Below are 142,483 nucleotides of genomic sequence, written 5' to 3'. Positions count from 1 at the left end.
CAATGACAATCCGGAGAATAGCGGTTGCCATGGTGATTTTGGTAGCCTTGGCCATTTTTGTGTGCCTGGTGAATAGCCTCAGGTGGATAGTTAATTCGTGAGGATGAACGAGCTGGATAGATGGACAGAGATCTAGACGTATTCTCAAACAAAGACACTCTGCATAAGTGATCTGCCAAGGGGGAAATGACACATCACATGGACTACAGATGACCTTTAGTAGATCAGTTGCTTCCCTTACTCAAATCATTAACCCGTTATAAGAGAGATTTCAAAATAAATGTTATTTCAGTACACCATCACTGGTTTATGAATATAGGATTTAGATAAAGTGTTTGCAAGTCTTTGTCCAGTAAAAACAGTCATGGCGACATGAGAGGAACTGAACATCAAATAAACCTTCTGCCATTCAAGCTACCCAGACATGTAATTTCATTTTAACATGTCATACATAAGCCATTATGAGATACTATATATGTTTATAGTATATATGCCCTATGTATATTTACACATAGACATTTTAAAACAGACCTTTATTATAAACATTAGCTGGTTTGGTTATGGACGAGTCCCATTCCCTTAAAAGGTAAAGATAAACATGATACTCAAACTTTGCGACTCACTTTCCTTTTTGCGTCCGTCTTTTATCAAGTGGATTTCCTGTGTGTTGCCACTCAAAAATGACTTCCTTCCTGTCTGCTTGAGGACATTTTTAGGCAGGGTGGTATGTTGGGTTTCTGCGGAAGATCTTCCCACGATAGTTCTTAGAGACGGCTAAGGAGGTTGACTTTTCTTCTTGTCTCGCCATCTATTACAACAGGCAGATTAATCATTATAGTCATCTTTCACAAGGAGCTACTCAACAAGATTATTTAATGTTCTTTTGCCTGCTACAGTATATACCATAAGTAGTGGAATACAAATAGTGTACTTGAAACCAGAGATACAGGTCTTGAATAAATCAATCTTAACAATGAATAAATACAGTGACCATGTTCAAAAGTGTAGTGTCAAACAGAATAATATATAACTGACAATTTTCTAAGTAGGTTTCCCTGAACACTTTCCTACTTCTGCTGTTGGTCAGTCAAACAGATATCTCTGCCCAAAACTCACACATTGGCTGAGCCAATTTTACTGGTCGGACAGAGCAATGGAAAGGGAATGTATGACTATGAATGACTTATACTCTGCATATTAAAACAGGACAAAGGAAAGTATTTTAACATTCAAAAAACTAAAAATGTCACTTCAGATGTAAAATAAATGACAAAAACACTTAACTTTTAAGTTTAAATTTAAAGGTGATTTTATTTATTTTTTACATCAGATTTATTCTAGAGTAAATGTATCAAGTGAAGGTGTATCCTTGAAGACATTCAAAGCAGTTGACTCCCTCAGTGGATTGTAGATTATACAGGAGTTTTACCACACCTTGTGTAGCCATCATGGTTTGAAATAGCCACTGAATTGCATTTGCAGCTATATATGTCATGTAATGAACTGCAATATTGAGTAAAAGCAGCAGCTACAGATTAAAGCAGTTATGTTTGTGGATGCAGCATAAACTATAAGCTTATATCCAGCCGTCATGAGCCTGTGTATTTATTCATTAAACATTTCCAACCAATACTCTTGCATAACACCCTTCTCACAGTTTTTCATAAGCATTGCATCATCACGAGGTTCAATCGAGCCTAAAAATAGCATTTTAACTGTGCTGTTTCAGGCTCAGTAGTTCTTTATTCACAAATATCTTGTTACTTCAATGTAGCATACTCGTTTGTCTTCCTCTATTTATAGATGCAACATACAAAATGAAAGGCGTTCACTGGAGCGGAGGAATATATATTGAGCTTGAAGAGTACTTTATTTCTAGGTTGTTAGCTGTTTTGAGCTGAGGGGGAGACATTTATAGCACAGGGGAAAACACCGTGCACATAGGCAGTCATGCAAAATACACACACACGCATTTGTCTCATATCTTTTGCTGCCTGGCATCAGTTGGCAAAGTGTCCATGGGGATGTACTGAAGATATAAGCATCCGTGCACTGTGTGTTAATGCACATGCAGCCTGTAGGGAAGACAATCACACTGCCATGAAGTGTCCCCATTGAGATTTCCAATAGAGTGAATTAAATTACAAGTAAGCAGGATTAGGATATCTTTTAATAGGACTGAAAAAAAAAGTATTTCCAATAAATCAATATATCAAATCATAATTACCATGTTAACTTTGACAACCCTACAAAGTACATTAAATGGTTATTTCACCCAAAAATGAAATTACACTGATATCATTCCAAACCCATAAGACTTTTGTTCATCTTCGGAAAACACAAATTAAGATATTTTGTTCATGTGAGATCCTGCTCATTTGAGTGTACAATTATCAAAAACATTGCACAAATATCTACACAATCTTTCCCTCATTATTCTGTTTCTTTTTTCAACCAGCAGAGTAAGCCAGCTTTCCCGACCGCTGTCCACAGTTAAGGTAAGACCTCAAATTCCTGCAAGCCTCCAACAAAGGCCTCCAGGTTACACAGCTGTTATCCTGTTGATATTTTAAATGCAGAATACAATGGTTCAAGCTTATTTATCAGAAGGTATTCAGTACTGTAAGAGGAGATATACCAACTTTGTTTTACACATTAAAGTAATTGAGTATCATAATATCAGTGAATAGAATAGAATAGAATAGAATAGAATAGAATAGAATAGAATAGAATAGAATAGAATAGAATAGAATAGAATAGAATAGAATGGGTGACCAGTTTATTTTAATCAGTTAATAATCTAAAATTTGGCTCCTCTTCAAACCTCTGTTCCTGCCCCCTTCCCCTCTTTCTCTTATCAGCCTCTCACACACTGTTATGAGCCTGTTTGTATAATTACCATGACTTGTTATGCCCTAAAAGAACGGCAAAGCATCAAAAGAAAGAGAAAGAAAACAACATCGGGAAAAAGTTTCTCTGGTTGCCAGTTTTTTAGGTGGAGGACAATGTGTGTGGGAGTAGTACACTAAAAATAACTAGTCCCCCAAATATTCGATTGAGAGGGCGGATTGTGACCGTTAAATGTGGTAATGTATTTTTGTAATGCAGACAGGCTGTCCCAAGTTAGCTGTCCTACTCTTCTACTACACCCTCCACATTCTAATTAGCAAAACTACTGCTCCTTATTAGGTTAACAGCTTAAACAGGCTGAAGTTTAACAGGAAATCCACAAGATATCTCTGGTTGGACGAAGCGCAAACCATGGCCTTGAGGGTTAGCCTGTCAGTGGCACACACATTAGCATAAATTATCTTGTGATGACAAGACATATTGCCTCAGTCACTTATATAAATGGGAAAAGTTCTGTATAGGGGTCAAAGCACAAAGTAGAGAGGAAATCGCAGAGTTACATAACAGACGGACACCCACATACGCGTTATTAGAAAAGGAATTACGAGGAGGCACGGTGATGTGACAGCGGGAGTGGGAGTACGGGAAAAATCACTATTGTGACATTAGCCTTGATGAAGGCAGAAGATTTCAGACAGGAAGGGCCTGCAACCAATGTAAAGAGAATATAGTAGAGAGCAAATGAGAGATGAAAGAGAAAGAAATGGACCATTGCCCTTGGATTATATAGCAGATGGAGGATGTGCTAAACACTTAAGAGATCTTGCATAGTGAGTGCTTAAATCTAGTGGACAGATACTAGCATGATAGTCTTTTCAATAAAAAGCTTGTCTTTCCTTTTAGAGAACATCTGCTAATCAATGATAACACTACCAGATATGTCTTTCAACCATTCACCCTTTAGGCAGAGTTTAACATGGTTGGATTTCCTTAATACATAATCTATTCAAAATGAACTGAGAGTTATGTGCAATACTGTTTAAAAAAAAAAATTGTTTTTGTTTTTAATGCTCACCTAGTCTGATTTTTTAAAAAGAATAATACAGTAAAAACTGTAATATTGTGAGATATTATTTAAATTAACTTTTTATTTTAATGTATTTTAAAATAGTCTTGGTCTTGAAAACCCCTGGTTTAAAAGAGCAGATTCATTAATCGTCCGCAATTATAGTCTACAATTACTGAATTTTCACTGTGTATTAGAGCGTATTATCACACAATAAAAAAAACAATGATTTGTTTAATAGTAGAGGAGCTTCTTGGCCAGATTATTTGTGGCATAATGATAGACAAATCCCGAGCAGGACCCTGGATGCTCTGTAAACGTCAGTGATGTGATTATCTAAGCATAATACCCTAGTATTTAACAATTTTTAACGCTGTTACGTTGCATCAGCCAAATATCATCTTAGAGCTCTGTTGTTCTCTGCATTTCCTCATGCTACCACAATAAATTGAGACTAAATAAAATAATTGTCAAGTTTGTGACAGACACATATTGGGGTGTCAGTGGGGTAGCTGTGGGAAGCTTACAGAGCTGAGAAGAAGCTCTGGTTGTAGTGGGGGGGGGGGGTAGTTTACCTCACCAGCAGCACCAGACAGATGGCTCATTGGGTTCTAATAATTAAAATGAAACATCCTGTAGGGAACCCAGTGACTAGGATGTTATTGCTCCAAATTTTATTCAACAACTACGAACAGCCAGAGACTGACACCTCTTTCTCTTTTTCATTCCCTCAGGTTACCAAATGAGAAGGGGCTGCTGCAATGAAGAAAAAGTGGAATGAAAATATGGGCAGTTGGAGGGAAAAACAGAAGGAATAAAACTTGCAGCTAACTCGCTATATGCACACTCAGCACACTCTAAGATTATCATCGTCATCTCTGCTTTTTCGTTCCATTCTGTGAAGGCCATTCTGAATTCGAGTCGCACCTTGCTTGCCCCAGTAAACCTTCAGCTGGCAAGAGGTCAGCCAATCAGCAGCTGGTGTGCAGCTATTAATGATGTATATAAAGAGCCATGTGGGTGTTTAGATGAGGGTGCGCTAGCGCGCTCAGTGCCATACTACTGAACACAGCACGGACACACACTCCCGTCCTGTCACGCTGCCTGTCGATCTGCACCAAGTGCCATAACATCACATTCCTAATGGGGACCAGTACCAATGATGCTCACAGCCAACAGGGGCTCACCAATACGCCAAAAAAAAAAAAAAAATCAGTAAATACAGAACTGAAGGAATCAGTCACATCCCATCAACTACCCAACAAAAACTACGCAGTGAGTCCTGCCTTAAGAAATCTGGCAGAGGCACAGGTCTGGTCCCCTGTCACTTTTATTTTATAAAGATTCTTTCCTTTGCTTATTATTAAATGTATTTTCCGTTCTTTTTCTTAGCACTTACCATTTTAATGCAGTGCCAGTGACATCATGCAGCCACGCATGACACATCGATCATAATCTTTTCTCTTCTTGCTCTGACTGTGTGTTTTTACAACTGAAAATGGAGGGACTTCATAAACTATAGCTAAAAGGGACACTGGATTGTAAATATCTTTTTATAATGAAGAAACAAAATGTAAATGCTTTCATACTGAACTTTACTGAACAGTCTGCCAGGATAAATCGCATAGTATGCCCAAGAGGGGAGCAGAAATGTTAAAAATGTTTTAAAAGTGAACAAAGCCAAGGTTATCGTCACTTATCTAGTGTTTTTCAATGCGGAATTCCGTCCGCAGTGCCGGGTTACCCATCCAGACAGGCAAACCTTCATTTTAACTGCGGATAAGATTCACAAGATTCAGTCTATAAGAATGAAAGTCTTTGTATGTTGGCTTACCTTGCTCATTTGGTTTTACATATCCCTTTACTGGAAAAGAAGAGAGAGACAGGATGATAGTGAATCGCAGCCAAGTTAATTACCTACACTGCAATCCATCCGGTTTCAAAAAGGGAGAAATCTAACTCTGGGGTTAAGCTAAGTCTGGATTGCTTCTTTTTTTTTTTTTTTTTTTGACGATTCTGTGAATTTTGTGGAAGTTTCTTTTAGCAGAAATCAGATTTTTGAATATGTTGCATACACTAAGAAAAGCACTTTGCTTTTCACCGAGTAGTCTTGGATATGAAGAAATACAATTGGAGAAAATACCAGTTTTCGCTGTTATTGGCCTGTGTGGTTTTACTTAAGAATATAGTTTGTAATATATGCAATTTAAAAGAAGGTTAGCAAAAATGAAAGCTTTGACAGTGGCAATAATTTGTATATTCTCATATTTAGCAAGATTCACTCAGCACGCACACAAACACACACACACACACACACACACACACGCACCACTATCACTTTTCTGGAACCTGGTGTTACCAAATCCGTCTGTATCTGAAGCCGTTCAGGCGTAAATCTTTTCTCAAAGAGAAGCGGATGCTTTTTCCAATCTTGAAAAAAGCACCTTGCCTATAGATTGAAGTGGGGAAAAAAAAGCTAATCTGTGTTTTGAAGGTCTGACTTAACATGTCATGTGAAATTACCGTCCCTGTTTGCCAGTCATATCCTCTTAGCTTTCATCATGCTAGGTGAAAAGCCTTTGAATGTGATTCTGTCCAATCCAATGAGTTTACACATGCAAATTTATCATAATGAAGCTTTTGTATTATTACTGTTGTTATTATTCTTTTACTGATGTCATTTTCTTTCTTTTTACAAATATGAGTTTTATATATATATATAAACACTATAAAGATAAACTATTATGCAGCGATTTTAATATATTGTAAACGGCTTTGATGCAATGTATTTATTATTATGTTTTTGTTTGCTACCCTTGCTGATAAGATGGTATAAGGGAAACATATTGTCATAGATATTATGTACAGTTTCGTTTTTGTTTAATTTTTTTTAATTCCTCCTCATCACCATTTGAAGAATCTCTCAGTTGTTCATCTCAGAGAACTGTGTTTTCACAGGAGCCGATTATTTTACTGGTTCTCACAAACACACAGCATGATTTACACTTAAAAGGACATGTATTGTGTACCAACATGTTTGTTAGACCAATGAACTGATAATTGATTTATTTTGCACAAGCAACTGAGTGTGTGAATAATGTGCTGATCAGGGGGGTTTCTCTTACTGTCTAATCCAATAGTTCTACACTGGCATTTTAAGTGCTAGCTTTGAGGGAATATTCCCCATTCACTGCCTGGCTATAGCTTTTCAAAGTTATTTTACATGCTGATTATATGACTAGTTTATTTGTTTGTTGAAAGGCAGCGCTCACGGTGATCTAGATCGGATGAACGACTGGCTTAATATTTGTAAGGCCAAGTTAATTTTATCAACAAAACCCGATGCTAATGAGCAGTTTTATGAGATCTTTTTAATTGCTGAATCGTGAGAATTGAGTATTTCAGGTTGCACATTTTCTTGTCATACAAGAATTCTGTAAAAATGTACCTATTTCTGATATCAAGCAGAAACTAAAAGGTGATTTTATTTTTTAGAGCAAGTGTGATTATAAAGAAGAAATGTATCTAGGACGTTTACTGTGATGCTCCCACAGGGATATACACCCTATATGTAACTGATCAAAATAAACTTATTTAATCAAAACAGAGCAATATGTTGTTGTCGTTTTTACATTAGATTTAAGCGCACTTGATTTCATTTTGTTAACGGCATGCATTAGATAAGTTTTTGGAAAGAAATGAATACTTTTATTCAGCAAGAATGCACTGAATTGATCAAAGGAGACAGTCAAGACATTTGTAATATAACAAAATATTTTTATAGTAATTAAATGCTTTCTTTCTTTTTACTTTTCTTTCTTTTTAATCAATTGTGGGGGGAAATTAATCATGTTTTGAAAAAAATATCAAGCATCCTGTAAAAAAAATTAATCATGGTTTTTCATAAAAATACAACACAACTGTTTAACATTGATAATAATAAGAAATATTTCTTGAGCAGCAAATCAGCATATTAGAATGATTTCTAAAGGATCGTGTGACACTGAAGACTGGAGTAACGGCTAATGAAAATTCAGCTTTGCCATCAAACAGATAAATTGCATTATACATTAGGCTATATTAAAATATAAAATATTTTAAATTGTAATATTTTACAGTATGTTTTTACTATATATTTTTTTATTTAAATAAATGCAGCATTGATGAGCATAAGAGACTTTCCAAAAAATATTTAAAAAAATTACCAACCCCAAACAATAGTGTATTCATTATGTAGAAACATTAATGTAGATTAATACATTTTGAGGAAAACTATTGTTCATGATACCAAATGTATTAAATAATCCTTATTAATTATTAAGCCTTATTGTAAAGTATTATCTGATTTCTTTAACAAAGATATGAAAGATCATCAGACTAAAATATATATATCAAAATCTGTCCATCTACTGTACAGCACATGTCAGACAAGCCCTAATGTCAGAGAGCCCCATTAGCACATACCTGAGGGGACAGAAAGGAGACTTTCACTCCTCCGGAGCAGAAAGCCCTCTCTCGTCCTCTTTTTCAGAGGTAGAAGGCGGGGGTGGGCTCAGCAAAAGGTTTCATTTTCATCGGGCAGTGCAAGAGTCAGCCCGGATTTGGGGGACTGGATAAAGTCCAGCATTGTTTAGAGAGGCACACTGCACCTCTGTTGCCCGGCAACAGTTTCTGTGACACCAGAGAATAAGAATGTAGATGGAGAAGGTCACCAGTGTGTTGACAAGACTTGAAACACCTACATAACCAGTGAGTGTTGCTGAAAATATGAGAAAATGTGCCTAGCAACAGCTGTCACATTCATCCATATTACAGATGAAAAAATTATATTTGCTCATGGTGTGACCCAAACTGCATATGAAAGCAAATCGAGAAAGTTCGCAAATATCTGCAACCGTAGCCACAGCTGAGTACAGAATTACCTCATACCCTAAAACAGTGGTTCTCAAAGAGGTGCACAGGAACAGCTTGGGGTGGGGGTCAGCCTTTGCACCTCTTCCGCAGATGGAATCACAAGCTGCTATTGTGAACGTCCCGCTTCGCTGCCATATTCCAGCGAGAAGATGTACAAGAAGCTGAGGTCGGGAGGCGCTGTCAAAAGAGCTCCATGCAGCCACTGATTATATACCATTCATACAAAGCATCATTATTCTCCCTTACTGTTATATTTTTGGAATGTTTTAAAAGGGTTAAGGGGTTAAGGGGGAGGCCTGACCAAAAAAGTTTGAGAACCACTGCCCTAAAAACTTATGACAAGCTCAGAAGACCCATAATGGCCAAATATCTCTAAAGAGTCAGTCAATATTGATGAGGTGTTTTCCTTTAGTTAAATGCATAGCTTACTATGGCTGCGTTTAATCAGAAGTATTGATCACAGGAGCTTTTCTAATCACAAGTGACCCCGTCTAACCTTTGACAGGAAGGTCCTTATCTAGTTTATAGGAAACATCTCAATGTTTGACTAATTTACAGTCTTACCATTCAACAGTATTATACACTGAAGATGATCTGTTTTACTGACAACCATTTCGATATTTACATATGTAAGAAAATTAAAATGCTAATTAAAACAGGATCTTGAAATTAACCGAATATATGTTACATTTCTAGGGGTAAACTCAAATCAAACTGACATTCTGTATTTAGATTTAGATTAGATTAAAACATCAAACTCTATATACTGAAGTGATGAAGACCTTTTCTCACTGGACATTCAATTCTGACAGAAACAAAAAAACAGACAGAAATGCACTGGACAAGCAAACCAAACCTAGTTCTGGCATGACACCACGAGAAAACACTGTCAAAGTCAACAGAACAGTGGAGATCTGACAGGAAACTCTATGGGTGTAGACAGGATATAATGGTTCCTTATACTCAGCAGGAAAATCAATGTGGTGATTTCTTTTCCATGGAACTGTTAAAACACTCTGAGCCAAAGAAACAAACAGTAAAACAAGGGTAATTTTAGGGGTATTTGTAAGCTTGAGCAAATATTTGCTGAAGCTCATGTCAATTTTTACTTGATTATTTTGACAAGTCACTTTATTTGGCTATTTGGCTAGTTAGTTGCATGAAAGTTCATCCAAAAATGAAAAGTATGTCATCATTCACTCATGTTCATGTCATTCCAAACCTGTATGGCTTCTGTGTAACACAAAATGTTTTATTAACAAAGTTCAGGAGGAGCACGTTCAGATAATTAACACGAGTGGAGAGCACTCAGCAATCAACGATAAGAGGTGTATACATATTCAGCAGTCTCACCTCAATTCATTTACAGTTTAGCAGCATCCTTCCACCACCCCTTCAATTTTTTATGGAGAAACAGTTCTTCAAAAATATATTCTTCCGTGTTCCACAAAAGAAAGAAAGCCATACAGGTTTGAAAGAACATGAGAATGCTTAAATTAAGTTTAATGTTTGGGTGTCCTGATATCATTTAAAGGGTTAGTTCACCAAAAAATGAAATTTCTGTCATTAATTACTCACCCTTGTGCGTTCCAAACCCGTAAGACCTCTGACACAAATTAAGATATTTTTGATGAAATCCGAGCGCTTTCTGAACCAGCCATAGGCATCAACGTCATTGTAACTTTCAAGGCCCAGAAAGGTAGTAAAGACATAGTTAAAATAGTCCATGTAACTACAGTGGTTCAACCTTAATGTTATGAAGCGAAGAGAATATTTTTTGTGTGCAAAAAACAAACAAAAATAACAACTTTATTAAACAATCTCTTCTCCTACATGTCAATCTGCTACGCTGATCATGTAGTAAACACAGAGCAGTGCTTCCGGATTCTCTGTCAGAACGCCGGCTTTTTTTCTTGTATAATTTTAGTTAATAAAGAAAATAATACAACATACCTGATATAAAGCCTCTTTGAGTGACATAGATGTTGATCCAGGCTGCGATTGGTGTCCTGACATCCCTTAATACATAAAATAAAAAATGTTGCTCCTACTCTGCGGGTCTTTAAAAGGGGTCCTTACATTTTAAGCAAACATAATACAACTGAACAAAACAAAGTAACAATATTACCTGTATCTTTCCTGTCATTGTCTCTCTAGATAAGTAGTTGAAAATGATTATTAACTGATTATTATAATTGACTAAAAAAAATCTCTCAAGAGTCAAATCTCTGAAAAGATAAACGAGGACAACGTTTATGCTGACTCACTTTGTCCATCTGACACCTGAATGAATCGAACACCCATGATCATCTAGTATAACATTTAATGTCTTGTATAAATAAAATACAAAGTGAATACCTGACAAATAGTATGAGGTTATGCAAAGTGAAAATTGAACACTGGAAAGAAAAACATGACTGACACTATAAGTACACCAGCAGATGAAAAGAATAAAAGACATAATCTGTGGAGAGCCTCATGAAATTCATGCTGTCTGATTATGAATGAAGTCATTCCACGCACGTTTTAGTGCAGTCAGCATATTTGATATTCCTCCTTAAAAGCCAGAGACCAATACAAAGGTCAACGCTAAGAATAGCACCATACGCCACAAAACTCAGCTTAATTGTGCATTTAGGGAATAAAATCACACATGCTTAGCCTAAACGAACACTTCATTAAATATAGACACAAAAAGGGAACAAGCCGCAGTCTCCATCTTCCTTCATTAAAATAAAAAGAAAGAAAGGCAGAAAATAGCAGATGACAGCAGACAGATCTCCTGTATAAAAAAAGCTCTTGGGACAAATTTAGAGGCATTAAAAAAAAATCATGCTTATAATGGAGGCATCCAACCGTATTTCTCATATGAAAAGAAGAACTGCTATTACGCCTGGGGTTTCTAAAGTCAAACAGAACAGCAATATGTATTTTATTATTTATCATCTTTGTCTTCTTGCTGGTTTGTTTTGTGTAAGCATGAGAGGTTTCAGGAACCCGGATAAGCATATTAGCAAATATGATTGACCAATCAGAATCAAGTATTCCAGAAAGTCACTGTCACAATCCTCAGTCACCACAGCGCACTATAGGCTATACACATTTCCCATAATCCCTCCTGGCTCACACCTGCACACACTCTTCTAATCATCACACCTGTTTATATTTATTTCATCATCATCTGTGTCAGTCTTCAGTCTATACAATAGACTGTCTTGTATCTGAATGTCTTCGGTCTGTTTGTGTATGCTATGTTATGCACACTGTTATGCCTGTCTGCCTTTTTATCTTATTAAATCACGTTTATATTTTTCTTCATCCATCTTCTTCATCCTCATCCTGTGACAGTCACATTACAAACAAATATACTACAATAGTAAAATAATCATAAATAAATTAAACAGTAAGAAGAATACAGGTAAATAGCAGAACACAGCACTCTCATTATGAACTCATTATCTTAAGCACTAATGCAGTTAAGAAGCTTATAAGCTTGGTAATTCAGACTGGCATGCTAAATTAACTGGCAGTTTAAAAATTACTTTTAATTTTCATGCCACCTGAAACACATTCATCTACTTATGACCTCTTGATAGGATATGGACTGCAGTGTAATGCAATGTGTTGGTTATCTACAATACATTTTTGTGGAGGAGTGCGTGTTTGATAGACAAAGATGTGCAACCTAATTAAAGTGCTAATGGCCTCTTTAGCTCCAGTGCTTTGGACGGATTGTACAAGTGTGTCTTACTTTAGGTTTTTAAATTGAGAAAAGCCTCATGGTGTGCTTTATGGCCATTTGTGAATTTTCACTACCACACGCGAGCTTTGCGTCTTCAACACAGACTGATCTCTCTAATCAGCTGCAGTGCACCAATCTAGGCTCAAGTTCACATTCCCTGCACTCATTCATTTTCGTGGTTGTTTCCCCATTCATCACACAGCGCATGCATCTTAATGAACACAGCGTGCTGCACGTGAATCATTCACAGCACTTCATAAGCCCCTGCAGTGGAATCGACCAACTAGAGCATGTATGTAGCATACACGACGTATGCGCACAGCTGGAAATGTGCCGGAAAGACAAATGGTGCAAAACATGTACATTTTGTTTTTCTGTTGTTATTGTGAATAAAAGCTGAGGTAAACCATGTGTGCCATTAGCTCCAAGATTCTCTCATATCTTTTCACATATCTGGCCTAAAATGAATGTGCATACACACCAAAAACAATCATCTTATTATTAAAATCTGACAATACAAGAAAAACACATTAACATTGTATGGTATTCTATAAAAGCTCATTGTGGAAAACTCCCCTACCACAAAGGTGTAAATTCATCTGCAGTTGCCAATCTCACCAAGAAAGAACATTGTAATTTGTTTCCAGCCTTTAGTCCATTTAATTCTCCAAATTGATTTGAATGATGATTGATTCCTATACATAGGCCATTTCAGCAGCAACAATTCTAGACTTTATCACTGCTTTCATTTCCAAACAGCAGGAACAAAGTAAATCAAAACATCATCATTTGAATGTGCTTGATATTACTGTATATGCACAACATCAGTATTCATGTAAAACAAGAATCGCACATGCTTCTGTAACAGTATGTGAGTGTTATCAGAACCTGTCATGCTCATTAATCCATTCTTCATGCATGTGGCCCCACTCAACTGATCTGATCTTATACAGGTTGAGAGGATTTCTCAAGGTTCATCTCTGAAATGCAGAGAGGAAATTTCTTTCTCAGTCACCTAGCTTTCCACACTCTTTGAACTCATTTTCTATCTACACTGTTTAATGCTATAATAACATTCAGAAGAGAAATGTCTCAGTCCCTGGCCATGCCAAAAATTTCCTCGATGACAAATTGCTTCCCTCCCTCATGAGGACAGAAGAACGCCGCCTCTGTGCGCCGAGGCCTGTTGGGCTCTGACGGAGAATATGGCTCCATGCTGAAACTGAGTTTAACCCCAGATCACCTCAGAATACCTTTCTTTCTTTGCTCACCACACAGGCTGTGCCAGAATGCAGGTGGGTGTCTGAGTGCACATAAGTTTTAGAATTGTAACTATTTTTTTTTAAATAATGAAAGCAATATCTTGAGTAAATCTGCACAGATATGGGAGGGTTTGATGTGGATTACAAGAAAACAATTCTAATTTTCTAATCTTATCCATAAACTTTATTATTAATCTTATCCATTTACACTGCAAGAGAAAAATCAATAGGAAAACAGAAAAGGTACTGGCAAATGTCTGCCAGAGCATTATCTAAGTTTACGGGCATTTCCTTTAATCCTAAAACACAACACAACACAATGCGAAAGTTTCACTTGCAAAAAAAAAAAAAATGTAAAATTTCTTCATATTAACATAGTAGCCTATATTGTGCCATATTTTCTCAGAGTGTATAATATATTTTCAAATATGATCTGACATTGTCAATAAAGTCAATGATTTCACCTTTTCAGACATTTTAGATAAACGTCTTTGTCATGGAACAGAAGATTGCAAACACAGGCATGTCTGAACAGTTTATTGAATAATACACATGAAGTTAGCAGGTGATTCTCTGATTGCAGTTCGTGATGGTGATACAGGCATGTGAATGATAAGTCTTATCTTGTTGCAGATAGTGAAGAGAAGTGGCTGGTGGGCTGAAGACTGGCAGACGATGACACGGTGGGTGGGGGGTTAGGGGTTTAACTCGGAGCTCAAGCTGAGCCTCGGGTTCGAGCCTCTTCCAAGGACAGCAAGCCAAGTTAGTTTACTATTAACCTTTAAGGCTGAACGGGCAGGCGAACTAGTGAAATTCAATATACAGTATATTATTATATTTGATAGGGCGTTCAATTTGTGTCATTTGTCTAACTCCTGGTTTTAAGTCCACCATTTTTGAAGGTGCAAGTTTGCTGATCTTTTGAAGGAATGTCAAGTATTTAATGTTTAAGCATTTGTATTCCATCTGCATAAAACAACAGTCATACAGCCTTAAAATAAATAAACAGTAACACTTTAGTTTAGGGCCCAATTCTCACTATTAACTCGTTGCTTATATTAGCATGCATATTACTAGGATATTGGCTGTTTTTATTAGTACTTATAAAGCACATATTAATGCCTTATTCTGCATGACCATATTCTACATCCCTTAATCCTACCCTACCTAAACGTAACAACTACCTTACTAACTGTCAATAAGTAGTAATTAGGAGTTTATTGAGGCAAAATTCATAGTTAATATTTAGTTGTTAGTGAGAATTGGACCCTAATCTAAAGTGTGACCAAATAAACTATAGAATCTCAACAAGATGTAAAAAGGTAAAAGATGACTAGTTGAGGCAAATAAGAGAACACATATGAACATCATTCATTGCTTTTCACTATTATTCACACAATCATGTATCTGTGTTTATACAGTATAAAGCATTAGTCGCTGATTTCTAAAGATGGTTAAGCAACATGACAACATGACTCCACATACCACGACCAGCCGATTTTCAACCCACCAGTCCTTAACCCCATTACATTCACATTAGTGTGACAATCAAATAAACACTTTTTCACCAAGAAAACAACTTGTTGCATAACTGAATGTGATTTTACAATCAGGATCATTTGGGTGTCATCACATCTACACACAACCCAGCTATTTAATTCATTCAACTTGAGCCTGCTTTCTAAAAGCGCCATCATGAAAATTGAGTATCATCAGCCTGGGAGCGATGCAACTGTAATGATAATAGAGAGAGCGAAGCAAATGAAGGGGAAAACTGTTTACACTCTCTTGTCACTCCCCTGCAGCAAAATCTCCCTCTAATACTGCAGCACCAAGATGACATACACATCAATGGGAACAAATGGGGGGCTATTCTGAGGTGTGTGTGTGTGTGTGTGTGTGTGTGTGTGTGTGTGTGTGTGTGTGTGTGTGTGTGTGTGTGTGTGTGTGTGTGTGTGTGTGTGTGTGTGTGTGTGTGTGTGTGTGTGTGTGTGAATGCACTCTCAGCAGTCTCCTGTAGTCAGGATTGCAGCAGAAGCCAGAGATGGAAAGAGGAAGAGTGAAGTGAGGTAAAGTCAGTCATTTCAGGCTCAAATATAAAGTTCACATGGGCTGATTAGTCAAAACAGACAAAATAATAGTCCTCAATGACAAGACAAAAAGTGTCATGAAAATGTCATACTGGAAGGCCAAACAAATCTACTGTAGCTCCCTAGTAGCCCAATATACCTGAATTCACCCTGCAGCTGAGCACATATCAGTGATCTTGCTCTAATGAATATTAGAGTGAATCCATTTTATTAGTTACTGATGCAGAGATAGTGTGTTTTCAGCACTGTATTTATTTGTACTAATCTTTCAAGTTTGTCGTCTGAAACTTTTGAATGTTGTTGAAAGAAGTCTATTATGCTCACCAAGGTATAAAGTTACTATTTTCTATTTAAATATATTTTAAACTATGAGCTGTTACTCCAGTCCTCAGTGCCACATGATCCTTCATAAATGCTGATTTGGAGTTCAAGAAACATTTCTTGAACTCCAAATCATTTCTTGAACTCCCAATTTTTTTTATTTTTTTTAATCCATTAAAAAAAAAAAAAAAAAAAAAAAAAAAACTTTCTATTTATCAAATAATATTGAAAAAAAAATCACGGTTTCCAAAAAAAATAGCAGTACAGCTGTTTTGAACATTGATAAATAGAAAGTATTTTTTATTTTTTTTAAATGAATTTTTAAAAGTAAAAAAAAAAAAAAAAAAAAAAAATACATTTCTAGTAATCAATTGACAAATCTCTTAACATAGAGAAAAATCCATATTAATTGATCCAACTATTGAGATCTTTAAAAGTGCAAGGTGGCAACCTTTGTTGGCCGCCCCTTCTCAATTCATCAATCAGCTGGCTGGCCTTTGAACTTTGGTCAGGTTCAGGCATGGATTCTATCAAGGGGTCATGGCTTGGCTGGTTAGCATGGGCAGTTGCCGTAACTACCGTAACTGCACTTTCCGTGGGGAACAAAGCTATTTCTTCATTAACAATTGTTCTAACAAAACAAATAAAGTCTTTTTATTTTGTATGAACCATGTCAAACTAAGCTATTTTCGTTGATGGAACAAAAACAAAGTATTTTAAAAAAAAATTAAAAGATCAGCATTGACCAGCATAAAAAGCCTATTTCCACCACATAAGAAAAATACAATATTATAACATATTACTATGATAATATAATGACATAAAACAAAAAAATGATTACATAACAAAATCATAATGACAAATTTAAAATGGACTTTTATATCATAATTAGTATCTCATAATTTCACCTTTCAATTTCAATTTCTTTTTTTGCAATGAAAATAGCCTCATTCAAATATATTTACAATTGTTGTGTACATTAGATGAGGTCTATCTTTGCACACACACACACACACACACAAAAATTAAATGTCAATATGGTTTTAGAGCACATTAGAGTTTATTCAAGCATTTAGCTTGCACATTATATACATAGAAGGTGTCTTTTTCAGTGTGGTGCTGATGTGCTGCAAATAGATTCCCAAACTAAGTGGCTAAGTCACACTTTTATCTGAACCAGAGCAGAAACACTCTGTTTGCTTTCCCCTGCTAAATATAACACACCAAGCTGTATGCGCAAGCATGAATGAAGCTCAAACATTGTGGATAACTCTTCAGGGGACTGACTATCAAAGGCACACACCTGGATGTTTGTGTAACTGTCAGTGCTTGGTGTGCATGTGTGTTACTGTTTTGCTACACAGTTGGGTGTGTATTGGCTTTCACAGCACAGATGTGTAGAAGTACCTTTTAGATGACAACATCCAAACATAGCCAGCAACCAGCATGTGGCCAGAGTAGAACTGTGGAGTCAGATGGAGAAAGCAACAGAAATTGGATGCAGTTACTTTCCTAAAGACTGCGAGGTTACACTTTATTTTAAGATGTCCACGTTACAGTGTAATTATACATTTGTTACAGTGTAAATAAGTGTAATAATGCATTTGTTACCGTTTAATTATGCATTTGTTAGTGTAATTAAGTGTAATAATATGTTTGTTACAGTGTAATTATACATTTGTCACAGTGTAATAATACATTTGTTACAGTGTAGTAAATTATTTGCAGTGTAATAGTACATTTGTTTCAGTGTAATTATATGTTTGCTACAGTGTAATGCATTTGTTACAGTGCAATTATACGTTTGTTATAGTGTAATTATATTTTTTGTGTAATTATGCATTTGTTACAGTGTAATTAGGTGTAATTATACATTTGTTACTGTGTAAATATATATTTGTTATAGTATAATTATACATTTTTAGTGTAATTATATATTTGTAAAAGTGTAATTAAGCATAATAATATGTTTGATGCAGTGAAATAATACATTTGTTACAGTGTAATTATATTTTTGTTACATTGTAATTATAAATTTTTATTGTACTTATGCATTTTTTGTGTAATAATGCATTTATTACAGTGTAAATAAGTGTAATTATATATTTGTTACCGTGTAACAATATATTCATTGCAGTGTAATAATACATTTGTTACAGTGCAATTATATGTTTGTTACGTAAGGGATAATGTACATCCAGCCGGTGGTTCTCTCAAAATAACCCCGATAGGATGATCAGCCTTGAAGGGGGTTATTTTGATAGAACCACCGGCTGGATGTACATTATAACGCTTATTACACGGCTACTTGCAGCTGTGTTTGAAGAGAGAGCGAGTCCACGATACTGGATGGCATAATGAATTAACTGTACACAAAATATTGATTCGACTGAGTTTTAATATTTTATTACTTCACCAAACGTATTAATACATTTGTTACAGTGTAATAATACATTTGTTTCAGTGCAATTAAACAATGTAATAATACATTTATTACAGTGTAATTATACATTTGTTACAGTGTAATTAAACATCTGTTACAGTGTAATTATATGTTTGTTACATTGTAATTATACATTTTAAGTGTAATTAAACTTTTGTTGTAGTGTAATTACAGTATATATTTCTTACAATGTAATAGCACATTTTTACAGTATAATAATACATTTGTTACAGTGTAATACATTTTTACAGTGTAATTATACATTTTTACTTTGTAATTATACATTTGTTACAGTGTAATTAAACGTTTGTTACAGTGTAAATATACATTTGGTACAGTGTAATTACGCATTTTAGTGTAATTATGCATTTGTTAGTGTAATTAAGTGTAATAATATGTTTGTTACAGTGTAATTTTACATTTGTTACAGTGTAATTATATGTTTGTTGCGACCATGTAATTATATGTTTGTTACAGTGTAATTATACATTTGGTACAGTGTAGTGATACATTTTTTACAGTGTAAATATACATTTAAGTATTGAGTAACAATAATAAGCTACATGTTTTTCTATAGGGTTATGGTTATAATTAGTTTGCTGGTTAGTTGCATGTAATTATGCACAATTCATAGTAAATACTATATAGTAACTACATGTAATGTGTAATCAGGACACTAAAATAAAGTGTTACCGATTGTGATTATTAGAAAGAAGAGAGGAGCGAAAGAGACCATGACAGAAACAGAGAAGGAAAATTAACTCTCCCTTCTTGCTACAAATTATATGAAATATACAAAACTATAAAACATAAAGAAGAAAAAAGAACAGATTTTTACATTTTCAGAAGTGAATGAATAAATGAATGAATGAGGCATTTATATAGCGCTTTCATATGTACTACTGTACACCTAAAGTGCTTTACCTTCATATCTGTGAATCTCTCCTCAGCCACCACCAGTGTGCAGCATCCACTTGGATGATGCGACGGCAGCCACAGTTCACAGCGCCAGTGCGCTCACCACACACCAGCTATAGGTGGAGAGGAGAGAGAGTGATCGAGCCAATTCAATGAAAGGGGATTATTAGGAGGCCATGATAGGCAAGGGCCAATTAATGGAATTTGTCCAGGACACCGGGGTTACACCCCTACTCTTTACAAGTGCCATGGGATTTTTAATGACCAAAGAGAGTCACAACCTCGGTTTAACATCTCATCCGAAAGTGGCGCTTGTCCATCCAAAACTAGGATGTTCTGGATGGTTGCCAGGGGGTTGCTATGCAGTCTCTATGGTATTAGGCACATGTATGAATTTTCTAAACTGGTCTGAGTGGTTGCCAGGACATTACTGTGTTTCTATGGTGTTCTGATACCTATATTCTGTTGCTAGGTTGTTTAGGTGGTTACAAAAATGTTGCTATGCAGTATCTATGGTATTCGGAGTGCCTTTTAGCATATTGCTATGATGTCGCTAGGGTGTTGTAGATAGTTGCTAGGACATTGCTGTGCAGTTTCTAAGGTGTTCTGGGTGGTTGCCATGATAGTGTTATGCGGTTTCCAATGGGTTCTAGGAGGTTGTCTGGACGTTGCTATTCAGTTTCTATGGTATTCAAGGTTATTTTTAGCATATCGCTATGCCGTTGTTATAGTGTTCTATAGTTGCTTACTGACTAAAGTCAAGTCTCTAGATTTGGATCCCTCCATCAGGTTTTATTCCTGACCACCCGGTGAGTCATGAATCAGATCGCTTACAGAACACCTTTCCTTAATAATCTGCATGATTTAAGAAACATTTATGTCTGTGGCACAAACTGTGAAGGATGAATTACAAGACAAAATGTAAAACTTGGGGTCAGAGGTTCTGTACAGTCTAGTCTTAACAAGCAGCACTAATGAGAAAGAGAAGGTGAAGAACAGCAAACAGAGAGAGAGAGAGAGAGAGAGAGAGAGAGAGAGAGAGAGAGAGAGAGAGAGAGAGAGAGAGAGAGAGAGAGAGAGAACAGTGTGTCCTCAGTGAAGATGGATGCTGCAGTTCTTAGAGCGTGATGAAGATGCCTGTTTCTAGGGAGAGTATAGATGACAGCCGCTTAATGCACCACAGAAACTGCACCACGTCCTCTTCAGGGACTTCTCATACTCTTACACTTGTCTGAAACACGGCAAAAAAACTGCATTAAATACCCTTACACTTGGTGTGGGATGCAGCAAGGCATGGGGTCATGCTGTCAATGAAGAGTGCGTATTAGTGATTATGTCAGGATGACCCGTATAGACTCATGTAATCTGTCAGGGTCTAAATATTCAATCCCTGAGTGAGAGCACTCGCTGGTACACAAAACACACAGATGGACCATGCTAAAGAACAGATTGCTACCTCACTGTCCTCAAATACAGCAACATACACAGCATTGCATAACACACATCGCAGTCTTGGGTATTTACACTTTGTCACTTCATGCATTATTACTGATTAGACACAAACATAAACTTTACACAGAAGTACGTCAGCATGCTGAAGTTGGGATGAGACACATGGAACGAGTCACAGCAATATTAAAGTGAAGAAAACATTGAACAGAAAATTTTGCTGCTCAATATCGGCATCATCATGTAGTGAACACTTATATTTGAATAATTGATTGGAATTATCTCTGTTTTATAGAGACATATTTTTATGGCAAATGTAAATAGAATGTCACCAATCTGATCAATCAAGATGCATGATGCAAGTGTAAAAGGTATGATGTACCAATATTCTGGCTGATACAATATGGTGATTAATTATTAACTTCATATTATGGCCGATAGGCAATAAACTGACAATATTGCACTATAGTTTAAAAGTTGGGGGTCACCAAGAATTGGTTTTGAAACAAATAATACCTTTATATAAATAAAAAATTTAAGTTGTAATAATATTTCACAATATTACTGTTTTTAACTGCATTTTGTTTAAATAAATGCAGCCTTGGTGAGCACAAGAGAAAAATGTTACCAACCTCAAAGTTTCGAAGTGTAACTGTTAGAGTAGGTTCTAGATTACTCTGTTTAAATAAATTATAAAACACTAAAACTAAAATCAAATCAGTCATTTTAAATGCTACAGGTGAATTTAGGCATCAGAACGTTATAACATACAGTATTAAAATACGATGTTCATTTTGAGATTTCATTTAGATTTAAAATCTGAGTGAGCGTTATACATGGATGGATAGATGGATTAAGATATTCAGTTTTTAACACTTTATTTTACACTGACACCTCTCTTTTTCACTTTACCTTCTCCCTTTCTGCGTTTACATTATGACCCCAGCAATCGCTTCTGTGAAGCAGAGGATGTTGGGAGAGCTGCCCACAGATATACAGTGCTGGTCAGAATGATTTGATTTAAATATGATCAAAGATGGCTGTAAAAAATAAATCTGCATTGTTTATCCTTTTGATATTTTATTTAAAAATGTAAAAATCAAACCTTTTATTGAAGTAAAATAATTGAAAGTGGGGGGAAAATCACATTATGAAATAAATGTTTTTCTCCAAAACACACTGGGAACAATTATTTGCCCCCTTTTATAAAATACTTTTTGCAACCTATTTTTTCCAAGATGACTGCTCTGAGTTTTCTCCTATAATGCCTGATGAGTTTGGAGAACACTTGACAAGAGATCAGAGAACATTCCTCCATACAGAATCTCTCCAGATCCTTCAGATTCCCAGATCCATGTTGGTGCTTCGTCTCTTCAGTTTACCCCACTCATTTTCTATAGGGTTCAGGTCACAGGACTGGGACGGCCATGGCAGAAGCTTCATTTCGTGCTCAGTGTCACATTTTTGTGTTGACTTTGTTGGATCATTGTCCTGATGGAAGATCCAACTACTGCCCATTGTAAGATTTCTAGCAGAGGCCGTCAGGTTTTGATTTTTTATCTGTTGGTATTTGATCGAATCCGTATCTGAACAAGATGTCCAGGACCTCTGGCAGAAAATTAGGCCCACAGCATTAAAGATACAGAAGAGTAGGCTATTTCATTTTACACATATCAAGTGTTTTCTGCCAAAAAGTTTTTTTTGTTTTGTTTCATCTGTCCATAGATTGTTTGAAAAGTAACTGACACTACTGGAACTTCAAACGGGACTGGTTCTATGGTCAGATGTAACAAAACATTTTGCTTTTTTGGCAGCAAACCCTTAAGATGGGTTTGGTGCACACAGGGATAAAAAAAGGAGTAAAAAAGAGAGGCTCCTTTTTCCCATAATCTCTCATGAAAGTGATTTGTATTCCAATAACGCTCCCTTAAAGGGATTTTTCAGCGCACTAGGTATAAAGTCTACAAAGAAGAAGAAGAAAAAGTGTGTCATGATTAGTCAACCTAAAAAAGCAAAAATAGTTTTTTTTTCCTGGCCAGTCTACGACCTAAAATAATCACGAAAAAAAAGAAAAAAAAAAATCTTCCAGTCCATTAGTCTTAAGAAACAGTCAAGTGTCCCCTTAATGGTAACAGATGTCATAACTTTCAGGGATCGCACTGAAGTAACTGGGCCTGGATTCAGTATAGCTTTCCAGCGCTTTTCCTTCTCTCGCTGCCATTTATCCTGACATGTTAATGGGAGGTTTTGAATTACGGCCTTATCTCTGGGACGCTAGAGGAACGGAGAGAGCGCACGCAAGTCTCTCAGACCTTTTCAATTTATATAGGCTACCTTTGATTTCATCTAACTGCCCAGATTCATCCAAAGCTCTTTTGAGACGGCCAGCCAGTGGCGTCTACTCAATGTGTCTCCAAGGATTATCTCTCATGTTCTTTCCTCCATTTTAAAGTAGCCTGTTGTTTTGTTAGTCATGGTTCTTTTTTAACAGGCAGACACCCTGTAAATGGAAGGCTATGTTCACTCATGCAGCGTACGGAAACGTTGCTTAACCTCAGACATGACGACGACTGCAGACCCTTCTTCTAAAATTGCCCTAAAGAAAAGGTCCACTGTCCATCTCTATTCATATATTCATCACACTGTGAATGAATTGACTTGTCTTATGCTTGGTTAGCAAAGACCACACATCAAAACCTCTGGGTTTCTAAATCTCGCTCTGGTTTTGTTCAGTACATACAATTCTTGTAAACCATTATAACATGTGTGCACACTGGAAAAATGTGGACAAACATCACATTAATGTTTTAAACGACTCTTAAACCCTATCAAATCGACCTATCAAACCTATCCACTGACATCCACTGTCAAGTGTACAGTATAAAGAGCTGCTCAATATTGATTAAATACTGCCACCTAGCCAATTGCTGTAGTACTACAACTGACCAGCAGCCCAAGGAGGAAAACAGACATATCAGCGTAAGTTCATCTTCTCACCGCTGTTGTTGACTGTTAACTAAATCTAAAATTAGCCATTTTAAAAATCGTTTTCATTCATTAAAATAAAATATAAATATTGGATGAAAAACGTGTATATATAAGGGGGAAATGTTGCCTTGGCCAGAAGTGAAATAAAAACAAAGTTAAATAGACAGATTTAAAAATTAATAATAAAAATTACAAAAGCATATAAACTTACTGAAACAAACTAAAATCTGAAAATATAAAAATAAAAGCTAATTCAAAATATTAAAGGGGTGCTTGATGATGATTTCACTTTTCTAACTTTAGTTAGTCTGTAATGTTGCTGTTCGAGCATCTGCAAAGTTACAACGTTCAAAGTTCAAAGCAAAGGAAGATATTTGCTTTTAAAGAAATTGCTTTGTAAGGACTACAACAAATGGTTGGTAGGGACTACACGACATTCCTCCCGGGTTAGTGACGTCACTAACCCTAAAATTGACATAAACCCCACCCCCAGGAACGCAGTCCATGTTGAGAAGAGGGTTAGTTGTTGTTGTAGAGCACATCTGTCTGCTCAAGCTGTCGCATCTGTCTTTTCACATGCAATACAGTACGTAACACAAATGCAATAGCATGTCACTCTGCAGGCATCTTACAAGTTACCACATGATTGATTTATAATTATCATGACAGAATATGCTAATCAATGACTTAGTTAACTCCACATCAGCAACATAAATTAATCAACTAACCATTCAGAAACGTCCTGCTGCATACTACATTTTGTCACTTCTTCTTGAGTCTCTCCATGATTGTCTCCAGTTTAAACATAAAAGGCAGAACAGTTTCTGACATTTTAGTGCTAGTCTGTATGATGTAATCGGAGCTGCTCATTTGCATTAAAGGGACACTCACAAAACAACGCGTTTTAACCATAGATATCATATTATAAAGGCTAGATGTCTTACGGCGGAGTCTCTTCCGGCATCACCGTTCGGCCATCTTGTCACAGGCAGGCTCTGATGTAAGGTGAGTGATCAGCACGAACACAAATACTCTTATCTCGCTGAAATCTTGACGGATTTACAAACGGTTTGGTTTCTTACAAACGTTATTAACGTGGCTATAATTCCGAATGTTTGAACATGTATGTTATAATTATTCATATGTATGCAGTGTCATAACTACATCTCTGACGTTTATAACAAACCAAACCGTTTGAAAATCGGTAGAAAAAAAAAAAATTGAGCAAGTTATGGTTATTTAAAAGTACATGCACCATTAAAACACAATGTTATGAGAGAGCGATATGATATCTATGGTTTTAACTGACCCTCAAAAAGGACAATTTTAACATGCTGTAAAAAAAATATCTCTGGGATATTTTGAACTAAAACTTCACACACACTCTGGGGACAACAGAGACTTATTTTACATCTTGTAAAAAAGGGCATATACCACCCCTTTAATGAATACTAAAATAATATATACATAATACTTAAACACTAGGAACACTTGAACATTAGGATCTATTCATGAATATTGCCTAGCCTGGTTCACACGGCAGGATAATTAGGCCGATTTTAGCCCCGATTCACCCCTTCCGACAATCTTAAGGATGCTCCTTTATCGTAAAATAATCTGATCAGATATTCCTGCCGTGTGTGGTGTGTTAAGACTGATCTCGTCTGCTCGGAAGGACGTCGGGACCGCTCCGATCTCAAATCGGGGATATCCAACATGTTGGATTTTTTTTTGGCCCGATTTCTCCTCGTGTGTGGTGTCCCCTGGGGACAAACGAGCACGCAGCCTGTGGACTGTGGCGTCTGGCGTGTACATTTTTTCTTTCACCCATTGACTGCTCTATAGTATTTTATCACGCTATCATTCATTCAAGTGCTAAGAAACAATTCAAGCGCGATAAAATGCAAAAATAAGAACTTAAATCTGTACTGGCGGCGCGCTGTCTGTAAATCTCCTCTCTGTGTGATATACACGCACACACACACACACACACACAGGACTCATGCGCACAGAATGCCGCTTCAGAAAGCGCGCAGCCGCATTGAGTTCTCTTTCATGCTTGAACGGACAAAAACACACAAAAGTATGCCAAAATGTTCACTTTGTCGAGTATCCTCGTAAGCACAGTATTAAATTACGTTTGATCTCGAGGGATTTTGCGAGATTTCTCGTCTGACCTGGGAATGCTCGGGAGTCAAATCGGTTCGTGTGTGATGTGTTCATTTTGCCGTGTGGCTGCGCACCACACACTGTACGATCAAAACTGTTAGACCCGTGATTTTTTATCGCCGTGTGTGGGGTCTCTCAGGTTTGGAAAATCGGCCGACAATTTTAAAATCGTCCCGCGTGAACCAGGCTTAAACTCACAAACACTGTAGATTATTTATTTGTAGTTATCCAGATGAATGGTTTCAGGCTTATGAGGCCACCTAATGACAGAGTATCATTATATTCATGGTCAAATAGTTTTTATTTCATCCTTTTGGTTGCCATGTTATAAAGCCAACAAGAAGATTTTTTTTTATTATTCAATGCAAAACATATAAAATCTAGCAATACCAAGTAACAAATGAAGAAAAAAACTTGGAGGATGGAGAAAAAAGAAAAAAAACTTAAAAAAAAAAAAAAAACCTTGAGAGCATGAACACACAATTGCATGAACACTTCTACAGCGGTTGCAAGGAAAAAGGTCATAAAAGTAAATGGACTTCACAGGAGCATGCCCTTTCACAGTGTCTCTGATTAAGTGGTGTCCATCTGAGGGGATTCTGAACAAAGAAACAGAAAATGGAAGTTAACACATTGTAAATAGTCAATTTTACACCTCAAAATTGTAAGCAATAGAACACTCACAATTGTGCTTTTTGCTAAAGAAATTAGGCTGACATTCAGTACAACAGCAAGACTGTGAGTGTGATATTGCTTCTACACTTCTACAAACAAGGTGACAGTAGAGTTTTGTGGCTCCGCAAATTAAAACAGTTTCAAAAAAAGCCAAAGCAGGATTAATTGTGGAATGTAACACTAAGACAAAGTGGCATGAAAAGCCCTAGTGATGTTGGTCTGTATATTATCACTCTGGGAACACTAGTTCTTCAGTCAAATAATGTACAGCTTCAAAATAACATTAAGCATGTGCTTGCTGGAGAAAAGAAAGATTCATTGTGAAGATATGACATATGGGCCCTTGGGACCTTGCTGTAAGACCCCAGGAATCAGGGGCAAGAAAAGCAGAGAAGAATCTCACGTGTTTCATTGAAGAGGAAGGAGTCCTGGTACTCTTTCATGTACTGTGAGGACCGGGACTCATCCAGAAAGAGAGAGTAGACCCTCTTAATGTCCTCCACTTGGACTTCAGTGCCCTGTGAGAAATAGCCAACCACGGTCAGACCAAAAAGTCTTGTTCACTACTTCTGTTATTGTATTTTCTTGCATCACTAGCCATGATACGTGCGTGTTAGCATTACCCGGCGTTTGCGGCACACCAGGCCTGCAGTACTGATGAGCTGGATGGCGTAACGGAGGGAAGTCTCCAGGCCAATACGTGTTAAAACTGTGTGTGCCTCCTCACTGAGCTCGACATCCTCCTCCTCGCAGCTGAAACACAAAACACACGTGTGTAAGGTGAGACAAAACTCTCAAGCCTAGATATATGATATGAGAGGGCTGCAAGATTAATCAATATAAAACTGAAATCACGATTTGGCTTAGTTTGATTAGGAAATTACAGAGGCATTTTAACATGCTATATAAAAATATCTGTGGGGTATTTTGAGCTAAAACTTCACATACACACTCTAGGGACATCAGAGATTTATTTTACATCTTGTGAAAAGGGCATTATACCACCCCTTTAAGCAAAACTTTCTTCAAAGGTTAAACCAACCTTTTATTTTGACGGGTTGCCGTGTAGACCTTTGAGTCTCTGTGTTTTTATAATATGACGATAGTTTTTCTCAAATCAAGCTAAAATGCTGCTGAAGTGACTCAGAGCGGCTGTGTAGATCAAGTTCATGCATTAATGTTCTCATATAGGCTTGAAAACATTGCGAGCGTCATGCGTGCTTCAATGTGTGTGTCACCGTCACTTACTGATCCTGCATCAGTGATACTTATCAGTTATATTTCCAATTTGAGCTTGAGCTTTAGAAATGCTTGGGAAAATGTAGCTTGTGTGGACGCTACCACACTACTTGATCAAAAGAGCAGCTTCGCTATTGAAAATCTATTTGATTCAGAAAACAGCGACACTACCACAACGCTACTGAGAAATGTAGTTAAACTAGTAGCATCACTACTTGTAGCGACGCTAATGCCCAACACTGAATATATGCACAGCATTTCATAATGGGAGCAGCAGTATGATCAGAGCATCTCGATCTCTGCAAGCGCTTTGAGTTTGAGTCACTTATGATGTGCATTTGAAAAGCAAACTGAACAAAACATTACATGTTTTTACTCCAAACTCACTTTATAATGTCAGTCGAGTGTTTGAAATAACTTCCATTTGGGATCTGAAGTGGCTTCTCATCACAGAGTGAGGCAGACGGTATATATGATTCTGTAGTATTCTATAATGAAATGAATGCTATGCTGCTAAGCACTGCATTATAAATATACTTTATACTTATGAAAAAACCTGAGATGCTTGGACACAGATAACCATATATTGTCACAGTCGTGTGTTTACTGTCTTCCTGTTTAGTAATTCAATGCATTTCTAGCTTCTTTTTATTCCGCTACAGCGATAGCTGGATACCTTTGTCCATATTATGGCTTTCCTAGAACGTCATAGGATTTATTACATCTGTGAAGCATGTTTGGAATTTTGGCACGAGGGCGCCGTCCAGCTTCCAGTATGAATGAAACATACATTACATATGTTTATAGCTCTCAGTAATGTTCGCACCACCTTATTTTGGGCAAAAATATGACAAATAATACTCTTAAAAGAAATTTGAAGTAAACATAATAATCCAAAATATGTTTTTTCTCCAGTGTAGTGTACTGAAAAGTTCCTTTCTAATGAGTCATAGCTTAAAGGCCACCAACAACATGTTTAACCCATAAAATAAAGGTTTTCTGTAAAATAAAATTATTATTTTAATTGTTATATCATTATATTCATTCTTAAATATTGTATGTTTTATTTTAATAACCAAATAGTGTTATTACAATAGTAATAATTCTTATTTTGTTTCATATTTTTATTTAGTAATTGATATTCAAGCACAACATTTTGGGTCAAACTGTGCAGCCCTACAAGCAGGCACAACAAACTTGGTCTTGCTTTTTTTTTTTTTTTCGCATTTAAAATCATAAATTATCACAATTTTAACAAGCAAAAACACAATTTTCCCCAAATCGTGCTGCCCTACAATATGACCTTGGAAAGTTCTCTCACCGAATCTTCAGGATCTGTCTGGTCTCTTTCTCGGTGTAGGGAGTGGTAGCAATGATCAGCAGACGGTCAAGCATGTCTATGGGAATACCATGAGGACTCTGGTAATTGGTGCCTCTAATACTGTAAAAATGAAACACAACAGTGAATGAGGAGATATGATCCACAATATCATCATGTATTAATGGTAGTTATTGATGCTGTGTTTGTGTGTATACCGGGTGATGCCTCGATTAGTGGCCATGACGAGTACAGGTGAAAGATCACTCTCTAGGGCTCGATTCAGAAAAGAAAAGCATTCTATGTCCAACATGTGGACCTCATCAATGAAGAGAACCTGCAACCACAAAAAAAGTTAGTTTTTAAAATACAGAGAATCATACGAATTATTATTTGTATGTTATGAGGAATTGCTTGAATGATTTAGTAGATATGGATGGAATATATGGAGCCAATGGTGCATAGAGATTTGTATGCAGTTTTTTTTATGCACTATATATAAAATATTATTTAATACCTACATTTTGGAGGCAATTCTACAGCATTTCATTGATTTAAGAGTTAAGTGTTTTTTTATTTTAAACTAAAGAAAATGGAATCAAACATTTTTCAAAAAAACATGCAGGGTTTAATTAAAGTCTGTACTCTTACGTTTTTTCTTAAAAAACTGTCAATGGTTGGACGATTTTCAAGAAAAAAAGCCCTAAAGTAAAGCCCTAAAAGGGCTGGTTCCTCCGTCTTATTTGTCTGGCCTGCTTACCCCAGGAATTATCTCAGCTTTGCCTTCTTCTCTCCACTCGGACACTTTAGCATTAATCTGCTCCCGAACCTCTGACTTAATCTCTCCTGTGTCACCTGCAGAACAGACAATCAAACATCAACTACAGCAAACACACAAACATCTACAGAGCCATTTCATTCTGAAAAAATAATCAAGGATTAGTTTCACTGAGCATGTCATTATCTAGTTTGTCAGTTTTAAAAAGCTGTGACAAACCTGAAAATAAAGCCAGGAATCCCTGAGTGCGGCTGTTAATGACATCAATTTCATGAAGAGAGACGGTGTGAACAACCTCCTTCCGTTTCTGCAGTTCTCCCTCTGGACATTGCACAAACTGTGTCTGAAATAAACAGCAACAGTATATATATAAAAAAAAAAACTCTCAGGAAAATGTTGTCATTGATTGATGGATTCATTTCACAGACAAAGAGAGAATGTGTACCTGTGACCCCATGGCATCATAATCTCTTGCTCGAGTAAAAGACCTTCCCAGCTTGCTAATCTTTCCTGTGGCTTTATCAATGGTGATCACATCTCTGTAGAATATGAAATATAACAATGTGCCAGATCTTAAACAGTTTAAGCACTGAAAAAATGGGGGATGCACGCAAATTCTGACCCATGCGTACGAACGTTTTGGAGACGGAGCAGTTTGGCGACACCAATGGTCAGCTAAGGGACTGACGGCAGATGAAGAAAAATCTTCCTTATGAGTCCTAATCATAAATACAGTGATGTAATGTTCACAATAACAGTTTAAATAAATAAAAGAATGATTTAAACTATGTTTTACATCTGATATACAAATTTAGATTAAATATGCCAGTCTCATTAATGGAGTTAAGCACTTAAATTACATAAAATCATTACCGAGAGAAGTTACAACATTTTTTATATTTTAATAAAAATAAATATTTGTAGTGGATGCGATGCTTTTGAATACTTTTCCTGTGGCATGCTGTGTTTTAATGTTTTAACTACAGCAAGGATTGCTTAGCACATGATAATAGCAGAACTCATGGTCTGAGAAAATATTTTCACGCAAATAATGATCAATAAATAACAATAAGGCCTATCTTTTTCCATTAAAAATATAAAGCAATGAACTATTTGGCCAGTGGAAAAGACTGAGAAAAACTTTCTCTGAAATGTATTTTATACTATTTGATTTATGTATTCAAAAACAAGGCAAGGATAGGCTACTAAATAATTTTTAGCAATGTAATGTGACGGCACATCCATATCTCATTTTTCTAAACATGCATGGTATCACATGATATGCAGATGAGGGTGTGCATAGTAAAACTTGGCATTGTAGGCTCAATATATGGTTATTTCGGGGAGGAGACAGGGTGGAGACGCAAGTGCGCAAAATCTTCCACTGACTGGGATTTATAAAGGGAATGTGGAGCAGGTTCTGGCGTACGCACGGTTTTATAAGTCTGAATATTTTTTGGCTTTTGGGCGCACGTACACTTTTAGTAATGAGACCCCAGGTGTTTCGGTGGTTAAAGTTACAAACACGATTAATACATTTTGTAGGAGGAGCTGGATGGCAGTCCAGTCTGATCCATTTGTGTCTGATCCATTGAGGCTTTTTGAGGACATTTTTCAGTTTTATAATCTACATACCCGGCTTGTACTCTCTCTTTACTGAGGCTCTCGATCATTTTGGTCCCCAGGTCATAGATGGTTTCCATCTCTGTCGTCTTCAGCGTGAGTTTACCCACTTTTGCACCCTTAACACAAATACAGAAAGGAGAGGAAATGATTCACGTCTAACTGAGTTCACTTAGGGACATGTCCTAGCTTCTATGCAAGCATAGTCACATTGAGCACTAATATGAGCCCTACACTCAACTTATCACGGTAGCTGAAAACTCATTTCTCACTTTCATAATAACAAAAAGTTCATTTCCCACTGAAGAATGATAAACATCTTTAATAATGCTTTCCACCAAATAGGTGAATTGAATTAAGGAAAGTGTGTTGCGTGATGAAATTCTTATTTGCTTCGGCTTCTCAAGGTATTTCAAAATGTTACAGTCACAATGACAATTCTTATTTTTTTTATGGAAAACTGCAGTATTTATTATTAATTAAGCATGCATATTATTCTTCATAACCAAATAATTATTCATCATTATTCTTTATAATCTTTAATCAAAAACATTACTGTGCCAGCCTCTCACAACATTATCTCTTCTCCACAATGGCTGAGCAATATTCTCTCCCCTTCAGCAACCTGTCACTCACATGAAATATAGCAATTATCAAACAACAACGATCCAATCACTTCTTGATGGACAATATAAAGTCCCACCCCACATTTTCTTGTTCATGATGTCATTTTACTCAAATATATATGTAACGACAGGGAAGAAAAACGATCAAGATATTCTGTTTAATGCTGACTTTAACCTCTTTATTATTTAGAGTTAGGGGTGGGGGATATGGCAAAAATATAATATCATGGATTTTTTTCAGGAACATCATGATTCACGATTTTATCACAATTCTTTTTCATGTTGGTTTTACGATTTTGCAAGTAACTGAGCATTACAGCCAAACTGATGTCCAGATTTTAAAAACAAAGCCTTAGGTAACAAAATATAAAATAAAGAATGGCAAAAAAGGTGGCCGTACGCAAGTCGACTTGCGCCAAAAGAGTAACACTTGACGATGTATGACGTAGGAGTAGCGTAAGCTTTGACGCCTCTCATGGTTCAAACAAACAGAGCTGAGCAACCGCGTTCGTCATTATGTTGTGCGTCAAGTTCAAGGGTTACTCTTTGGCGTAAGTCGACTTGCGTACGGCCATCTGCCGAAAGCTAGTTATTTTAGACGATAAAGTTTTAAATAAGGATATTTTTCTTACACAAACGCATTGCCTCACTTCAGAGGGCCTTTTTTAACCCACCAGAGACGCGTGGAGCACTTTAATCATGGATGGATGCGCTTTGATGGACTTCCAAAAAAATGTATCCATTGACTCCCATTATAAAGCTTGGAAGAGCCAGGACATTTTTTTTATATAACTACGATTGTATTCGTCTGAAAGAAGAATGTCATATACACCTAGGATGGCTTCAGGGTGAGTAAATCATGGGCTAATTTTCATTTTTGGGTGAACTATCCCTTTAACATGTGATGTGAATGTTAGTCGCATTGTAGAGTATGTTGAGACGGAGGCGCCAGAACTGAACTGACAGAATGCACTGTGGCACTTAATCGTCCACGATCAAAATCGTGATATCGCACACCCCTATTTAGAGTTTAAAAAATTAGGCTATTCTCTTAATGATTTTAAGCAGTTGAGATGAGTCTGGTGCTGAAAAAAAATAGAGAAGTTAATTCAGTGAAACTGGTTAATGGAGGGAGAAGAGCACAGACTCACAGTTCCTGTAGCCGGTCTGTCGATCTGAATCTCTACCACCTCTCCTTCAATGATCTCAGTCTCCTCTCTGCCAGACAACAAACATAGAACATAAGCAGGCATACCATACTTTTTGAAGTATTAAACGAACTTTATGCTAGAACTACAAAAAAAAAAAAAAAAAATTATAATATATATATACACACATACATCCATAAGTATAATGAATCTAAATTCCAAAAAATTAACATCCATTCATTTAAATAATGACACCGTTTGATTATGATTATGGCTATTTCTAATACAACAAAAGTATATATATATATATATTTTTTTTTTTTAATCCATAGACAGCCCATTGCCCTCTATCTTTGACGGATCATAATGACAAAGTGACAACAAGCATATTAATATTTGTGGAGGTTGGTGACTTCATCCTGCTTCACCATTCAATCGGCCTCACTCACTTTATCCTGACTCCTATGGCTTTGCGGAAGGCCTGGCTCAGAGCCTCTGTCTTGCTCATCTCCAGAGAGAAAATCTCACTCCCGGCCATAGCAGTGAAAGGTGTGTCAGGGCCAAGGGACTGAGCAATACCTGTACAATAAACAGCTCTCAATCGTGAATAGGTCTTGTGCTGTTTACAGAGTTTGTTGTAATGTCACATGTTAGCATATAATATTTTACAATGGCTTTACAATATAAAAAGCAACATAATATTATATATATATATATATATATATATATATATATATGTGATTAATCATGATGCAAAAGCTCACCCATAGCAATAGCCGTCTTGCCCGTTCCAGGTTGGCCAGCAATGAGGACTGCACGACCAGCAATTTGACCATCTTTGATCATTTCAAGGATCAGCCCAGCTGCCCTCCTAGATGCCAGCTGACCCACCATCCCCTGAGACACCTGGTGAGAGAGAGGTTCAGCATTTTGTTTTAAACATACTGTGAACAATATTATTATAAGTATGTTGCCACTGGTAAATCAATCATATTTATTGAAAATTACCTGTCGTGCCTCCAAGGCATCATCCAACCCAAGGCCACGAATGTGAGAGTGTGCACCTGTGACAGAAGTCAACATTTATGGCATCTTTACTTCTGTACATTCATTCTGTAAATAAACTGAGCCATTATATATATATATATATATATATATATATATATATATATGTGTGTGTGTGTGTGTGTGTGTGTGTGTTTTATGTTATTGTCATGATGTAATTAATTAGGTTTCTCACCAATCCTCTCAATGCGAGTGATGTCTCGCACCTCCGGAACCTTCGTGGCTGCAACCTTTCATAAATTAAAAAGGTAAACATAATTTACTAAATAATAAATATCAAGTTGTGTTTTAATGCTTCGTTGGGAACTAATTTGAGCAGTAAACAACCGTTAAGCCCGTGCGTTGCCATAGTGACACAGGAGCGCAACACAGTTTCCAGATAGTTTAACTTTTAGACATGCTAAGTTGGTCAGTGAAGTGTAGACTATAAAATGCGGCATCGTAATTTTACTAACGTTACTGCGATGACAATTTGTGGCAAATGCGCTAATAATGCAGCATACATGCTGGAGTTTCACATTCCCAATAAAAACAGTGGTATGGAGGCTAAGCAACCATAAACACAAGCTTTGGCCGCAGGCTAGTAAAATAACAGCAACTAAAAAAAAATTGAATATCTGAATATCTGGATTAAAGCCATTTTCATGAATCGAAATCTCAAAGCTCTGGATTATATCTGAATTATTATTGTAATAAATTGAAGCACATGTGCTAAAAAGCGGCAAGCTTACAGAAATAAGTTACGTTAATATTAACGTTATTCACAAAACATTCCAAGGCCTTAAAGACAGCACACGATATTGGTAAATACATATATTATATTATATATATCCTAAGAGAATTGCGAATTTGTCAATAATTCTAAAATAAAACGTTATATATTGGACTTGCCTGAGCTGCCATGTTCTCTCCCGTCAGGCGGTTGTGTTGAATGGGTGCGCAGTGGAAACCAGTCCGGGTGGAACACGTGACTTCGTGCCTGAGTTCTGGACGTGTGCATGTATGTACTAGATAGCTTCAGCTTGTCACCAAGATAAAATAAGCTTGTGAACAGGACTAGCCTTGGTAGCATCAGTAAGAATGGGCTGAACAAATAACATAAACAAATCAATAATGTTTTGTCATCATGTACACCATTATTTTCCAGCAGAAGAGTTGATTAATTTGACTGTGTAGCTATTATTTCAGATTTCATTTGTTTTACAGAACTACTTTTAAAAACTTATTATATCATGGAAAAATAAATTTAGATGTGGGTAGATGTAAGCCTATACAAATAATTATACATTTTAAATATATATTTTACACACACACACACACACACACACACATATATATATATATAAAGAAATATGTAGAAATATGTAGAAATATAAACTAAAATTTAAAGTGTGTCATTTTTGTCAACACCTTGAGAAATAAAGTAGGAAGAAAAGGACAAGTATAAATCTGAAACAAACCTGTTGAATACTTTCTTTCTTTCTTTCTTTCTAGACTATCAGCAAGTAAATGTGAGTGGAAAGGGGAAAAAGCTAGCCTGGAAATCCAGACCGATTACCAGGGTAGGAAAAAGCCCCAATGTTGAGGCAGATTGCAACCAGAAGAGGTCACTCTTGTGTTATGTCTGAGGTTACTTCATTAGGACCATGAGATCTGGCTCTGCTCCCTTTTGCATAAACTCATTACTTCAGACTTACGTGCCATCCAGAAACTTGCGCTCTGCAAGTGAACGTCGTCTTGAGGTGCCATCTCAAAGAGGCACAAAATCTCTTTCTCTGACCTCTTTCTGGTCTGTTCCATGTGGAATGAATTGCCCAACTCAACCAGAGCTGCTGAGTCCGTGACCATTTTCAAGAAACGGCTGAAGACGCATCTTTTTCGGCAACACTTGATCCATTCATACTAACACTTTATCTTCTATTCTATATCTATTATCTAAAAAAATAAATAAAAAGAAAATAAAAAAAGGACACGTACTGCGTTAGATTAAACTGGGAAGGGTCGTAGTAGTACTTGCATATTGTTGTCCTATTGTTAGTTTAAAGGCAGGGTAGGTAGGACTATAAAAAAAAAAAAAGATCCAAATTTGTTAAAACTTTCTATATATATCAATACATAATTAAAATGTAAGTACTCTGAAAAAAAGAGTATAAAAATCAAGTGACTCTAGACCGTTTAATCTGTATTAAACACAGCTCATTATTTCGATTCGGGACGAATCAAAGGATTGGCTTAGGCGACTGTCACTCTCTCTCGCAACCATGGCAACAACCCTTTTGCCACGGGATCTGCCCACTTGCGCGCGGCCGCGCGCACGTTTGATTTGAGGAATTCGAGAGGCACTGAACCTAGGAATAGCAAAACAATGGCAGAGAAAGAGCAATCAAAATTCACATTACCGGCATGCAGTTAGTGAAGGCAAACAAGGCAAAAAAAAGAAGACAGTACAAGAAAAGGTAATGAACAAAAAGTCTTTGGATAAACAAAGAAATAAAACGCGTGTCAATATCAGCGTAGCTTTCCAGCGACCACCCCGTCCTCAGCCTCTACTTCCTCGGACCCTAGTTGCACGCCACGGCCTCTTGCACGACCTCCTCTGCTTCGCCCTAAAATTATTTTTATTTTACAAAAGGACATTTTACAAACCTACATTTTGCGCATGTGCTCCTGCATGCACTTTTCCAGTCACAACACAGCAATCAAAGGAGGACGCGCTGAAAACTGTAATGCTGTTCTCTTCCTTCGAATGTTTGAGTTGCAGAGGAATTTGTGACTGTTTCAGCTGTTCAACCACATCAAAGTTTCGTAATTAGTAAGTCCGTGCTTTTTCTCTTTTTGTTCTTATGTGCTGAAGGGCTGCTGTGCCTTGGTGAAACGGTGTTTGTACGTGAAGAGCTCTTTTCCAAAACGCCATAAACCTAAAAAGCTGCCTCAAAGAACCAGCAAAAGTAATGATTATGAATGTGTAAAATATTGCAATAAGACATTTTAATTGTTTATTAATTTCTGTGTCGGCTGCAAAGATGAAGTTGACGATATTTGACTCGCGATCTTCGCAGTAGGCTAGTGAACGCATGCACCGGAGAAATGCACATTTAGGCTACATAGTTTTATTTTGTTTTGGATGGTTTTGTTTAGAACCAGATTTCTGTAAATATATTCCACATTTTTTAGGCCTGTGAGGCGAGGCTACGGTTCGGTTCACGATGATATAATCTCCAGTTCAAGCACCTTATGTTGTGATTGATAGCCTATATTTACTTTATGTATTTAATGCAGGAATGAAAATATTAATGAATTAATGAAAAAAAAAAATATTAAAATTAAGATACAATTAATACAAAACGAAATTCGTTTTAAAGAAAGGCTTTGTGCTTTCTGTTTTGAGGTCTCTGTTAAAGTTTGAAAGTCTCAGTGCAGCTTTCAGAGCGCTCGCGTCCATAATGGAGAACTGTCAAGTAATATTGTTTTTTCCTCATAAATGCAAACACGAAAAATAAAAGACAAAAACTTTTTTAAAAAGACAAACCATAAATTTAGAAAAAAAAAAAAAAAAGATGGATTTATAGCGTTTTGGGGGAAAAATGAATGGATTTATACCGTTTTGAAAATGTTAATTTTTTTTTACTTTGAATTGATCATCAACAATATTGTTGTTTGATTTAATAATCACTGTTGCAAGAAGTGCCTAGTTAAGTTTTTTTTTTTTTTTTTTTTTTTTGTAAGTGGAAAAAGTAGGGGGTGCCACAGATTCTGTTTAGTTAGCTCCTTTATTGTTTTTTCTATAGCCTAGAATAATATAGGTCAAATGCAGCAAGTCAAAAGACCAACTGGACCTTCTTTGCCAGTTTGCTCACATTTCTTTGAAGGATGGCAAAAATATCGCCTGAATATCTATATCTAGATATTGGAAAAAAATATCGAGATATTCATTTTTGTCAATATCTCCCACCCCTACATGCAGAACACCATATATGTTATGAATCTTACACGAAATTCATCTTCATCACAATATAACTGATGGTAATGTAAAAAAGTGTATCAATGCAACCTGTTTTTAGCTTATATAACTAGCTCGTTAGCGAATCAAAAAATATATATTTTAAATTTACCAATATCAATATGCTAGCTTGATAGTGAGTACTAAAATACATCTTATTTGTTTATATTCATAAGCAATTAGCGTTAGATTTTTTTATTACATGTGATTCTGACATGATGTCACTACATGCACTGTGCTCCTTCCTCTCTGCTTGTCTCAGGTAAATAATGCGTCTTCAGCTCAGCGGTTGGAGTCGCGCGTTCATGTGTTTTGGGGGCGTGGCTTTGGAAGGAGCCCAGAAGGGAGGGGGTGGAGTGAATGGAAATAATGAACTGTCTTTAAAACAGTCCTGAGAGGTCTACAGACACTCGATTTTTATACTTTCTTTTTCAGAGTACTTACATTTTAATTATGTATTGATATGAACATAAAGTTTAAACAAATTTGAAAAAGAAGTTTTTTAGACCATTCCTACCTACCCTGCCTTTAACTGCTTCTATTGTTCTCATTTGTAAGTCACTTTGGATAAAAGCGTCTGCTAAATGAATAAATGTAAATACACTAAAATGTGTTTCTGTTGGCAGCATCTGTGCAACATTTTTCCAATATGTCAAATAAACAATTCAACAACAATTTAAATGAGACTTTTATTATGTTGTCATTAATGCAGACAAAATGACCCACATAAATCAAACTTAAGATTTACTGTAAAAAGCTTTTTATGAGCCTGATTAACCTTCACACTCATTAATCAGTACAATCACACAGATGGACAAAACATTAAAGATTTTACAGTTTCAGTGAGGGCTGAACTCTCAGAAAATGATCTATAAAATGTTTTACAAATTTTCTATATAATTCTATATAACTTTTATTTTTGTAATTTTATTTTTGTAATGCATACTTTATATAATCATATTCTTTGATATGTCAAAGATTAAAACATTCAGTATTGTGATCAGTTTCACCAGAAATTAATTTAAAAAAACACACACACACACAAGCAATTTAAAAAAAAAAAAAAGAAGAAAAAAAGAAAGAAATAATGCCCTCATATCCAGTTAAACCATTTACACCTGACAAATAGTAATAGCAGACTCATACCACACCCAGAAGCCAGGATATACCGGCTCACTGAAAGAGGCTTTAAACTGATGAATAAGTGACATAGACTCAGACACATTGTAGAATGAAAGAGTGCCTCCTGCACAGTCCAGGAACACCCCGATACGGGAGGAGTAGGGTGCGTTAATCTCAACCTGGTCTTTGTTGTGTCGGGCTGAGTAGCTGGAGTTGGAGCAGAAGAGACTCCAGGACTTGCGGTTGTAGCCGATACGAGCTGAGTCCCCATAACCTGTCCTCTTGATGCCTTTAAAGGTGACACCAATGGAAGCGCCTTCCCCGCTCCACTCCACCTCCCAGTAGTAAGCACCTCCTGAGAGAGTCTCTTTACACAGGACCTGGGGCAGGCAGTCAAATCTCTGGTTGCTGTCGTTGTAAGACTGAGGCTCTCTCTTTAATGCTGCTTTCCTGTTGTTTCGGGAGAGGTAGAGCTGTCTGTATGCTGTGTTGGGGTCGAGAGTTAGCTGGCAGGCGTCTTTAAAATAAACAAGATAGATGAGGTATGATTAGCATTGGTTAATCAAAGCTTTTACATTTACATTGTGAATGTGTAAAGACAAACAAAGTTTGGTTGAAATTATGAGGACACCCCCGCTCACAATGAATCTCTGCCCACTTTGCATGTATCTTGATCCATGTACATATTCTTTAAAAGCTACATTTTTGTTTGAGACTGGATAAAATAAGTGCCATAAGTGATTCTGTATGCATTAAAAATACCAATGTTCATGGGTCAAGTTAAGACACACAAGAAACCACAAGTTTTATATACAGGCCTATAATTAATTGTAAAATGTCAAATAAAAAACACATCAATCATGTTAGTAGTGGTTAGCATCAAAGTGAACACAAAATGACAAGAAACACAAAATGACAAGACGGACATCATTGCACGTTTATCTTAAGCTATCCTAGGCTAGGATTCCTGATCTGGGAACAGTTTTGCAAATTATGTCTCCAAATATGAACAGATTGGAGCAAAACTGATCCTTGATCAGCTTTCCTGATGTAAGGTGATACATGCATGAGGACAAATCACCTGCCTATGGTTGAGTATAGTGGTTGAGTCTGCACATTGGCTCTCAGAGCTGGTTGGACATTTGGAGGTGGTTTCTGCCAGAGGTGCGTGAACGTCTCTGATCTAGAGGGCCGAGAGTGTCGATACACATTTAAGACACCCTATATATTCTATCAAACCATGAAACTTTGCATAATTACAAGTTGTCTTCTGACTTACTCTATCGCTCAAAAGGTTGGGGTTCGTAAGATTTTTTGGAAAAAAGTCTCTTTTGCTCATGAAGGCTTCATTTATTTGATCAAAAATACAGCAAAAATTAATTATTGTGAAATATTATTAAAATTTACCACAACTGTTTTCTATTTTAATATATTTTTAAATGTAATTTATTCCTGATGGCAAAGCTGAATTTTCAACAGCCATTACTCCAGTCTTCAGTGTCACATGATCCTTCAGAAATCATTCTTATATGCTGATTTGCTGCTCAAGAAATGTTTCTTATTATTACCATTATAACACTGAATTATTGCTATTAGTATTATATTATTATTAGCTTGAAAACAATTGTTCTGCTTACATTTTTTCTGTAAACCATGATACTTTTTTCAGATTTTTTCTTGATAAAAAGAAAGTTCAAAAGAACAGCATTTGTTTTCAATATAAATCTTTGGAGACATTATACATGTCTTTATTGTCACATTTGATCAGTTTAATGCATCCTTGCTGTATGAAAGTATTATTATATCTTTTTTTAAAACATCGCAATGACCCCAAACATTTGAACAGTAGCGTATGTAGAGTGTTTTTGTCCTCTAAAAGACCACAGCTGATTGTTCTTAGAAGAGAAGACGAAACGTCTAAAGGTTTGAAGGATGGCAGTTATCATGAATCACCCATACACCCACTCACAGAGCAGACTAAGCCTGTTCTTAGCTTGGACAAAAACTCAGTATGTAAGGAATGATGTTAGACTACTCCCACTAGAGTTTGACATTTAACAGGACGGAAGCCAGCTTGCTGTCTTAGCACTTTATGCAAGGTACTAAACATATAAAAAATTCTATAATATTTTGATTAATCATCACCAGAGGTGAGAATTCTGTTGACCTTGAACTTTATATCCTGTTCATGTTATTGCTACAACAACTTCCTCTGGTCTTGGGCATGCATGTAAAAAGGAAATCCTTGTATGAAAATAAACTTACACTGGAGGAGATCGTCCCTTGTCCGGGGAGTGTTGCTGGGGCTCTTGTACATGTCAACTACATCAGCTAGAGACACAATTAAGAGAGTCAGAATGATGTAAAACATCTAATCATTTAATTCATCTGATAGCAAGCAAACAGATTATCTTGTATCATGTACCAGGTCCGGGCCACATCTGGCACACGTGGATTCAATGCGTACCAGATGTGTGCCGGATCTGGGCTGACACTATGTTGCTGTCTGGGATGTTACTGACAAAAAGGAAGTACCTTTAGGTACTTTCTGAATGGCACTGTAGGTACTTTCACATTAATGGTGATAAAACAATATGCTACTGTTCAATAGTTTGAGGTAACATTCTATTTCAATAGTCCACTACTAACTAACTTTACAACTGCATGTCAACCACCACGCATTAGAGTATTATGTTTGTAGACTGTCAGTGCTTAATATCTGCTAACACTTTATTTTAATGTTTCCCCAACAGACGTTCTACTATAAGTAACTTTGCAAGTATTCATCAACTTATTCTACCAACCTAACAGTCGACTAAAAGGATACTACGGTCTACTAATGCTAAAATGAGAGTAAGTTGGCATGTTGCAAAGTTACTTAGAATATCTAAAGTGGACTATCGAAATAAAGTGTAACTAAGTTTGAGGTCTGTAATATTTTTTAAAAGAAATGAATACTTTTCAGCAAGGTTGCATTTAACTAATCAACAGTGACAGTAAAGACTTTTACATAAAGACTTTTACAAAATAGCTCTATTTAGAAAAAATGCTGGTTTTTTTTTTTTACTTTCTACTTATCAAAGAATCCTGGGGGAAAAAAAATGTTTTATCGGTTTATCGATAACAAATTAAGCAGCACAAATGTTTTTGTTGATAATATTGATAATAATAATAAATGTTTCTTGAGCACATGATTTCTGAATGATCATGTGACACTGAAGACTGGAGAAATGATGCTGAAAATAACTGGAATAAGTTACATTTTAAAATGTATTCAAATAGAAAATATTTTTAATCAAATAAATGCCAATACTTTCAAAAACATTAAAATTCCCCAAACTTTTGAACAGTAGTGTATGTTCAATTAAATGAGAAATTAAAATATCCATGATGTGTATAAGAGATTAGCTAATAAATATGTATTTTACTGTGATGTCGGTCTTAAGATCATTGCTTAGCAACCGGTCAACAATTTATTGGAGCCTAACACTGGCTTTTGACAAATGACATTCAGATGTTGCAAAAAAATAAAAATAAATAAATATGCCATTCCAAAATTCCAGCAATTTTGCACAAAGCAAACAGCAGGACAGCTAAGGTTTCCCATTTTCATTTACTTACACTTTATAGTCTTTTTTTTCTTACGGTCCTCTAGCTGGCAGAATGGCATCTTGTTCACTGGGAGAGAATTGAGAGTTGTGAAGGAAGTCAGTTTAAAGATTACGAAGAACCATAATAAACAAGAGAGAGCGTGATTTGTTTAATCTCTCTCGTGGGACAAAAAGAGACAGAGCATTTCAAAATGGGTACGAGACAACGGCTAATTAAACAAGGATGTCTCTGAAAGTTTGTAGGTACTAATTACATGATTGGATTACATTAGACAAAAAAATCCTTTCAGACTGGACCATACCTGTTTTTGCCACCTTGACCAGCTCTTCATTGCTGAACTCACTTAGATGTTGTTTCATCTCAGAGACGGTCTTGGTAACAGGACCGAAGGAGAAGTAAGGGTTCACAATAACAGAAGGCAGCTCCTCGGCATCAGTCTGGGCAATCAGCATATGGTAACTCTGCAACGACAAACAGAACAAATCTTAGTCTTATTTTTCCTACAATAAATTGCCCTGGGCTGCGTTTCTCAAAAGCATTGTAAGCTATGTTGACCGTAGAGATCATAGTGTCAATGGTTCTACAATACAAGCACACTTATCTCGCATACTAATGGCTCTAGGAGAAGCAAAGAATATTTTGCACAGTATTTCATTTAATTATCTGTGATATAGTAGAAAAACTAAACTAAGAACTAAATATTTTTACTTGTATGCAATAGATGTGTGAAGTGACACAGTAACGCATCTCTCCACATAATGTTTATTGCACTGCTTTAGCTCTGTGAATGTTTATTGTGTTCGGCAGACTGCGTCTCAGTCACCTGGATGAAATGGATGTGGTCCTCAGTGCGAGAGAGTTGCGTCAGCTCATCGTCTCTCCTCTTGAGGTCAGCAATTTCATGCCCCAGACGCTCCATGTGGCCCTCAGCAGTGTTAAGTGCAGCCTTCTTATTGGTCGAGATGAGTTTGATCATTTCCTGTTGCATTCTTTCAATGGAACGAAGCATGTCACCGAACAGCTTTTCACTCTCCTGCAAGGCCCGTTGTGCTGAACTCTGAAAGAACAATTGTAATCAGTATTCTATTTCTAGTTTTGCTTAATTTTCTTTCTTGGAAATTCATAACCCATATATTGTATACACTCATCTATTTACAAAACATTCCTGGTTCTTTCTAGAACTCGTCACACCAGAGCAAAGTAGACCAATAAATCTTCCTTACCAGAGATATAATGTTGATCTTGTTGTGTTACCTTACATTTTTATGTATAATTTATTGTTTACATTTATTATTACACGTTTCTGTTAAATCTCCAGACAAACCTTAAGTGCATCCACTGCCTGTTTTAACTCCTCCATTTGCTTCACTCTGTCATGGATCTTCTCCTGGATTTCAGCTTGGGTGGCGCCCAACCGTTGCTACAGACGATTAAAAACAACAAATTCATGGCAATGAGGTGCTGACAAAGGAATGTTGCAAGTACAGCATCCTACCACACCTCAGCCACTTCCACATGACAATAGTCACTTTCGGATACTCTATTTAACTCTTTGTGTACTGAAAATGAAACATTCTCATCATCTTAAAGCATATTACAAATCACTTATATTAAAATGTAAATGGGTTTGTTTACTAAAATATTGCTCCATTCTTTTGCATTTAAACCCAACTTTGTGTTTAATGTGTGTGTAGAACAATTGTGTGTTTTCTTTACTGTTAATAATGAAACCCTTTCACACTAGTAGGCCTACACTGTATAAAACACTGTAAATATTTTTTTTATTCAGTGTGTTATTTGCCTGTTCTTTATTATTTACGAAATTTCCTAGCAACTTCACAGTGAAATTCTTTCTAGCCTACACCAAAGTTTTTTAAGTGTACAACAGCATAGACCATTTTCATATGTTTGTTTATCAGGGGTTGGCTAATCTTATACTCAATCTAGCATATTCAAACGTACTGTGAATGTAATTTTTTTTGTTGTTGTTGTTGTTGCATGAATAGGTCCATTGTTGCATACAGGACGTGAAAGGTTGAACAGACGTTCATAATGTTACCTCTGATATCTACTTCAGTGATTATCACCAATTAATCCGTTGTCATAACAGCTTCACCAGCATAATATTTCCAAAGGTAAAAATAGGATCACAAATGCATATGATGGAATCTTACCTGCATTTCCGCCCTTTCCTGTTCAGCGGACACCATGTCATGGCCCTTGTGCTCTTTCACTGTACACAACACACAGATACACATCTGGTCCGTTCGGCAATAAAGCTCTAGACCTTTCTGGTGCTGAGGGCAGATCTGACGATCCAGGTGTCCGATCTCATCGACCAACTTGTGTCGTTTGAAAGTGGATGATTCGTAATGGGGCTTCAGGTGCTTCTCGCAGTAGGAAGCAAGACACATCAGACAAGACTTGACAGCTTTGAGCTTCTTGCCAATGCAGATGTCACATCCCACGTCTTGAGGTCCAGCGTAGTTGTAGTCGGGGGCCGGAGGGGCTGGTGGGAAAGAGTCTGAATCCCTGTTTCTAAGGGATGACGACGAACTGCGTGAGGACTGAAAGCGGCGTGGATTAGGCCTCTTGTTGTAGGCGACCCTGCACTGGGGACACAGGTATTGTCCAGTGTGGTCTGCATGGTCCCAGTAGGTATTGATACAGACGGAGCAGAAAATGTGACCGCATGGGATGGAAACGGGCTCCCTGAGATCTTCCTTGCAGAGGTAACAGAGCTCCTGGTCAAGCGACATGGTTAAATCCCCACAGATCTCAGAAGAGGAAATGTGCGTTTGAGTGCGAGACAGGAAAAGTGAGTCTAAAGTGCCACCACAGCAAGTTATATAGAGTAAACAGGGAGGGAGGCTAAACTGGTTATGCAGAAACCAGTAAATGAATGGGGGAGTGGCTGTGCCACAGGTGAAGAGGGTGATCGAGAGAAAGAAGAAACATGTATCATCAGATGTCAATGGAAATGATAACAGTGAAGAAGAGAGGCATGAATGAAATGTATGATCTCAGGGCATAAAATTGTTTAAAATTTGCTCTTGCATCACTTACACTTCTTGGACATGCATTTCTTTTATATTTGATAAAGCTTGTCTTGTGACTACTGCTTTTCGTGGCAAGCAACGATCCCATCGGTTGAGTGTTTATGGGCTGTTTTAGGGGCCTCATGCTGGCAGATATCTTAACGTTGGGTATGTGCTCCACTGCGGAGGAGATGCCTGATGGATGAGTGCTTACAGACCAAGCATACAGTGACCTTTGGCACACGCCATCAAAGCTGGAGGGTAATTTATTTGGAGGGAGGATGAGTATACTTTGGGGTTTTTTCCTCCTTAAAAGATTTTTGAGTAAGAGGAAAGTATGTTTTTTATTAAGAGTCATTTAACCACCAAACATTTGAGTTGTGAATCTAAGTAGGTGAAAGCCAGCATAGTTGTAGCATGAGGAGAGTCACTGTCAGTGTAACCATTTAGAAATTAGTTACGTTGTGAATCATACATGACCACCATCCTCCTGAAGTGAATCTCTGTGAACGGATATAAAAGGACAAAAACACTTCTGAGATATAAGAATCAACATTTCACTTCTGTGCAGTAATTTGATTTTCAATCTTTCAGTTTAATGTTTGTTAAACCACTGAACTTGTATCATTTTAGTAATTACAGATTATCTTGATACAGGTAGTTTTGATACTCAAAACTTTTACATAAATGCTTCATGTCTGAGAAGGCAAGGAGGGTCGTAATTTCAAATTTACTTTCAGACCCCAAAGATGGGACACTATATTTTTTTCTAACTGTAAAAGGGACTCAAAAAACAGAAACACACTGTCTGTTAGGTTCTTATAATTCATTATAATTGTAAATCCCATTTTTAATGTATTTCTTTCATCATTTGTTCACAGTTTTAGATTTATTTTTTACCTTTTTGAATTAAATGCTTAAAATACAACAGGTGAAGTTGAGGGAAGTGGTTGATGGTGGTTGATCTAAAAATAATTCTGAACAGGAAATAAATGCATGTATTTAAATTCGGTATGGGGAAGCTTGAATGACCAGCTTTCTTATACTTAATTTACACAGTTCAGGGAAAATTTGTAGATTTTAAACTGACATTTCAAATGTATTTAATAGCTTACTGCAGAAAAAGTAAGCAACATATCGTACATTTTTAAATGTACAGTAACAGCTCTAACTGAAACAGCAGCTGTGGTTTCTTCCAGCAACGGCGGATCCATTTTCCTAAGAAAAGGCGTTTATTCCTGTTGCTCAAAGAAGATGGAAATAAGTGTTTGTTTTAGATTAGCCTCTCTCATCTCTCTAGAGCATACATCCTCTGTACAGCACAGTCCACAAAGCTCCAGGAATCTCTGTTGCAAAACAGGAAGTGGAAGTGAGTTTTCCGTGACTCACATTCAGTGTGGTGAAAAGCTAATTAGAACATTTCTACTGGGATTGCAAATCCACCCCTATTTCTCACCAGATCTGATTCATTTCTTTTATTTTACCAATGGCATTTGTTTTTTTAAACATTAATTTATGCTTTTCCATTATTCATGTTTTTTTTTTTATAGAAACCTACATAATTGCATAATATCCAAAATCAAGAACACAAACTCACATAGATGTATGCCCATCTCAAACTAAACTCAAGATTCCTCTTACTTAAGATGGTTGTCAGCTTGTAAGTTCAGAACAAAAATATTGGCAGGAATGCACTCCGACCTGATAAGTGAGATAACAGCAAGTCAAGAGAGGCCTGCAAAGGTGAAAGTTTCCACTGTTCAAGAGAATATCCAGACTTCAGCAGGACATGCAGTCTGACAGTGCCGGAGAGTCTGCAGCCAATCTAATGACAAGTCTCTGATTCCGGATCATCGTCTAGTCTGTAGTCATAGTTCTAAAGGTCTTCAGCTCAAAATAGTTGATCGAATTTGACCTTTATGACAGAGATAATTTGCAGTCTTAAAATAAAACTTGAATTAATAGTTATGAAGGGTCACATTGAGAATAGTGTTTCAGATATTTCTAAAAAATAAAGAGCTTAAATGCTTTTCTAATATAGTAAACATTTTACAATAGCCAACAAACTCCTTGACCTAAATGGTATGCAGTGCGGTCAATGTGCTCAGTACTGCATCATGTAGAGTATTTAGATGGCTGATCTTGTCTTTCCTGATCGCTCTGTAACTGAAACTGCCAGTGTGACACGTTTGTAAAGAAACATGTCTGGCATATTTTCATGACAGTTTATCTTTATGTCTCTCATATTTGTTGAGAAAGAGCTGCGTGTTCAGACTACATTTCACAAACCTTTTGTACAGCAGCACAGTGATAAGATTTTTACAGCAAGCAAAAGAAGAAAAATGTTTGAGACATTCTTCACAGTCGAGCAAAGGAAAAGAATTCACTTTAAACAGTGAACTTACATGAGGCTAAAAAATGATTGCTTTTAATGCACATGATTCACTTGTAAAGCTCCCTGCATGCGCTCTTTTGAATGGTGGTATTCTTTTGTGGTTTTTGAGAATTCCGTTCTGCACAGCCTGTTCAATTTTACCTGGCAATACGCCAGATGAGCAGCCAAACACACACATTCACATACAGTGCACTTTGCCTTTCAGCCAAGACTCACAAAGGTGACCATTGTTCATGGAAACACTTGTAAATACCTTGTTTCCACGCACTTTATGCACTGACCAATCAGATTGACATAGGCAACCCCTTGGTTTTTACAATAACAACACACACCTATGCAAGCTCACTCTCCACGCTTACTCTGTCACCCTCCATCGGGCACACTCCCCTTAATCAGGTAGTTTAATGAAACTTGTCCTTTGACCCTTAATATACACAAGGAAAAAGGAGACCTCTGGCAGGCTTACTCAAGTATGCAGCTTCTTCAATAGGAAAATGGTCCCTCGTGAACCAACGTGAACTCAGTGGGGTCAGCACGAGGGTGTGGAGAACAATAAAGGTTGTGTTAAAGGAACTGATTTCTTTTGTATGGTTTACAACATTTCCTCTCTAAGAACTATGAAGACCATGAGAACAATATGAGGACCGACACTCCATGAATAGGCCCGTTCCTTCATTTTAAAATCATTACTTCATGCTGCAGTTAGAGAAACCTGCAAAAACTGATGTCAAATTTGCAATTAGAGGCCTAAACTAGCAGGCTAGCTGAGTTAATGAGTAATCGCAACCTATACCTTGCACTTTAAATGGAATCTGTTTAACTCAGGGAAAAGGGGAAGAGAAACTGGCTTATCAGAGTGCAGACCATATAAGGAGAGGGGTGAAACTATTCATGAAGTGATGCAAGATTTGTGTTTGGGGCAGAGCTGATGGCAGGACCTTGTGTAACCAATCAGCATGTAATAGGTGTGGGTTTCTGTCAGTGTGGCGTCACCTGGGATCTGGCTGGACCAATGTCTTTCAGTCTTCATAAAGTAAAAATACACAAAGTCAATAATTAAAAAGATATCAACCACAATGAAACTAACTCAACCTAAAGCATAAAGAACAGGGATCCATGCTCTCATCATATTATTGCACATTTTTCTAAATTTTCAAGTTAATTTCAATTACAGTTAATAAGATAACTTTAAATATTACGTCTTCAATAAGTAATATTATATTTATATTTATGTTCATGAAAAACTCTGTATCACCTCTGGGACTTACAAAGAGTGCCTATATTATGTTAGTGTTAATTACCAGTGCAAATTAATCTAGTTGTGTGTCAAGGATAGTGCCAATGTGTAAATATGTGTAGCTAGGACAAACTATTTTGAAAATGTCAAGTGTTAGAGGTTTGAAATATTCTTAAAAAACAGAAATATTGTTCATTCTTTTTTCTGTCACACCCATCGAAAACAAACTGATGACATATTTTCAAGTCTGCAACACCCAGTCCAGTTCAACTGGCCTTAGTTCATACATTCAGATCAAACTCACCTCGTAGACTGACTGTTACTATTGTTTGTTTAGTGCAGTGAGCAGAGTAGCACATGCCTTTGTGTTGTGAAAAAGATAGTTTCAACGCAATCTATTTTACAGTGGCAACTTTATATGTCAGATAATATACTGCTTTAAAAAGCCAGATAGGTGTGCTACAGAATGACAAAAAATATATAAATAAAACCAAAAAAGCTAAATTTGAAATATTAATCAAATCATTAATATCTATCAAATCCATTATTTATCTAAGCTCAGGTAGCAGTATTCAAGCAAATAGGCATATCATTTAAAGAATGAAAGCAAGAGAGTATCCTAGACAATAAACAAACTATGTAACATCAGAGCCAACCACGAATGGCCAATTATTAACAGACTGTAGTTTTAGGGTAACTGAAGCAAATGTCCTTCAGCTCCTCAGCTAATGGTTAAGCAGTTTGTGCGTGTAAAACAGAGAGCTTTTCATGTTTAAGTTTCATCCTGGATGGCCCTGCTTTACACTACAATTCATTCATTCTCAACTGTACCTTTTTTCTTCTATGTCTTTCACTCCACCCATGGTCCCTCCCTCCCTCTCTCTCTCTCTCTCTCTCTCTCTCTCAAGACTCCTGGCTCAACCTGTTTATCTGAGCTGTGTTGTGCTCTAATCTCTCTCTCTCTCTCTCTCTCTCTCTCTCTCTCTCTCTTTTCCTTCCTCTCTTCAACACACTCCCTCAGTACAAAGGGGAGGGCTTTGCTTCCTTTAATTAATAACCTGTGGAATTCAGAAACTCAAGGCTGTCTGTAGTAAAGCACCAGCCACGCAGCGTTCGGCTCCTCTTTCTCTCTCGGAAATATTTCAGACGTTTGTTTTTGAATAGAGTGCAAAAAATATGGCTGAGCAACTGTCTTCAGATTACTTCAGCTGCCCCCTATGTACGGAGCTCCTGAGGGACCCCGTGGCGATCCCGTGTGGCCACAGCTTCTGCATGGACTGTATCAGCGGCTACTGGAATGAGGCTGATTACACTGGCATCTACATCTGTCCCCAGTGTCGGATCACGTTCACCCAGAGACCCGTGCTGAGGCCAAATGCCACTCTCACCAAAGTTGCGGAGAAGATTAAGAAGACAGGCTTAAACTTAACGCCTCCTAGTAATGGAAGCTATGCTGGCCCCGGGGATGTTCCTTGCGACTTCTGCACTGGAAAGAATTTCAAGGCGGTCAAGTCCTGCCTCAACTGTCTTGCCTCTTACTGCGAAAAACACCTGAAGCCCCACTACGAGTCAGCCACTTTCAAGAGGCACAAGCTGGTGGATGAGCTGGGGAACCTGGACCGTAAGATCTGCCCTCAGCACCAGAAGAGCCTAGAGTTGTTCTGTCGTACAGACCAGATGTGTATTTGCGCTCTCTGTACTGTAAGCGAGCACAAGGGTCATGACATAGTCTCAGCCGAAGCAGAAAGGAGTGAAAAACAGGTAAGGAAAATAGACTGCTTGAGTAAACTTAACTGAGGTTACTGAGAGGCTAGAGGGTGGCTGTGGGGTTACAAGTTGAATTTTTAAGTATATGATTATATTAATTAACAAGAAATGTTCTTGAGATTGTATAAAAGAGGTCTTCTAAAAAAAAAAAAAAAAAACTGCCAAGAAGTTATGTAGATACACCGTATAACCGGTTCTGTGTTAACACAAACATGCTGATCCAGATCATTACAAAAAACTGATGAGGAAATATGGAAAAGAAAGGGAGGAGACGATGATTAAACTGATAAAAATAGAAAAGAAGCATAGTTAGTGAAAATATCTAGAAAACTTTTCCCAATACAACTCCTAAACTATGTGAGTCACAAAAAGGGTGTGTTCCTCTACAATGGACAACTCAGAGGTTACTTGATTTAAACACTGTCCAAACCTGGCCGCCTTTCTGAGATGATCTGTTTTTGTGTGAGAAAAATAACTGTTATGAGCAATGAGGGATGAGAAACAGGGCAGGTCTGTATTTTTTTGTAGGGAGAGGCAAGGAATGTGAATTTGAGAAAATCAGGAGGGAGCGTACAGACCATCCCAACCTCCCCCTACGCGCTGAGGGCGAGAAAAAAATAGCGCACTGCTTTTTGTACCTTGACCCAAAGACATCATAAACCTCAGCAGATGAGTATAGCTGAAAGAAATGTGGACAACCGCCTCTTCAAACTTGAGTTTCGCAAGAAAAACTGCTCAGTGAAAACTGCGTCACTGTATAATTTGAAAACATTTCACCCGAAACTATTTATAGATATTGGCCAGATGTTTACAGTTCCATCACTACACCGGAGAACTGAATGGAAGGAAGACCTTCAAAGGTTTAAGATTTCAAAGCTTTTCCTTCAATTCATTAGTACTGAACGAGCTCGAGACAAGGAGTGAGCACAGCAGTTGATGTGTTTTTGTACTGTTTTGACTAAACTGTCACGGGTGCTTTTTAGATACAGTAATTATATCTGTAATCTAATACTTATCGCAGGCACTAATTGCAAATGGTTTGTTTGTTCTGTTAAACGCAGGGAATCCCAGATTTAAGCCCTCATGTCCCATGGCACACACCTCAAACACACACACACACACACACTTTTATTCACCCCCTCCCCAGATTCTCCACATTCCTTCAAGCTTATCTTGAAGAATGGTTCGGTGAGCTTGGCAAGGGGTTGCTCTGAAGCCCCCTCCTCTTTCCCTAAAGAACTGAGCGTGTGCACCTTGAAATATCTCTCCGGCAAGCAGACCCAGCTAGTTTTACATTCCTGGAGTGATTAACATTCCCGAAAATAAAGGCATCCATGTGAAGCAGGTTCTTAGAATTTTAGAAAAAAGCATAACATAAAATGATCATACGTGAACATATGTGAAGCGAAAGGACATACAGTAGTATTATATTGCTGTACATTCCCAGAATTTACTTGAAGAGGAAGAGTTTGTTTTGTAATTGAATCTATGTCAACAAAGACTAAGGTATGTTTTCTCTTGTTTCATGGACAGAAACTTCTTGGAGTGTCCCAGGCGGAGATCAAACAAAAATGCCAGCAGAGGACCAAAGAACTGGAGGAGCTGAAGACAGCAGTGGATTCTCTAAAAGTATGTTTCAGGCTCACTTGTAACAGTTAGTTTTATCGTCACTGCTCATATCGAGGTCACACCATAGCACATTTGACCAAATAAGAACAACCTAACTGTTTTATCTGAGCAAAGGTGATATGGCACAAGACCTTTTATCTGTTAAGTCAGTGTGTAACTGTTTCAATCTGGGAAAGCAAACAGTCCTTGTAAGTGGTCATAATTGTTCTTTTGTTCCTCATAGGGTAATCTAGATGCTAGCTCTCTAGATACATGCTGATACATGGCTTTTTGTTGACTGCAGCAGCAGCTGGAGTAATTGTAATGAGTTGTAAATGTTATCTAGAAGTTATCCTAGCAAAACAGATGCACTAAAACTAAAACATTAAACCGTTTCCTACTAAAAGAATGGACAATGGACTCTTAAACTTGACTCATTTTTACCGCAGAGCTCTGCACAAAGAGCAATGGTCGAAAGCAAGAAGATGTTTGATGAGATGATCACCTCCATTGAGAGGATGAGGTCAGAGGTCACCAAACTGATCAACATCAATGAGAGGGCTGCATTCAGTCAGGCAGAGGGACTGATGGAGCGACTGGAGCAGGAGATTGAAGAACTGAAGAAGAAAGAGAGTGGACTTAAACAGCTTTATAGCACTGATGATCACATTCACTTCTTACAGGTACTTTAAGACAGGAGTTTTCAAAATGAGATCTGGGGATCCCGATGGGATCAAAGAGAGAATAAGTATTTTCTAAGATTCTGATTTTTAGATATATTTTTTAATTATTTCCTTACAATAACAGGATTATGCCAATTTACATAATATTATGGGGTTTTTTTCTCCTTGTGCAGTAAAAATGGCCCCTTATATATTATACATAAACCATATATAGCTGCTTTTATATTTTAGAAAAGGGGAATCATCATATTTGGAATCAAATAGGCTTTTCAAACTTTTTGGCATCACTTCTTATTTACATGAAAGTTTCAAAGACATTAGACAAACACATTTACCTTTCGGTAATCAAGGCTTCCACCACTACACATTGTATATACTGAGATTTCTCTCCTTTTAAACAGAATTTCAATTATCTCTGCACCCCAACTGATGACGGCTTCATACCCAGAGTGTCTCTGAATCCGGACTTTTCCTTCAGTGCAGCCAGGAAGGCCGTGGCTGAGATCAAAGAGAAGCTGGAGGAGCTGGGCAGAGATGAACTGCGCAAAATCTCAAAATCAGGTCAGAGCACACACTGCACCGCATGTCAGATACAGGCATAGTTGTTGGGTGAAGTTGTCCCTGATTGCTCATCTGAACACACTGCCCTCTATTTTACATGAACTTGGAGGGTACAGCTAAACTCAGTTTGTCTTTAAAGAGCCACAATTAGCACTTACAGTATATCAACACATATAATTTCTGGGCCTAAGAATAACCAACATTTAAACAGATCAGTCTTTAACTCTGATAAGTCAGGCCTTTTGGTAACTACACATGACTTCAGCAAGGAAGTCATGTGATTACATGGAGAGTGTAAACAGTGTTTTGAGTTCCTCAACTCTGTGTTCCAATCCACTGAGCAAAGTCCAAACGATAAACAAAAGAGCTGTTCAATTCTATTAATAGAATTTGAAACAATAGGGTTTAGTGCCTTATTCAGATCTGCTTGCATAAATCTAGCATTTCATGTTTAAAAAGTTAATTGTAAATCAAGTTTTCCTACTTTTTAATAACAGTGAACGACGTACCAGTGTACACTGTGGAGAATCGCACCAAGGAGAAAAGTACCAGAGGTAAGACATAAATTAAATACTTGCGTATATATATGGATTTACATTAATCACACATGGCTGGAGCAAATACAAGCTGTAAACATCTAAAAATGGCTATGTGAAAAATAACATCTACCGTTCAAAAGTTTGGGGTTGGTAAGATGTATTAATGTTTTTTAAAGAAGTTTTTAGCAGCCATTAATTCAGTGCAGTTCTTCAGAGTCACATGATCGTTCAGAAATCATTCTAATATGCGGATTTGATGATCAAGAAACATTTCTTACTTTTAAAATAATAATAATAACGCTCAGAAATGGTTCTGTTTGTGGAAACCATGATACTTGTTTTGGGCCAGTTGCATAAACATAGCCATTATGTTAAGACTGTGTCTTAAGAACTAGTATGATCAACTAGAAGTTAGTTAGGGGTAATCAGTCTTACTGTTCGGTGTCAAATTAGACCAATCTATGTTTTTATGTTACTGACTTTAAAAAGTTATTAACAGTCTTAAAGAATAAAATTGGATGACTAACTTGTAAGACTAGTCTTAACAGTTTATGCAACTGGCCACTAGGATTCTTTGATGAATAGAAAGTTCAAAAGAACAGTATTTATTTGAGAAAAAAAAAATTAATCTGACTGACCCCAAACTTTTAAACGGAAGTATACATATGGGATATGACATAATAAATTCTCTTTGTGTTCAGTTAAAGAAGTTCATACAGTGGACAGTTCACCTCCTACAGAACCCAGGACAAGATCTGAATTTCTGAAATGTAAGTATCTAAAAAAAAAATCATGATTTCCATATTCTCAAATCCAGATGTTTGTCCTAAATTAGGGATGCACAATATAACAGTGCCATATTGGTTATCAGTAGATATTAAAAATATACTGGACATTTAATCATAATCACTCATTTTCTCTATTTTTATATTTAGATCATCTAACTTTTATCATTTTATATTTAGATCACTTAAAGTTAATCTTTAAAAACACTAATAATTTAATAACATATTTAGCAAATCTCAAAATGAATATCCATTTTTCATAATGCACATTATGAAGTTGTGATGCCTAAATTGATTGTATTTCAAACTTGGCTGCTTATAGATTTTAGCGGGGGGAAGTAGTATAGATGAAGTAGTATAGAATTAATATTGTCCATTTGTTTGTTGTCAGCCAGAACATGAAAATAATCATCAGCTTATCTATATTGGCCAGCATTGTAATATTGTTTCTAGTCCCAATGACTTTTTCTGACATTATTACTAATAAAATCAGAATTTAAATATGTACAGAGGAAGATATATAAAGATCTGTTAAAAGCAACACATTAAAGCAACCTTTATCTGTCTACTCATCTCCAGACTACTGTCAGCTGAGACTAGACCCCCACACAGCGCATAAGGAGCTGTTCTTATCTGAAGGAAACAGAAAGGTGATTAGAACCCGAGACCTGCAGCCTTACTCAGAAAACCAAGATCGCTTCGATAGCTTTGCCCAGGTGCTGTGTCGTGAGGCTCTGTCAGGTGGCCGTTTCTACTGGGAAATCGAGTGGAGTGGAGAATTCTCGATTGGAGTGGCCTATCGGGGCATTAGCCGTAAGGGTAAAGGCTCCCTGTGCTTGCTGGGCTACAACGATAAGTCTTGGAGCCTCCTCTGCTCTGACACAGGGTACTCGGCCTGGCATAACAGGGTAGACAAGGCTGTTAGTGGCCCTCACTCTTCGAGAATAGGGGTCTTTCTGGACCACTCTGCAGGGGTGTTGGCCTTCTACAGTATTGGTGAGACTATGACACGTCTCTATCGTTTCGAGACCACATTTACTGAGCCCATCTATCCTGGGTTTGGGGTTGGAACATCAGTCAAGATCTGTCAATTAAAATGAACACTACATGAGTAATTTTCATGAAGAATCTAAAGTGAAGGACAGACACTCTATGCTCTTTGTTCTATGATTTTTTTTTTACTCTGTCTTTTATGTCGAATGCCATTTGTCAGTCGTTTAAACTATTTTAACAGGTTCTGAAGGAATAAGGTAACTTTTCAGTAATGATCCTATCTGCAGAATATATAATGTTCTCCTAAATGAAGGCTTAAATGAAGAAAAACTCTTCTAGATGCTAATATCTTCTTAAGTTAATATTATTTTGAATGTGTGTATCCAAATGCAAAAGCTATTCTCATTGTCATTGTAAAGCAACATTATTCAACAATTACATCTTTATATTTCAATAAAGTTTTAAAGTTGTTATACATACTGGTCTCTCTGTAAATAATAATGTTAATGAAACAATTGTGGTCATTTGTTCTCAGTGGTCACAATGGTCACAATCTCAGTCTTGTGTTTTTGCTGCTGAAACCACAAATTCACCAAATTTGACAATATTAACAATAAATTGTCTACTAAGGACAAAAGATCATCTTAGTTTAACACAATACACATATTTACAGTATGAAGACACACTACATTACCAAAGCTCATCTGTTTTTCACATTATGTGATCAAGATTTAGACAGTTATTACAATGTGGGATTTTGAATCATAATGACTGTGGAAAATGCTGTTTTAAATGACTCACAGAGGATGTGCATTGAAGAAAGTTGTACCGGGTGTAGTGCCTGTTCTTTTCGGCTGCCAGAACACAGTCATTCAAACTTTTTTGTAGCCTGGAACATAAAACATAACATGAACATAAATGGTCTGTTCCAAAAACCTGCCTAAAATGATCAGAAGGATACAACTTTTTTCTAACACTGCCAGATTCACAGCTCTAATAAAAGTATAACGTGGTCACATAGATGTTTAACATGTTTAACAATTGCTGGAGGTCAAAGGTCGCTGTTTTGCTGGGCGTTACTACAGCTGGATGATCTGACTTTACTGGTAAGAAAAATATAATCACAAATAACGTGAATTGTGAATGTATTGGCAGTAATAATAAAATGTCATTTATCTTAACGACGTTTTTGTACTGCTAAAATGAACATTCTGTGGGTGAAATTGTTTGTATATAAAGTATTTTCAAAGTAACTCAAAGTATCTTCATTTTATATTTTATTTTATTTTATTTTATATATAGGCCATAGCCTATATATTGGGGGAGGTTCACTATTTTTTGAAACTTCTGTTAAGGTTCTAACATCCTCTGAAAGCTATAGCCTACCACACATAGTTTATGTTAACAGCTTTGTGTTAACTTACCCGGTTTAGTTTTTAAAACTCATTTCACTTGGGCGTACGTGTTGTTTTTGTAGAAACCTTTTTTGAAGACAGAAACCTGCTCTGCTGGACAGTTTGCTTCATTTGTAAGCAGCATGGCAGATGATAACAATAACAGATGTGTGCTGTCCTCGTGTGGCTATAAGAGGAAATACAACTTAACAATAGCCACTTTAGGCGATAGAAATCACTCTTTAGGATCACGTTTAGGACACGGAATTCAAGTCTGTAATATGATCACATGTTACACATGTTGGTTTTCAAAAACGAAAGCTGGTTCACATAGAAATCTCAAAAAATCAGAACAATTTTCGTAAATTCCATTAAACCAATATTAATGAGTATTTTGGCCGGAGTAGGGGCAAGCTGTCACATTTGTTTTATATGTTGTAATTTCATACAATAAACGGTGATTTATGTCCAAAAGTCCTGTATAATATTGTATTAATGTCGATAAAAGGTTGATTGCCAGGGGTTGTCTTAAGTTATTTATGCTTCCTGAAAACTAATTGGCAAAATCAATTCTTATTTCTTCTGGCCAGGCTATATTTTTTTAATTGAACAATTAAGTATGTAATTCGTTTATTTATTTTTATTAATGATGTATTTTCAATGAATATTAATATTAACGAATCTGCGACGCGTACCTTCTGCATAATCGTCTTGGAAACGAGTTGTTTATGTTAGCCATGATGATGAGCTAGCTAACTCTCCATGCTCTTCAAATAGCTGCCTATGTAACGTTACTGGGATAAATATCGCACTTATTTGACGCGTTGATTTAACGTTTTGAATTTCGTTTGTTTATTTATTTATTTATTTTGTACTCATGTCAAATTGTTATCTTTGTTAGCTAGCGCGCTAGCTAGGTTAGAAAAATAGGTCTCTAGTCAAAAATCTCTTCCTTGTCTTTTTATTCTCGATCAAAGACGTCAAGATGGTCAAGGTGAAAGTATTATTCATTGGACCAACCGAGGTAAACCATTTGGTTGTGTGTAGAATGCGATGCATAATATTTCATTATTTAGTGTAGATCACTATTTTCATATTTCATTTTGACAGTGTGGAAAAACAGCATTGGCCAATTTTCTCTCCGACACAACAGAACAAATTGGAGCTGACCATTACAGCCCCACACAAGGAGTAAGGTGGGTTGATTTTAAATATATTATTGCAATAAATATAAATGTTTAAGCTGTCTGGCCTAACGTTTTGTTTTTGTTACATCCTCAAATAATTCCCGTCTTTAGGATACTTGAGTTTGAATCACACGGTTTATCTAATGGCAACAAAAATTCAGCATGTGAAGTGGAACTATGGGATTGTGCGGGAGATTTCAAGTAAGTTAAGTTGACCAAATGTAGACCACTTTCCTGAACCAGATTGAAGTTGTCAAACAATTATTTTCTTTCTTGAGTGAATTCATTCAGTATTGTGTGTACACAGGTTTGAATCATGTTGGCCAGCTTTAATGAAAGACTCCAATGGGGTAGTTATTGTATTTAACCCAGATGTGCCGAGTCATCTAAAGGAAATTGAGACCTGGCACTCCACAATCATCTCCTCACAGGGACTGCTAGAGGCCCAGTGTCTGCTCATAGCACATCATAAACCAGGGAGTGGAGCTGACACTACTCATCCACCTTTAGGTAACTTATCCACTTCACAGTATTAGTTTGTCATAAGCTATCTTGAGGCTGATGAAGACCTGGCTATAATTAATGTTACTGCAGATCTTAATATAATAAAGTGTTTTATTTATCCTCTGTGTAGCCCCACAGTTAAACAAGCTGCCTCTCATTCACTCAAACCTTGAGGAAGAGCCTGAAGATGTCCGACAGGAGTTCCACAAATACTTGGGAAATGTTATGCGGATGCTATCAGAAAAACAGGAGCGTGAAGAGATGTCAATTATTACATGATTTAATTTTTTTGTATATGCCAAGATAAATCTATATCCCACACATAATATATACACATGTATGCATGTTTGTTTTTTTGTGGAAAAAATAAAATAAATCTTGTTAGCCCTGTCTCACCTAACATAGGCTAGGAGATGGAATCTCTCACAGTGGTTAACACTAGATCCATCCCACAATTAAGTTTTCAATCATTTAAATCAAGAAGAGAGGAAACATTTTAAAGGACAGTGGTTCTGTGGTGAGCTTTGGATTAGTCTACAAGTCAAAACATCAACAAGTACTAAACTGTGATGGAAACATCCTAGAGTTCAACAATATTGTAATTCACTGTGCCATTATCCTGGGTCCACTGACTAAATTGTAATTAAAAGCCCATTGGAATTAAATAAGCATGAAAGCTGTTCTTTAATAATATTTATTTATTTAGTTCCTGGATTCCAAGAATTCTGAGAGAAGGGAACAGACACAACTTGGCAACAAAAACAAGCAAGCAAACAGGACAGTCCACATTTATACATCATAGCCAACAATGCCTCTCTTTCCAATGATCTCCCCGATGTAGAACCACATCAGAACTTCTGTGGCAACAAGCCCATTCCTCAGAGCATCCTGTGGTGGCAAAAAAAGGAAATAAAAGTGATGAGAAACATTACATAATTAAAAATCTATTAAATAGAACTATTAATAATCTGGTTTGCCAAACAATTATAATGAACAGCTAAATATTACTCTGAGACAATGAAATGAATCTACAGTTTGATAAATGAACAGTCTGATACAAGTAGGTCAGAATGAGCGCAGGATAAATTTAAAGCTACAGGCAAAACAAGTGAAAAATGTCAATTTTGAGGTTTTCATAAAAAATAGTTCATTAAGCCCTCGTCTAGCGATCCCAATGCTCCAAATAGCAATTAAACATCTAAAAGTATCTTTATTTGTCCCTTTTTTCAGAGTACCACCTTTTTTCTGTCCATGAAAAACTCTCTTACTCGCGCTGACTGACAGATCCGACGTGTGCGCACAAAGACGCATCAGACAGCGCACAATCCCGATATACACGCATACACAGAATTACAGTATTTCAAAATATCTGTCTTGGCGAGTATTTACACAAACATCTGATCATTTTAAAATCGTCAAATCATTTTTTGTCTGATTCCAACAAATCATACATAATTTTGAGGGTTTTTTAATAGACAATGTGAAAAAACTTATTTTTGAAAATGTGTGACTCATTTTGCCAGCTTGGGTCACATACGTGTGTGTGTGTGTGTGTGTGTGTGTGTGTGTGTGTGTGTGTGTGTATATATATAGAGAGAGAGAGAGAGAGAGAGAGAGAGAGAGAGACATACTCAAGTGTATTGGCTTCAATGTTTTACTTAATGTTTAAAGGAGCAGATTTAGAGCAACTTTTCTTAAAATATATGCATGCTGCAATGTAATTGCAAAGCCTTTCCTAATGGTGTCTATGTAATGTGCACAATTTTTAATAAATAAACAAATACATATTTTAAATATAAATCACATGACAGCGGTCCCTCAGCCTGAGCAGATTTTGAAAAATACAAATAAAAATACATTTAAGTAATTTAAACTGCAAATTACAAAATAACTACTTTAAAGGCACAATATGTAACTTTTTTGCTTTAAAAATAGCAAAAATCACTATATCTATGTTATATATATTTTTTAGTTGTGTACTTGCATTATCCCGACTGTTTCCAACAACTTTCAAACCAGGAGAAATTTTAATTTAATTCGAAGACACGGGACGTTTCTTTATTTCCATTTTGTCGCAGTCAATGGCGTCATATCCGCGTTGTCCCTGGTTTCCGCTCGTGCTGCCATGGTAACCAGAGTTATGAACCAGAGCCCTCTGATAGTAAAGACGACAGACGTGGACCACTGTAGTTCGCAATGTCTATCTGCACGCTGTTGTTGTTTCGTTCAAACATTATGGACCATGGCAAGCAGACTTTGGATAAAAAAGGAGAACTAAAACGAGAATCAATATCAGCGCGGTGTTTTCGAGATGCCGAGAGCTCCCATAGACAGTATATAAACGAGAGCTCCACGTCCGAGACTTCGACCGCTCCTACATATACTTTATTAAACAGGTGAGCACATTTACATAAAACTAATCAATGTTATATAGTTCAACAATGATAAAATGTCAGAATATGATCTTTATGTTATTCTAATGTTGATCTAGTTTACTGCTAGTCAGACTAACACATACATTTCAACACATTCAAATGCAGTTTAGTGTAATAGTGTAATGTTAGACCAAGTGAAACAGTGCTGCGTTACCTCAAGTTTAATTTGTCTAATAAACTGACCTGTGAGTAGTAATTCTGCGTGTAGTTCGGTAGAATGAAATGTCCATATTCCTTTTATATCCGAGGGACTCGCGTCGCGTTTGGAGCTGATAGCTGTCTCTTAGCAATCCCGAACTGCTTCATATCACAGTCATGATAAAAGCATCGATGTATTCAGTCATCCATAAACATTATTAGATCGGTCGGCTTGACGTTGACGACAAGATCCATAATTCTTAGCAAATGTTGCGTCATCAAACTAGCCTTTGTTATTGTAAATAGGTTAGCGACCCCTAGTGGCGAAAAAATCCCATACTGTACGTTTAATGTATTTTTCAAAACGCATCTGCTCAGGCTGAGGGACAGCTGTCATGTGATTATATATTTTAAATTTGTATTTAAAACGGAAATGTTTAACTTGAAATGCAACCCAGAATTCAAAGTACCCATACTAACCCTGACTGTGGTCTGACCGAGCCGTCCTGACTGGAAGCCCTTGAGGAGATCCTGGAAGCCGCTGATGGCCTTGGGGATCTCGGCAGGGCTGGGGGGAACCAGCTCCACACGGGCGTAATACCAGAATGTGGCTAGCCGGGGCTTGGAGTAGGTCACAGCAGCTGCAAAATGTCAATATCAACGCAAACATACACAATATAAAAATCGGATTCCGATTTTATAAAGAGAAACGTCACAAAGCAAAGGCCAAGTGAACAATAAAAATATTTGAGTTGAATGTATCGACACACGTTGACATTGGGCGACTGTTTTGCCACTGTCAACTTCAGCATAACGCTGTTGTAGAAGTACGAGCTAGGCATTCAAGAATGTATTAACAGCTTTAGACAAGACAGAACACAAACATTTGCCAACACAATTATCGGTCATCTGCTTGCACAAAACATCAGCGTATTATCACACGTGTTGTGTATATAGTAACGTTATGTATATTTGATCTAATTCAGGATTTGCTCATTAACGCGGCCTGTTCTAACAGCTGCGGAAACCAGAAGCACTCAACTCGAAACAGACATTACAAAGAAATAAATCTTCTACAGCTTAAGTAAAAAGTAATTATTCTTACCGCCGACCAACGTTGGCACTTTAGCCACGAGTTTCTGTACCGCCTGGGCCATGATTTCTGTGAACTGAAGATTTATTCGCCGCTTCTCTCCACAACCGGGGCCCTTCAATGAATGTCACCTCCAGCGAAGGACCCTTCAATCGAGGATGCAAGATTATACGCCTGACGGAAATTTAGAGCATGCCTATAAATAAATATACCTATATAGCTTACATGTTGAACAAAAAAATAGTTTGTATAAAAATAAAAATTGGTTAAACCTGACTAAAAATGTAATACCGTGCACGGATTAAAATATGTTTACATAAATAAGAGCGGCATAAAATGGCCTACTAAGTGAGACTGCAAATGCACTACATAAACGGGTATATTATCTTGATATCTTCCATCCATGTATCAATGTTGTAAAAGCAAATAGTGTGATTTATTAATGTTGTATTTATCAGTAGCCAAGGTCAGTACAACAAAAAAACACAATTTATTTCCTGAATCATTGTTTTTCATTTGTTAATCTTAATTTATTTAAAGTCCACATGAAATCAAAATTGACCATATTTACTTTGTTTGCCTAAATTGATCGTTTTGTGGTGAACAATTCATCCATGCAAGTCAATCCACACAAAAAAATATTTTGGCTTCGTAATCTTTAATCAAAATCTGAAAATGCCCCTCCCCTCTACATTGGAGGACCTTCACTGATGACGTAGGTTTGAGGACTTGGGTTGGGAAACGCTTAACCACTCCCCTCAAACCGTTAGTCTGTTATGAGCGAGAGATGGAGATGAGCGCTAGAGTAAAACCCTGCCCTCTGTTCAATATTCCTTTTCACTGGGAAATACGTCACAACACTGGAGAAAAGTCGTTTGCAACTTCCGGTTCACGCGGACTTTAACATTTTGATTTGTGGAAAAAAGAAAAATACATTTGACCCCATTTAAATGATAATTTATTCAGGATGAAAATGACACAATGCAAAAATGGCAGATTCATAAGTCACAACCTGGCAAAACGAGCACATGTTAAAATACTGATATAATAGATAATACTTCTTAGAAACACAGAAATGAACAATGTTAATGTATTCCTGCAGTGCATACTGGATTTTTACTTCAAGACCAATCTTAACCTTTACAGCACTCTGAATGATTATGCAGAATTGGGATCATGGACATGTTTTAGGCATTTCATACAGAAAAACTGAGTTGTTGAAGTGCAAATATATAGTTCAAAGAAATTAGCTAACCAGTGAAACTCTATTTAAAGATCATTCTCAAAGTACTAATCTCATTGACATTATCAGGACTGTTTCATGGCCATCCCAACTAAAGTCCGGTCATCATCAGACAAGTCATCAGTCTTCAGTGTTGGGGGTTCAGCAGCACTCGAAACACTTTCCTCCACCTGTAACAAATGGTACATGAACAAATATAAATAAAGTTAACAAAGTTTATATTTTTGTTTATTATAAGTGTGTGTGTGTGTGTGTGTGTGTGTGTGTGTGTGTGTGTGTGTGTGTGTGTGTGTGTGTGTGTGTGGTACAATCATGCAATTGATCAATATATGTATTGAGTTACAGTTATTTAATGTATTCATAATGGGTTTTGTAATAGCTAATCAGATGTGGCTACGTCATTAGGCAGGGATTAGTTTACTGCTTGTTTAGCGTGAGTCATTTTGAATGTTGTGTGCTGTGTGCTTCTCTTCACGCCTCCACTGACACTGATAAACCAAACACGAGAAAGCACAACAATACATTATTGCATACCTCAGAGATTGTTGCTAGTTTGTTCACAGTGATTGGCTTCCCATTCTTCTTCAGCCAGTCATAACCTTTCTGATCTACTACTAGTAAAGAAAGAGTGTCTCCTCCTCTCTTCACGTGTAAGATCACATCCTCCACAGACTCTTTCTCCACATTCTGTCCATTCACCTCCACCACCATATCACCCTGAAGCAGACCTGAACCCTCTCCTGGGCCTCCGGCTTCTACCTAAAAAATGTTGGTCATTTTAAGTAATGCACCGTCATATTTACTTGAAATTATATATTTTACTTGTAGTATTTGTCAGAGCATGTAACTGAGTTGCATCACTGATCTTTTATAAACTGTAATGTTTATGTAATTCTATCATTTATAACAAATGAAGACTCCCATGATATGTAGACTAGGGCTGATTTTCCAAGAGTATACTTTTGTGAAGAGTTCCCACAGATCCAGAACAAAGGTTCATTTCTAACATCTGAAGTCAGTATCGTCTAAACTAAGGCTGATTTGTCAGTGAATGGGCTTCATTGTACCTGGCTGATGAAAGTTCCAGGTTTCTGTTGGACGCAACCCAAATGGAAGCCAAAACCAGCCGAGCCCCTCTGCAGTGTACAGCGTCTAACATTAGGATCAGTCTGCACATCCACCTCAGGCTCATCTGCAGGATTCAGCATCATTGGGATTTCCTTTTTCTCCGGACTACCAGATGTAAAATCCACACAGAACAGTAAGGGAGAGAGGCCCAGCTGAGAAAGAGTGATACATGACGTTTAACAGACAAGTAGTCAAACGGGCATAAGAAAAAAGACAATCTATATTAAAAATGTGTTTTACAATAATAATCTTTTATTTTTGACGAATTCATTATTGATTTATCAATCTGCCTGTGGGTGATTCTGCAATTGTGAACATAAAGAAAGATAATAAATATCAGTTTGGTTCAGTTGTAGATTTGTTACCTTTAAATGTATTTATTGTGTTTCTTCACTTTTCTTCATTTTTAAGTGTCAAATGTTCAAAACAAATGAACTTTAAAATATTCAATATTTCATATATCTTCAATAAATATTTCCTTTCATTTAGTATTTATTTGTGTTAATTTTATAACAAAGAATTGTTATGCTGTCATCATCATCACACAAAGCATTACATTTTAATTAGCATTAAGCTAATTGAGTTTATATATATATATATATACAGTATATATATATTTTTTCATAATGATCCTAAGAGTAGCTTTTTTTTTTTTTTTTTTTTATTGTCTTTAATTTCTTTTATTTTCAAAGTGTAGTTCAAAGTTAGTTGATTGCTAACATTGTACATGTTTTTAAAAAATCCAGGCTTGTTTCCCTAAAAAGCACCACAAATGGTCCAAATTACCACCACACACAATATCAAATATCCACAGAACCACACACTATCACTTTGGTTGATCAAGGCCATAATCAGAACTTTATTCCTGTGACTTTTTTAAACATTTGATAAACTAGTGCAAAATGCCCGTGCAAAATCAGTTTTTGTGTGTTTTTAGTAATTGTTGGTTTGGTGCCCGTGAAAGAGACTGTGAACGCATTGAACGCACACACACGCAGGCAGTGTGCAAGCTCTAACCTGTTAAAGGTATTGTAGGTAGGATTTTTATAAAAAACTTATTTTCCAAATTTGTTTAAACTTTATTTATATATCAAAACATAATTAAAATGTAAGTACTCTGAAAAAGAAAGTATAAAAATCGAGTGTCTGTAGACCTCTCACGACTGTTTTGAAGACAGCTCATTATTTCCATTCACTCCACCCCCTCCCTTCTGGACTCCTTCCAAAGCCACGCCCCCAAAACACATGAACGCGCGACGCCGACCGCTGAGCTGAAGACGCATTATTTACCTGAGACGAGCGGAGAGGAAGGAGCGCAGTGCATGTAGTGACATCATGTCAGAATCACATGTAATAAAAAAAATCTAACTTTATCATTATAAAGATAAACAAATAAGATGTATTTTAGTACTCACTATCAAGCTAGCATATTGATATTGGTAAAATTTAAAATATATATTTTTTGATTCGCTAACGAGCTAGTTATCTATAAGGCAAAGTTAAAAACAGGTTGCATGACATTTACACTGTGATGAAGATGAATTTCGTGTAAGATTCATAACATATATGGCAGTGGCGTAGGTTTGATTTTGAAATTGGTGGGGACGGGGACATCAATATAAATATATTTTAAGTTTTGATTGAAATTATTGCTAAGGATATATCAGTGTCACTGGATATTGGTAGGGACATGTCCCTAGCGTCCCTACTAAATTCTACGCCCCTGATATATGGTGTTCTGCATGTAAGAGTTTCCACGATGAAAGCATTGTTGACTCTGATGAGGACTACTCTCCAGAGACAAGTACCGCATCGTCAGCTAGAGGACAGGTCCGGGGTCGAGGGCGAAGCAGAGGATAAAGTTATCCTTATGTTAGGGATAAGGGATGTTATAAGGGATAACAAGTTATGTTAGACAGATAAAACTGTCTATAAAGTTAGACAGAGGGTAAATATAGTTTTAAGAAAAGTTCCTGGATGCGGAGTAACGTTAGGCCTACTATCTGTTAAACATGTATTTAGTTATCTAAAGCAAAATTATGCACAATTCAACACTATAGCTATCATCTTGAGCTAGGCCTATAGATTATTTATCGTCTCTACTACGGCTCGCTAAGTAATGTTATGTTAGCTATATTAGGCCGCTACGTGTGCTAATGACACATGCTTCATGAAAACATAAACAAAAAAATATGTATGATCAAAATACAAAAAGAAAGATTTACCTGTCCAGCAGAAATAAAGCCATCAAGGAGTCACTTTTCAGCCCCTTGAGGTCCCTCAGTTCTCGCCATCGCTGGAAAGCCACGCCGATATTGACACGCGTTTTATTTCTTTGTTTATCCAAAGACTTTTTGTTCATTACCTTTTCTTGTACTGTCTTCCTTTTTTTGCCTGGTTTGCCTTTGCTAACTGCATATGCCGGTAATGTGAGATTTGATTGCTCTTTCTCTGCCATTGTTTTGCTATTCCTAGGTTCCGTGCCTCTTGAATTCCTCAAATCAAACGGGTACGCGCGCATATGGGCAGATCCTGTGTGGCAAAAGGGTGGTTGCCATGGTTGCGAGAGAGTGACAGTTGCCTAAGCCAATCCTTTGCTTCGTCCCGAATGGAAATAATGAGCTGTGTTTAATGTGTTTAAAACGGTCTAGAGTCACTCGATTTTTATACTCTTTTTATCAGAGTACTTACATTTTAATTATGCATTGATATATATAAAAAGTTTAAACAAATTTGGAAAAAAGTTTTTTATAACAATCCTACCTACACTACCTTTAACATCCAGAGAGTGTGTGTTTGTTTATTTTTAAACCACAGCCCATTATGTCAGAATGTTTATTTTTAAACCACAACCTTCTAAAAATGATATATTTAACGATATCTTTTGCATTTCTCATCCAAACAACGTTAAACTTGGCACTGCACTCGTGCCCGGCAAGACACCTGTCGAATTTGAAATCCATCGGACTAACGGTTCGAGAGATATGCGGTTAACAGACACACACACACAGACAAACAGACAGACGTTTCTGTAATTTATAGATGTTATTTGAAGAAACTTGATTTTTTTCAAGAAGTCAAAAGTGCCCATATGAAGAATCACACCCATACTTTGTATATTCACCTTAGTGTAGAAGTCATGGCCCTGAGGTGTCATAGTTGTGAGGGTGACCTGCTGCCCACTCTGTCTGATTTTGCTGACAACTTTATCATGACTCAGTGAGTCTGTGGATTCTCCATTCACTTCAAGAAGCATCTCACCTTCTTTAACACCTCCCAGTTCAGCAGGGCTGCCACTATCCACCTCTCTCACCATGTGGACTGTATAAACCAAACATAAATATGTAGATAGCAATCCATTTGTGTAGCTGTACAGATAGATTGCAGATAAATAAGTACATGTCAAAGTGTGTGTTTGCCTCCCACCAGTGCGTCCTGCTCCAGACTTCTCCAGCCTGAGCAGGATGCCATACCCTTCCGGCCCCAACACCAAATGCAGTCTGTGGGGCCGATACGGCATGTTCTCTGCGTCAGCCAGGGCTGGGAGAATGGGCATTTTCCTACAGGCATAACTCTTCTCACTGTCACTGTCAATCACCAGCACTGTCATGTGATCACTGCACTTCTTCACCTGGAAATATCATCACCATAACCAACATGTGAGTGACAAAAGGTCTACATGCTGCCCATGAGTTTGACACAGCAAAGAAGCTCAGAAGAGCTTTGTACACTGTAAAAATGTTTGCAAGAAAAAAGGATTTAAAAAAAAAATTTGTTTAACATTGCATTATATGTAATTTTACTGTAAAATAATGTAACATTTTGTAAGTAGGAACTATGAATTGCAATATAATTTACTGTGAAAAATAGTCACATGATAATAATATTTTGTTTCTTCTTATTTTTGCGATCAGTAATATTTATTATGGGGTTTTGTGTTACATTTTCTGTTATTTAGTTAATGTTTGGATTATTTTAGTGTCTTTGTTTGTTTGACCCTGTACACTGTACAGCAGTGATCTCAAACTCAATTCCTGGAGGGCCACAGCTCTGCACAGTTTTGCTCCAACCCTAATCAAACACACCTGATCCAGCTAATCAAGGTCTTCAGGATTACTAGAAACTTCCTTGCAGGTGTGAGTTGAACTTGGAGCTGGTTGGAACTAAACTGTGCAGAGCTGTGGCCCTCGAGGAATTGAGTTTGAGATCACTGCTGTACAGTATATGCAAGAATTGGTTATGTTTTATGGAAAGACCAATTTCGATGAATTCTAATTCATCATGTGGCTCTCTGTTTTACTGTCTGCTTTCTTATTGTGGCATTAGTACATTTTAAGGTAAAAAGCAAATTTTGATATTGTCACGCATGAGTGTATTGAATACGCACGTCAGGAGTATAAACGGAAAAGTCTTTCATAATCATTTAAAATAACCAAACACGCAGGAGATGATCAGGAATAGAGAATATAACACAAACTATAGACAATAACGGACAAACTAGGGAAACTCAGGGCTTATATACACAGAGAATGTAATCAAAAGAGAAACAGAACATGGTGGTTGGAATGAGGCATTATAGAAACCAATTAACCAACAAGGGAACTAAGGAGAATGGAAACAGAGCAAACAGAGTGAAAATGAAACTAAAACATAACATACATGTTACAGTGCGCTCCTCACACCGTAACAGTCTAACTGAGGAGGGAGGGTGGGGGCTCTGAAGGAGGACGCGGAGCAGGCGAAAGGCAGGAACCGAGAGGCACTAGCGGGGGGAGAAACCAGGGAAAAGCCAGGAGCAGGAGGTGCCAGACAGGGACACAGAGCACAGCCAGGATGAAATCCCATGACGGAGTCGATGGAGTGAGGAGCCATGGTGGAGTTTTTGGGTGTTGATACCAGGGGATGACCGATGAAAACAATGCTGATGAATGTGGAGCCCTGGGTGCTGATGAGAGCAGATTGAACCGGCGACACCAATGGTCCTGGAGGCCGAGGTAGAGCCACAGCGATACGTGTCTGAGGTGGAGCCAGGAGGAGCCAGGAGGGAAGGAGAAGCCAAGGAAGAGCTGACAGGTCGATGGACCGAGGTGGAGGGACGGGATCAGCGGCTGGAGGCAGAGCCGGGGGATCCAATTGCCTGGGCAACGCTGGAGAACTGAAGAATCGAGGCGAATCCACACAGTGGAGTGGTTTCAGAGGAGGAACCGAGGGGCTGAATTGAACCAGCGGAGGCGGAGCTGAGGAAAAGCTGATTTTGGAAGATGAGGCAGGAGAGGGAGGCTGGGCGGAACCACCAGGGACATAGGAGACTTTGAGCTGGGCGGGAGTAGCAGGGCTGGGAGAACCAGGTAAACTTCCACTTCCATTTCAAAATAATTCCTAGAGGACAGGCACAACACATCCACGTTGGCTGTGGGTGGAGCTTTCCTCCATGCCCTCAAACTCCACAAGCAACCCCACAGGGACGGACGATGTAGCCGGCTCACGCACCTGGTCAGACGTTTTGCAAAGCTTGATCTCCGGGCGATGGTTGGCTCTGTCCTCCTTTCAGGCTGTGGCTTGTACATTGTGGCAGGCTCAAGCCCACGGCCTCTTCAGCAGGGAAGATGGTGTACAGGGACCCCTAGTTCACCAGTACCCACTCCACTCCACGAAATCCCAGGATGCAAAGCTTTGCGAAGCTTTGACTTCAAACTAGTGAAAAAAAGCGCATAAGGAGTGATCGGGGAAGTGGGTTTGGCTCGACAGATGGAAAAATCTATGGGTGTGGTCCTCGAGGCACTGCTGCTTCTGTTCCAGGCATAGCAGCTGAACTGCCGGTAAGTCCATTGTTTTGGTCCGTTATTCTGTCACGCGTGGGTGTATTGAATGCGCACGACGCAGGAGTATAAACAGGAAAGTTTTTAATATTAAATCCAAAAACCAAACACACAGAAGATTATCAGATATAACACAACCAAATAAACAATAGACGATAACGGACAAATGAACTAGGGAAACTCAGGGCTTATATACACAGAGAACATAAAAAGATAGAAAAAGAGAAACAGAACAGGTGCGTGGAATTAGGAACTATGGAAACGAATTAACCAACAAGGAAAATAACTAGGAAACTAAGGAGAACGGGAACAGAGCAAACAGAGTGAAACTGAAACTAAAACATTACCTACACGATATATAATTTTTCATTTATTTAATGGTATTTTTAACATTACATCACTTGATGAAATATGGTTATAAGTTTTAAAACATAGGCACCAATATGCCATCCTGTAATATATTGATTGCCCGGTCAAAAAAAGGTCGCTGTTTGGATTTAAATAGACACATGCGTAAGAGTCTATGATTGGATTATTATTGCAGTGATTATGGTTTCTAGCATGTTATTATGTAACTTTTCATTTCTTAAACAACCATCTAGGAAGATGTATCATGGCCATATTCCAGGCATCAGCCTCAAATTGTGAAAGAATGGTTGGGAGGGAGCATGAATAATCATTTTCACATATGAATTGTCACCTCTGAGCCCTGATGTGGCTGGGATGTGGATGGGATGTGCTGGAGTAGACTTTATAGAGTGCTTGACTCTTGCATTGTCAATACAAGATCTTAACCAAAAATGTATGCACGCCCTCATGGAAATAAATGTTGTGATTTTAACCACACAATCTGGTAACCACAGCTGCCGTTTGTTTTTTTAACCATACATTTAACAGTATATTTTTTTTACAGTGTATCTAAAGCAAGTCCTTGCTTACCATTCTGCTGATGGCAGAGTGTGTGAGTTCACAGGCCATGGCACCATCCATCCAGATCAGCCGGTCACCTTTCCTCACTCCTGCCCTCTCTGCGGCACCTCCTTTCACTGGGCTTACTGCGAATTTGCCTTTCTCACCTACACCACAGATAAACCAGAAAAGGCACACTTGAGCTTTAACCTCACTTCTTTTAAAAAGGACATTACAAACAGCATTACAGAATTTATTTTTATTTTTTAATGTGAGATACTGTGGTTCTTACCTTCCACAGGCAGTATGTTGAGGCCCAGGCCAGGCGCATCTTTCTTGATGTGGCAGAGACGAGGAGGCCTCCATCCTTCTCCGCGACTTGCTTTAGCCAACTCTCTAAGGTCACGGCCCTCAGAAACAGCCTGGTCGTAGGCCTTTTCATCTAACACCAGGAAGCAGAGCTGTGATCCACTCTCCTGAATCCTACGGGCCACCTAAGAAAATGGGACAAACATAATAAAGTAATCTGTTACAAAGCCTGACACAAAAACCATATGTGCATAGCTTGTACAGTAAAAAACATACAATAATTGCAAAACAAAGATTATGACTTCTCACCTCCATGTGTTCCACGTCGTCAACAAACTTCTCATTGACTTCAAGCAGGTGGTCCCCATCCTTGAGCCCACTCCGCTCTGCCACACCCAGTGAATCCAGCTGCCTGATTATATGACCCTGCCGCCCTCTTTCCACACGCAGACGGAAGCCAAAGGTTTCTCCTTCTTCTTTCCTCAGCACGCACACACGTGGTGTGGGATTTGTCACATGCTCTGTCAGCAAAGACCGGAGTTAAATGAACAATCTGTACACTTTACGGTATACTTTAAACTATGGTAACACATTTTAGCAGTGTTTTATATTTGTATTATTCTGTGCTGTATTTGTTTATAAAATATAATTATGGTATAGAGCAGGGATTCCCAAACCTCTTTGATCTAAAATATTTATTTGAAGACCACAATGAGATTTTAAGTCAATATTTCAATAATTTAACAACACAGTTGAATGTTTGTAGTTCTCTGATGTTGGTTAATGGTCACATGACATACTGGTAAACAAATTAAATACTTAGTATTTTTAGTAGATGTTTTATTTTAAATCTTTTTTTTCTTTGTATGATTTAATTCATTATTAGCTTTCCATCTAGTTTGGGAAACCGTATAGAACAGACATCTGAAACCTGTCGTGGTGTCAGTAAAAAAAAAATGAACAAAAATAAATATATAAATAAATAGCACAATAAAATAATTTTAATTCTTCTAAATCTCAAAGTATCCAGTCTATCCACACACAAAAAGGCACTAATAATATCTAATACAAGAACTCATTAACCTGTATCATCTGCAGTCACCATGGCTGGATTGTCTATTCCTTCCTTTGGATTGAAGGTAAATTTCCTTAATGAACATAAGAACAGGTTAAGGAATGAGTTTCTGCCCTCTGATAAGTTCTATACACAAGCACCCAATGAGATCCCGTGCACTACCATAAACAAGTCAATATACCCTCTGCAGAGGTACTTCACTGACAGTATTTTAGTACACTTAGAGATCTGATAAAGCCATAAAGTGAGGAATGTCCGTCCATGTGCACGCTTATCAAACCAGAAGGCACAAAGTCAAAAGCTGTACAGCATGTGTGTCTGTGAAGGGACACGAGCCATAAAAACATTACTTACTCTGTCAGCTCCATGACATCCCGCAGTACTGCATCTAAAGTAATGAGGGAGATTGAAGGACTTGAAATGATGAAAAGTCAAACACACCTCAAATTCCTGGACAAAAAAACACAAATTAGTGTTGAATCAGAAGCAGTCATTTTGCTTTAAAAATTACAATTTAACCTCTGGATTTCATGAACAGATCTTGACTCAGAAAATGTGGTTACAGCTCATCTGCTCTGACTTCCCTTTATACTTGGTCATTCCATAGTGAGAACATGTGATGTTTGTTAGCTAAAAATAATCAAAATAGTGTTTGCCTTCGGTTGAGTTAGGGTCAGGCTTTGATTAAACACCTAGTTAAATATGCTTTGGAATGGATGTTTATCCATGGCTATCTATTGCCAGTCAACCAAGAATTTTATATTGTTGACAATCACGGCTTTATATTAAGTACAGCAAATGTCAAGAATGGCAAGGTAAATCATGTCACCGCATTCTGCACATTACTTGGTATATGGCTTAAGCTGACTCATAGTCAATTTCAAAAGTCACAGGTTAAAAAATGGAAATGTTATAAATACAAATAAAATAATACAATGGAGATTGGCTGTATTTTGTCTCATATGTAAAATGACAGATCTTACAACCTTTTTTTCATGTGGCATTTTGTCCTCAACAATGTTAAATAAACAGACCCCAGTGGCCTTGAGGTCACACAAACACCAAAGTGACCATGGAGTGACCACGATTTACTTTTGAGCTAATCAATAAAACAGTTTACTTTTCCCATAAATAAAATAAAATAAAATAAAATAAAATAAAATAAAATAAAATAAAATAAAATAAAATAAAATAAAATAAAATAAAATAAAATAAAATAAAATAAAATAAAATAAAATAAAATAAAATAAAATAAAATAAAATAAAATAAAATAAAAAAATAAAATAAAATAAAAACTATGTGTGCAGTTAAGCAAATTAAGACCATGCAAATTAAGCAAATTCTGTAAATTCCACCCATACTAACATGAAGCCTTGTTTCCCATGCTTACACATTTTTACAGTTAATGATTTAACGGCCGTTATTCACATGGAATTAATAATCAGAGTTACAATCTCACAAACACAGTACAAAACTGTGAAGAGAGCCAGAGGTACCTACCTGAACGGCGCGGAATAGCTGAAGTGGATACACTTCTCTCATATGTGTTTGTCATCCTGCTCCTCTTTTATTGATTTAAGTGTGCTCATAAAGAGGGACCTTTTGTTCCAGACCCTGGGTGTAAACACAGTCATTCTCTCTGTAAATCTCACACCTGTATCAGCACTCAACATACACCCTCATACAACTTCACTTCATGGCCTGTTGCAAAGACTATACATTGACTAATGCAATTGCTTACGCTTTTAAGAGGCTGTAAGGATAATAGTTTAAAAACAAATGCATGTAAGGCAAGAACAGCAAATTGTGAATACATTTTTGTAATTTAAGAGCCGAGGTAATATAAAAGATGGCAAGAGGGCATATGAGGGGAAGAGAGATGGAAGGAGTCTCCTCTCTTAAGGACACAGTGCTAACCCACTAAGATATTTTTTCTGAGAGAGTGTAAGATAATTAGAGGAATAATGAAACCAATCTGAGATGGGCTTAAGGACATTCTGAGACCAACCTACAATTCAGATGTCCTGATGGTAATATCAATTAGGCATTGACTAGTGTTTTACGGTGTATTTTTTTTCTCAGGTTAGGTAAAGTAAGTAAAATCTGTCCTAAAATAAGCATCTGGATTTTCATACTTACAATCCATGGTCAGAAGACTTCTTTGTGGTCTGTTCAGCTCACTTTTTTAGAAATCAAACTTTTGGCAGGCGAGCTTCTTAGTTTCAATTACATATAGTTTTATTATTTACAGGTTAACTAGTTTAAAGTAGGCTACAAATATATTTAAAAAAAAGACAAAACACCATCAAAAGCAAATCGTTTACAAGCGTTGTCTGTCAGAGGCATCAATGGCATGGCATCTAACACCGGAGAAGCCGTTCCAAAGAATCAGCATCTGCCTTCATCTTCTCCTTTTAGCCTTTTGTAGACCATCTGAATTCTTGAGGTAGTCATCTTTGGAAATCCCCTTATTATTTATTAGTCTTTTACAGACAATCAATCAGATCCTAATCCTTAAGGTCATCAGTACTAAAAATTCCCCTCATAATTTATAAGTCTCTTACAGACAATTTATCTAATCTGAAGTCTTGAGGTGTCATGAGTTCTGGGAATTCCTTTCAGACATGTCTAAAGCCTTTCGCCTCTTTGTTCTCCTTCTTCTGACTTTTCTTCTTTGTTACATCCTGCGCCTTGTCCGCAACACATCCGACGGTAATGCTTGCATTTTTCTTCTTTCTCCAGCAAAGCTCTTTCTAGTACATGTTTCTTCCTCTCTATTCTACCAGCATGCTTTTTTAATAAATGCACTGTTAAAAATTGCTGTAGTTTTTACAGTAAATATTTACAATAGACTACTGTATTTTTAAATTTACAGTATTACTGTATTTTGCCATGTGGGAGCATGCATGTTCCTATGACTTGTGGAAACATGCTTATGCAGTAAATGCTACTGGATATCATGCATACCATTGTAATTTTTTTATTTTTTTTATTTGTTTAAGAAGAAAAAAAAAATGGTTGCAAAAGTTTTGGCGCTTCACAAGTCAATAACACTAAAGTAATAGTCAACTGTAATAAATACAGCCTTTTTTATTTACACCATTTAAACTCTGACATTTGATTATATAACGTACACCTCTAGTACTTTAAAACTGTTGGCTTTTAAAAAACTCCCATGATTAAACAACGACATCGGCGTAGCGCAGTGCGTGTGATGTCATTTCGTCAATCGTCATCTTCAGTGGACATCTTGGGAGTTGGGATTTTCCACGCGCTGCATCATCATCACCACTCAATTTTCGCGCTCACCTCATGCGCGCTACGTTTACCGGAGGAGGACCTCGAATGAGAGTGAGACGACGAGGTGTGTAACGTTAGCTAGTAATTATGCTTTATTGTAAACGTGAAATCCTGTTACATCCACAATATACTAAGTATTATTTTTATTTTATGACGTTGCAAAATGGATAATCTAGATTATTTGTCCAATTTTATGATACTGAATTTGCTTGATGAGTCCAGACACAGATGAACGATTAGCTGGCTAACGTTAACTGTTATATTTTCTTCACCGTGGAAGTGTGGCCGGGCTGTCATTTTACTATTACATTTTTGATAACTGTTCGGTATAAAATTATTTTACATTGTTGTTGGTAGTAGACAAGTAAACTTTTAAACATTGCAATTAAATTGTGTAGGTTTTATGCAACTAAATAGTGTTTAACTTGACTGCCAAGCCATTAGCTAATGTAATAGCACGTTTTTGTTCGATTTAAGATGGTAAAAAGTTTTTATGGAAAAGTTTTCAAATGAACAACAAAAAATTGCTAACCACACACTGAATAGAGAATTATTTTATTCACTGCATGATTAACTAAATCTAAAATTACTAAAATTAAATCTGTATAATAATGATATCTGTACATTTTGTTTATTGTAAACATGAAAGGCTAAATATTTTTATAATAAAATTTTGGATAAAATTAAATATGACCCTAACTTTTCATTAATTGAAATTAAATGTAATTTATGAGTTGTCTGACAAATTTTGTATTTTATTGTTTAAGTGTATACTGTTTTTTTTGATAATTGGATGTTGTGTGGTTTTTTTCACAGAGGACTTGTGGGCATTAACCCGGAAACTGGATCAAAAGTTGCTGCTGGAAACAAGAAAATGCATGAAATGAACCCACATGTATGCACACTGTTACGGAAACTAATGGTTTTTGAATGGCTTGCCATTTAAACAAAAGTATTCCAATGGAATTGATACAAGAGACTCTGACCTGATTTCCAAGTTCATGATTGATGTTCAATACATTCTTGCCTTTTTTTTATGGATTTGGCAAATTAAAGGTAGGCACAGTTCAAACCATTTCTTTTGTTTATGACTGAAGTTCAGTCACACTTTAGGGATGTGTGCCCTGTATAGTTGATACTTAAAGGATTAGTTCACCTCAAAATGAAAATTGCCTGATAATTTACTCATCCCAGTGCCATCCAAGATGTTCATGTCTTTCTTTCTTCAGTGGAAAATAAATAAAGTTTTTTTTGAGGAAACCATTTCAGGATTTGTATCCACACAATGGATTTCAATCGCAACCAACATGTTGAAGTCCAAATCAATGCAGTTTCAAAGGGCTTTGAAGTGCTTCAAACGGCTCTGCACGATCCCAGGTGAGGAATAGGGTCTTATATAGCGAAACGATCGGTCATTTAAAAAAAAAATTGTTTTTTTAACTTTTTAACCACAATTGATCGTCTTGTGCTGGTCTGCAACGCGCCAGGCATTACGTCATCACGTTGGAAAGGTCACGGGTCACGTCATCGGTCTAAGTTATTTGTCTGTGTATTCCAGTTCAAAAAGGTAGGGAAGGGCGAAAAATTTATCTAATTTTCTTTCTTCAAAATTAATTAATTTTCAAACTTCAAAATCGTCTGACATCTTTGTTTTAGTTTTTTCGTGACCTTTCCAACGTGATGAAGTAATACGTACCGCATCTCGGAGATGGTACAAGATGGGGATTAAAAGATTTGTGGTTAAAAAGTATATGTGTGTGTGTGTGTGTGTGTATGTATATATATATATATATACATACATACATACATACATACATACACACATACATACACACATATATATATATATATATATATATATATATATATATATATATATACACATAAAAAAATTTTTTTTTTAAATGACCGACCGTTTCGCTATACAAGACCCTATTCCTCAGCTGGGATCGTGCAGAGGCGTTTGAAGCACTTCAAAGCCCTTTGAAACTGCATTGATTTGGACTTCAACATGTTGGTTGCGATTGAAATCCATTGTGTGGATACAAATCCTGAAATGTTTTCCTCAATTTTTTATTTAAGAAAGAAAGACATGAACATCTTGGATGGCATTGGGGTGAGTAAATTATCAGGAAATTTTCATTTTGAGGTGAACTAATCCTTTAAGTGCTGCTGTTCTCAGTGGTTCTTTTCAAGGCTAAAGCCTTTCATTTAATCTCCATTTTTGTTTCTCCAAATATATTTTGGAATCTGGTGCTTATGTTAAATAGCCATTATCGCACAATAAATTTGTTATATTAATGAAAACCTGTTATTGTGAGTTTTATTTGACAAAAAGGCTGAAACTTACAGCAAACGTATACACACAGCAGTGAAAAATCTCAAATGTAGTTAGTGAATTGAATTCCACAGCAAATGCTCTAATTTACTGTAAAATGTATAGCAGTACATGTTCATTGTTGCTCTTGTAATTTCACTTGCATTCATAAACATTATTTCGACTAATTTTAGTTACAGCTGTAAAAACAATTTTACAGCATATATAGGAGAGTGGGGTGATTTGTGCCAGGGGGGGAAGTAGTTCCACCCTTGTTTCTGGAAAACCATAGAAGAAATTGGTCATGTGACCACATAATTTTGAAAAGCAATCACTTTTACTCGTCCTCCAAAGAAGAGAGACACATGGCATGAGAGTTAAGCACATTTTAGTGCAAAAAACTTTTTTTTTCCCTTTCAAAGTAAAATTTCTATGATTAAGGTTTTTTGATTGTAGTGTCTGAACAATTATAGACAAGTTTGAAAACATTTCACACATGTTTTAGTGCTTTAGTAGGCTACACAATGAGTCTATACAGTTAGCATGATGTTAGCTCTTAACTGCTGGATCATGCTAGTTTTTCAAACTTGTGGGTCTGGGGTGATTTGTGCCAAAGGGCCTGGGTTAAGTTGTGCCAGATCCAGACCACCTAGACCTACATACTCACAGGGGATAATCTTGAGAAGTGAGGAGATGAGCATGCCTCATCATTGTTTGACTTAGGCCTGCCTGCTATTTGTTTAATTTAGCTAACACTGATTTCAGTTTTCAGTTTGCACTATGTTATTGAAGAGAAGTTTTATTCCGTTTTTAAGTGGCCTATGTCACAATAGGATGTTTAGAAATTAGCCTAGTCACTTTATTCTTATATGTTACATAATTGACAGACAGCGCTATGTCAACAGGCATCTATTGCCAAAGCATTTTTGCCTGAAATGATTCACAAATATCATATATTGTGTTGCTATGGTGCTCTAAATGGTTGCTAGGGTGTAGCTTGATAGCTTCACAATAATCCTGAGAGACTGATTGGTCGTCTGAGTAAAATGAGCCCGCCCCCTTGTCTCTATGACACTGTGATCCAGAGTTATGTTCAATACAAAATCCCTATGCAATTGACCATAGTAGGAAAAACGCATGCTATGGTATTCCAGGGTGACAATATCTAAATAAACCTTAAATGAGTAATTTTGTATTGAATTTATCTTGCTTTCATATAGCATTACGATTCATAACATTAAAATGTTCTGTTTTACTTCAGAAATCACTGGCACAATTTACCCCCAATGTATTTCCCCAAAGGCACAACTTCCCCCGCACCAGGGGCAAGTTGTGCCATGAGACCACTTTTTTCCCAAGAGCTATATTTCTGAAACAATTTATTTCAGATCCAAAGTTATTGTTCTCAGGGATGCACCACATCCTGAAATATATGTACATCCTTAAGTTGAAGGCATTACTGCCATGGCCTCACTTTAAAGTCACTTTGAGTAAAAACTGGCACAACTCACCCCACTTTCCCCTAAGGCAGTGTGCTGTGTTTTTTATGGTACAATTGTAGTTAATGATTTACAGTGCTCTTGGAAATTTTACAGTCTTACTGGCAACCAAAGTTGCCAGTAAGTTACTGTAAATTTTACAGTACAATTGTAGTTAATGATTTACAGGACTCTTGTAAATTTTACAGTCTTACTGGCAACCAAAGTTGCCAGTAAGTTACTATAAATTTTACAGTCAATTTTTTACAGTGTGCTTAAAACATTAAGTGTGGTAGGTTTTTCTTTATAATCCACTTTCTTAATAAATCGGTTACAATAACAATTGTGGTGTTTTTCTTTATAAACAACTTTCTTAATAAACCAGTTACAAGTGTGGTTGATTACAATACAGAAGTTTTCTACACACAAAATGCATACTTGTAACACTAGGTATTGAGAAAGGTCATGTGACCGAAACGTTTGCACTTTTTCATTAAAGCAGTGGTTTTATCTTGTAAAAAACCCTTCAATGTTAAGAGTGCGCATACTGTTTTGAAGGTGCATTTGGTGAGTTCCTGGCTATTCTTCAATATCAATAATACCAACCATTTATAATACATATTGTTTACACAAAGTTTCATCTGTACCTGTTTTGATTGATAACACAATAGAAAAAAAAAAGTAATTTACACGCTTAATGAAATACAATATTTAAAGTAGGCATGAAAAATAAGTTGCAAGAGTCTTTTCTTCCCTATTGTGTGAAGTATATCCGTTTGAAATATTCGTCTCGAACAAGAAAAAATGTAGGGCGGGACTTAATTTTATCTATTGGGAAATGATTGTTGGATGGTTGTGGTTTGCTAATGCGTGATCTCAAGCGATTGACAGGTTGTCCCATCCTCACGCCAGTAAACGCATCATCAGAAAAGAGAAGAGTCACTGCAAGAGGGAGGGGAAGTTTGATTCAAGATTACGAGAGCACATGAATTTAAAAAAAAAGATGTGCATGGATAAATCATTTATAATAAATACTGCAATATTCCATTAAAAAAATAAGAATAATCCATTTTGATTTCATGGTGACTTTAAGCAAGTCATCCTATTTAAAAGACAAAATTCAGGATTAGAAAATTTAATTTAAGAAAAATAATATAAAATTTTAAATTAAAAAAATTATATAGCCTACTGTAAGGGGATTTACAGTCAAAGGCCCAGAACCAGATGATGAATGAAGAACCGGTGTCAGAATTATAATAAACTGAAGAAAAGTTTTACTGAAGATAGTTAGCAGTTTCATCAGCAGAAGTCAGCTTCAAGACTCACACAGGACTTCATAGTCCCTCCCCGCTTACAGTTACAAAGATCACAGCAATTATACCTTCACCAAGGTCTAAGCTACGTCCTTGCTTCAGGTGGAATGATTGTCATTGGCTAAGAAATAGATAAACTAAACATAGTAATTTTCCACACATATACAGATAGACCGAAGCATTTCTCCATTATGCAGCTGTCACTCAGACCCTGAAGTCAGGCACGTCATGACCTTCCAGGTCGCAGATTTGGGTTGCTGGGCACAGCATGTCCAGAACAACAACTCAGTCAATCTCCAATAATGCCAGTTGTTCCTTAACCTGTAACCAAAAAGACTAACACACACACCGACACACAGCTTCTTCAAGGCTGGATTTGGCCAAGCTCTATAAACAGGGGAGTCCTCTCAAAACATCAAGATAATTAGTTCTTTCTCTCAATAAAGAGAGGACATTTTACTCTAAATGGAAAGTATTTCTTTAACTTATTAAATGGTCCCTTAAACTATAGACTTCAATGACCCCTATATGTTTTAACACGTTGAAGACCTTTCTCAAACACAAAACGAGTCCATATTTCATTGAAGCCAGGCTAAATGAGCGAGCACTGTTACTGCATTCAGATATCAAATATAGACATTAGAGAATACATAAAAATAACTTTTCAGAAATCACACCGGTAACTTCTATAACAAAGTAAAATCTCATAAGTCAAAAATATTGATTAATACCTTGATTATAATCACTCATTAGATATACATTGAAGCAGCAATGGATATTCAAGAATCCAACCCCTTCAAAACCGAAAATTTGATAGAGACAGAAATCATTAAGTGTAGGTAATATATAAATGCATTTATTATAATCATTTGAACATGGTTTAGCACACATAACTTGCATTTCTGATGAGGCAAACATAATTATGCAGCAGGGAAGCTAGTAACTCTTCTTCTCTGCACATCTGCTGTGCAAGCCAAAACCTTGCAGAATGTTTCATACATAAAACTGAATCAACAGAAGTCCTTTTCAATATTTCGAGAATCAATTTGCACTTTACCTGCTTATCTTTTTTATTTTCTAATCTGAGAGGGAACCGTAAAAGGCTTTTTATTTGTGAAGGCATGCATGCTGCGTAACAAAGAATGTGATTTTGCTTTTAAATACAAACTAATCGTAATTAAATATGAGTTGTGAAATGATCTCATCCAGGTGTCTCTCAACATCCAAATACAGAAAAACATATCGACACATTCTAATGACACAGACACGCAAAATGATTATTAGTACACAATAGAGGATTGACAGACGAGCACTGAAAATTGAATATTCAAGGATTATGAAATATTACTCACTAGGCACAGAACAATACTATTGCTATTAGAAACAAGTATTATCCAACTCTCTACACTATGTCTGTGTACCATTAGAAGAAAGATTCTTGATGGTGAACCTTTCCTTATTCTAAACCTCTCCAATGACTCTAAAGGAAATACAACAGATAACACTTTGTCTAAGCGACTGCTGATTGGTTGGAGTCAAACAATATTGAATACTGGATTGTTGACTGTCGAGCAGCTAATAGTTTCATTGATCCCTTGCTCCGAAAGCATCCACGACCAAGTGCTGACCTAGTTTTCCCTGGGTATACCATATGGCAAAGAAGCAAAACTGATTTTGAAGCAGCAATTCTTCACAGAATGACCAAAAGATCATCTTTAAAGCTGTGTGCAATGTTACGGCGGACAGATTGTTCTAGAAAAAGAGCAATCGTACCTTACAGTACTATGTGTTAGAGCTAAATGCTACCGACTATTCTGAGGGCCACCTTCCTGTCTCAAAACCTGTATATCACATTTTTACAACTCACATGGCTCAAGTAGAGTCAACTTGCCAATGGCAACATTCTAAAACTAAAACAAGAGGTCCTAAAATTAACCCGCAGCAGATTATTCAATTATTTTGGGAGTATTTTCTGTATTACAACACATGTGCAACATAAATTCCTCAGTCACAGCACCTTGTGTTTTGATTTCAAATTCATCATGCAGTTTCCAGTCACAACACTCCCTTTTCCAGAATTGCATGTCATATTTAAGGATATAAAAATAAAATTAACGAATGTCCAAAAAAGTTCCAATAAAACAACATCAAAAAAGTGCATACATGTATTTACAGTCTTGCTTAAAGCATAACACATATACTTTTCTTTGTGTATATACTCAGATTATTAGTAGTCTTCATTATATAAGGAGACATAACACATAGCAGGACTCAAAAATATTCCATCGAGTCAGTTGTGGAGATGTTTGCATTGCGGTATTGATTAGCCTGGCTGTCAGGGGGGAGAAGCAGGGAGGAGGAAGTGTACATACAAGTGCAAAGAAGAATCATAGATTAATCCATCCAGAAAAGCACATTGAAGATGGCATAAAGTGTTCATCCAGCATCTAATATGATCGTGTCACTTGCAACTATCTGCAAATGTCCTGATATCCTCAGCAGTGCAGATTAAGCAAAAGAAGCATAAAGAAACAGGCCAGATTTAAACAGTAATGGATGTTCGTATAAGATGTTCAATATCAGACTTTAGGATTGCAAATGTTTTTTTCTGACATTTGATATGTGTCGTTCCTGGCTGAATGCAGTAAATTCAGTGGAGGGGAGCTTTTTTTCAATCTTTTTGGTCCCTGTAGGGAGTTTTTTATTGTACAAGTTCAAGGTTTGATCCCTCCTGATGAAAACGAGAGCGCAAAAGCCCACAAACTATAGTTTGTTTCTCTCTCAGGATACCAAAGAGGCAGTTGTCAGAGAATTCAAGGTAACGAGACAGATGGATGCTGACAAAATGTCGAAATGTTTCTCAAACAAGATTTCAGATCCCCTTCAGAAAAAAATGATAGGCAGTTCACATCAAGGGCACTTGCTTCAACATTCGTCAGAAGGTTGGATTTAGGTTGGCGTGGCTTTGCCCATAATTGCCTTGGGAGATCATGAAAGTCTTTATTTTCAGCAGGCTGCAGAAGATATTTTCTCTTCAATCTCAGTGTATCGTGGGAAGACAAAAATGGAATTGAAGATACGCTGGTTGGACGATTCTTATAGTCTAGGACAGTGGTTCCCAAACCTGTCCTGAAGGACCCCCAACACTGCACGTTTTCTTTGTCTCCCTAATCAAACACACCTGATTCAACTCATCAGCTCATTATCACATGGGTTAATGAGCTGATGAGTTGAATCAGGTGTGTTTGATTAGGGAGACAAAGAAAACGTGCAGTGTTGGGGGTCCTTCAGGACAGGTTTGGGAACCACTGGTCTAGGATATCCCGAACACCTCACTCAGAGTTCTTGGTTCTGCTGCCTGCATGTCCTAAAGTGCCCGAAGCATGCAACGCACTCTCTTCCGAAACACATATTGATGATGTTCTTTAGCTTGGTCTGAATTTAAATGCATTAACAGTGAGATAATATGATGATCCTTCAATCTGGTATAAAGAGACTTGTTCACATGTTGGCTGTTGGCCAATCCACATGCTATTGGGAGCTGTCATGAGATTGTCAATGTAAATACATCCAATCCTGTCAACAGACTCATGCTTCAATGTTCAGTAACAGGTAAATTTACACAGTTAAACTACATGGAATACATTCAAAAAAAATAAAATTAAAGTAAAAAAACCTATTCTATATGTAGAGAATTCAAATTACTTTTCAAGTAACAAAAACTGAGGATAAATGCTGCACTGCCAAAAAATGGCCCCGGAATCAATGCGCATTGGTTTCTGCGTCCATTGCAAAAAGATTTGTATGTGCATTTATGAGTTAATGTGTATGTTAAATAAAATTTAAGTCTGAAGAGGAGCTCCGGCCCTAACGCTCTGACTTGACTTTATACCGCAGAACAAGGTACGTGGCAAGTCTCAGAATTAAGAAAAAGAGCCCCAGCACAATGAAGTCCACGTAGAGCTTAGCATCCTCCACATCCAGCAGCTGCAGCACCTCTTCTGGTTTCTGGAACTTACACACCACGCCGGGACACTCCAGCTCTGAGCGGTTCATGCCATAGATGGAGAGGATCACACCCTCAAAACCATACCTGCAGAGGAAGAGATCAGTGTGTGGGTGTGATATTTTTGTGATTAGGGGATGAATGTCTGTTTATGATTGTTATTGTTATGGTTCTTGACTGACCTGACGTACGACACATAGGAGCTCCATTGAAGGTATTTGGGGATGGTGTCAAAGTTGACAAAGAAGCCCGAGAACAGAAGAACTGGGATGGCAGAGACTGGACCTACAAATGTGGCAACCTGAAGATGCGAAAGAGGAAAATATAAAGAACAGTCAATGTAAAAGCCGGGATCCAAGCACCTCAAGCAAGGAAGTACAAGGCTGGGGCGGGGGGGGGGACTTTTTTTTTTAACTTGACTTTTAAATAGTCAAGTTAAAATATTAATAAAATGTTATGTTCTGTTACTTGGTCTGCTCCCTGGTCAGTTCTCATTAATGTTTACGTTAAGTTTGGTATAGTTATCTTTCTGCTAATAAAGTTTTTTTTTTCATTTTAATCTTCGTCTTCGAGTCCTGCGTAAACCACGCTCAGCCATAGCGTGCCAGCAATATTGTTTAACAGATTTACTGAATTATTAGAGTATCATTGAGTGGTCCTAAAGACTGTTTGGAATTATGAGAATAATATTTAATCACACAAATTACTTAATTTATGTTTGAAAACTCCTCTGTTAAAGTACATGTTGTAAATTTTGTATAAATGACATAGGATACAACAGATGAAACTACGCATATTTTTGCTGATATGTGCATGATATCTGCATGATATCATAACTGCCAGGCGATGACTGTGACGTGAAATTTAAATGTATTCATGTATTAAATGAATTCAAATTATCATAGCAAAAATATATGCATTACATTTTAGATACAATGACGTACACTACAGTTCATAAATCTGGGGTTAGTACATCTTTTAATGTTTTTGAAAAAAGAGATGTTGTGAAGTATTATTACAATTTAAAATAACTGTCTTCTATTTCCTGATGTCAAAGCTGAATTTCCAGCAGCCATTACTCTAGTCTTCAGTGTCGCATGATCCTTCAGAAATCTGTCTAATATGCTGAATGGATGCTCAATAAACATTTCTTATTATTATCAAATTTGAAAACAGTTGTGATGATAAATATTTTTGTGGAAACCGTGATATATTTGTCTTAGCATTAACATACAGACCACAGCTCTTAACACAATAGTAACTTCATTAACAATCAAGGTGGTAAATTCATTAACATTCATTGTGACTCAAACTTTATATACTTGTCACTGCTACGCTGAAATAAACATCTTCAAAATCGACATCATTTTTTCTTACACAATTTTAAAGTCTTCACTGTCACTTGTAGTGAGCTTAATGCATCCTTACAGAATAAAAGTATTAATTTCCTTTAAAAAAAAAAACTTTACTAATCCCATACTTTTGAACGGTATGTTACCACCACTAGTTTGAAGTCCTCATACCTGTAGTGAGGTGGATGCCGCTCCAATGAGAAGCCCCAGAGACTGAGCCACTAAGGCAGTGGAGGTGGACAGCGCCATAAAGAGCAGATACCTTGCTGCCTCTGGAGGCTGCTTTGTCATCCAGTACACTATACTGCAGTACATTATCGGACAAATGACCTGGAAGAGTGAGAAGAAGCACTCATACATTTTACCTGAGACATGTGAACGATCTGAAAAGTGTGACAGACCCACTAGGGCATTGACTGACATCCCCCCAACATTTAGAAATGTCTGTCCTCACATGCCAACTTCTCAAGCCCTTCCAATTAGTTATAATAGTGGCTACATGCTTTGATTTAACATTATCACATGAGAAAGATGTAGAAACAGACGTACCTGGAATGGAATGTCAGCCATGGTCTTAGCCAGGTAATACGCCTTTAGACTGTACCAGTAATTAAGATGCTCCCTCATGAACACTGACATCTCCATTGGAACTGCAAGGAAAATACATCATTGCTAATTCGATCCACTGATTCTGTAAGAACCATAACTCTCAATCAAGCCAATAAGAACGCTTCTAATTCATTACAAACCAAAAAGGGTTAGTAATCAGACAGATCAAATCTGTTTTCCATGCTCATAAAGAATTATGCACACACAACCAAACACACAGATTGCCTTACATGTAAGGACGGTGGGCATGAGTGCAGCAAACATGAGAAACAGCATGGAGAAGAACAAGAAGCCAGTGTTGTTGAACACTTTGCTGGCATCATTCCCAATGTTCAGGTACAGCAGACCAATCAGCACGCCGATACACAGGTGTGACATCACCCTCAGGTGGGTTAATACCTGAACACACACACACAGACGTTGCTTTTGTTGTTGGATTTCTTTAACATTTGATATTAGGCACAGACAATAACAAGAGAGGATAATTCTTACCGTGTCCCTGCATATTGTGATGAAGGTTCTCTTGAAGAGGATGCAGAACTGTGTGAAGGTACTGGTGGCAAAAGTGTGTTTCTCAATGTAGCCTGAATCCTGGTCGATTACACAATAACACAAGAGGTGAGCGGGTCAGAGACTGATAAAGAGACTGACAGATTTTGTGTGTGAGAGTGTGTTCACACTCACATTATAACACTGGGAGGGGCAGGATGTGGTGGGGTCATTCTTGTCAATGGAGTTCTTCTTGCTCTCATCTGAACACAGGCCTCCCTGAACAGCCTCGAAGAGCACAGGGTTCAGATCACCGTACTCTCCTGAGGCGACCTCGATTACTGCCAGCAGAAAGACAGCAGAATTCACACACATGCTGATTGATTGACTGACAGGACAGACAAGAGGAGCCGAAAACAAATATCAGCTCTTTGAATACACTGGCATGATGCCTTCAGCAACTCAGTCACACTGGATACAATATATAACTAATATTACAAAAAATAAATAAATAAAACTATCAATAATAAATAAAAGTAAATTAGGAAATACACTCATACACTCATTGCTGCATTTATTTGATCAAAAATACAGTAAAAACAGTAGTATTGTAAAATATTATTTAAATTTGAAAGAACTGTTTTCAATTTTAATATATTTTAAAATGTAATTTATTCCTATATGACAAAGCTGTTTTCAACAGCTATTACTACAGTCTTCAATGTCACATGATCATTCAGAAATCATTCTAATATGATGATTTGCTGCACAAGAAACATTTCTTATTATTATCAATGTTCAATTGATTAACAATCAACAACACAGGATTCCCTGACCAAACATATTGGCTTAAATATTATTCATTTCTTTAGGTGTGACATTTTTAAAGGGATAGTTCACCCAAAAATGAAAATGTTGTCATCAATGTTGTTCCAAATCTGTATGAGTTTCTTTCTTCTTTTGAACTCAAAAGAAGATATGTTAAAGTATGTTGGTAATCAAACAGCTGACGGTAGCCATTGACTTCCATAGTATTATTATTTTATTTTTTTCATACTATGGAAGTCAATGGCTACCAACAACTGTTTGATTACCAACATACTTTAAAGTCCACATGAAATCAAAATTGACCATATTTACTTTGTTCGCCTAAATTGATCGTTTTGTGCTGAACAATTCATCCATGCAAGTCAATCCACACAAAAAAATTTTTTGGCTTCATAATCTTTAATCAAAATCTGAAAATGCCCCTCCCCTCTGCATTGGAGGACCTTCACTGAAGACGTAGGCTTGAGGACTTGGGTTGGGGAACCCTTAACCACTCCCCTCAAACCGTTAGTCTGCTATGAGCGAGAGATGGAGAGGAGGAGCGCTAGAGTAAAACCCTGCCCTCTGTTCAATATTCCGTTTCACTGGGAAATACGTCACAGCACTGGAGAAAAGTTGTTTGCAACTTCCGGTTCACGCGGACTTTAACATATCTTCTTTTGAGTTCAACAGAAGAAAGAAACTCATACAGTTTTGGAACATCTTGAGGTTGAGTAAGTGATGAGAACATTTTCATTTTTGGGTGAAAACTATCCCCTTAAGAAAAACACTCTCTCTCTCTCTCTCTCTCTCTCTCTCTGTCTCTGTCTCTGTCTCTGTCTGTCTCTGTCTCTGTCTCTGTCTCTCTCTCTCTCTCTCACACACACACACACACACAGTACACCTACTAAAGTCTGCAGGATTGTGGTATGTGGGGCAGTGGAGTCCAAGGTTTTTCAGGTAGGGGATAAGGTACGGTACCGTCCCCTTATATATACACTGACCTTGACTCAGGATATAAAGCTACACAGAAGAACACACAGAGTATTAAAGAAGAACATGAACACATTAACATCCTCACACACTTCCAGTCATTCAACCCAGAAACACATTTTTCACAATACGATATAATTTTAGAATACAGCAATGACCTTGTCAAACATTTCAAATAGTTTTGCACTGGGCTGGTGGATCGTACAGATAATGGTTCTTCCTCCCAAAGCTAGAGATTTCATCAAGGACACCACCTGGAAACAGGACGCGCTGTCTAGACCACTAACATACAGAGACAAACACATGTAAGTTTGGAAATATTAAACAGAAAGGTTTCGTAAAGGAGCAATATTAATGCATACATTTTATTGGATTATGGTTAAGAATAAGGCTGTGTGTAATACTACAGCTCTGGGTACCTGGTGGGTTCATCAAAAAACATGACAGGAGGGTTGTTGACCAGCTCCAGAGCAATAGCCAATCGCTTACACTGGCCACCCGACAGGGAGATGGTGCGAGTTTGGGCGCACTCCTGCAGTCCTAATGCTGTGAGGATCTCATTCACCTGTCACACATTATATCATTATTTAGCTAACAAAAACACATAAACACAATGTCACCATTCAGCTTCATAGTTTTGATCATTTTTCTAACATATCATACTATCTATAGTGGTGCTGCAAAAGCTTACCAGTTCTTTTTTCACGTCCATATTTTCATTGAGTTTAAGGTTAGCAGAAACCTAAACAAAACAAAGAAAGATTACATTAAAACCAGGCTATCTATAATCAATTATCAAAAAAACTATATAAGTATGTAATTGAAGGTGTTTATGTACAAATAATTGTGCATAAAATAATGATTTGAGTTGAAATTATTTTATTATTTGAGGAAAAGAGATTGGTTGCCAGGGACAATTGTTATATATACAGCTTCATGAAAATAATGCATATATTTGCCCACAGAATGCAGTGATTGACCAATCAGAATTGAGTATTCTAGAGCGCTTCTCATGCTCACAGATGCAGACACACACAAAGGATCTCACCATCATTGCCTCTCGTGTTGTTAGGTTTGGCAGTAGCATGTCTTCTTGCATGATGTAACATGACATTTTTCGAAAGGTGCGGAGGTCACGGGGTCGCCCGTTTACCAGGATTTGACCTTTCATGCCTGTCTCTCTGCAGGAACATAGAGACATGGGACAGAAATCTTAATGAGACTAGAAAAAGAAAGGCTGGGAAGTGATAAACAGGTAATGAATTATTGAATATTCCTTCTCTGTGCATAAATGCATGCCCACCTGTAGCCGGCAAGAATGTTCATGAGAGTAGACTTGCCGGCCCCGGAGGGTCCCATGATTCCGATAAGCTCCCGACTGCAGAACTTTCCGGACAGACACTTCAGAAGGGCCTTAAATCCTGCACACAGCATTTTGGGTACATTGTGTTTATTCTGCTTTATGTTACAGTTTGCCAAATTAAATGCATGACAGAGTTAGCTGGCATCAAACAAAAATAGGCTTGATTAAACATTGAATTATATTAATATACTGTATACAAAATCATAACCTGTGAACTCCAATGAAGTACTTTGTACTCAAAGTACTTTGATTGTGCAGTCTAGAAAAATATTAACCCTCAAGTAATGTCCAATACAATTATTTAAACTACAAATGACAGAATAAAAGTCAAGATTTGAACCATCATCTAATTGTGCTGAAAAAGCAATGAAGTCATACCAGTAACTCTTATCTCTACCTCAAGAGGGAGACAGAAACTTGTGTTGCTACTGCCACTCATTGTTAGCTTCTTGTTTATGTCAGTGGTCTTAAATCTTTTTGAAATAGCAAAAATGACATAGCATGCAAGTGTTGACTTGAAAGCCTAGCAACTTTAAGAAACATGCATTTTACATTTAAAGGTTTAGGGTCAGGAAGATAAAAAAGGAAAGAAAGAAAGAAAGAAAGAAAGAAAGAAAGAAAGAAAGAAAGAAAGAAAGAAAGAAAGAAAGAAAGAAAGAAAGAAAGAAAGAAATACTTTTATTCACCAAGGATGCATTACATTGATCAACAGTAAAGACTTTTCGTTGCTACAAAAAAAAACTTTATTTTGAACTTTCTATTCATCAAAGAATCCTGAAAAAGAATTTATCACTGTTTCCACAAAATATATCAGAAATCTACAAAAATAGCACAACTGTTTTAAACACTGATAATAATAAATGTAATGAAAATTCCGCTTTGCAATAATTTTTTGTTTAAAATATTACAAATATACATATATGTATTTTTTTTTTTGTGTGCAAAAAACTTTATTACATTATAAGTGAACCTTGAGGAACATATTAAAATAAAAATCCATGTCATGACCCCTTTAATGCAAAAGAAAGAGTTTGAAATGAAACCGTTACAGTAGTATCCAGACCCCCTCAGGACCACAGACGCCTCACTGAATATCCCTGGTTTTATGTTATACGTTTTGTCTTCCCCCTTTATCTGTGTGTCTCTCTATATTTCAGTCAGATCCTTGAGTCATTAGTGAAGTGCTCTGATTGCTCTCTTTCATTCCCTGCATGTCTCTCTCCTTCTCCGCATATGCATCACGGAAAAATTGATGTATGATAAGTGACAGAATGGAGAAAGAGAAAGAGAAAGAGAGCGACATGGGCAACACCCTTACATCGACCTATAATTTCCGGTATGCTTCTCTGCATACCAATGATCTGTGGCGTGCATGAGTATTAAATGCTAACAACTCATCCACAAATGATATGCCCTGCATCCTATTGTAACTAATAATTTATCTTTAGATGCAACATGCTGACGATGTGTAACCTGAGCATTAATCTGCTCATGCATTTTTCTCCATCTCCAGCACGAGTTAAAAACAAACAGCACTGTGTCTGTGAGATCACTTACATGGGTCTGTGCTATAGAATGGGCTGAACTAGGATCAGCCTGAGACCGTTCTTGGAAAGTTTAAACACATTTAATCAATAGATGCGGTTGTGTGCCGATAAGGAAGAAAGCATCCATCAATCTGCTAGCGATATGGTCTTGTGTTAGAAACGTAGGCTACAGTGTTAGGAGGGTTCCTGAAAGTCAGTAACTATATTCACAATCTAAATCTTTTTGCCTTAAAAAGTTTTACTCATTAAAAAAAATATTATATTTACATGGAGCAGGTTGCTTTGGAGCCCCACACATGACATGCAGGAAAAAAATTATATTGTGGCCATGTTTCAATATCTTTTCTATGTTGTACTATTTCGTTCACTTGTTTTAATAGTTAAATAGTAGTTAAATCAATTTAACGAAAATAATGGAACGAATTAGTACAACATGGCCATGATTTACCTAAAATGAGAAAACAAATTATAATATGATTATGAATAATTGGCTCATATAGGCAAACACGATTTTGTGGAAGGGCTATGAGAGCTAAAAATTGAAATACTGAATGAACTATGCAATGGCAGAATACTTACAGTTCTCTAATATGATTGAGGTCTGCTGATTTCAAGTTCAAAAACAACTTTTTAATGTTTCTCTTAAATTGCTGCAGCACCCTTTTTTCACCTTCTGCCTGAAGCGCTCTGTTTTAGTTCCTTTCTCTTTAAAGCCCGACTTTTTCAAAAAGTCCAGTCTGTGCTCTAATTGGTTATCTGGACCAGACTGTTGGTCAAATGCTTATAGTGTGTGTCAGAAATGTAACACCCTTTAACATAATCAAGTTTCAGCTCCGGAGGCTTTGTGAGCAGCTAAAAACTGTATTATAGCTGTGGTAACAATGGTATCAGTAAAGTCCAATTCCAGCTCTCCAGTGAAAAAAACAGTATTTCCTCGACATAGCAAATTCACTCACCCAACTGTTCTTTGAGGGCGGACCAAAGCAGCCAGTAGGCATTATGCAAATCTGTAGTCACAGAATGTGTAGTCACAGAAACAATGGCAGGACTACAAACGAGGCATTTTTAGTCAAGTATTTTCTGTTGGAGAAATTAACTCCCTTTACTGTGGACTTTGTGCTTTGTACCTTTGCAGATCGTTTGCATGCACAAACAGCTATATCACACACTGAAGGAAAGGTAAAAAAAAAAGATTAGCACCCTCAAGCAAGAGCACAGAATCTAATATTCTGCATTAGATCAAGCTAGCAAACAGTTTGAAGGTGGAAAAAGGATATTTCAAATTAAATGAAATATCTGGTGCATTACAAGAATGTATTTGGGTTAATTAGCTGCTATTTAAGCACAGAGACAAACCCCTCACTGTAAGAAATATGACTGTGAAATTCATAGTAATTAACTGGCAGCAAGTCACAAGTAACTTACTGTAAAATAAAAGCAGTTATTAACTGGCAGCTATTGACAAGTAACTACTGTAAAATCTTCACAGTAATTAACTGGCAACAATTGTCAAGTAACTTACTGTAGAATAAATAATTGTTTTTGTTTTTTTGCTGTTTTCATTTACAGTAGCAACCGTGTTACTGTAAAGTAAAACACGCTAATTTGCAAGTACTGCTTTTTTAACGGTAATAGTGTTTGAGCATGGAAGAACCATTACTGTTTCTCATTTTGCTGCTGTAGGACATTGTTAAACATATGTAATGGGTACATACTAGTGGTTACATTTGTGACTACTTATGTTTATTCAAACTAATAACTGTCTAATATCATAGTACCATAATCCAAAGTGTAATCTGTCAGATGGATTTGAAAATTCAGTTCAGCCAAATTCTCTGTCCCTCTCTATTTGTGACGTTATAGGCAAGATCATCTTGGATCATCTTGGATGGTTGATATGATTGTAAAGCACTTTGGGTGTACACAGTAGTACATATGAAAGCGCTATATAAATGCCTCATTCGTTCATTTATTCATTCAAGACTCAGAGGTATATTTCATATAAGCTAACAGGCCTAGTATAAATATCAGAGCACTGGCTAACTGTAGCCTCAGCTTGTTCCTCTCGCCAGAGCTGCTGGTAGCATTAGCATGACTGATAAACAGCAGGGCAAGCGATGTACTGACTTGAGTTGGTTTGAGTGGGCAGGAGGGCATAAATACTGATTGATGAATCAGTTTTCTTGGCCAGTATTAATTTTGATCATCAATTTGCATAAGTATTCATCAATTTGCCTCATGCAATGCAGTATTGAAGCTTTACAGCAATACTGAAGCTAGTCACTGGAGATGTTAAGTCTTTCCTTGATAACACTTTAAATCATGGTGCTATGATCATTAGACAGTAATTCATAAACATAAATAATCATAAACATAAACACCACTATGTTCCCATGACATAATGTACCAGTCAAAAGTTGAACACACTATCTCATTCAAGTGAATGTGAGGGTTGGTTCAAACTTTTGGCTTGTACTGTCCATGTTCTACAACAGCAACATTAGAAAGAAAAAAAAAAAAACTGTTAAATACACGGTTAAATAACACGGAAACCGAATTGATAAAATGACAGGAAAACATAATTCAGATATCATACAATATAATTGTAATGTATTCTGTTCTGGTTTGGTTCATTTGCCCTGTCATTATTTGTTGACTTTGGCTGCAGCTGAAATCGCATACTTCCCTATAGGCGAAAAACAGTGACAAAAGAAGTATGTCCGAATTCACAGTACTCATAAAAGAGTAGGCAAAAAGTACCCGGATGACCTACTTCTTCCGGCAAGATTGTGAAGAGGATTTGTGAATGGCAGTGAAGCGACATAACTGACGTTGGTAGGTCACATGATAAGGGCAACATGGCGAATGTAGTATTTCTGGATTACATTCATACTACACACACTCATACTTTATAGAACTTCAAATGTACTGTAGAACACACAAGAATCAATTATGTAATTGATTATACAATCAGTAATATATATTTTAAAGGATGTTGATAATCAAAAAGTTGATGGTAGCCATTGACTTCCATAGAATGGAAAAAAAATACTATGGAAGTCAATGGCTACCATCAACTGTTTGATTACAATACTCCCTTCATTACTGCAATTTTTGAGTGAATACACAGTATTCTACTGTGAACTTGTATACAGTAATTTCCTGTGCACAAACACAGTAAATTACTGTAGATTTCACATGTGTTTTTTATAGTGCTGGAGATGTAGTATATTCACAGAGCAGATTTGTGACTATTCTGCATTACTCATAACTCTAACTAATTTGCACTGGTATTGTATAACATATATGGCAGCCATGCTAGTTCCCACAGGTTCAGATCAAAGCAACCATCCAAAATTCAGAATGTTTATGACTCGACATGTTCTAAAAGCAGCGAGAGAGGAGGAACAGAGCAAGGGATAAGAAATTGCAGGAAGATAAGAGAAGATAAAACATGACAGGTGATCAGGGGTCCAGAGGAAAAGACAAAGTGGAGAGAGAGGGGCCAGAGGTAATACAGAAAAGCAAAAACAACAGAGACCGATCAATAAAGATGAGAGGCTAGGAGAGGGAAGAGGCAGCATGACATCTAGGAGGAGGGTTAAATGGCAGGAAAGCCACATAGCTTCTATTCATCAATCAGAAATAAAACCATCAGCCTGCACATAACCATTAATCTATTCGCTCTGCCTTTACTCACATACATTATCATTCAAGGCTCAGGGAAGTACTTATAGAGGAACAATTCTGTATGACCTTCACAAAATTCCACATGGACTGCACAGCAATGAAAAGGTGAAAAAAACAACAAGGTAAACCTGGATGAACATGTAGCATGCAAGCAAATACATTTGCCTTTGCAGTATTTTTAAAATTTACCAGTTTGAAAATGCATAATGCATAAACATTTCTGAATTTTAATGTCCATGCCGGCTGTTGCTGTTTTATACTGTCCTGTTTGGATTAATTTGCTCAAAGGTGACAGTAAGGACTTTTACAATGTTATAAAAAAATCTATTTTTAAATAAATGCTGTTTTGATCTTTCTATTCATCAAAGAATCCTGAATAAAAAATGATCACAGTTTCCTTAAAAATATTAAGCTGCACAACTGTTTTCAATATTGATAACAATAATAAATGTTTCTTAAGTACCAAATAAGCATATTATTATGATTTCTGAAGGATGATGTGACACTAAAGACTGAACTAATAGTTGCTGAATTATTTTATTTTTTCTTTGCCATTACAATAATAAATTATATTTTATACGTAACATGGTGGTGGAAAAAATATTGAATGGGAGAAAACATTAAATTTTTCCTCCCATCTCATATTTTTTTCATCAACATGCTCCGCAATTTTAAAATAAATTAAAATAGAAAAGTTATTTTAAATTGTAATAATATTTCACAAAAACAAATTTGTTTTTTAAAGCCACATATACTGTAAATACAGTTGTTGAACAATTCCAAGATTATTTGAAATGGTTGGATAAGGTTATCAAATTTGCTAAGACCTAAATATTTTTCAGCATGAAATGATATACATTTAAAACTGCTGATACAGAAATTGCACATGAAAGAGCTTGTTTCTCAACAGATGGAACAACAGAGGGATTGTATAATGAGGTATGAGGTAATACTGAAAGAATGGCATACTAATGGGTGCTAATTAAAAAAAAAACATAATGTGGCACACCATTCAAACATATAAGAAACAGAGTCTCAGGAGCAACCGGCTATCAATGTTATAGAGATAGATCATCACTCTATGATTCACCATCTTCCATTTAGTAAGGGCACATGTGTGCAGGAGACCTTATGATACATCTGTCGTGTACATGTGCTTGGTTTGTGCCGTGTGTGTGTGTGTGTATGCGGGTATGTGTGGGTGGAGCTCAGCATGCTGGTCTGGAGGACATGAAGCTATAGGAGCTGCTGTGTGTGCAAAAGCCATCATTCACCAGCATTAACGCAGCACTGCAACCACTCCATGAGGATTACTGGCTAAAATACATGGAGCATAGAAAGAGGGAGAAAGACAGAAGGCAATGAGAGTTATGAGATATGTAGTGAAGCTCCATAAGCAGGTACAAAGAGTGTAAATAGCAACAAAAAGTATTTTCTTTGCACTAAGTTCAAATAGCGATAGATGCTATTTACACTAAGTGAAAAAGTATTTTCTTTGCACAAGCTATTAGTGGCAGATACTATTTGCACCTCAGTGCAATGTAGTATATTATAAAACAGTATGCAGTAATAACAACATATTTAATGTATATGACTATATTTATTATAAATCAATAAATGGGTGCTGCTTTTTTGGGACATTACTTGTACTTGACATTACTTCCCCTACACATCCTTCAAATCCTGCCCCTTAAACACTATATTCCCACTATTAAATACCTGTTAGGCACTTTATTACTACTTTTCGAATATTGTCTTAATTTTTATTTAAAATAAAGGCCTCTACGAGCATGATATGCGATGGGAAAAGGGAGAAGAATGAGTTCAGCCAAAGCTTATGCAACCCGCCTCACACTCCATGCTACTCATTCTGTCATCAGTGTGATATCATTTGTCATTTTGTCTGGCTCAGTCAGACAATGGTGGGTGGAGTTAGTATTTATATAGAGTATATTTATTATATACATATTAAGTATTGTATAATAAAAATACAAATACGTATTTTCATTAAATATTTATACAAAAATGGTCTATATATATCAAACAAAATCTACTTTTTATATACTAAATGTACTCAACATGTTTCGAGGAAGTTTCGTAAAGATGAAATGAGAGATAGTACAGTGAGAATATACCATGATATAAAGATTAAATTCATAATTCCATGAACCCTTTTCCAGCCCAGTGAATAACATACACCCAAAGCTCAAACTAACAATTTCTATTTGTTTAAGAGCATTTAAAAGCACAAAACATTTCTCCTTTTATCTAAGCTCTCCATATACCTTCTTAAGACTGCCAGTTTTATCTCTTATCTTATCTCACAAGCTACACAGAATGTCAGATAAACCTATCCAGTCTGATATGTCCATCAAAAACCAGCCTAAGCTGCAAAGCAAAAAAAAACAAAAAAAACCACCAAGTACAATCAATCATTGCAACCAGATTAAAAAAATGGGCGGTGTAGAAGAAGATTGTCCTTATCAATAAAGTGTGTGTGAGCATTCACGTGTGTGGGCTGAGCTCATCCCGGGCAGGTATAGCTAGGCTAGGCAGCAGACAGCTGAGCAGTGTGCCGTCTAGGGAAGTGAATTATTTACTATATCTAAAGTCTGCTGAGAACAGCACTCCACAGCCCAGGACACAGGGTGGAGTGTGTGTGAGGGGCTAATAGTATCACGTCCATGTATATGTGTGTTTGTGTGTCGTGAGTTTGGAGTGATAAGGGATTATATAAAGCTATTCTGTCCATATCACAAAACAAACCCCAACTGGGTCATCATGACACCGATGCACCAACTCACCAAGTAGGCTAAATAAGACGACATGAAAAATTAATTTGAGTTTAAATAATTGTATGATCTTGCCAGTACATTAAATAAAAGCTTCCACTTAAAAAAAACCAGTGCAACAATATTACAGTAAAATCCTTTACATTTTTACTACAGTTGATTACTGAGACACAAGATGGCACAAGTTCGAAAGAGTTTGAATCTGCGGTGTGAAAGTAGGTTTCAGTGCTAGGATGAGATGATGTTGGCATGGATGACGGAGATCTGACAACAGCGATCGCCCAATCAGATTTGAGTATTCCAGAAACCATGTAATAAATTTTATTTATTAGCAGTATCTTGAGTTCAGACACAATAAATGTTTAGCACAAGAAAACCAGACAAATAAGTTGTTCATGTCAGCACAGATTTATGATTGGTTTGTTGCATAATTACAGTTCCTGTTTCTTGGCTAATATTATTATATCTGTGCGTGTGTAGCTTATCATATCTGGAAAGGTTGTCATTGGTTGGCAGAGATAAACGCAGTAAATCACATGACCACTTTTGTACTCATGGGCAATAAAAGGAAAATAACTGTCAGCGTCTTGATTTCGGACACAATAAAAAAAAAAACTCAAAAGGTAAAATGTGTAACCCACTAATACTACCAGAAAAACAAACTATAATCACTCATTTTGAGATATTTTCATCCAAGTTAAAGCTTCATCTTACAGTAATCACCACCACATAAGCTTCATCTTGAAGATTCATGCAATACCTCGCCTCCTCCAACAGGGGCCCTCACGGATGGTGTAGGAAAGCTCTGTAAACTCCAAGTCCACCGCTGAACGCCGAGGCAGGTGAGAAAACCTCTGTGCCTCAGTGATGTGGTTCTCCACCTTCTTCAGGTGGGTCAGCATGGCAGCATCTTGAGGGGCTCCTCCCGCACGCTTAGTCTCCTCCATGGGAATGGAAACTGACCCCGGCTCTGAAGACTTCGCAGCCATACCAAGAGCCTGGGAAATGTGGGAGAATGCAATGATGAAAAAATAGTTACAATGTATAAATATGGAACATTTGTACTGACACAGAATCATAAAATCATCCTACTGATTCTGCAATCAAATCTACCTCAATGCAATCACCTCACACATACACACACTTATGCAGAGGAGAAAATGTCTTTGATGAGTTGTGTGTACATTCACACTCCTGTTTGAGTCTATTGATACTACTGTATATGAGGTTGGGCTGAAGAGAAAAAAAGAGGAACAGAAAGGTGACAAAATCATTCTGTCTTTTAAAAAGAAACATGAATTAATCATGGTGGTCATCATTCTGAATAAACATTCACTCATTCCAACCACATTATGGTTTAATTAAGTGTTTTCGGTTAGGCCAGTTGAATGGCATTTGGGTGCTAACTATATTATACAGAGGCCATCTAGGAAGATATTTTGAGTATAAATCTGTGACAGAGGAAGCATCTGCTCAGACATGAGGGTTATGCACTTGGAGACAGTTTCAGTTAGTAGAGTAATTACCCTTGAAGCCTGTGGAATTTGATGCCAGCATCTGAAGCTTTGATGGAAACCTTTTTTTCAGTTTTGCGTGGGCAGCTCTCAACGAACAAGCTGACAAGAATTACTGACCACTGGGTCGAGCATCTCTCTCTATTTCAAATTAGTATTTCTGTACCTTTCAATAGTAATGGAGAACTTTCCTGAGCATAATCCGTTCTATTTTTATGAATATTTAGATAAACTAACAGAATTTTTAAAGAATTATCCTCTATAAAAATGAAAGCTCTTACACAGATTTAGTAGGATTCTCACGTTTTCCTGCTGGATGTGGAAGGCTGAGGTTGTAATTCCAGAAAGAACTGTTATGATGAGTAAGGATCTGATTACAGCCTGACAACAGTATAGCGCTGATTCATATGAACTTTCTGAATGACATAGAATATGAAGATTCTACACACACACATGTTAGGATTTGCTATCTTCGTGGGGATATCTTCGTCTCTCTATTGACAATGATTTTTATACTGTACAAACCGATATTCTCTCTACTTTTTCAAATAAGCATAATTTAGTATGTTTATTAATTCATTTCCCTCGTAGGGACTGGGACAATTGGTCCCAACAATGTATTAGTCCACAGCATACAAGAATTGCATTACTCAGAATGCAGTAAACAAGTGCCTTTCTGCAAGAATATCAGACTTTTAAATATAGTCATATCAGCATTCAATTAAAAATCACCACCAGATTCAATGACACTGACATTGTAAAACTGAGCTACAGAGGTACAAACAGTACTGACAGCAATGAGAACGTGGAATCCAATGAGTTATTGTATTTCACGTCAATATAGAAAGCACTTAGGCTGCAGAAGCATCTAAACCAGTTCCGGGTGCTGTGCTTGATAAAACCCTGCCTCTCTAAAGAACCAGTGTTTTCAATGTTGCCATCTAGCAAATTATACTGTTAAAGTGCTTGTCAATATGGTATCTTCCATTAAAAAGCGCTCAGTTTATTTTCCATTATGTCTAAAGGCACAAGACAAGAGGCTGGAGAATCGAACAAAACTACATTTCAAAACTGATCCAAGACTGCTCTGGAGCTTTACATGTATTGGTCCCTCTTGCCACTTGACACAGGTTTTCATTAAATAAAATCATTCCATCACTGCTGAGGCTGGATGAAATGCATGCACCAACAGGCGAACAAAAAACCTCAAAATCATTATTTTCATATATTCAAAATCTGTAAATTCACCAAATCCATCTTCCTCACAGACAGACCCGCACTTGATCCTCTTCATATCGAAGTGATTCATCTTCAAAAGAGTGGTCCTGAACACTTTATTTAAAATATTTCCAATATAATATATGCAGCCTAATTTGGAATTCTGGTCTTTACTGGTTCAAGATGGTCCCACAGCCTGGCCAAACTTGTGATAAGCAGGATTAACAAATTAATTCAAAACCAGACAACAGACCAGTCTGACCAGGTTGACCCAAGTGGTATATAGGCATAAGGCATAGGCCTAATGATTATGTCACTTATAGGACTCTATTGGCCACAACTTGACTCTCTTTTTCTGGTCAGGAGGCCATGTTTTTGAGCACCTCAGAATGGATCAGAATTTTGTACATCTGACACACCCAATGTAGGTCTTGGAGCTTTTACTAATGAGCTGATGATATCAATGAGTTGTATTAAATAAGGAAAACATCCCAAATATGCAGTGTTGAGGACTTGATTGAGAACCAGTAGTGAAAACCCAGTCTGTCAGAGATAGGTCACTGTCTCCCTTCACTCACTGATGCTCCACTTCCCAACACAGATATAAGACAGAGCACTCAATAAGCAATTATGAGGGAGCAATATTCATTAATAAAGAAATGCCAATCACATTCATTGCACATGCGCTCAATCTGGTGAATAGAGTCAGTGTTTAGAATAACATGCATCACATACCCTGTCAATGACATCACACGCATGCAAAACACAGGCTAAGAGATCCTCTCCAAGTGTTCACAGACTCAAAATGACATGATACCTACTTTTTTTGACGCGTTGAGTGAATCAAACGTCTCTCTGGCAGTGTGTTTCCTTATAAAAATGTCCAATTCATTCCTCTTAGCTCAAGAGAATAGTAAACACAGGCTTCAGCAACAGGAGCGGCCCCGCACTAGTCCAGCTGAGAGAAAAGATGCTCCGTTACACGCCCGATCCCGCTCACCGGTGACGGCGAGGATGCTCTTCTCCTTCAGAAAGCCGCTGAACGTCACATTCATGTCGTTCCTTGAAAATATAGCGAGACAATTCCCATCCAAAATAAACATAACAGTTATGAATCATTAAATATATGCAGCATCCTTGTTAAACCAGGAGTTTCATTTCGGACAGCTGACGGAAGGGCAAACATGACTCGATCATTGCGCATAACAGTCATCCAGAATGCGTATGGAGCTGTGCAGAGAGAAGTAGTGCTCGTTCTGCCCGGTCCTCCGGATGCTGCACCGCAGTAGCGCGCAGTGGACAGAGGAGCCCTGGCACGCCCGGCGGTCTGTGGTATGGGCGGAACTGCTCTCATCCGAAATAAACCTGTGTGAGGCTACACACTGGAGGACGATTAAAGTAGCAGTGATGGGCTATATTTGGTTACTTGCATTATGATGCTTTGCTTGTGTTTGCAGGTATTTCGAAAAAATCCCGCATTTTAAATTGTTGTGGGTAAATTTATGGTAAAAATCTGGCAGCTGAGTGGTTGCACTTTGCCATAAAAATACAATGATGATGTTACGTGCATTTTGGTGACATTAGCCTTTTTTTTTTTCTTTTTTTTTACCTGTATGAGGATATACAACAATATTAAAATATGTAGCCCAACTAATATCGGCCTAATAAAAAAATACAAAAAAACGCTTCAAGCAGCCTACATGACTGACAACAAAAATAAGAATAGAAAGCCTAGCCTATTTCAAAAATAAAACTTAGGCTAAGTGTAATGGTTCGCGCTGGGAATTTTGGGAATGCCCATAAACAAAAAGATTCATATTGTTACTGATATAGCCTATGTAACTATATTTTAGACTAGTAGCTATAATACGCATTACACAGTTTTTTTTTTTTTCCCCTCTTTTACTATTTTTTATGTTACAATGCAATGAACTTATACTGTAGTAATGTAACTTTTACCCATTTAAAAAAATCAATTTTATAATTAAGTCTTACATTGGTTAAATTGATGATATTTTGCAAAGTGGAAATCTTTGGATAAAATATTTAAAACATAAATAGGCTACTTTTATAATTTTTTATTTTTTTTTTAGAACACAATTGTTCTCAATACAGCATGGTGGCAGACGCTCATGCTTATTGGGCTGTTGTGTGGTAGTTTACATTACAAACCCTCTCTGCGGGAAAGTGAGGGCAGGGCTGGCCTGGTGCCATACGGTCATGGGACATGTGGAGATCTCAGTTTTCCCATGATCCAAGAGAAAATTCAAGCAGGTGCAGCTGCATCTCCATGTGTCCATATATAAACATAGGCTATACATCATACGATTTTTCGCGTGTAAATCAAATAGCCAACATTCGCTTTTCCTGATCACCAGGGCTGTTTTCTTTTATAGTGGGGCAGGAGGAAAACGTATGTCAAACCTATTTTTAGAACCACTTGCTTATGAGATTGCTTTGGGTGGGGGGACGCAAAGGAACGGGTGGGGTTGGAGATGATGTAGACGAAAAACTTAAACAAAGGGAAATTACAGCCTGTCCAGCAGCACGGGAGAATCGAGCGCGCGGTCTCTTTAAAGGCGGCACCTGCGCATCGGCTGCTGCTGGTGCTGATGCTGCAGTGCTCGGGTTATTCTCGGTGAAACCGTCGGGGTAACTCGCGTTCAAACGACGCCCTGCATCATCCATGGCAAGAAGTACACATAGCTGTTGCTGTTTTGATACGCTCAATATCATATTCACTGTTTCTCTACGTCAGGCTAAGCTGATATTGGGGATGGAAAGGGACATATAGCCTAATGCTTACCGGTTGCTTTGAATTATCTTTTCAATTTTGCTTTTGCTGAAAGAGAACATTATGTGCATGTAATTAAGAGACAGACGGATAGCACACACATTATGGCATGATTCATAGTTTTTAACTTTTAAAACATTTCTTACAATATTTTACAGTAAACAATAATAAACAAATGAACAGTATTTTAGAGTTTATTGTCCTGTTTAAATCAAATATAATTCTCACTGTATATTGTAAATTATAGATACACTCAGTACAATTTTTAAGCCTTTTTTCAAGATTATATTACATCTCACAATAGATGGCACCTGCACATCACTGGTGATAAAGAAACAATGGTCGGTTTATTTTGTTGTGGTTAATAATTAATGTTCATTGTTCATTAATGAAATGTAAACAAATATTTAAGAGGTAAAAGAGGTCAGTGGTAAATGATAATGTAACCACACAATCCTCACTCTCTACAGTAAATTTGACAAGTCATATTTCACAATACACGAGGTCCATGCCAAATAATTACTTCTGTACTTTCAATGTTATCATAGTTACTCAACAGTTTTAAAAATGCACTTTTGATGATCTGTTGTAATATTAGTAAGAGACTAAGAGTTTTGCGAATGTACACCTTACTTGTGAAAATAGAACCAAAGTGAATAAAAAACCTGTAATAAATCATTTTGAATAAATCTTAATGGAACAAGGGAATGGACCATTTAGTTTGTGATTCGTATTCATAAAAAAAAAGTTTAAGATTTATGCAAAATGGTTTAAGCTCTAGTTTTTTTTATTTTTTACTCATTTTAAATTCTTAAATGATTATATGGATAATATGTAAGGATTATTCAATTCAATTTAATGGAATTTTACTATTAATTGAAATGTGTAAATCTTGAAAAAAAGCTTAATTTATTTTGAGTGTGTAGACAGACAGACAGATATAGAGGATGGATGGATGGATGGATGGATGGATGGATGGATGGATGGGGTCTCAACATTTGTGCTCTCCTCTATCACAACAAGCCTTTGCATAATATGTAGAGAGGAGATGTACACTGGTAGGAATTCTGACATTTACATATTCTATAAACCAATTTTAGGTCATGAACTAATTCAAATAATTTTATATAAATTATTAAATAAAATAATTAGATAAAGAGAGCTTCCACCTCACTTAGATGACACCTGCACATGGTGATAAAGCAACAATGGTCGGGTTATTTGTGTTGTGGTTAATAATTAACGTTCATTGTTCATTAATGAAATGTAAACAAATATTTAAGAGGTAGGAGAGGTCAGTGGTTACTTCTGTACTTTCAGTGTTATCATTGTTACTCAACAGTTCTCAGAACCAAGCATCAAATAATAGAAATAACAATTAATCCATATCAAAAACATTTGCAGACCACTCCTTTCTAAGGTAAGAGATAAGACTTTCCCATAACCCAATCATTTATTATCTAAAAATTGGCATGCAAAGAAAATGCAGAATATAAATAGGTTGTGCGGTTGAGAGAGACATTCAGACACACTGAGCAGACTGGCAGAATGGCTCTGACAGCGATTAGTCTTCTGTGCTTTGCAGCTTTGCTGCCTTTCCCAGGGCTGGGACTGCCTGCAGACTCAGGTGAGGCATCTTCTATAAATGTTACATTAAAAAACATAAATTTTAACATTAGACATTAAATTCTGATGTTAACTCCACTATTGTTTTATATAGAATTGTTCTACAATATTTAAATTACAGAAAAAAGTAAGTGTAAATGTAGCCTAATTAAATGACAGTAATTATTAATGCATTGCTCCCATGTATTTTTCATTAAAACTACACTATAATAACTCTAAATTACCACTGCATGTATTTGATATATTCGCTCTTTCTTTCTCTCTCCCAAACAGGCAAGCTGGAACAGGTCCCTGTTAAGGTGACTGTCACGAATGATTTCACTAATGAGCATGTTTCCTACGCCGCCACTGTGATAGAGGAAGGGCTGATGTTTGGGGTCTTAAATCAACTGCAGGACAGCAACACCGGCTTCAAGTATTCCTTAAAATTTTACTGAATTTATTTGAGGTTTAGTGTACTTCACATGCAGTAATGTAATTATATCATACCTGATTAACTTTACTACTGGTTGTGATGACCCACATACTTAATCAAAATCAAGGTTATAGGAAAATGGGGCATATTTGACCACTGTGACCACTAAGGAAAACAGGAACAAAAAGATCAATGCGATTCTGTAATGTACTATTATTTTTCTATCTATTTCCGATAAGCCTGCAGATGCTGAATGAATCAACGCTTGTCTTGTCAGTCAATTGAACAAGGCCCAGGACTAACAACATTTTTAGAAAGCCGACTTTGAATGGGATTTAGTTTTTGTGCTAATTCTGCTACCTTTATTTCTGTTTTAACAATAGATTCTCATACACTATTCACAAAACCTTTGGCATATATCTGGAGAGTGTGAACGGATTGGCTGGATCTGATAAGGATCAGACATACTGGGAGCTTCTGTCTGAGAAAGCAGGAGTTACCACCCGACTAGAAGTGGGTAAGGGGAAAGATAATTATATACTGAAGTATTACTTAACGGAGCAGGAAAGTTTCATTTAACTTACAACACAATAATTAATTATTAAATATAGATTATTATTTATACTCTGAAATGCCTCCTTTTTTTGCAGGAATTGGCTGCTACCAACCCCAGAGAGATGAGAATTTGATCCTGAGGTTCACAACTTGGGCCAAAAAATAGATTTGTTTTTATCATGAACTATATGTGACTGCTGAATTAATACCACATAATGATTCAAACATGTCTTAAAAGTTTGAGTGAGTGGATAAACTCATAATTTCATTGCATACGGTATAACATTCTAATAAACATATAGAGCTGACGGAACTGAAAAGCCTCCCTGATCTTTTAACAAACATTCCTAACTAATTTGATTCAAATAAACTGTACATTACCAGTACAGTATTCAACACTCTTCACCTGGCTTAAGCTCAGAGTGCAAAAATATTAAAGGTTCATCTCTGGACTAAACACAGATCAGGGAAAAACAGTCCGTGATTTACACGTAGGCCTCCAATGCACTATTCCAGAGATGCACAAAATGCCTTTATATTCAGTTTGAGAAGTTCTGTTAAGATTGAATGTTGACTGACGGATGGACAGACAGACTGACAGACAGATTAAACAGTGTTTGCATTAAACAGTGAGACAATCAGTGAAACATCTCAGGAATATAAATTAATCCATGGCGGAAGTCTTCACAGAACACTCTTTTCTAAGGTATGATATCAGACACACTAGTCAGACTGGTAGATAGTTTTGACAACAATTATACCTTTGTGCTTTGCAGATTTTCTAAGGACAGGGCTTTGCCTTTTTATTTGCATATGAGACTTTGATGAATCTGAGTGTAGTTGTAGTTGAGTGTAAATGTTATTGTTATAGTATGTTTATTAGTTCACTGACTCAGGGTAGACCATGGAAACCCTGGAGATTTCAGGGAATATTAAAACTGTGGGTTTCACTTTATTTTGATGGTCCCTTTAACACATTCTGTTGACTACAAGTAGCGTTGCACATGACAACTCACTCTCATTATAGTTGAGTATTTGTAGACTGGTAGGGTTAGAATAAGTTGACATGTACTTGCAAAGTTACTTATAGTCACTAGAATATACAGTATATATAATATAACTATTTTTACTCATTCAATTATCTGTTGAGTGTCTTCAAAAAGAGATCAACCTTAGGTATGTGTTCCAAAGCATTCATTAATTACAATCATTTAAGTTTGGATAGTGCATTTTCATATCTATGCTGAAAAGGGTGGTTACAGTTAACACTAACAGGTCTGTTTTTCACACAAAAAAATCCACTTAATTTCAAAATGTATTCTCCTTTTCCAGTCCTATGCAAAACATGCTGGGAACTAGAAATCCACTGCCCAATTTCCAAAGTTATCAAGAAAATGTCATTAAGTTACTACAACTTGCATTATAATAAAAAAATAAAAAAATAATAAAAAAAAATCAATTAATGCAGAAATTTGAGTTTAAATTACACACAATATTAAGTTTGTCAACATTACTATGTCAACACAACTCACAACTTTTTTTTTTTTTTTTTTACACGTAACATTGCATTTATTTAATTTGTGATAACAGGATCCCTGAATTACTTTATAGAGTGAATGATAGAATAGTATGTACTTCAAATATCATTTTATGTGATGACTGAATAAGTTTATGAACAGAATCAATATAACTATAATTATTCCAGATGCTTTTACAGTCAGACCTGACTCAACACTTGTCTTGTCAGTGTATTGCACAAGGCTCAGGGAGTGAGCATTGAACAGTCAAGATGTGTTTGTCATGTTTCCTTGTGTTTCTTGGCTAACCAGTTCTTGTTAAGGTATGCATTTCCCACAAAACCACAGAAACAATTTGTAAAATTAGCATACAAAAATGCATAAATAGGTTGTGCGGTTGAGAGAGACATTCAGACGCACTGAGCAGACTGGCAGAATGGCTCTGACAGCGATTAGTCTTCTGTGCTTTGCAGCTTTGCTGCCTTTCCCAGGGCTGGGAGAGCGTGACCACTCAGGTGAGTTTTCTTATATAAAGCCATGAATTCTGCTTAAAACAAGGATACGTATTATTGAATTCAAATCCTGTCTATACTACCTATAGTAAATAACATTAATAAAGTATGTAAATCCATGATTCATTACAAATTACCAAAGCATTTGTTATTAAAGCCACAGTTTGTGCTGGTATTCTCAGAACATGTCTTGCTTGCTTTGGTCACTTAAATGCAGTTATTTAAATAAAAATTGCAGTTTTCTAAATAGCACCCTTTCTCTGTTTGTTGCTCTCTTCTAAACAGGAGAACAGGGCCCGGTGTTAGTTAAGGTGGATGTCACTAATAAATTCACCAACACGATCTTCTCCTACTCCACCACTGTGCCAAAGGGAATGCCGATGTTCGGGGTCTTGAATAAACTACAGGACTCCCAAAGTCTTAAGTACGGCCCAAACTTTTATCAAATTATTGTGGTTTAATTCACTTTACAGTATAGTATAGTAAAATCATGACTGAATGAGGTTATAAGGAAATAGGGTATATTTTACCACTGTGAAAGACAAAAACAAAGAATCCATGAAACGCTAAAATATACAACTTTATATGACTGAGATGATTTAATTGTATACCTGACTCAAGGCTTGTCTTCTAAGTTTATTGTACAAGGCTTAAAACAATTAGGAACTTCTTAGTGCTAATTTTAATTTTTGAGCTACCTTTATTTCTATTAGTTTCACATACAGCATAAGCAAAAGCTATGGCATATATTTGGAAAGTGTGAACGGACTGGCTGGGTCTGTTGCAAACCACACGTACTGGGAGCTTCTGTCCAAGAAAGGAAAATCTGTACACAGGCTGGACGTGGGTAAGTGTATGAGTTTAATTATAAAGCATGCACTTATATGTCACAGTCTGAGGATGAGTGCAAATACAATGGAGAAAGAAAAAAAATAACTTTTTAAATCAGTTCAGTACTTTGATTCTATTTTATTTACAACACAAAATAAATAAAATATAATTCCCCCCCCCCACAATCTTTTGCAGGAATTGGCTGCTACCAACCCAAGAGCAATGAGATTTTCATTATGAACTTCACCCGCTGGGACTAAAAGTAAATCAGTTGTATTTTGTGAGACCCCTCTGATTCTATATGTCAGTATACTATATCAATTCCACATCTTGTATCAATCATCAAGTGAATGAATAATCTAATGATTTGATTGCATCTACTGTACTGTACGGTCTAATAAAATCAATGAGCATTGCTGGAACTGTTTCTCTGATCTTTCAACAATTGACTAATTAAGGTACAATCAAATAGTGTACATTACCAGTCTCCAATTTCATAGATAATCAGATTCTTATATTCAGGGGTTTTTATGCATGTCAAGCTTGTCTTTTTACATTCAAATAAAGATTCATTCTGTTGTTTCCAGAACTAATATGAACATAATGTCTTCATAGAAAAGGATAAACAGATTCACTGTCTTTTATCCTGTAGAAGCTGAAAGAACAAACACAAACATTGATTTCTCAGCATTTTTCGTGTGCTGTATTTGCCACTGTTTTAACTAGCAGCAGTTTAAATGACTCTCTGAAACTTACCACAGGGAGTGAAGCAGTCACAGTCGCAGAAGTTGCAGCGTGTAAACCAGCGCTTCCAGCCTGATTCTTTAGTCCTGCAGTTCTCAATGCGACTGCATTCGTGGTTCAGAGGAACCGCATAGCTCTTGGCATCAGGACAGGTGGACGAACACGTCCCGTCAATGTCCTTCTCGTTGATCTCAACCCGGCCACGATGACACACTCCTAATGTTACATCCAGAGGAGACAGAGAATTGAAACTCACAGCCAATGAAATTCATTTTAATGTAAAATGTAACTGACCACAACCATTGTTTTTTTCTCCACAACCCAGACTTTGACAATGTTTTAATTATTTAAAAAATAATAGCACAACATGAATAAACTTAATACATGTATAGTGTATACGTAAAATTTTAAGTATCAGTAGATATTTCATGTTATAGATGATGACTATGCAGTCTAAGAAAAGTTCATAAAAATAAGGCCCAATACCGTGTTAATATGAAATAATTTTCCTATTGATTTTTTACCTGCAGTTTGAATTATGCATTGCATTGTGTTGTGTTGTGTTAAGTTAAAGGAAATATCTGTAAAGTTAACAGATAATAAATGAGACAGTGGACCACAAATCCAGTCACATGGGTAATTGTTTTTTAAATTGCTTTCCATTGATGTATGGTTTGTTAGGATAGGACAATATTTGGCTGAGATACAACTATTTGAAAATCTGGAATCTGAGGGTGCAAAAAAATTGAAACATTGAGAAAATCGCCTTTAAAGTTTATTTATGTTCGAGATTCTGCTGCATTCACTCACAAAAATAAATGTTTTATATATATATATATATATATATATGGAAGGAAATGTACCAAATATCTTCATGGAACATGATCTTTACTTAATATCCTAATGATTTTTGGCATAAAAGAAAAATCGATAATTTTGACCCATACAGTGTATTGTTGGCTATTGCCACAAATATACCCATGCTACTTATGACTGGTTTTGTGATCTAGTATGTCCTAGCAGAAATTTTCAGTTTTTCTACAGATTATTTTTCTTACTGTATGTGTGGTCATTCAGATTATTATTTTTTTTTATCAACACCTCTCACAGTAACAGCACTCAATAATATAACAACTTAGTTAGTGTTCAATCTCTCATATACTGTAAATATATGAGACTTAAGACAGAATAGGTCTTGTATTCATAATCTGAGGATTTACCAGGCAAATCCGTAATTTGTTTGCAATGTTCAGCCTGACAAGGACTTACTGAGGCAGGAAGGTTTGGGAGTCCATTTCCCATTGGACTGGCAAGCTCGAGCAGGATCTCCAACCAACACGAACCCTGGCCTGCAGTCGTACCGCACCACAGAACCCACCCACCAATCACTCCCATACACTATCCCGTTAAAGTCCACATCAGGTTTTCCACAATTCACTAGGGCAAAAGTTTATTGGACAAAACTCATGAAACACATGAAAAGTTCCAGTGTACACAGAATAAATCAACAGAATAATCACAAATTATTCTGTGTGTTTATGGAAATGCCAAAAAAAAAAAAAAAGCAGTGCATTTCATTAAAATGATGATCTGTTGTACCTCTACAGAGGGATTTGTATCCCACCCAGCAGCAGTCTGAATCTCCACAGTTGTCTCTCTTTAGCTCCCTGTGTCTGCCCTTACATCCTCCAAAACAAAGCGGGGCTGTCCCGGACCAGTAAGTGTCTCCCAGTTCATCCTCCTGTTCCACCTCTAACAGACCTGAGGGACATGGCGCTCAAATATTTATGACATTGTCTAATTTGTAAGCTTAGTTTAGATATGAATAAATCAAATGCTCCTCTTACCACTTCCTAGATCTTCCTCCACAGCTGTTCGCTCAGTAAATGCAGTTATAGGCACTTGCGTGAACACCCCATGCACGGACCCCAGAAGCAGCAGCAGAAGAGCTCCTAGTTTCATGGTGTTTTGTTGGTGGTAATACTTCTCTAATGCAGAAAAGCCTATATCCGTTCAGTTCTCCTCATATGAACGTAGTCCATTCATTCTCTACTCAGCAATCCATTGTTCTGTTGTCTCAATATGGAAATTCTAATTATTTGAACACAGAAAAACCATTTACATGAAATGTATTTTTTACAGGCTCTCTCCAAGAACCTATTTTCCTACAGAGAGACTCTGTACAAGACAGATGGAAAGAAAGGGGAAGTGTTGCATCTTAGCTCACACTAAGCCCCTAACGCAAACTAATCTTTTAAACTCTGCTAACACACCAGCGATTATCACCAGAGCAGAGAGAAAGAGATTACAGAGAACGGGAGAGAGCCATGGCTTGGCTGATTTGCAGTTTAGCTTAACTTTCAGTTGTGCTGATTGTAAATTTCGTGTTTTTCACATTTAATAATGTTAGAGATTAATCTTGTCCAATGTCCTTGAGATCTGCAGTGCGTGTAATTACTGTAACGACATAGATCTGTGAAAAGCGCTCAGACACTGACCTCTGACTGCTGCAGTAATGCATAAACTTCTGCCTAACCGAGCACAACCATCCTGCTGACTCTTGTCCTGAGAGATTCAAACAAACAGGACTTACAAATATCGTTCTTAGTCACACACAGGATTAACTAATCCCCAGAAAACACTTTACCTACCTGAATATGAACTGAACATACCCGAGTACACAATATACACACTACCAGTGAAATTTTGAGGTTTGTAAGATTTGTAAATGTCTTTGAATGAAGTCTCTTATGCTCACCAATGCCGCATTTGCTTGATCAAAAAACAGTAAAAACAGAAATTGTATTACAATTTAAAACAACTGTTTTCTATACATATATTTTAAAATGTAATTTATCTCTGGAATGGCAAAGCTGAATTTTCAATGTTGAAAATAGTTGTGCTGCTTAATATATTTTTAATATTTTATATTTTTTTCTGAATTTGTTGATGGATAGAAAACTCAATGTAATAGAAATCTTTTGTAACATTGTCTTTATTGAGACTTTTGATCAATTGAATGCATCCTTACTGAATAGAAGTATTAATTTCTTTAAAAAAAAAACATGATCTGAAACCTTTGAAGAGCAAGAAATAATTTCTGCTTGTAAGCAAAAGTAAATGTTTAAATTGGAGAAAAACAAAACAAATAGGCCAAATAACTGCCATTGTTTATTTCAAATAAAATTAAGTCATTCAGTATAGTTTTCCTTTAATTGAATAATCTTTCAATTAGATTATTAGGACTCAACAGCAAATAAAAGTCCAATGGAAAAGGTGCGTCTTAATGAAAGGTCAAAACTATTTTTAATTTTTAAAACTACTTTTTACTTTGATAGAAAAGTGTCAGGAATAGGTAGCTTTCGTCGGAGTGGGTCTTTCTGCAGATTTTCTGATCTCCATATAAAGTTGAAAAATAAATGAAACGGGTGTTGGTCAGTTTGAAGTTCAGAAGCACTTCCAATTCAGCTATTAGTTAAAACTACACACTGTAAAGATTTCTCCAAGGTGATCAGTCCTTCTCCTTTCACATTAACACTGAACCTGAAGAGTCAAAGAAAGCTGATTAAATTGTTCAGTAGGATTAAACATTTCCATTCCCCTTTACCCTCTTCTCTCTGACTCACCCAAACAGTCAAATGTAAAGGGATAGTTCAGCCAAAAAATGTGTCATTTAATCACCCAAATGTTGTTCCAACCCTGTATTTTCCTTCTTCCGTGAAACACAATAAGAGGTGTGTTTGTGCGCCTGTGTGTTCCTATTACCTTAAATTACTTACAAGGAAGGTAACTTGCGCTTCCAAACTCCAAAAAGGGAAAACAGCACTTATAATATAACATACAAGTTATATATGGACTACATTTAATATAATTTCATGATGCTTTTTTGCCCTTTTTGGAGCTTGGCAGTATAAATTACTATTAATATTCATAGTATGGAAAAAGGTAGTTAAAACACTCCACTTAACAACACCTTATTTTGTTTCATGCCAGACAAAATAATATAGTGTCAGAATGACATGAGGGTCAATAAATCATCTCTTTAAGCAATCCCCAGAGCTAACTTGTGATTTAGCTTGATCTTTTCTGTTCAGTGCAATGTTCAAGGTGATCAAGGTAAAACACTCTTATCCAGCTTTGGTCCCCTGTTAGTCTCATAGTACAGTGAGTATTGTCACAGAGTTAAAAGGAATGTCGTAATGTCCCTTTTTATTGCCTGACACAGCAGTCTTAGGGAGCTCCAGTAATCCGAAGTGCTGTTAAACCACCTCCATGCCCAGCTGTTGGGCAGTGTCCTGTAACTGACACATCACTGACCCCTCCCTCGTAGAGTCTATTTCTGAGGAGGTGCCGGCCATCAACACCAAGAACACACTTTCTGCATTTTCCTGAGTCCTACAGACCTCTGCTCCCTCCTTTCTTATTCCTGCCTCTGTATTTCCCCCCATGGTCTCCTCCAGTTCTTCCCCGGACTGGACGTTCTGCTGGCTGGACTCACTGCTGTCCCCCTCGCCCTGCCGCTCCCGCATCAGCTGTTCTGTTAACTCCACGCTCTCATAGCGGATCAGCTGCAGACGCATGAATCCATCTTCGTGCTCTTTATACCTGAAACGAGGGATTGGCAAAGTGCAAAAGGCCGTAGTCAGGTTAGACGGGTAAGGTTTATTGTCCACTGGAAACCAAAAATGAAATGAACATGAAATTAATATTAATTAAATAGCACCCATGGGATCTACTGTTAGTTACACTACTTCAAATTTTTGGATCACAATGTTGTTTTTTAAAGAAATTTTTATTCAACTTATTCAGCATGGATGCATTGAATTGATCAAAAGTGACAGCAAAAGCTTTTATATTGTTACAAAAGATTACAAATAAATGCTGTGCTTCTGAACTTTCAATTCAGTTAAAATATTTTTTTAATATGGGCTGCATCCGAAATCACATCCATCCCTGATATGAAAAACAAAACAGTGACAAGAGCAGTATGTCTGAATTCATAGTATTCATAAGAATGTACCGGTAGCCAAAAAGTAACCAGATGACCTGATGATTCTGAAGTGTGCACATGCCATACAATGGACATTTTACCATCCCATGAGGCCACAGGAGAGGTTTTTTGAATGCCAATGAAGTGACAAAACTGACGCTGGTAGGTCACCTGACAGTGACAATATGGCGAATGTAGGACGTCTGGATTACATTCATAAATTCATACCAAGGTGGTTGAGGAAATAAGTAATGAAAACTTCTTAATGGGTGGTGGCCACAAGGAAGAAGGAAGTCTTCAAACCTGAATCTCGGGTGCCCTGAAGGCCATTTGAACTGATGTTTCTTGCGTAAGTGAGCAGTGAGGTTGTTCCCCCGGGTGAAGCACTGCTCACACACGTGACACTTATAGCGAGGAGTGTAATCTCCCTAAATGCAAAACAGCACATTAACATTTTTAGCTAATCTGGAGCTATGAGCTGAATATCAGTTACTGTACAACTGAAGTGTTACAACAATTCTTACTTCAATTACCAGCTATAAAACAAATGACATTTTCCCGTTTACATTTGAAAAAACGAAATCAATTAATCTCATGGTAAAACAACATTTACAGCATTACATATAACAATGTACTAATCTTATGTATTTCAGTTACCTATTGCCTAGCCTTATTTATTTTAATTGACAATTAGCAAAGGCTTAGCATTTGCTCTATTGTCACATGTTGTTCAGAACCTGTATGACACTTACTGTGGAACACAAAAGAAGATTTTGTTGTTTTATACTGTTGTCTTTTTCTTATTGGCGAATGTTGCTGTTACTTTCCAAATGGCTCACCTCATGAATGCGCTTGTAGTGGTTCTTGATTGAGTAAAGGGAGCGGGTGGAGTAATCGCAGTCAGTGAAGTCACATCGATAAGCTGGCTCACTGCTGTGCGTGTCTAAATGCTTCCGCAAGTCTATTAGGTTTTTACAGCTGAAAACCACATGAACACAAACAAACTGACAGGTCATGTCTTACATTGCAGGTTAAAAGATTAGGAGTCACAAAATCCAGGGAGTCACCGTCATGTGTGATGAAGCAGCCTCACCTGTACTCGCAGTAATCACAGCTGTAAGGCTTCTCATTGGAATGACGAAACTTGATGTGGTTTCTCAGTGAGGATGGTGATGGACAGGTCATATCACATAGTGGACATTTATAATGGTTGACTTTGAACAGAGAACAGGTTTAGAACATCATTAGAACAACCAGGTCACACCATACTAGGCAATAAAGGCCTGTAAGGTCCAATACAGCAGAACAAAGCACAACCTTTGAAGAAAGAAAGATAACACACAAAAAGACCCATACCATGGTTCCTCATGTGGTCTCTCAGCAGCCGCTCAGTAGCGAAACGTTTAGAGCAGTGGGAACATTGAAATCTCTGACCTACAAACAAATGCACACATAAACAACTGGGTGCAATTTTTTTTTGCAATAATTTTTTCTATTGAAATGAGTACAAATTGATCAATAGAAGGATTAAAGATTCCCTGTTATTGCTGCTGCTGCTGCATGTGTACCACCTGAAATACAATCCCTCTCACCTTCTATGGAGGTCTGTCGTCGAATGTGGTCGAAGAACTTTGTGTTGTTGGCGAACATTCCCCCGCAGGTCGGACATGCCACCAGCTTCTCCTGTGTGTGACTACGCATGTGCTCTCGCAACTTAAACCTGCCCTTGAAAGAGGCCTCACAATCTAGAAGGCAAAAGGAAAAGTTAATGTCTGTGCTGAACTGTGAAAGTCGTTGTGAGAAGGGAAACCGCTCAGGAACATTTCTACACTCAGTAACATTCAACTAAGATGTTTTTCTGCCATGGGGTTCACTCTCATAGATAGTAGAAATATGAAAGATGTAAATATTTTCCGAGTGAAACAGCAACAAGTTATTTTGATCAAATATTACGAGGACACATGCATTTTGAAAAAAGAATGATCTGCATGGATAAATAATTTATAATAAATACTGCAATATTCCATAAAAAAAGGATTGTCAATTTTGATTTCATGGTGACTTTAAACAACTAAAAATCAAGATATTTTAATTCACCCCCCTCAATAAATGTTTTTGAGTTTCCAGTGGATATATCAGGTAGCCTAATTTTAAAAGTGTAATATTTATACCTGGAAAAGTCATATTATAATACATGAGCATCAGTGGTTTGCAGTGGCGTTTTAAAATGAGGTGACAAAGTAAAAAAAAAAAAAAAGAAGATATATATCAAATATAAATTTAAGTCTGTTACACTTAATTTTCCTGCTTAAATAAACATTACATAAAAAAGAGAGACCAAATACAATTCTATTTTGTATTTTTACACGAACTATGTAATGTTCTTTTAAAACCAAGTATATATTTCATCAAGTTAATGTTTTTACGCATTTTTACATTTTCAGCAGTCATCAAGCTTGTACACACTGGTCAAAGATGCAGACACAAAGATGTACCTTTAATTTCCCCAAGCACAGTCATCATATTTTCCAGCAATTTGATTTTGTCGTGACAAAGCGGTAATATCTGAATGGCTGAGTTGTTTACTTACTTTTTAATTAGTCTTCCCATTATAGCATGGGAAAAATACTATGCAATTCAATGACGTGCATCAACTGTTTGGTTACATAAACTCTTAATTTACAACAAAATAATAAATTCAGGGTAAGTAAATGATGACTGAATTTTTCATTTTTGGGTGAACTATCCTTTTAATGCATTATATTAAACAAACTACAATCATTTCTTACCTTTCCAGCCACAGAACAAAACATTCTCTTCATTAGCCTCGAGACAGTGTGCATGCATCTCCACATGTCTGTAGAACCATTCTGGATTATCCATAGACATCTGAATACAAACATACTTATCAGCTGAGTACTTGACCTGATTTGACTAGCCACATGCAATTTATCATCTACAATACTTAAAAAGAATATGTTGGATTGCCTTCGTACCTCACAATGCTCCCAAAGACAGAGGAAGTTCTCTTGGACCTCAGGCACAATGTTGCGGTTTTGCAGGCCGACCGAGCAGGCACCCATATCACTGTGGCTATTGAGTATAGCAAGTCCCCACTGCTTCAACTTGGTGTGGTAGCAATGGAAAAACACGTGTCTGAGAAGCTCCGCATCTCCTTCCACTGAGCAGAAACCACAGTCTCGCCACAGACAGTTATGCTCCTCATCTGTAAAGCATGCAGGCAAGCTAAGGTCTATGTGAACCAGGACAATGAAGCCAGAAGCCACAGGGCCTCTGACTGCCAGAAACCTGAGGAAAACTGAGATGCTTGCTATAGCTTAATACTCAGACACAATCACCTGCTGATCATGTAACACTGATACAGATAGATGAACATTGCATAAGTGTGTGCCAGTGACTGTTGGTGAAATGGATGAAGAAATAAGAAATGTCATGTGTTCCTGGTCCCCTCTCAGCACTAATAGTCTACTTTGAACACCTTAAACCAGATTTGATTTTGTACACTAGTCCTGGTATATATATGGTGTACTCACACTTGTAACTGAAACCTTACTCCTCATTTTTACACAAAAATGTCTCATTAATTGTGTTATATCTCACAATTGCAACAAGAGCTGTTCTTTATATACTATTGTGGTTTATATTAATATTTTGAATGAGCTTTTATTTTTATATTTACAGTTTTCCTTTTAATTAATTATTTCAATTAATTTATTTTAAGTTCAATTTTAAGTCATTTTTTGTTATGTGTTCTTTTAAATATTTCTAAATAGTATTTTCAGTTTTAGGTTTTACTTTAATATTTTTTGCACTTACAATCTTACACATTTCAGTTAGTTGCCAACATAAAAAAAAAAATTCCATTTAACATTGACATTTTATTTTAGCTTTATTTTAAAATCAACAAAAACCATTTTTTAAACAGTTTTAGTTAACGATAAAAACTCTGAAGCTGAAACCTGTATGACTCTTTATTCTGTGAAACACAAAAGATATATTGAAGAATGTCTGGTTTAGGTTTTTTTTTCCATATAATGACAATGAATGGTGACAGATGATGTCAAGGCTCAAAAAGAACAAAAAAATAATTACAGATCAATGCTGACACTTCCAGTGACCAGTTACATAGACGACTTATATTACGACTAGTATTACAAGTCAGTCATCTAATTTTTTTTTTCTTTAAGACTGATCATAACTGTTTTTTATGTCAGTTACATAAAAAAGTAGATTGGTATAATTTGGATTCAAAAAATAATACTGAATACCTCTTGATTAACTACAAGTTGGTCAGACAGTCGTTAACATATAAGCATAAACTTAACATAGTGTTTATGCAACTGGCCACAGGTGTTGGACGCACCTGGTAAATCTGTCTCACTGTCCACGGTAGCTTTATAATGCTTCTCCACGTGCTGGCAGAAGTCCTGCATCCTGTCAAACGTCTCCTGACATGAGCCCCACTCACAAGCCAACTCCAGCAGCAGCTCCTCTCTGCGCGGGGCTCGTTTACCCGACGGGTGCATCATGAAGCACTGAATGTAAAGCACAATGTGTGGTCCTCCAGTCCTCTGAAACACACAGTAAAGTCACATGTGAGATCGATATTTGTAAATTAGTTCTGCTCGAGCTATCTGTGTGCATAGCTGTCAGTTTGATTTAAAAAAACAAACAAAAAACCGTTTTGCCAATCTTGACCTGCGCCACAAATGATTAACTCTAATATATGAAAATTTCTTAACTGCCAAAAGCACTGCTAGTAGTTTTATAAAACCATGGACAAAGTAGTTTACCTAGCATGAGACATAGCTGGTTAGCAAAACAAAAGGGAAGTTAACATTCTGCCTCCATTTTGTTGACTAGTAGCTTTTCATTAGCTTGGGTTGAGAATAATTAAATGTGTTTTCATCCAAGGAAATTTTGTGAGGGAGTGCATCGAGAGTTGTTAAATGGATAGAGAAATAACTCACCTTTAGCAAATACTTCAAACATTTCCTCTATATTTTTCCCACGAAATAACCGAACCAATCAGATTTCAACTTTGCGGCGTCGCGTTCAAATCACAGCCAATCAAATTGCAGCTTAGCAGTACATCACAATGATCATTCCCTCCGACATCTAAACCCTTTCAAGTGTTCCGCATCGCACTTTGTATTCAGTGGTAGCAATGCCTGTCTAACAACCCTAAAAAGGAGTTTTACTCGCTATTTTCAATGAACCTGCTATGGAATTTCAACGATATCATTGTTCTATACAAATAAATCTGTATGGAACTGAAAAATCGTTTTCTTATATTTTAATACGTAATAATAATAGTTAATATTTTTTTCCAAATAATATTTTAACAATTTGCTGTCATTTTAATTCAATGACAAATAAAAGGAAATTATTTAATTTTGGAAACAATATGTTGCCAATTTGCTACCATTTTAATTCAATGACAAATAAAAAGCAATTATTTAATTTGGGAAACAATAAGTTTCAGTCTGTTTGGAAACAAACAGTATAAAAAGGTTTTTATACATGAAAATAAAAGGCTACCTTTGTATTTTAGGAAGGGATCATCAAATTTGGAAGCCCTTAACATTTAGAAAACAGACAAAACCCATGTTAGATGACTACAAATATGGATTAGGGTTAATGTTTGATACTGTGTTTGGATATGTCTGAATACTGTACAAAAACAGTACACAAAATTAATATTTTTCTTCCCAGAAACTAGTGTGGTCCATTGTCACATTGGTTTATTAAAATGAGTCAAAGGCATAATATTAGATCTGACACAGAAAAATATAAGTACATTTATCAAGTAATCTTTCAGAAATTTCACCAACTGCCTAAAATATCCCTGAATGTAAGTGTTTCACATAATCTTTCAAAATTATTGTAAATCCTTATGCATGAGCCTTCCTGTCCCAATGAAAATTAAGGGCATATGTGTAGACTGTCCCTTCACATGCAGATATATAGACAGAAGTGCTGAAATACACTGCATTGTAATTAGATTCCATCATTTATAAGTGACAGGCAGTATAGTAACAATAAAAAAAAAAAAAATCTGTTGATACAGTTTGTTCTCCAAATGAAAGCAGCAGGTTGTAAAGTCTCTCAGGATCGCAAGTTTTCTAGACGTCGTAGAACAGACGCACAAGGTGATACCGGATTCCAAACGCAACAGCACTCCCCAAGACCTAAGAAAGAAATATAGTAAGAACTATAATATTATTTAAATCTACCAAAACAACTTCTGAAGAACATTAAGAACATCTAATGCAGGTTTATTGGAGGTTCCTAGCTATAGACGAAAGAAAATCGGTGATGCGGCCTTTGCGAATTATGCACCAAAAACTGTGGAATACACTACCAATCGATATTAGGGAAGCTAGTACACTCAGTATTTTAAAAAAGAAAGTTAAAAACGTATCTTTTTACTTTGGAATTTAATTAGTTACACTGAATTATGCTTTTAAAATTTTTTATTTTGTGTTGTAGGTGATTACTTTTATGTTTGTCCACCATATGTTTTAGTATTTTATACTGTATGTGTTGCATTTAATTTCTTTTATCCATTATGTTTGATGCTAGTTTTTATTGGATGTGATGTTGCTGTTGATATTTGACTACATCATTTTTATGTAAAGCACTTTGAACTGCATTTTATGCCTTTATGGCTAGGGGGCCTTTGAATAACTGATGATGCTTTCTCATACTTTAGTGAGGGTTGTAATATATCACAACCTTCTTTACTGTTTCAACCCACTTTGAATTGAAATAACCATAATAATAATCTGAACTAGGGATTCACCTGTATTAACAGCATGATTGCAGTAAGGTTTCTCTCATGGGTAGGTCCCAGTACTTTTAGAACCAGGTTGATAAGGGTCATGTTGTTACACTCAATAAACTCATCTTCTTCTTCCAGCCCTCTACGCACATCTAGAAGCCATAACATTTCTGCCACCTGCAGGATAAAAGAGGAAATCACATTCAAACATCATTTTATACAGGGAATACCAAATAGGATGTGCTCCTAGATCTTTTGTTGGCCAGCAACAACATTCCTTTCAAACAAACAGTCCTAAACCCATTTATAATGATAAATACTGATAGTGGTATGTGTGTTTTTACCTTCAGAATAAGTTGTCCTAATTTGCCTAGGTCCTTCTGTTTGAACTTGGAATAGCTCATGCCAAGTTTTCCTGTGTCAGGCTGTAACCTGTATTAATCAATTTTAGAGGTCAAGCTCTCAAAACCATTTCCTGTTGCTTTATCTATGGTGTAAATGCTTTGTGTAAATGCCTGTATATATATTATAACTGTAATGCATGAAGACTTATGAGAAATTAAATTCCACTGCGAATAAAAAAAGAATATTCGTTATAGTATGATTTTAAAATGTTAGTGTAAAAACCCACCTAGGAAGGCGATGTCTGGGGCAGGGAATAATGTGAAACAGCTGAGGCAGGGAGTAAATGAAGTTGATGACTTGGGGGATGAAGAAAAGCAGCATGGTCTTACTAAAGTGTCCGAGTATCCCGACCACTGCAAACGTCATTCCAGCAAAGTAACAGAAAGTGTCTCCCACAAACACAGAGGAAGGGTACCTGAGAGGTATTCAAAGTAGAGGTTTATTATTTGTTCAAAAACAAAAGTGGTTGAGGTTAAGATTATTATCAGTGTTGATAGTCAAACTTAATAACTTATAGAGTACAGTATTTTCAGTATTTTAAAGGCCTGTCTTAAACTAAAGCACATTTCACAGGTAAAGATAATCAAAAAGCAATAGTTTTTACAAACCAGTTGTGGTAGAAGAGGGCCAATGTGGTGAAGAAAAAGGGAATCATGAAATACAAAGAGAAAACATGGTCTTCCCTGTAGTCTCCTGAAAGAGAAACGTTAATCAAAGATCAATTTAATAATTCAAAGAGAGAGAGAATATAGCTGCAGTGCAGACTTATTTAAATAAACTCAAGCAATGTCAGTGAGGTTTGAACAATAACTTAAATCATTTCTCCATATAACAGTCAAAAGTTTGGAATAGTTCAAAATGTTTAATCTTTTTAAAAACTTTTATATTATTACAATTTATAATAACTGTAAAATGTCATTTATCTCTGTGATGGCAAAGCTGAATTTTCAGCATCATTATTCCAGTCGTCAGTGTCACATGATCCATCAGAAATCATTCTAATATTCTGAGTTGGTGCATCACAGGAATAAATAACATTTTAAAATATATTCATATAACAACAATTCTTTTAAATTGTAATAATATTTTACAATATTACAGTTGTATTGAATTTTTTTTTATCATATAAATGCAGGCTGGGGGGAAATAAAAAAATCTTAATTATTTAATCATAATATTGATAATACACCATCCAGTGGTGTATATATATATATATATATATATATATATATACACACACACACACATATATATATATATATATATAATATATATACATTATGCATATTTTAAAATGGCTAAAAAATGGTGTGGCAAGGGGGGTGTGGTTTAGTGAAGTCTGTGACGGGAGAGAGGATCGGGAGACAGGTGCGGCGTAAGTGGGTTAAGTGTGAATGTAATTACAGTAATTGGCGTGGAGAGACCGGATAAAAGCCACTGGGAAACGAGACCAAAAGAAGAGAGACGCGGAGATTGTGTGGTTGTACGTGTGGGTCCAAAGAAACACCAAGAGAGTGTGTACAAAGAGACTGTGCCAAGGAGAAAGCTCAGAGAGGGTGCCAGAACGAATTGGAGCAGCACTGATTGGACTGGACTGAGTTTTATGCCTCAGCGCCGTGGGCGCGATTGTTTGTTTGTTTTTCTTTGAGTTTCAATAAAACACCCACTGACTCCGTAAGCCGACCCTGTCCTCTTCCTTCCCTACATCTTGAACTCGGTTACAAATGGTTTTGAATCTATGTGGAAAAACTGATAAAATATGTTGAAAATAGGCCCTCCTCTCACCATTGAGCTCCAGTAAATTAAAGAGAATGATGGAGCCAGATATGAAGAGAGCTTGTCCAGACTCAATGCCATTGATACCAGCCAAGATGTTGATGGCATTTGTGCAGAACACAGCCAACATTCCCATATACACATAATACAGAATGCCTGAAACACATATAAAAAACTACTTAGAATATCAACAACATATCCTGCATATCAAACAAAAGGGCAATAAAATTAACCTCTCTGTGTCAAGACACATAGAGCACCAGACATTTAAGCATACTATCTGACCGTCAAACTCACCCAAGTCCAGATGCATCCCCAGCAGGACACGGAAAGGTTTGGGCACGACAATGACAGTGTTGCCAAAGTTAGTAAAGTAGACCATGAGTAGAGGCAGGGAGGCCATAGTGGGCAGCAGTAGCTTGTGTCTCCATCGCAGGTTCAGAACATCATCAGCAAAACCCAGGAATATCATGCAGCAGATGGCTAACAACGCACCAATCAGTTGCACAAACTAACATGGACATATCATTGATCAAGAGGAGACAAAAAAAACAAAAACATGTAAAAACATGTCAGTACAGGAAATGTTGGAATACTGTAGTGCACAAATATCACAGTGATGGTATCACATAGTAACACCATAGTACTTCAATAGATACCTTGCAACAGAATGAATGCCATTTTATTACTTTATATTTGGCTACGTTATTTAGCAAGGTTGTACATGTCCACAAATGCATGATTTTCCCACTGTATGTATGGCTGTGAAGTTTCTCTGGTATCAAGGTCATTTGAGGCTAAGGTGCAAATTAGTTTGCCGTATCATTTTTGTCAAAAAACACACTACTGGTAAAAAAAGTTTTGGGTCATTAAGACTTTTTAAAATGTTTTTTGAAAGAAGTTTGTTATGTTCACCTAGGCTGCATTTATTTGAAAAATACAGTACAAACAGTTATATAGTGGAAAGATTATTCAAATTTACAACTTTTTTTACTGTTTTTTAAATGTAATTTATTCCTGTGATGGCAAAGCTGAATTTTCAGCATCATTACTCCTTTAGAAATCATTCTAATATGCTGATTTGCTGCTCAAGAATCATTTCTTCTTATTATTATTATAGATGTTAATACAGTTGTGTTGCTTGATTTTTATGAAATACATGATACATTTTTTCAGGATTCTTTGTGAATAGAAAGTTCAAAAGAACAGTATTTATTTTAAATAGAAATCTTTTCTAAAAAAAAGAAATACTTCTTTCAACATAATTTTTTTTTACTGACCTCAAACTTTTGATGAGTTCTTGAAATGTTTATTATTTATGATTAGGGAATCATTAGCTCACCTCGTTGTGAGGGAAGCGTTGACACTTTTCTCCCATAAAGCACTGGAGGAAGGGGACAGGGATGAAGAGGAAGAGAATGATGAGGAAGACTGTGCCACTGATTACACCTTGTGATTCGGGTCTGGTTAATGAGGAGAGAAAATTCAATTCAGGTTTCAGACATCAAATTGCAATGCATTCTTTTGATGCACAATAATGTATGTAAAGAAAATCAATCACTTACACCTCTTTCTTTATGGTTTTATTTAGGTCCATGCCATAGAGTCTCGCAGATATGAAATGATCCTTAAAAGCAGGAATAAGCTTGACTGTTGCAATGCACCCCAGTGCAGACATACAAGAGTTGATGATAAGAGGAAGAACAGGAATTGGAGACATCTTCTCCATTGACTAACACTCTATAAAATTGCAATACACTGTATTTACTGTATTATACAAGCAGTTATATGTCGACAAATCTCTTTGAAAACAGAGTTGGCTTCCTGTCATCAACTATCAATACATTTATGTTGTACACAATACAATATACATATTCATAATGAAGCTGTCATTAATTGAGCATGTTTCGAGGTTGACAAATAATTTAACTACATTTCAAATACAACTATAGACCACATTGCTGCAGACACCACTGCATGAAAGCGCGCGCATAAATGACATTGGTTTCTTTTCGAAACGACCGAACTGTTTTTTATACAAAAGCACTTCATTGACTTGACGTTGACAGATGGATTTCCATAAGGTAAATTACAGGCAATCTAGAATAAGAACCCTGCCCAAATAACTACCGGTTCAAGTTAAGAGTTACTAGTTACTCGTCGGAATAATGTAAACAGCTTTTACATCAAAACCTGATATATATATGTCAGTTTACAGTGTATGTTTAGCTCTGATCTCATCATAAAATCCACGTCTACTTCCGTCAACATAATCCGTCCGCCGACTGGTTATATTAATACGACTCGCTTATTATACACTTATAAGTTGTTTGTACGACAGCAAAAGCTTTAAAGCGCAAGGTTGCTAAATACACGTTAGTGACCAGGTAGGTGGTTTATCAGAGAAATATATAAATATATATTTTTATCATCTTGGTTTCAGTCGAACCATTGCAGTTGTAACACAACCGGAAACAAAAAGAGAAAGCCGGTAAAGGTCCCATTTTTCGTTTAGGAACATATTACTAATAATGTACATAAATACTACTAACGTTACTACTGCTGCTGCTACTACTACTACTACTACTACTACTAACAGTTACTTATAATAATAATATTTTTTTATTATTTGGTCTTTCTAAAACATCTATTTACACTATTATATCCATTCATTTTATTATTTGCCAAAATGGAATGCTGTAAGTTAATTCTATATTTTGATAAAATATTCATTGTATGTTTTGACAGTTTCTTCAAAACAAAGAATTGGAGCAGGGATAGGTTATGCTCACTCTATTATAATAGCAATATAACAACCATGTCTATGAAATTCTGAAATTAACTAAAGTGTATTATATTATTTTTATTATAGCAGTATTATATCATAAAATAATCTTACAAGCAATTGATTTTGAGTTCAAATAAATATCAAAGAATTCAAATAAAAAACATCTTTATTTAAAATAAAAAATAATAATTTATGAATGTACATTTTTGCAAGGAATAGTAATAAAATAATTATAAAAGTAAAATGAAAAGAGTCACCAAAAAACAATGTTTTGGCTTTTACAGAGGTTTGCGGATACATTTAGTTTTACAAAATTAGAACAATCTGTCTAAAACACTACGCAGTCTTTAAACTCTACGCAATAAACACAATTAGCCTGTGGAAAACTGTTTCTTGTGATGACAAAAGGAACATAACGCTATCTTTATGACATACTTATCCTCATAAACTTCAGTCCAGATCCCCTCTCTGTGCGTAATTGGTGGAGTTCATCAGCCACACTAACCCTAACCTTACCATATCCCTACACAATACCTTTTTTTTTTTTTTTAAGCCTATTAGGTTAAGCTCCACCCATTACGTCGTCCAGAGAGGTAGAGCTGGACGTCATGCATTTCACAGGCAGGGAATGTGCGCGTGGCGCGTGCGCAGTTTCGACAGCCCTAAAAGTGTGCGTGTCTCTTTAAATACGTTAGTGTTGCTTGCTACACTATTTGACAGCTCGACTGTTCTGTTCTTGCGCATTACCATTACAGACCGTCCGACACCGACGGTGGGAGGGGGACACATTTCTCTTGCATTGACAGCACTGGATATAATAAATGTGCGGTTGTATGTAGCATGCTAAAGATTCACGTAACGGATGTCATGTACCGATCAACACAGGTTTGTGGAAGATGCTCGGACCTGAAGACTGGCGCTGGAATTACGAAGAAATGATGTAGCCATTGAGCTGGTGTTCTGTAGCTGGTCAGCGTCCAAAAGACGGCGTTTCTCATCTGTTCGGTAATCATTCCTTTCTATTGATTTTTCTTCCAAATAATGGGAACATTCGGCGTCGAATGCGCGTGCAGCATTTTTGTTAATCGTAGGCGCGTTTAGAGTCAGCTGAACTGACTGAACTGAATCAGATGCACAAAAATGCTGTCTCGGTAGGGTTTGAAACAGCTATTCAAATGGTGACCAGTGAGGGGACGTAAACATACATGGTTTGATGTGAACACCATTATACGCTGTATAAGTGCAATCTTAGAATAGCTGTCAAAAAGAAGGGAATGTAAATGAATCTCTAGATTGGGTCATGATGAGCTAAGCTCGACGTTGCAATGCAGCACTGACCCAGAACACAGCTGCTATCATCGCTGCTGGACTGCCAGCAATGTGACAGAATCGGAGCTAGTTTGTATGAGACAGGCTTCACACAAGACTAGACTGTGCAACCGATCTGAGTTAGTTTTCTGGAAGAAGTTTGGCACTTCTCCGGTTTCAGGACAGGCATTAGATGTCACACTTTCACCGAAATGCTTAGTCAGTTTGCTTAATTGTTTAAACTTTTAAGCACAGGTGGTGATAAGGAGACATGCACTTGTAAATCTCTGATAAGAGCATGACTTGTAACCCTTGGTAACCGTTTGGTAGAACACAGATTGTGATAGTAACTTGTTTGGCAATAAAACAGGTAAAACAGGTATAAGCAGCATCACCGCTATACATACACACACACACACACACACACACACACACACACACACACACACACATATATATATATATATATATAGTTTGGTAGGAAAACATTGGCCAAGAATATGATATACATGTAAATAGAAAAATAAATAAAAAAATAAATAAATACAATAGCTGATTTTCCCATCTGTGAATAAGAATGAATTTTACCTTTTGTTAAAGGCACAGTTCACCCAAAAAATATTTTATCAGTTAATCACCATCATGGAACACAAAAGGAGAATGACTGTCTCAGGCACATTTTTGCTATAAAAGAAAGATGCAATGAAAGTGAATGGTGACTGGAGTCTTTCACATAGAACACGTTTTTGGATTTTTCCATTGTTTTTCTATGTAAACATGCACTAGACGTGCATTTTTGGTCATGTGCGTCTACACAGTTCTAAAAACACAGCACTCAAGTAAAACAAAGTTCTTTTTTAAAAAAAAACACTTCTATAGACCTTGCATTTTTTCAGTCCACTAACATGCTTCTTGTGTTTTTAAACGCAAAAACACATTCTGTGTGAATGGCCCCTTACGTGCTTAGAAGAACATGACAGTGAGTAAATGACAGAGTTTTCATTTTTGAGTGAACTGTCGCTTTAAGATGTCAGTGTTTCCTATGAGATGTTGGTAACATGTCTTGTCGTTGCTGTATGGCTGTATATCCCTGCATCTGGTCTTTTTCCAGTCTACTTACTCTCTGTCTCTCTCTACCCTTTCCCCAGATTTCCAACCTTCGTGAGTCAAGATTTTCAACCCTTCTTAAAAATGAGACTGAAGTGATCAGTGATTAGGGAGATGATGACTTTCCAGGACGTGAGCTGGCTGGTTCAGGTGGCGCTCTTCTGCGCCTCACTGCTGGTTGTACTAGCCTGGCTAGTTCAGTTCTCACTGGGGTTGCTCCGCCCTAGGTGGTCCAGGGTCCAGGGCAAGAGGGAGACCCCGTGGCGGTTGCCCTTGAGTCTCACCCACCAGACACTGACGGGCGGTGTGTGGGGTTCCCTCTTGAGGCTGAGGCTGGGGCGAGATGGGGCAGGGACTGACACGGAGGCAGGTGTCAAGGGGCTTTTGTCTTCGCTCTTTGTGTTCAAGTCGTTTAGGGAGCACTGGCAGAGAGCCTGGGTGCGGGCACTCAACGAACAGGCCTGCAGGCAAGGGGTGAGTAATCTTTTATCTTGAGACAAAACGGTGTAACAACATATGTAGGAGGTTTTGTATATATATATACGCATGTGTTTTCATTGCTTCATGCATGTTTATACATGTGTAAGAGTATTTTTAGACTGTGCGATTGTGTGTGGGCATAATATCATGGCCTGACTACTTGTTAGTGAATGTGTGGGTGTTAGAGTGTCAGGGGATGCAGGTTCTTGTGCAACAACCACACACTCGCTCTCCTCCTAGAAATCTGCTCTGCAGTGAGTATTACACATGACAGGCCTTAGTCTACCGTCTCCTCGGGGGCTTTATCTCATGGAACCAAATTTGCGCTTTTTTTCAGTTAAAATGAGAGTATTTTTAATGGCTATCCTAAACGCAGAGATTTAGCAGAACATGTGATACTCTTGTTGCCTATGTGCATGAGATGTAGTTTTATAGTCACAAGCCACTTTCACACATGAAACCCATTAAATTGACAAATTACTTTTTCCAGCAAACGTACCACATCTCACATGCATTGGCTGTATGTTTTATCCATATTGCTACCATTTACACTTTTGTGAAACACAAAAATCAAAGAGCTTCTCTCTATACGAGTGGATGAAAAATTAGTCATCCACTCGGATAGTCCTGACTCCTGACCAGAAAACAGAAAAATGTCTTTTAAATTTATTCAAAAAGCTGTGTGAAATTGCTGACAGACACTTGATTGTCACATTACTTAAGTTATTCACTACAGCAGAGCAGTTACTGTTATGATGATGATGACTCAGTATCTCTTGGCCAATCAGGTACTCCGCAGTTCCACAATCAAAAAGTTCTCTTTGACAACTGTTTTCCTCTGTAGCCCCTTGTCTGGTTACGGGTGCGTTTGAGGGCTGGTGAGTTGTGTAAAGGTCTCCACTCCTATATTTAACTGCATTTGATCTATGTCTATATCAAAGCTCAGTCTGCCCAGTAGGTGAAACAGCCGATGTCCATTCGTTCCCTCTCTAGACACTTTCCTCAGTGAGGTCAGGCTGAATTTTGAAAAAAATGCTTTTACTAGATGAAGTCTTTGAAGATCAGTTCATCAGAAGTCTTACCATCATTTTAAGCGATAGGTATCTGCATTTTTAGTCTGATGAGACATCAAAAGAATGTAGAAATGGCATTTTCACCCATCAGTCACATCCGGTTGCTTTTTACAGCAAATCCTTCAAGGGATTTAAACTTCAATACAGTGAACTTTGCTCCAGCACCTGGGCTATATAGAAAGTGGGAAAAAAAGAGAGAAAATCCTTCCATCTCATTTCCTTACTGAGGTCTCCAGCCGATAGTTGTGCCAGTTCAGCAACCTAGTTATTTTCTCAGGTTGTCAAAGTGGGGGAAGGGAAGGCTACAGAATGCAGTTATGCAATTGCTGTCCTTTATCTTAAATTTCTTCACAGTCAGTGGGTTGCGCTGGAAAAGAAGAGGAGACCGAGGCTAATAAATAACCATTTATTGGTTCGCTGTTTAATGTAAGTGCCCGTTTTGGCCGTGTGCCATAGCCGCATCTCTGATTGTAATGTGGTCAGCTGATCCTAAAAGTAACTTAGTGCTGCGAAGTGCAACGATTCTGCAGACTCTCTATGCGGGGTATTAGGGAGTCCTGAAGTAAGGACTTTTGCTAATGAACATCTTTAACGTTAAAAATCCCCATGTCAAGTTAAGTCACCTTTATTTATATAGTTCTTTATACAATAGATACTATACAATCTGTTTCAAAACAGCTTTACAGTGATGCATTTGGGCTGTTGTTCATCTGAAGTCAGTTCAGTTTTAATTCAGTTCCGTTGTAAAGATCATCAATAATTAAATTAATTTCATCTATAAAGCAGTTCTGCAACAAAAAAAAACAAAAAAAAATTATGTCATCGTCCAGCTCAGTTGAGTTCTTATATAACAGCGTCAGTCAGATCAATAATATTGTTGAATATTAAATGTCCACAACTAAGCAAGACCGAGACGACAGTGGCATGGAACCCAAAATCCATCAGGTGACAGAATGGAGAAAAAAACCTTGGGAGAAGCCAGGCTCAGTCGGGGGGCCAGTTCTCCTCTGGCCAATGAATGAACGCTGTGTGATTCAGGCTGCATCAGAAGTCAGAATTCAGAATTCAGATTGGGATCAGTAGCATTCAAATATTCATCCAGTTCATTTTGCTTGAAGATGGATTCATCACGCCTGTATGGAGCCGAAGCTGGCCATGGGGTCTGTGTCATGTTGACGTGGCCTTGTTTGTTTGGCACAGGTTATGAATAGCATTATGTTCTTGATTTTGGAGTATGTGCATGTGAAATCCCTTTATATAAGGTTTTGTGATGATGTTATGGAAGGTGCGGCTTCCATTATAAACATTCATGGGATGATAGTTTCATGACTGCTCGTAAACATACAGGTTATATTGGTGGAATGATAGTTTCAGGACAGAATTTAAACATACAGGTTATATTGGTACAATATATGTTATTGTGTGATTGGAGCTAATTAAAACTAGGAGTGTAATGCTTTTGTCATCCAGCTCTTCCCAAAGTTCGTCAAACTAGAGTCTTGATACTAATGGTGCGGTCACATGTACCATTTTTTTTCTGAGAGCGCTCCACTACCGCTCCATCACGAGTACAATTCATGTCAACGGCCCATTATAGAACGGCATTTTTAGCAAGAATTCACACGTTAAACACATTTATCACTGACATGATACAAATGGATCACTCAAATCAGAAAAAAATGTGAAGGTCATGATGATGGCGATGGACATGAGCGGGAGGTTATAGTTCTCAAGGAATTTGTTTACCTTCTAGATAGGCTACTGAATATGATCGGATGAACGCACATTTTAAACAGGTAGCACTTATTCACACACACATTCGCTCTCTCACTAATGCATTCAAACTAATATAATCTTACAGTGCTGTCTGTACTTGATTTCGAATGGGCAGAAATCTGTAAGAAATGTAGCGACCCGTAGATAAAATAACTGATGAAAATGTAGTTCTTTTCGTTTTTCCAAACAAAATTTGCACTGCAAAAAGCAACAATGATATTTAAACTTTAATGCTGACAATAACCATGTAATAAGCTCAGCATGTCGTAAGAAAAGTTTGCTCACAGTATTATATAGTATTGTTTATTTATTTCTTCATTTAATAGGCCTGTATATTATGAACAGAACTTTTGCGAGATTTCAAAGCATTCTTGTAAATACGCAATTTCCTCAGGGAGCGAAGACGAAGCGGTGTTTTTGATATCAGTGAGCGAGGAGCGGTAAATGGTGAACCCGGAGCGGAGCTGGAGTGAGGTGATTATTGAATGCTTGGAGCGCGGAGGGGAAATTGATGCCGCTCCACTCCGCTCACATAAAATGCTGCTTCATGCATCACTATACCAGAGACAGTGAGTGGACAAGGGACCTTTTGCTAGCAAAACGTTAATGAAAATAAGCCTTTAGCCTTGTGCCTTTTACTACAGAATATTTTCCAGACGTCTTTCCAAACTCTCTGTTGCATCTGTTTTCAAGATCTGTTCATCTGCCAAAACCCTTAACACAGTAGCACACTGTTGAGTTCAGTTCAACTCCTATGAATTTTGTCTCAATTATACAAAGCAATGGAGCATAAAGTGTTTCAAATCTGAGCTGAGCTTTGTTTGTTCTTTTCCATTTGAATGATTTTTACCTTTTAAAGTTAAGGAAACCATTTTATGTTTCTCTGTTCGTCTGAAAGTTTTACCATCTATGATAATAATGTAAGAGGAGAGAAAATTTGCTAACAGAGGAAAGACAATTAACTGGCTCCAATGAAAAGTAGTCAGGGAGAATTTAAAGACCTTGTGGATGATTGGACCTTCTTTAAAAAAAAAAAAAGGAATGTAGGTGTCAGTGATCTACTAGGCCTATCAATTTCATGTGTAATAACCGGATCTTCTGTGGGAATTTATAGTACCATTAAATGTTAGTCACGTGACTCTCCCTTAGAGGTGACCTCCATGTGCTAGTTAAATATCCCTGTGTTAGATTGGGCTTTGGGGAGAAGTTCCCATTTTGGAAGCTTTGATCTAGAATCTTGTCTCCAAGCAGACCAGATATTTGCTCTTTCAGCATGCCGAATCTTTGACACCTCAAACCACTCGTATCAAGTTCTTTTGACCTTAAAAACCTGCCAGAGAGGTTGCTCCAGTTCTTGTGAGGTTTTTTTGTGTATGCGTGAGATCAGATCGAGAGCAAAAGTGATCAAGCAACTTTTGCCTGGCCCCTCTGAAACGCTGAAGCCATCTGTTGACACGGCAACATGAAAACAAACACCATGGTTCCAGCCCTAGCCACCTCTAAGGTTAGACAGCGAAAGAGAAGAGAGAGTCAGCTGCATCCCAATTCACCTACTTATACTATGCCCTAAAAGAATGTACTGTTTTTGTAAAGAAAAATACATGCTTTAGAGTGTGTAGCAGAATAGTAGGCAAGCTTTAGGCTACTACTTCTTTAATGAACCGCTCTGTTGCTTAGTTATGTGCATCCTGTCAATCATCTAGTCACAGTTAAAATTCTTCACATTCAGTTTAATTTAAAGTCCTGCCATATCGGAGAGAATGGTATTGTATTATTAGAGCTGTCAGTGGATTACATTTTTTTTTAAATCTCGAATAATCTTGATTAATCGCATACTGTACTTATCTTGAAATGAAGCATAGGCTACATCATTTATCTTGTTTAACGTTTTTATTTTGTCATCCTTTGCTATATCCAGCAAAGTAAACTATCAGATTAAAGAATGATTCTGTTTTTTCTGAAAGGTTTTTTTCATGGAAAATGTAGGTGTCTTTCCAAAAAAGGACACTTGGAGACTCCTAAGCACTCCTAATAACCAAATTATATAATTCATAAATGTATGCACAAAGCATACACGAAAAGAATAACATTACAGAACAAAACTTTTCAGAATTCAGTGTACAGTATGTGTACAGTGCAACAGCAAAGAGTTTGTTTACAGCTCGTTTAAGTTTTAGAAGTCAAGTTGCGATGGAGATGCTTAGAACTGACTGCATAAGCCTTCACGGATCCATTCAGAATTACTAAACACAGCAACATACACATGGCATGCCAGATAAAAACATTATCCTGACTGTGTGGAAACTACGTGAATGTACTGAAATGTGTCGGCGCATAAATACAATGTGCGATCAGTGCGTCGAGAGCGCACATTAGAGATGCACGATTATGACAAAAATCATAATTGTTGATTATTCCCTTGAAATTGTAATTGCGATTTATTAATTACGATTATTAAAATTTACATTGAATGATGTTTTGAATAGCTTTTGAATAGCGTGAGGGTTCGCGCTCTTCAGAATCAATGACAGAATATGACAGAGCTCGTGTTTTAAAGCTAAACAGACACTGGAATGAATAATTCACTGAAAACTGGCTGTGAGTGACTCTCTGCTATCTCTGATGTAATAAGCTTGGCTTTCTTTACATTAGCACTGTTTTGAACTGACTGTTTGAATGCATTCGCTTCATTGATAATTGGACTGAAAACTTTTCCAGAGTTTAGCAGCTTAAAATGATCTGATCACAAACAGAGAAGCGAAATTGCGTTAAGGGGTTAGAATAGAAATTTCCGCCTACCAGTTACAGGTGCTTGCGCCATTGTAGATGCAGTGCGATAAACTCCCCACTCCCATGAGATCATTTAACTGCGTGACTTAAATTACGTTAATGACTAAATTTTGCGTGCTTCATTAATTTATTTGCGTTAAATTATTTTAACACGTTAAGGATTTTGAGGTAATCGCATACATTAACGCGTTAACTTTGACAGCCCTAATAATAATGCATTAAAGTTAAAAAAGTCCAAACGTATATTTTATAAAAGTTAACAATGTTGTTGCAGGATGTGGATAACATTGAATATTTTTTCTTAAGGTTAGATACTGATTATTAATCTTTCAGTCCCCTTCCCCATCAGTCTCGCACATCCACCATGTTTGTATTTGTATTGTATTTTTTATAAAACTTTATTTTTTTTAATTCTGATCGAATCCCCATCCAACACGCAATGGGTTGTGGGCAGTATTACCCGTAAGAGATGCATGGATCTGCACTATGAATTCTAACAAGAACTACTAGAGCATCCGGGTATCTTTGAAATACTCATTTCAACATACTATAATTTGGAACACACTTATTTAGGATGGATCATAAAAATATGGAATTGGAGACACTATCTGTTGAACATTTGTGCTTTTTTATCTAATAATTTTGTAATTATTAATTATTTAGGCTACAATAACAAAACTGTGCAGTGAATGTGTATCTGTAACCTTGTAAAGTGTGACATGAATATATATAATCATGTCAGGCTTTAAGTGAACAATGATCCTTTTCTTTTCCTTATATCATTTAAAGCTAAGAAAATGATAAGGAAAAGAAAAGGATCATATTTTTTAACGGAACAGTTTATTGAATCGTTAGACAAAATATTTTTAAAAATCTAGTTTTAATTTGTGTTTTTTGTTGATTATCATATTTGATACATCAGTCTTGGCTCATATAGTATTATAGAAAAATAGAGCTTATACTTGAGTAGAAAAAACACCTCAATTTTATTCAGAGGCAGATATTTATACGGCCAAAAAGTATGATGAAATTCTGACAGCTTGTAATGCAAATTATTGAGATCTTTATAACAGCATATGAGCACTCATTTAAAGAAGGGGAAAAAACAGATTCAGGGCTCTGTGCATATGTGTGTGCGGTTGCCTGAGGCATTGAGAGGGAAATGCATGGAGGCCACTGCACCAACGAGAAAGAGTTTGTTTAATTCAGTCAGATGAAACTTTGCAACTTTTTAATTATAATCGTTAATACGAAGGTCTCCAGATAACTTCTCACTAGGAGGATAATCCAGCCATTGACCACTGGTTAATCTCCTCTGCATAATTTCACATGCGGTGGGATTTTAATCTGATTACTGGTATGCTTACTGTTACAGAGAGAGTGGGATTGCTGTTGGACTGTCTATAAGGGAAGGATTATGGGGAAGATGTTCAATAAAGGATGTGATTTATATTGTATGTGTAAATCCAGGTTGAAATTGCTTTAGGCATATCTGTTTTTAAATAAATCAAATTAGATGGTAGATGCCTAAAAAAATATATGGATGGATATTACTTTACTAGCACCCCAGAGAAACCTTGATGTCAACCTTAAATTTAGCTGACTACGCTGCAGTGGGGATGAAGTGTTGCTCTATGGTCTGTGTGCTGCAGTTATGGTCATATTTGGTCAGTTTTGGGCTACATTTCTGTGATGTGTGAGGCTTTATCCTACGCTTGTTCTTTCCTCTTTCTTTCCTACTCAACATGCTCGCTCACACACACACACACACACACACACACACACACACACACACACACACACACACACACACACAAAAACAAACTCCCTCTAGTAATCCAGGGATTTGGCTGGGGGTGGGGGGGATCTGCACAGCTGGTTATATGTGGCAATAACAATAGAAGGACGTCCTCTGAGATTGTTCACACATACTGCGCACACACGCATACTTGCTAATAAACAAAGTTTTTAAAAAAGGCTCACAGCTATTTGATGTAAACTGATTTGGATAAGTTATCCATTTAATTTGCCACTGACAGGATTTACCGAAGATCTTGCCTGGGGAAAGTCAACTGACCCTTTGCAGTCATGTGTGAATGTACATGCTTATCTTATTGAATTTAATATTACTTTTAAATGTTGTTCTCTCTGGTTGTTTTAAATTGAAAATTTACAATTCTAATTTGATTGATTGATTGGATTTTTGTTCTATTCAAGTATATGTTCTAAAATAAAACATTTAATTAAAAAGAAATGAACAGTAATTTTGAATTTCAGGGTCATTTTTTGAGGGGGGAAAAGTGAACAAAATTGTTGTATGATTAGATATTGAGCAAAATTATAAATGTAATAAATTAAAAATTGTTTAAGAAAATATTGTCTCAATATAATATAGAACACATACAGAGCATCTTCCTAAAGGCCAGAGGTCAAAGTTCAATGTGACAGTAAAGTTTCAACAAAAATAGCACAACTGACACAGTCTTCAAATGGTCATTACATGGTCACTAAAGAAGCACATTTGAGCTGCAGCATATAACAGTTCAGATCCTCTGGCTCATTGTCTTTAAGAGCAACTATTTTTAAAATGTAATTTAAATACTGAGAAACCGTCTGATTAATCATGTGGTCTCTTGCTCTCCCAGCTGGCCCGTTTGGTACCATCAATGTTCTGAGAGTATGGCTGCTGCTGAAATTGCTCAGTCCTCCAGGCATGTGTGTCAGTGTCAGGACTGTCTGTGTTGAAGAGTGTGTGTGTGTTTGTGTGTGGCATCTGTGCATATGATGGAATAGTATGATGGCACATTATCATGCCTGCAGCACACAGAATAGGACACTGCACACAGACACACAGTTCAAGGTCAAACTAGTTTGTATTTACTATTTCTGTCTCGCTATTGCCCTTTCTCCTTCCCTTTTCTTTTTCTTTCTTGGTGGATATGCTTGAAAGTAAGCTCTGGATATGATTACTATTTGCAGCGCTTGTTTTCAGTGATTGAACATGTTTAATCTGTGTTTGTGAGGTCATGGAATACCTGTGAAGTGACGTAGTGTAATCTGGTGATTGTCCGTGTAGGTCGGCCTGTTGTTGCAGTGTGAATTCGCCTTTTCTTTGCTTTACATTAGCTTATGAATAGCCTGCAAAGCAGCAGACCATACATATATCAATAACATGCTACAGATCAACACTGAACTATTACAAGGCTCAGAGCAAAGTTGTGCATAACAATGTCACTCTATTGTCCTTTATTTAGAGGCATTCCACTGCCTTCAGTTGTTGGCACCTAGTGATTTATATTTGCCCCAAGGAATCTTTGGATCCCTAGTTTTGTCATCATGTTCTGTCACGGTGCCTGAAGAAGGATATTTTTGGTTGGTTCAAATGGTTGTTGTGGTGTGTTTGAAGAGGCCAGAGGGGGATTCAAGGCAGGGTGGCTCAAACCCAAAGTGACATTATACCAATGTGTCTTGGAACACACTCTGTCTTACACTTGCCTTCTTTGTATGAGACAAACCAGAGACAATTTATATGAGACATGCCACTTCCTCAATCCTCAATACAACTATATAAGGAAAACCCGTAACGGCAAAGATGGCGGTTGTATGCACATGTCCCGCCCCTCCCGCCGGAAAGCCAATCATCTGCTTTTAACAGTCAGCAGCTGACCACTAAGGAGCGAATGTACAGTGACGTGACATAACTGCCATATTCAACCTGTGCTTTCGCGCTGTGGCTGGCGCTGAGCCAAAGACGGACGCGCTCAGCGCTTGTCATAGGCTCTATCACAACTGTTCAGTGTTTTAACCACATAATGTTTATTTTAGGTTTCAGACATTTAAATACATATAATTGTTTAAGTGCTTGGCACAACACCAGCATTCTGGATAGAGACGTAAATGAAGTTTGGTGTCGTGAACGTGAACCCTTGCGCATGCGTAGGTATAACCTGTGGGGAAAAGGGCATTTTAAACCTTATTTTGGGGCAAAGTCATCAAACTTTTTCAGCGATTTTTATCATATTTTACTGCTGTTTCTATACATGCAGTTTTTATGTCCCGGTGACCAGTGAAAGTGCAGTTCTGACTCTCTGCCCATTCATTTAGATAGGAGCCTGGTCTTGTTAGTCCGAAATAGCTGCCCGGAGGCGTTGCCAAGATGGCGGCCGAGTGGCACGACTTGCCTAAAAGGACTTTGGACAAACACACCAACGGACTATCAAGACCCTGTCTGAGATTAACACACTATGTTTAAAGAACATCTTAATTTACAAGTAGAATGAGAGAGTAGGAGGATAACATACACAAAACCATGTTCTCCATAGCAGGGATCTCATGATCAAATTATCTGGGGCTCATTGGCTTTATTGGCTTTAATTTCTAACTTCGATACGATACCTTGAAAAATATCAATATTATACCATTTTCGATACCACAGGGAAAACCATATATGTGACCCTGGACCACAAAACCAGTCACATGGGTCAATTTTCTGAAATTGAGATTTATACATCATATGAAAGCAGAATAAATAAGCTTTCCATTGATGTATGGTTTGTTAGGATAGGGCAAGATTTGGCCGAGATACAACTATTTAAAAATCACCTTTAAAGTTGTCCATTTATGTTCGCGATTGTGCTGCATTCACTCACAAAAATAAATGTTTTATATCTTTACGGTAGGAAATGTACAAAATATCTCCATGGAACATAATCTTTACTTAATATCCTAATGATTTTTGGCATAAAAGAAAAATCGATAATTTTGACCCATACGATGTACTTTTGGCTATTGCCACAAATATACCCGTGCTACTTATGATACTTTGATCCAGGGTCACATATAGGCTATTGCCAATGCCAATATTTTTATTATTATTGTGTAATTTCTTTTATAATTTTGGTAATTTTGTTGCAAAGCTTACACACTGCAGATTGAGACTATATTTAAAAAAAAAAAAGAATTTACAAAAGCTAGTCAGTTAGGCTGAAGCTAAAAAAACAAAAAAACTAACTATGCACTTGTTTTTAAGGAAGGTTTGGAATTATTAACTATTTTTTGTGTCCAATACTGCTGTCACGTCATGTGAAATAATAAACGATGAAATAATCATTTCTGTTTCCTGTATGGGATGTTGCGCGCACACG

The 142,483-nt window shown here is 36.9% G+C and overlaps 14 protein-coding genes across 25 annotated transcripts in view; 6 read left to right on the top strand and 8 right to left on the bottom strand.

The window, feature by feature from the left end:
* The window catches only part of spns2 (SPNS lysolipid transporter 2, sphingosine-1-phosphate), a 71,146-nt gene extending 65,970 nt beyond the window's left edge, over positions 1-5,176 (top strand). Inside the window, exons 12-13 of one of the 2 annotated variants that reach the window (XM_084113535.1) lie at positions 2,459-2,498; positions 4,651-5,176. In XM_084113535.1, coding sequence (XP_083969661.1) covers positions 2,459-2,498; positions 4,651-4,662 — 52 coding nt within the window. In that variant the 3' untranslated portion in view covers positions 4,663-5,176. The remainder of the gene's footprint in view (positions 1-2,458; positions 2,499-4,650) is intronic. The other variant, XM_084113536.1, reaches the window with a different exon arrangement.
* A 19,801-nt stretch (positions 5,177-24,977) lies between these two features.
* Positions 24,978-35,687, bottom strand: ruvbl2 (RuvB-like AAA ATPase 2). Its single transcript, XM_084115317.1, has 15 exons — positions 35,576-35,687; positions 34,860-34,914; positions 34,628-34,683; positions 34,384-34,525; positions 34,069-34,198; positions 33,623-33,689; positions 31,858-31,964; positions 30,668-30,761; positions 30,442-30,565; positions 30,205-30,299; positions 29,663-29,781; positions 29,448-29,567; positions 27,511-27,640; positions 27,291-27,405; positions 24,978-26,811 (listed from the first exon to the last, which is right to left on the bottom strand). Exons 1-15 carry the CDS (start codon positions 35,585-35,587, stop codon positions 26,786-26,788), a joined length of 1,392 nt encoding a protein of 463 aa, XP_083971443.1. The 5' UTR covers positions 35,588-35,687; the 3' UTR covers positions 24,978-26,785.
* Positions 35,688-38,373: 2,686 nt separating this feature from the next.
* On the bottom strand, positions 38,374-47,072 carry ftr83 (finTRIM family, member 83). 3 transcript variants are annotated; one of them, XM_084115315.1, is made up of 8 exons: positions 45,593-47,072; positions 44,743-44,838; positions 44,242-44,475; positions 43,720-43,879; positions 43,428-43,484; positions 42,072-42,137; positions 40,888-40,989; positions 38,374-40,323 (listed from the first exon to the last, which is right to left on the bottom strand). In XM_084115315.1, exons 1-7 carry the CDS (start codon positions 46,175-46,177, stop codon positions 40,931-40,933), a joined length of 1,257 nt encoding a protein of 418 aa, XP_083971441.1. In that variant the 5' UTR covers positions 46,178-47,072; the 3' UTR covers positions 38,374-40,323; positions 40,888-40,930. The 3 variants fall into 3 exon arrangements, with proteins under 3 accessions (XP_083971441.1, XP_083971440.1, XP_083971439.1); XM_084115314.1 differs by having other exon boundaries at positions 40,892-40,989; XM_084115313.1 differs by lacking the exon at positions 40,888-40,989.
* Positions 47,073-50,650: 3,578 nt separating this feature from the next.
* Positions 50,651-57,499, top strand: ftr82 (finTRIM family, member 82). The gene is made up of 7 exons (XM_084115646.1): positions 50,651-51,849; positions 53,389-53,484; positions 53,913-54,146; positions 54,548-54,707; positions 55,205-55,261; positions 55,948-56,016; positions 56,611-57,499. Exons 1-7 carry the CDS (start codon positions 51,265-51,267, stop codon positions 57,129-57,131), a joined length of 1,722 nt encoding a protein of 573 aa, XP_083971772.1. The 5' UTR covers positions 50,651-51,264; the 3' UTR covers positions 57,132-57,499.
* A 1,617-nt stretch (positions 57,500-59,116) lies between these two features.
* On the top strand, positions 59,117-60,453 carry ift22 (intraflagellar transport 22 homolog (Chlamydomonas)). The gene is made up of 5 exons (XM_084115644.1): positions 59,117-59,442; positions 59,529-59,614; positions 59,717-59,806; positions 59,913-60,115; positions 60,240-60,453. Exons 1-5 carry the CDS (start codon positions 59,404-59,406, stop codon positions 60,386-60,388), a joined length of 567 nt encoding a protein of 188 aa, XP_083971770.1. The 5' UTR covers positions 59,117-59,403; the 3' UTR covers positions 60,389-60,453.
* A 334-nt stretch (positions 60,454-60,787) lies between these two features.
* Positions 60,788-63,947, bottom strand: atp5l (ATP synthase, H+ transporting, mitochondrial F0 complex, subunit g). Its single transcript, XM_084115645.1, has 3 exons — positions 63,788-63,947; positions 63,163-63,323; positions 60,788-60,997 (listed from the first exon to the last, which is right to left on the bottom strand). Exons 1-3 carry the CDS (start codon positions 63,837-63,839, stop codon positions 60,899-60,901), a joined length of 312 nt encoding a protein of 103 aa, XP_083971771.1. The 5' UTR covers positions 63,840-63,947; the 3' UTR covers positions 60,788-60,898.
* Positions 63,948-64,715: 768 nt separating this feature from the next.
* Positions 64,716-75,855, bottom strand: nherf4b (NHERF family PDZ scaffold protein 4b). 6 transcript variants are annotated; one of them, XM_084113262.1, is made up of 11 exons: positions 75,760-75,855; positions 74,613-74,708; positions 74,267-74,331; positions 73,493-73,704; positions 73,167-73,368; positions 72,905-73,041; positions 69,546-69,777; positions 69,271-69,467; positions 66,086-66,298; positions 65,553-65,777; positions 64,716-65,188 (listed from the first exon to the last, which is right to left on the bottom strand). In XM_084113262.1, the coding sequence occupies exons 2-11, from the start codon at positions 74,624-74,626 to the stop codon at positions 65,084-65,086; spliced, it is 1,602 nt and encodes a 533-aa protein (XP_083969388.1). In that variant the 5' UTR covers positions 74,627-74,708; positions 75,760-75,855; the 3' UTR covers positions 64,716-65,083. The 6 variants fall into 6 exon arrangements, with proteins under 6 accessions (XP_083969388.1, XP_083969390.1, XP_083969386.1 ...); XM_084113264.1 differs by having other exon boundaries at positions 69,573-69,777; positions 75,760-75,848; XM_084113260.1 differs by having other exon boundaries at positions 69,573-69,777; positions 74,613-74,646; positions 75,760-75,816.
* A 10,077-nt stretch (positions 75,856-85,932) lies between these two features.
* Positions 85,933-104,337, bottom strand: abcg4a (ATP-binding cassette, sub-family G (WHITE), member 4a). Its single transcript, XM_084114262.1, has 15 exons — positions 103,869-104,337; positions 101,076-101,313; positions 92,227-92,344; positions 91,972-92,104; positions 91,615-91,665; positions 91,343-91,488; positions 91,082-91,205; positions 90,839-90,953; positions 89,319-89,464; positions 89,127-89,225; positions 88,865-89,033; positions 88,575-88,675; positions 88,197-88,355; positions 86,856-86,974; positions 85,933-86,760 (listed from the first exon to the last, which is right to left on the bottom strand). The coding sequence occupies exons 2-15, from the start codon at positions 101,302-101,304 to the stop codon at positions 86,535-86,537; spliced, it is 1,935 nt and encodes a 644-aa protein (XP_083970388.1). The 5' UTR covers positions 101,305-101,313; positions 103,869-104,337; the 3' UTR covers positions 85,933-86,534.
* Positions 104,338-107,367: 3,030 nt separating this feature from the next.
* On the top strand, positions 107,368-108,748 carry tcnba (transcobalamin beta a). The gene is made up of 4 exons (XM_084115506.1): positions 107,368-107,468; positions 107,741-107,882; positions 108,266-108,399; positions 108,533-108,748. The coding sequence occupies exons 1-4, from the start codon at positions 107,390-107,392 to the stop codon at positions 108,601-108,603; spliced, it is 426 nt and encodes a 141-aa protein (XP_083971632.1). The 5' UTR covers positions 107,368-107,389; the 3' UTR covers positions 108,604-108,748.
* A 1,624-nt stretch (positions 108,749-110,372) lies between these two features.
* tcnbb (transcobalamin beta b) lies at positions 110,373-111,717 on the top strand. Its single transcript, XM_084114501.1, has 4 exons — positions 110,373-110,469; positions 110,752-110,890; positions 111,180-111,313; positions 111,493-111,717. Exons 1-4 carry the CDS (start codon positions 110,391-110,393, stop codon positions 111,555-111,557), a joined length of 417 nt encoding a protein of 138 aa, XP_083970627.1. The 5' UTR covers positions 110,373-110,390; the 3' UTR covers positions 111,558-111,717.
* Positions 110,908-114,230, bottom strand: LOC311083162 (zona pellucida sperm-binding protein 3 receptor). The gene is made up of 5 exons (XM_084114500.1): positions 113,889-114,230; positions 113,641-113,802; positions 113,311-113,478; positions 112,054-112,257; positions 110,908-111,952 (listed from the first exon to the last, which is right to left on the bottom strand). The coding sequence occupies exons 1-5, from the start codon at positions 114,001-114,003 to the stop codon at positions 111,939-111,941; spliced, it is 663 nt and encodes a 220-aa protein (XP_083970626.1). The 5' UTR covers positions 114,004-114,230; the 3' UTR covers positions 110,908-111,938.
* A 788-nt stretch (positions 114,231-115,018) lies between these two features.
* Positions 115,019-122,098, bottom strand: hinfp (histone H4 transcription factor). Its single transcript, XM_084114499.1, has 10 exons — positions 122,023-122,098; positions 121,416-121,623; positions 120,028-120,257; positions 119,821-119,920; positions 118,624-118,776; positions 118,388-118,465; positions 118,125-118,245; positions 117,871-118,009; positions 117,335-117,459; positions 115,019-116,646 (listed from the first exon to the last, which is right to left on the bottom strand). The coding sequence occupies exons 2-10, from the start codon at positions 121,579-121,581 to the stop codon at positions 116,301-116,303; spliced, it is 1,458 nt and encodes a 485-aa protein (XP_083970625.1). The 5' UTR covers positions 121,582-121,623; positions 122,023-122,098; the 3' UTR covers positions 115,019-116,300.
* A 681-nt stretch (positions 122,099-122,779) lies between these two features.
* On the bottom strand, positions 122,780-129,339 carry dpagt1 (dolichyl-phosphate (UDP-N-acetylglucosamine) N-acetylglucosaminephosphotransferase 1 (GlcNAc-1-P transferase)). Of its 3 annotated transcripts, none has more exons than XM_084113764.1 (10): positions 129,241-129,339; positions 127,583-127,757; positions 127,360-127,480; positions 126,315-126,528; positions 126,027-126,173; positions 124,850-124,934; positions 124,468-124,656; positions 124,181-124,268; positions 123,858-124,013; positions 122,780-123,243 (listed from the first exon to the last, which is right to left on the bottom strand). In XM_084113764.1, the coding sequence occupies exons 2-10, from the start codon at positions 127,744-127,746 to the stop codon at positions 123,178-123,180; spliced, it is 1,230 nt and encodes a 409-aa protein (XP_083969890.1). In that variant the 5' UTR covers positions 127,747-127,757; positions 129,241-129,339; the 3' UTR covers positions 122,780-123,177. The 3 variants fall into 3 exon arrangements, with proteins under 3 accessions (XP_083969890.1, XP_083969889.1, XP_083969888.1); XM_084113763.1 differs by lacking the exon at positions 129,241-129,339 and adding an exon at positions 128,234-128,304; XM_084113762.1 differs by lacking the exon at positions 129,241-129,339 and having other exon boundaries at positions 127,583-128,487.
* Positions 129,340-129,460: 121 nt separating this feature from the next.
* c2cd2l (c2cd2 like) overlaps positions 129,461-142,483 on the top strand; it is a 32,403-nt gene continuing 19,380 nt past the window's right edge. The window contains exons 1-2 of one of the 2 annotated variants that reach the window (XM_084115656.1): positions 129,461-129,810; positions 131,262-131,694. In XM_084115656.1, the coding sequence (XP_083971782.1) occupies positions 131,335-131,694 (360 nt within the window). In that variant the 5' untranslated portion in view covers positions 129,461-129,810; positions 131,262-131,334. The remainder of the gene's footprint in view (positions 129,811-131,261; positions 131,695-142,483) is intronic. The other variant, XM_084115657.1, reaches the window with a different exon arrangement.

The sequence above is a fragment of the Abramis brama genome (assembly GCF_963993115.1).
Source record: "Abramis brama genome assembly, chromosome: 5".
Lineage (NCBI taxonomy): Eukaryota > Metazoa > Chordata > Actinopteri > Cypriniformes > Leuciscidae > Abramis > Abramis brama.
This window is presented reverse-complemented; position numbering and strand designations above follow the sequence as displayed.

Bases quoted from the DNA above. Each gene is read 5' to 3' on its own strand.
- ruvbl2 (XM_084115317.1), bottom strand. The intron at 31,965-33,622 runs GTGAGTCTGTGC...ATTTGTGTTAAG, and splicing joins ACAGACCGGCTACAGGAACT to GGTGCAAAAGTGGGTAAACT. The intron at 30,300-30,441 runs GTTTGTCACAGC...TCTGTTCTGCAG, and splicing joins ATTCCTGGCTTTATTTTCAG to GTGACACAGGAGAGATTAAG.
- ftr83 (XM_084115313.1), bottom strand. From the start codon at position 46,177: ATGTCGCTTGACCAGGAGCTCTGTTACCTCTGCAAGGAAGATCTCAGG. The intron at 44,839-45,592 runs GTAAGATTCCAT...AATCGTCTGTAG, and splicing joins AGGAAAGGGCGGAAATGCAG to CAACGGTTGGGCGCCACCCA. The intron at 44,476-44,742 runs GTTTGTCTGGAG...TTGTTCTTTCAG, and splicing joins AGGCAGTGGATGCACTTAAG to AGTTCAGCACAACGGGCCTT.
- ftr82 (XM_084115646.1), top strand. From the start codon at position 51,265: ATGGCTGAGCAACTGTCTTCAGATTACTTCAGCTGCCCCCTATGTACG. The intron at 53,485-53,912 runs GTATGTTTCAGG...TTTTTACCGCAG, and splicing joins CAGCAGTGGATTCTCTAAAA to AGCTCTGCACAAAGAGCAAT. The intron at 54,147-54,547 runs GTACTTTAAGAC...CCTTTTAAACAG, and splicing joins ATCACATTCACTTCTTACAG to AATTTCAATTATCTCTGCAC.
- ift22 (XM_084115644.1), top strand. From the start codon at position 59,404: ATGGTCAAGGTGAAAGTATTATTCATTGGACCAACCGAG. The intron at 59,807-59,912 runs GTAAGTTAAGTT...GTGTGTACACAG, and splicing joins GATTGTGCGGGAGATTTCAA to GTTTGAATCATGTTGGCCAG. The intron at 60,116-60,239 runs GTAACTTATCCA...TCCTCTGTGTAG, and splicing joins CACTACTCATCCACCTTTAG to CCCCACAGTTAAACAAGCTG.
- atp5l (XM_084115645.1), bottom strand. From the start codon at position 63,839: ATGGCCCAGGCGGTACAGAAACTCGTGGCTAAAGTGCCAACGTTGGTC. The intron at 63,324-63,787 runs GTAAGAATAATT...GACATTTTGCAG, and splicing joins AGTGCCAACGTTGGTCGGCG to CTGCTGTGACCTACTCCAAG. The intron at 60,998-63,162 runs GTTAGTATGGGT...TTGCCACCACAG, and splicing joins TCGGTCAGACCACAGTCAGG to GATGCTCTGAGGAATGGGCT.
- nherf4b (XM_084113260.1), bottom strand. From the start codon at position 75,814: ATGACAAACACATATGAGAGAAGTGTATCCACTTCAGCTATTCCGCGC. The intron at 73,369-73,492 runs GTGAGAAGTCAT...CCATTTTCTTAG, and splicing joins ACGACGTGGAACACATGGAG to GTGGCCCGTAGGATTCAGGA. The intron at 73,042-73,166 runs GTAAGAACCACA...TCTGTGGTGTAG, and splicing joins CAACATACTGCCTGTGGAAG to GTGAGAAAGGCAAATTCGCA.
- abcg4a (XM_084114262.1), bottom strand. From the start codon at position 101,304: ATGGCTGCGAAGTCTTCAGAGCCGGGGTCAGTTTCCATTCCCATGGAG. The intron at 91,206-91,342 runs GTACCCAGAGCT...TCTGTATGTTAG, and splicing joins TTTTTTGATGAACCCACCAG to TGGTCTAGACAGCGCGTCCT. The intron at 89,034-89,126 runs GTAAGAATTATC...GTGTGTGTTCAG, and splicing joins TCACAATATGCAGGGACACG to GTATTAACCCACCTGAGGGT.
- tcnba (XM_084115506.1), top strand. From the start codon at position 107,390: ATGGCTCTGACAGCGATTAGTCTTCTGTGCTTTGCAGCTTTGCTGCCT. The intron at 107,469-107,740 runs GTGAGGCATCTT...TCTCCCAAACAG, and splicing joins GGGACTGCCTGCAGACTCAG to GCAAGCTGGAACAGGTCCCT. The intron at 108,400-108,532 runs GTAAGGGGAAAG...CTTTTTTTGCAG, and splicing joins TACCACCCGACTAGAAGTGG to GAATTGGCTGCTACCAACCC.
- tcnbb (XM_084114501.1), top strand. From the start codon at position 110,391: ATGGCTCTGACAGCGATTAGTCTTCTGTGCTTTGCAGCTTTGCTGCCT. The intron at 110,891-111,179 runs GTACGGCCCAAA...TATTTCTATTAG, and splicing joins CAGGACTCCCAAAGTCTTAA to TTTCACATACAGCATAAGCA. The intron at 111,314-111,492 runs GTAAGTGTATGA...AATCTTTTGCAG, and splicing joins TGTACACAGGCTGGACGTGG to GAATTGGCTGCTACCAACCC.
- LOC311083162 (XM_084114500.1), bottom strand. From the start codon at position 114,003: ATGAAACTAGGAGCTCTTCTGCTGCTGCTTCTGGGGTCCGTGCATGGG. The intron at 113,803-113,888 runs GTAAGAGGAGCA...CATGTCCCTCAG, and splicing joins GGAGGAAGATCTAGGAAGTG to GTCTGTTAGAGGTGGAACAG. The intron at 113,479-113,640 runs GTACAACAGATC...CTTTTGCCCTAG, and splicing joins ATACAAATCCCTCTGTAGAG to TGAATTGTGGAAAACCTGAT.
- hinfp (XM_084114499.1), bottom strand. From the start codon at position 121,581: ATGATGCACCCGTCGGGTAAACGAGCCCCGCGCAGAGAGGAGCTGCTG. The intron at 120,258-121,415 runs GTGCGTCCAACA...CATGCTTTACAG, and splicing joins CAGTGAGACAGATTTACCAG to ATGAGGAGCATAACTGTCTG. The intron at 117,460-117,870 runs GTGAGCCATTTG...TTTTGCATTTAG, and splicing joins ACTACAAGCGCATTCATGAG to GGAGATTACACTCCTCGCTA.
- dpagt1 (XM_084113764.1), bottom strand. From the start codon at position 127,746: ATGGAGAAGATGTCTCCAATTCCTGTTCTTCCTCTTATCATCAACTCT. The intron at 124,935-126,026 runs GTGAGAGGAGGG...TTTCTCTTTCAG, and splicing joins TAATTTACTGGAGCTCAATG to GAGACTACAGGGAAGACCAT. The intron at 123,244-123,857 runs GTGAATCCCTAG...TTTCTTTCTTAG, and splicing joins CAATCATGCTGTTAATACAG to GTCTTGGGGAGTGCTGTTGC.